General features: G+C 36.3%; 6 protein-coding genes and 2 pseudogenes across 11 annotated transcripts; 4 read left to right on the forward strand and 4 right to left on the reverse strand.

Annotated features, from left to right (window-relative positions):
• Positions 1–3,053: 3,053 nt before the first annotated feature.
• On the reverse strand, positions 3,054–5,058 carry LOC131544665 (uncharacterized). Its single transcript, XM_058783046.1, has 2 exons — positions 4,990–5,058; positions 3,054–4,647 (listed from the first exon to the last, which is right to left on the reverse strand). The coding sequence occupies exons 1-2, from the start codon at positions 5,046–5,048 to the stop codon at positions 3,054–3,056; spliced, it is 1,653 nt and encodes a 550-aa protein (XP_058639029.1). The 5' UTR covers positions 5,049–5,058.
• A 3,667-nt stretch (positions 5,059–8,725) lies between these two features.
• Positions 8,726–12,037, reverse strand: LOC131544662 (uncharacterized). Its single transcript, XM_058783042.1, has 3 exons — positions 12,003–12,037; positions 10,861–11,016; positions 8,726–10,560 (listed from the first exon to the last, which is right to left on the reverse strand). The coding sequence occupies exons 1-3, from the start codon at positions 12,005–12,007 to the stop codon at positions 8,970–8,972; spliced, it is 1,752 nt and encodes a 583-aa protein (XP_058639025.1). The 5' UTR covers positions 12,008–12,037; the 3' UTR covers positions 8,726–8,969.
• Positions 12,038–13,803: 1,766 nt separating this feature from the next.
• LOC131544667 (uncharacterized) lies at positions 13,804–22,554 on the reverse strand (annotated as a pseudogene).
• Positions 22,555–23,471: 917 nt separating this feature from the next.
• On the reverse strand, positions 23,472–28,127 carry LOC131544668 (uncharacterized). The gene is made up of 2 exons (XM_058783047.1): positions 28,069–28,127; positions 23,472–26,044 (listed from the first exon to the last, which is right to left on the reverse strand). Exons 1-2 carry the CDS (start codon positions 28,077–28,079, stop codon positions 24,460–24,462), a joined length of 1,596 nt encoding a protein of 531 aa, XP_058639030.1. The 5' UTR covers positions 28,080–28,127; the 3' UTR covers positions 23,472–24,459.
• A 7,762-nt stretch (positions 28,128–35,889) lies between these two features.
• On the forward strand, positions 35,890–59,763 carry si:cabz01007807.1 (uncharacterized). 5 transcript variants are annotated; one of them, XM_058783027.1, is made up of 37 exons: positions 35,890–36,118; positions 37,207–37,248; positions 37,709–37,756; positions 38,288–38,347; positions 38,427–39,152; positions 41,633–41,713; positions 43,117–43,179; positions 43,831–43,890; positions 43,962–43,997; positions 46,111–46,167; positions 46,253–46,303; positions 46,795–46,860; positions 46,976–47,050; positions 47,138–47,182; positions 47,858–47,902; positions 47,998–48,078; positions 48,175–48,216; positions 48,560–48,616; positions 48,797–48,865; positions 50,103–50,165; positions 50,250–50,315; positions 51,466–51,525; positions 51,602–51,661; positions 51,742–51,798; positions 52,300–52,347; positions 52,461–52,556; positions 52,636–52,686; positions 53,115–53,165; positions 53,425–53,478; positions 53,553–53,651; positions 53,730–53,783; positions 53,866–53,952; positions 54,530–54,616; positions 54,771–54,810; positions 54,892–54,946; positions 56,137–56,470; positions 58,317–59,763. In XM_058783027.1, exons 1-37 carry the CDS (start codon positions 36,116–36,118, stop codon positions 58,728–58,730), a joined length of 3,483 nt encoding a protein of 1,160 aa, XP_058639010.1. In that variant the 5' UTR covers positions 35,890–36,115; the 3' UTR covers positions 58,731–59,763. The 5 variants fall into 5 exon arrangements, with proteins under 5 accessions (XP_058639010.1, XP_058639012.1, XP_058639011.1 ...); XM_058783026.1 differs by having other exon boundaries at positions 35,891–36,118; positions 50,247–50,315; XM_058783030.1 differs by having other exon boundaries at positions 35,963–36,118; positions 38,295–38,347; positions 50,247–50,315.
• A 248-nt stretch (positions 59,764–60,011) lies between these two features.
• Positions 60,012–77,566, forward strand: apold1b (apolipoprotein L domain containing 1b). The gene is made up of 13 exons (XM_058783050.1): positions 60,012–60,239; positions 63,410–63,471; positions 63,875–63,919; positions 65,162–65,233; positions 65,922–65,981; positions 66,104–66,163; positions 66,286–66,327; positions 68,097–68,174; positions 68,663–68,737; positions 68,844–68,883; positions 68,962–69,013; positions 71,551–71,965; positions 74,821–77,566. Exons 2-13 carry the CDS (start codon positions 63,436–63,438, stop codon positions 75,349–75,351), a joined length of 1,506 nt encoding a protein of 501 aa, XP_058639033.1. The 5' UTR covers positions 60,012–60,239; positions 63,410–63,435; the 3' UTR covers positions 75,352–77,566.
• A 7,353-nt stretch (positions 77,567–84,919) lies between these two features.
• si:cabz01007794.1 (mucin-19) lies at positions 84,920–97,303 on the forward strand. Of its 2 annotated transcripts, XM_058783032.1 has the most exons (10): positions 92,784–93,331; positions 93,483–93,677; positions 93,810–93,908; positions 94,213–94,351; positions 94,475–95,070; positions 95,327–95,524; positions 95,641–95,739; positions 96,037–96,175; positions 96,262–96,471; positions 96,757–97,303. In XM_058783032.1, the coding sequence occupies exons 1-10, from the start codon at positions 92,861–92,863 to the stop codon at positions 96,801–96,803; spliced, it is 2,193 nt and encodes a 730-aa protein (XP_058639015.1). In that variant the 5' UTR covers positions 92,784–92,860; the 3' UTR covers positions 96,804–97,303. The 2 variants fall into 2 exon arrangements, with proteins under 2 accessions (XP_058639014.1, XP_058639015.1); XM_058783031.1 differs by lacking the exons at positions 93,810–93,908; positions 94,213–94,351; positions 94,475–95,070; ... (3 more) ...; positions 96,262–96,471; positions 96,757–97,303 and adding exons at positions 84,920–84,940; positions 86,677–87,290; positions 90,518–90,712; positions 90,845–90,943; positions 91,385–91,523 and having other exon boundaries at positions 91,610–93,331; positions 93,483–93,622.
• A 46,468-nt stretch (positions 97,304–143,771) lies between these two features.
• Positions 143,772–144,179, forward strand: part of LOC131543900 (fucolectin-1-like) — a 1,465-nt pseudogene continuing 1,057 nt past the window's right edge.

Genomic DNA, 144,179 nt, shown 5'->3' on the forward strand with positions numbered 1-144,179 from the left:
CTTTGAAACATGAATATTAAATATAAATCATTCTAGCAAATAATTAAGACAGATAATGTGTGCTCCATTCTAGCCTATAGTTCCAAAATGGTCACAGACTATTTTACAAGCACTTCTCTCACCTCTCATGCATAAAGATAACCACCCTGTCGATGCTCAGCAAGACAATAAATATCAGAATTTGCCAGTACCCTAGCATCGTGTGTCCTTCCAGGCCACCCAACGTAAACATCTGTGAAACTAAACGCAGCAAATTGTGATTAGTTGCCTAAATAATTAATTAACAAAAGGAAATAAAACTGTCTGTATAGATACTTGCCACATTTTGTGATCTACTACGCCTTGTAGGATTATTGAATGCCAGCCTTTGCGATTATGATAGTCTGCGGGTTTTCTCGGTGATATGATTGGGATGTGTGTACCGTCAATAGCACCCACGCAAAAAGGCATCCCTCGACTGGCAAAACCACATAATGCGTGTTCAAGTTCAGGGCCGTATGGAAGACGAATGTATTTTCTGAGCATTAATCGCTGAATTCCACGGCAAACTTCACGAACGAGTTTACACAATGTCGCCTCGCCGATGCCGAACAATTCAGCCACAGTCCTGTACTCACAGGGTGTAGCAAACCACCAAATCACAGCGGCAAGTCGTCGTCTGTAATCAATTGGCTTTTGCCAGTTTGTAACCTGCTTTTGTAGAGCTGGTTTGAGTTCATTAGCCAAGGACATAAAAGTCTCTCGACTCATTCTAAAATGCTTAACCCAATCAGTATCACTGTAATTGTGTACCGTTACATTCCAAAAAACATCTCCTTGCGGACGACATTTCACCCACACACGACGGTCTGGAGACATCTGCTGTCTCCCCTGGAAAGCTAACGCTAGAATCAATTTTCGTTTGTTGTGTCTGCGCCTGAGTGACTTCCTGGCTCTTTGAAACAGATTTCGGCCTCTTTTAATCGTGCGGCGACGTTCCCGATGCAGTAATTCATAATTTCTTTTAAGTGTTTTTTCCAGTTGGAACAATTTTGTTAAGAAAAAGAAAATGACTGTCAATACCACAGAAGCTAACATTGTGACAAACTGTCCAGCGCACGATACACTGTAGCACGCGCAGGAAATTTAAATTTAATGTCGTTACATTTTAAAATGTCATGTTTTTATTTATTTCGTGTTTTATAATATTTGTTCTTTTTTATATTTGTTATGCAATTTTATAGTATTTGTTTTTGTTAAAACTAATTTTAAAATTGTAGTTATTTTAAAAGGTATATGTTTCCCGCAATTTTAATTCCTGTGTAAATGCATTTATGCCGCTTCAGAACAGCATTAAACGGTCTGTGTAAAAGCACATTTTCGTGGTTTTATGCCGCTTCAGATTTGGTTTCTGTGCCGCCTTTGCTGTGTAAAGATGCCTTAAGATCTTGTGATCAGTTACTTTTATCTGTCCCCTGTTCTCGTTGTAAAACAAAAGGTTATCAGGCTTTCTCAGTAGTTGCCCCAAAGCTGTGGAACAGTCTACCTTTGAACATCAGAGCATCACTGGATGCTTTTAAATCCAGCTTAAAGACTTATTTTTACTCTCTAGCATTTGAGTGATGTTGTATATGTACTTTAATAGCTGAATTGGTGTTTTAATTTTAATTGTTTTTGATACTTGTTTTATTTTTCTTTGTCTTTTTTTTTTTCTCTCTTTTAAATTTAGATTTATTTTTTATTGTAATGCACATTGGATCAACTACAGTTGTGTTAAAGTTGTGCTATATAAATAAAATTTGCCTTGCCTTGCCTTGGTTCTTTCTCATAATTTGACTCAGTGGGAGCATATACAGGCTAAACATGAGTGGTGGAATAATTGAGCCTTGTGGGACTCCGCATGTCATGGACGTCCACTTAGACTTATGCTCTCCTATACTCACATAATAACCTCTCCCTTCTAAGTATGAACTGAACCATTTGAGGACCATCCCAGAAAGCCTGACCCAGTTTTCCAGTCTCTCTAGAAGTATGTTATGATCAACAGTGTCAAACGCAACACTGAGATCTAGTGGTACGAGCACCAGATAATATCATTTATTATCTTTATGAGTGTTGTCTCTGTGATGTGATGCTGTCAGAAGCCAGATTGAAATTTTCCAGGTATCCATCTGAGATTAAGTAGTTGTTCAGCTGAAACCTTAAAAACAACCTTTTCAATAATCTTGTCTATAAAAGGAAGATTTGATATCGGTCTATAGTTGGTCAATACGGTGTTATCAAGCTCTTTTTTTTTTGGCTTAACAACTGCAGTTTTCAGGGAGTTTCGAAAAGTCCCAAAAAGAAGTGAGGTGCTAAGAGATCTGTTTCTAAACGGTTAAACACAGTTTTGAAAAAGATGTGGTAAGTGTGTCAAGGCAGCAGGTTGACAATTTAAGGTGCTGTACTATTTCTTCCAAAATTTTGCTATCAATTTCTTCAAAAACAGGCATAGTAACATATTTTTGAAATTGTGGTCGAATCTGTCTGTCCTCTACATAACTTGAGGATGTGCTAATTGCCTTTCTGATATTACTGATCTTCTCAGAAAAGAACGAAGCAAACTCATTGCATTTACTGTCAGAGAGCATTTCATGGGGAATCTGACATGGGGGGTTTGTTAGTTTCTCAACATTACCAAAACGAGTACGAGTGTTGCTCAAGTTACTGTTTGTAAGGTTTGAGAAGCAGCTCTGTCTAGCTGAGCCTAGATCCACATTGAAAGCATGAAGGTTGTCTTTATAGATGCTTTCTTATTGTGAATTTCAAGTTTCGTCTTCCACCACATCCGCTCATCTAGATAATGTTGTTGCTGTAAACATACATGAAGCATGACAGACAAATTATATATATATGTATATGTGTGTGTGTATATATATATATATATGTGTTTATTTATTTTTTTACTTAGAAGTGATGTAACTGTTAGACTATTGTGTATTCATAAATAATTTCAAAATTAAAAGCCGAGACAGTCACCTTCATTGATTTTTCAGCAGTCTTTTACATCATTCTTTCATCTGTACTAAATTCATTCATTGCCCAGTCATGAAAAGTTTTGCCAAACCAGCTTTAAGATAACTCAAAGCGTCTTTATTCACTTCTTCAGCTTCAGCGTTTCTCCTCATTTCCTCCAGCTCTTGGACCCATTCTTGTTTCCCAGCCTCCCTCACTCTTGGGATGAAGAAGTCCAGATGCTGAAGAGTGAAGGCAGAGTCTGGTTTTAATGCGATCTGAGACAGATGCTTGATGTTTTTATAAGCATCAGTCAGAAGAATTGACTTCTGTTTCTCAATTTCCTGCAGATCTTTGTCAATATCATCCATTACAACCGAAAACCTTATGGTTTGTTCTTGGGCTTTTTCATATTCCTTTTTTATAGAATCATATTCTATCATTGTGTTTGAGGTTCTGATTACATATTTCTTGTTTTCTTTGACGTGTTTGCTGTGATGACACTTCCCTGAGCACACGGTGCAGTAGCCATCTTTCATGACTTCACATTTGCTGGGATTTGAACTCCACCAGCAGTCAAACTCATGGCAGTTTTCCTCACAGACGGTGCAGGTCGTCGCCTTCCTGTGCTTCCATGACTTGCTCTCAATGGGCACCTTCTCCTTGACAGTCTTTTTTACTGTAATGCTAAAGTTTGAATGCCTATCAATCCTGTCCCTGTTTTGTCTTATTGCCTCCTGAATCTGAAGTTTTTCAGACTTCTTTGATTCTTTCTCTTCAACTTGCAGCTGTAAATTGCAGATGGATGCTTCAAATTGAATGCGCTCCATCAGGACATCTGAAGTCAGCTCTAAACTTCTTCTGCTCATTTCATTCAGAGATTGAAGGAAATACTTCATACCGTCTACACTGTCTTCCCAGGCGTCTCTTTGAGCACGAATGAGACGTTCTCTAGTGTGACGATCATCAGCCTGACGGTTGTTGAATAAGAAATGAACAGGTTGGCCACTTTTGTCTCGTCTGGAGGGGATTTTAGCTTTTTTAATGGCACTGAGGACATTTTTGGGTGGCAGACCATCAGAGTGTGTGATTAAAAACACAATGTTGTTAACAATGTCTTTTCCAAACAAAGACAGAATTGAACTGATAATGTAATGCTGTCGGTCTGAGAGACGATTCTTAGACGCTTGAGTCACGAAGCAGATGGCGTCGACTTCACGAACTCCATCATTGCTCTTAAACAGAGTGGCTAAATTCTCAGCAACTTCCAGATCTTTGTCCAGTCCTCTAGTGTCTCCGTAGCCTGGAGTATCAATGATGGTGAGAGACATGGGACTATTCACAGGAAAGACCTCATACATGGTGATTTCAGAGGTTTGTGATTCTGATTGGTCTCTGGCTACTTCTTCTGTGATTTCATACCATATTTCTTTCTCAAACTTCACATTCAGTAAGTAGTTGACCATGGTGTTGATGAGAGTTGTCTTACCGACGCCAGTCTCTCCCACCAGCAGAATGATTTTGTTTTGTTTACTGGCATCTTTTTTGCCAAAAGTCCATTTTCTGACTTTTCCATTATCATCAATATATTTTCTCTCTGTATGTAGACGGTATCGTTTTGGAGGACCTTCATGAATCAGAGATAGTCTTCTGCGTGGTGGAGGCTTTGGCTTTCTGGAAAATGCAAATATATGCAAGTTATTAAAAAATATTTCTGTAGTGAGAATTTATGACTAAATCAAATCAAAATACAGACATTTTGTTATGTAAAATGTAAACCATTTTAATTTGTACTTTTTAAACATGAAAATAATAAAGTAATTCCTAGAAACAATGTTTTAAACCAGGAAATCCCTCTGAATATAGTTAATGTGTTAAAGATCAACAGTTTATCTCAGGCAAGGCTAGCCTTTACACAATAATGACATTTTTTTTGTAAAAAAGCTAGCCTGGCTGTGCTTTTTAGATATTATTATGATCCCTTGAATCAAGTAATGGATAAGAACAATCTCTTACTGTATATTTGAAGGTTCATCCATGCTGTTGTGCCGACGGTGGTTATTGTTTAATTCCATTGTTGCTGGGGTTAAAGAAATAGTTTATCCAAAAATGTACATGACGTCATTTAATCACTCTCGTGTTGGTTCCTGTATGACTGACTTCTTTCTGTGGAAACAAAGAAGATATTTGAGGAATGAACACTTGGCTCCACTGACTATCATGTGTAGAAAAAACGGACATTTCTCAAGATAACTTTTGTGCATAATTCTACGTTTCCTTTCGTAGACATTTTTGTGTGTGTAATTGTTTACACATTGCCTAAATGTTTAAGATTTATTTAGTAGCAAAATTTCATCTGTGTTACAAGTGGACTGAGTTCTTAAATGAGTCACAAATTAAAAACATTTATTATGTTGCTGATTTTGTCTGTCGAGTAGAATCTCCTTTTATGTATAATGTAATGTAATATGTAATATATGATTTAGTAGACTCTGCAGTGAAAATGAACCGTTTTCAAAACTCTGGAAATTAAATCTTGTCATTTTTCACAGTTTTATGAATTTCAAAAAAAGGAAAACTACATAGATATCAATTCAACTTCCGCTCAACTAACTTTCATGTGCTAAAAAAAGAAAGAAAGAAAGAGATTTTACATAAGGCATTTTACATAAACATTTATACATTTGGCTTTTTCAAAAAAAATGTGTTCTTAAAGTGTTTTTTCAAAGTTTTATTTATTTATTAATTTACTTTACTGAGAGAGAATGTAGCTATATTATTTACACCATTCGAGACCATCGTCGCGAGTTCTCACTGAAAATCTTTTGAGTCATTTGTGAAATATCTCAAGGAAGAGAATAATAACGTCTTGCTCTGTTTTTTCTTTTTCAAGTAATACCAGTTTACACATGTCACATGATTAAAAGGAATATGAGCGGGAAGGTTATTTAGCCTATCCGTGAAACAAAGTTAGCACTCAATTGCCTTTATTCAGCGATTAAGCTTTTCTTCATTATAACTCAATGAACATACAGTGCCATACCAGAAAATTGAAACATTTAAATAATTGTCCTTCTGCCCTTCAACTACCACAGGCTTTGTTGGAGGAAGGGCGTGTCCTCAAAATTAAAGATGAATCTCGCAAAATAACGTCATACTTCATTAAAACAGTTTTTGTTGCTAGAATATAAAGCACACACAATAGTTTTGACAGTATAGGGACTGTTCACGCACAGAATTCCGTGTAATGTTCACGGACTTAATTAACTCCGAACCCAGCGGGCCGCTTCCATAAAACCTGCGGCGCTGTCGGCTGAGTCGCGGCAACTGTAATTAGGCCAAGTCATTTTGCCACCTGCAGATGTGGCATCAATACCGCACATAATAAATATAATAATATTTTATGTTTTAATAATATTTTTCTACCGGCCAACATCATTTTTAAGATGTAAAAATATTTTTCTATCGGCCAACATCATTTTTTTTAAGATGTAACGTTAGACTATAATCCTGTGTTTACAGGATTGGTAGCCTACATGTACAATTTTGTAAGCATTGAGTCTGCAATGAATTTTACTGGCCAATTCAAATTTTTACCAGCATTGACAGGGCTGTTAAACTCTGGGCACTCGGCTCAGACCCTTTTTACCAGTATGAAGCCGATTTCAGCGGTTACTGCAGCAAGTGTCACGCAGATCAGCTCATCACTGGAGTGACGTGTGCACAACTTTGGGCGAGATAAAACTCAACGCCTGACTTAGAATCATCCCTTTTCGATCCCACGCCATCACGGTGATCTTGAGGTAAGTCTTGTGTTCCATTTCCTTAAAAAGCATCAACATTTCACTTCAAGCATGGTTTCAATCGAGTTTCCTTGACATCCTATATTAACTCTACATATTTCGAACTGTTGCTGATTAAATGTTGATATCGATCCGTTTAAACTTTGTTCGTGTAAGTTAGTTCCTTCGACATTTGCTTCCCTCCAGATAAAACTAAAAGAAAGAATTCAGAACTGAGAATTAAATTAAGAATTATGAATTAGGACAACAGAACATTTTTTTTATCATGTCTGAGTAAAGTAGTGCAAGTTGGGGGTAACTTAATATGAAAGTGGCTCCAGCTTCATTATGGTGCGAACGAAGCTAGCTAACATTGATAAGCTGGGCTGTTAGTTCATGGTTGTTGGTGTTTTGGTGGTTGCTGAGTAACATCACATGGTTATGCTGCCGTATTCTGTCTTGTGTTTTTCTCAGATGCGGTCCGCCGGAATGCCCTGACCAAAGATTCAACAGAAAAAGAAATAGAGCTCCTCATCACCAGGTGGCTGCAGCTAGCCTCTGATAGGGATGGTGGCCGGAGCCAGAGGGCGAACAGGCAGACCACATAGACAAAACTCAGAAATGCAGTGTGCCAGAATTAAATGTTTCAAAGTTAAAAAAATATTGATATTATAAAATAGTATTTGAACTTGTTGATTTTACATTAATGCTGTGATATTTCAATATGTTATTAAAAATGGTGTGTGTGTTAAAGTGTTTTTTTTTTTTTTTTTTGTATAAATCAGGAGCCCTGTTGAGCCGCATTTGAAAAATGAGTTAAGTTACCAGATTGGGAGAGTGAAGTGTGCTCCAATAAAAAAATGCATTAAACATGAAAACTGTCTTGTGCTGTTTATTTTCCGTTTATCTTGCATAAAGAACGGCTGCTCAGCAATTTAAGTATTAACCTGACACAAATGGAAATAAATAAAGTTTAAATAAGCCCAAACAAGGAACTGAATTGGTGGGTGGGGGGCTTTACGTCCTCTCACTCGGAGTTCCGCAATCGGGCCGCGTTAAAACCGAGCGCTCGCAGAGCAATCGGACCTAGATTCATGCCGAGGATCGGCCGAGTGTTTTAGCCTTAATCGGGCCGCTCTCGGCCCGCACAATTTTTGCTACCTGGGAATCTGTGGAGGCATCACGGAATCGCCGAAAATTCCGTGCTGGGCTCACAGAAGGCATCAGCCGTGGTCCATGCACGGATTCACTGGTTCAACGTAAAAAGAGTGACTCCGATGCAGTTATATTTTCACTGGAGTACCTGACCCCACCCCTACCCTAAACCTACCCAGTTCTGAACAATAATGACAATAAATGTCGCAGTATCGAGTCGGCATATTGATGCTAAGGGTTTCCGTGCGTGGAGCACGGCTGATGCCTGTCACTGACTTACATTGGTATCACTTCTGTGAGCCCATCACAGAATTTTCGGCGATTCCGTGATGCCACCACAGATTCGGAGGTTAATTAAATCCGTGAACATTACACGGAATTCTGTGAGATCATGTTGGGATGTGAACAGTGAAACTGTTAGCCATGTTTTATCGTGAATAAAACCAATCAGCATCAAGGATCGGAACTTTGCTTTTCATGAATTTAAATAAATCCTCTGTGTTTCGTCTACAGTAGGAATTATTTCATTTAAACTAATTTTCAGTTTCTTTAATAATGCATGAAATTTTACATTATCATTTAGTACAGTAGATTTAATATTTAAGCTGACTCATTTTAATGGTTAATCAGTGAAGCATTTGACATATAGTCTGTGTCCATTAATTAGTTTACAGTAATTGCATTGATAATTATTGTGCTTCCACCTGAAAACAGGATCATGCATTGGGTTCCTCTATTAGGCCTACTTCATAAAGCATCTTCACAATCTTTAGTCATTTGCATTTTGAGAGAATAATCAAGCCAGTTCAAGGACATCTTTTTTCACTTTTTAATTTTATTGCCATAAACATGTAATATCCTACAACAATAAACATTAGACTCATTATATGTAATAGTCCAAAATAATGTGATAATGCAATTTCATATTTTAATAAAAGTATACATTTTTTATGTAACCTTCATATTACAAAAAAAATGAAAATAGCTGAAATTTGTTTGGTGTAACCCAGGGATTGAAATCATCAGGCATCCTCTGGTTTATAGAAGGTCTGGATTCAATCATTTCCCAGTCAGAAAAAGTTTTGCCAGACCAGCTTTAAGATAACTCAGAGCATCTTTATTCATTTCTTCAGCTTCAGCGTTTCTCCTCATTTCTTCCAGGTCTTTGGCCCAGTATTCTTTCCCAGCCTCCCTCACTCTGGGGATGAAGAAGTCCAGATGCTGAAGAGTGAAGGCAGAGTCTGGTTTTAATGCGATCCGAGACAGATGCTTGATGGTCTGGTAAGCTTCGGACAGAAGAATTGACTTATGGTCCTCAATCTCTTTGAGATCTTTCTCAAGATGTTGCATTAGAATTAAAAATGTTTTGGTTTGTTCTTGGGATTTATCATATTCCTTTTTTATGGAATCAAATTCCAACTGCATGCTTGAGTTTCTGATGACGTATTTCTTGTTTTCTTTGACGTGTTTGCTGTGATGACACTTCCCTGAACACACGGTGCAGTAGCCTTTTTTCATGACTTCACATTTGCTGGGATTTGAACCCCACCAGCAGTCAAACTCATGACAGTTTTCTTGACAGACGGTGCAGGTCGTCGCCTTCCTTTGCTTCCATGACTTGCTCTCAATGGGCACCTTCTCTTTGACAGTCTTTTTGATGTTAATGGCAAAGTTTTTACACTCTTCAATCTGTTCCTTGTTTTGCATCATTGCCTCCTGAATCTGAAGTTTTTCAGCCTTTTTCAGCTCTTTCTCTTGAAATCGCAGCTGTAAGTTGCAGATGTACGCTTCAAATCGAATGCGCTCGATCAGGACATCTGAAGTCAGCTCTAAACTTCTTCTGCTCATTTCATTCAGAGACTGAAAGAATTGCTTCATCTCTTCCATGCTATCTTCCCAGGCGTCTTTTTGTGCACGAATGAGACGTTCTCTAATGTGACGATCATCAGCCTGCCGGTTGTTGAATAAGAAATGAACAGGTTGGCCACTTTTGTCTCGTCTGGAGGGGATTTTAGCTTTTTTAATGGCACCGAGGACATTTTGGGGTGGCAGACCATCAGAGTGTGTGATTAAAAACACAATGTTGTTAACAATGTCTTTTCCAAACAAAGACAGAATTGAACTGATAATGTAATGCTGTCGGTCTGAGAGACGATTCTTAGATGCTTGAATCACGAAGCAGACGGCGTCGACTTCATGAACTCCATCATTGCTCTGAAACAAAGTGGCTAAATTCTCAGCTACTTCCAGATCTTTGTCCAGTCCTCTAGTGTCTCCGTAGCCTGGAGTATCAATGATGGTGAGAGACATGGGAGTCTTTAAAGGACAGACCTCATACATGGTGATTTCAGAGGTTTGTGATTCTGATTGGTCCCTGGTTGTTTCTTTTGTGATTTCATACCACATTTCATCCTCAAACTTCACTCCCATTAAGTAGTTGACCATGGTGTTGATGAGAGTTGTCTTACCGACGCCAGTCTCTCCCACCAGGAGAACTATTTTGTTTGGTTTGCTAGCGTCTTTTTTCTTATAAGTCCATTTTCTAACTTTTCCATTTTCATCAAGAACTTTCTTCTCTGTGTGTAGACCGAATCGTTTTGGAGAACCTCTTTGAATCAGAGATAGTCTGCGTGGTAGAAGCTTCGGCTTTCTGTAAAATTAAAATAGAGGTAAATATTTATCAGAGTATTTGAGTAACAAGAAATTAAGTCTAAATACCCAATAACCATTTTGTGATTATGTAAAATGTAAACATCTAATTCATAGTTTTTGAGCGTGAACATAATGTTCTAATTAGTAGAAACAATGTTTTAAACCAAGACGTCTCTCAAAATATAGTCATCATGTACAAGTTTAACATATACCTCCAGCCAGACCAGCCTTAATACAGCAATCTCTTTTTTGCTTAAAAACCCAATTATTCAAATAATCCATAGGAATGTTCTCTTACCGTTTATCGGGACCTTCATTCATGCTGCTGCTGCGCTGACCACGGTTTGCAGGTAAATCCATTGTTGCTGGGGTTAAAATGTTAGTCCATCCAAAAATGAAAATTATGATTTGTTTTACTTTTATGTCATTCCAAACCTGTATGACTTTATTTGCTCTGTGGAACACAAAAGAAGGTTTTTAAAGAACTTTGGAAACCAAATAACACTTTGCTCCATTGACAATCAATGTATAGAGGAAAACAAAAAAAAAAAACATTACGTTCCCTTTCCCCAGTCTTAGGGTTGGGAGTGGGAGTAACAGGTTAACTATAACTTCTATAAAAAAAAATCTATAAAACATGAAGGAGTACTAAATAACCTATCCCGGTAAAAGAAAAGAAAAATCAACAACAAAAGCTTTCCTCAACTCCCTCACTAACCAAAAAAAGGGATAAACATGAGTGCAAAATAAAATGGCACCCTCTCCCTACAGCTTCTAATCGATGCATAAATCAAATAAACAAAAGACGTTACAATACCTTTTAATACCTTAACAAAGAAAGTAAATTAAAGTTGTCACTTGTAGATTCAGCACAACGTGGCATTCAAGGGTTATCAAACAACAGAAAAAGGTTCAAGTTTGCACCACATTCAACAGATGAAGACTTTGAAAGAAGCACCCAACACTAGTTTCCCTTCTTAGTCTATCATGTTACCTAATTCTTTGATTAAAGATTCAGTTAGCAAAATTCAATCTGTGTTAAAAGTGAATCCAGGAAGTAAATTAGTCACATAATAGAAACATTTATACTGTTGCTGATTTTGTCTGTTGAGTTGAATCTCCTTAAATATAGAGATTATATAGTTTTGCAGCCTGTATAGTGAGTATTTTGAACCGTTTTCAAAACTCTGGAAATTCAGTCTTGACATTTTTCCCAAATTACAATTTTCAAAAAAGAAATCCATAGATATCAATTTAACTTCTGCTCAACTAGCTTGCATTAGTCAAAGAAAGAAAGAAAGAAAGAAAGAAAGAAAGAAATACAACAAAAGATATTTCACATAAAGAAAAGTATATTTAGCTTGTTTTAAAAATGTATTCCTAAAATTCCTTTTTTTTTTTTTTTTTTTCTGAGAGAGCATGCATTTACAATATACTTACACCATCTGAGACCATATTGTTGTGGAGTTCTCAAAGCAAAGCTCTTGAGTCATTTGTGAAATATCACGACAATAATAGACATGTCCTTCCTGCTCTGTTTTTTTTTTTTTTTTCCAGTAAAACCAGTTCAGTCTGTTACGTGATTAAAGGAATATGTGGGCTGGCTTTACTTATCTAATTTTGTGAAATCCGTGAAACCATACAAAGTTGGTACTGAATTGCCTAATTCAACAATTAGGCTTTTCTTCATTATAACTCACTGAACATTCATCACTATATCTGAAGAGGAAATCGTTTAAATAATATTCCCTCTGCACTTTGGAAACTGTGGACTTCCGCACACATGTGCGCGTACATCATTTAAACATGTTAATAGCCACAAAAAATGTGGTTCATGCAACACATACACACATTACAGTAAAAGAAATATAATATCAAACCCGACTGCCTCTTTTCATTTTCATTTAAATATAAGCTATTAATAGCCACATGTGGTTCATGCAAGGCGTAGCCTACACACATTACAACAAAACGAAAAATATCAAACATCACTGCCTCTTTTCGTGTCCTTTACTGTATGTAGGCTATACTTAACAAAACAAAATATAAAACAGGCTACAGCCCTCTTTTCGTTTTCATTTTAAAAATATAAAACATATTAATATGTGGTTTAGGCAATATTTCCACATAATACTCTGATTATCTTCACTGTATGTATAATACAATGAAATATGACATAAAGCACAATGTCAGTTTTAATGAACAATATTAGCCATTATGAAGGTATAAGTATAAAGTATAAGAGACGTATGTAATTGCAAATAAAGACAAAAGAAAACAATAACAGTTACTACAATTAAGTAAATATATAAAGTTATGAAATTTTGTGCTCTACCAAAATGATATGACCTGGAACAAATAATAGATTCATGAGACCAAAGATTACCTGTTAGATATACCCAGAATGAATTTTATCTCATGTTTAACCACTTCAGAGACATCAGAGCCAGCGGCAAATGTCAGAAGGACTAGCCGAGATAAGACTGCTCTCGGCGGGATGCATGAGCCCTGAGCGCCCGCTGATCGCCAGGAGCTCACATCTCCGAAATCAGCGAAGCAAATTTTCAAATAGACGCTATCTTTATAAACAAACCACAGATTTGAGTTTTAAACAACTACATTCTTGCCTGAAATACTCTACATTTCGTGACACAATAACAGTAATAATTTTTTTAATTATGCAGGTTTTCTCCTCTGCTATTAATGCTCGCTGGTTGGTGCGAAATGCATTCTGGGATACCTGGCTGCCTCAAGTTCGCACAAGTCACCTCTTGATGCATCCTCGATAAAAGGGGCAGAGCAAGAAACGCATCCGGGGATTTGAACTGTACTTGGCTAGATGTGAACTTTGAATTGGAACAGTACTTGGGCAACGACTGATGACGTTTCACAAGAACACAAGTACAGACAAGAACGCATATTGAGAAACGCCCCGTCTCTCCCTCAGGCCTCGTTTGACAGGGAAGGGAGTGGCCTTAAAATTAAAGGTGAATGATGCAACATAACGCCATCAGGTCAGTCGTACTTCAGTAAAGCAGTTATATTGCTGAAACACAAAATATACAAAACAGTTTTGACAGTATATGGATTATGTTTAAGGGTGTTGGGCAGTCAAACAGATGTGATCGGTGCACATACAGTACAGCACATTGTTACGACCGTCTAGGGGTTCGGTCGCAGCAGAAAGGGAAAGGAGAGTCTTATGCCAGAGAGAACTATGAGTAACAAACGTTTTATTTTTGAAAATTAAGGGTTTAGCATCAGGGGTAGACAAGGTCAAAATAACAAACAAAAATAACTCTTATTAAACCTCTATCTCTCCTAAATCGAAATAAAAGAAAACAAAATACAACCACCACTTACCTAACTCCCTTTCCCAAAAACAATATAATAAAGACAGATGGAAATAAAATGGCATCTATACCCTACGTCCCTTATCACAATATTTACAACATATTTACAAAAGTAATATACCAGTAATCAGTTAACATATAACAATCAGCATTTACCAAATAACGACGGAGCAGAGAAACACACAATTTCACGATACTAAGATACGAAGCGAATGACAAGAAGTACAATGGCACAAGAGGCCTCGATCACTGTTTAGGGCAATCCTTATATCCAAGTCAGGCAAGGAAAAGAACCAATCGCCACCTCCATCCGATTACGTCAAGAACCGCCTTCCTGAAAACAAATGTAGACATACAGAAAGAGAACACAAGAGGGCAGCATAGAAATAGACAAATGACTGAAGGTCATAACAACATTGAGAGAGTAAACAACTTTTTTCTTTTATTGCCATAAGAAGGTATCACAGTATACAACAATATAAACATAAAACTAGTTTTATGTAATAGTACAAAATATGAGGCTTCAAAATTTGATGGTGCAATTTCATATTTTAAGAAAAATATACATTTTTGATGTGACTTTCATAGTAACAAAAATGAACTGAAATCTGAAGTTCTGTAGAAACACCTGTATAGACAGTAATTGTAAGCAGCAGGCTTCTGCTTTCTTTGTTCACTCTACTGAATTTAATCATTTCCCAGTCAGGAAAAGTTTTGTCAGGCCAGCTTTAAGATAACTCAGAGCATCTTTATTGGCTTCGTCTGCTACAGCGTTTCTCCTCATTTCCTCCAGCTCTTGGACCCAGTCTTCTTTCCCAGCCTCCCTCACTCTGGGATGAAGAAGTCCAGATGCTGAAGAGTGAAGGCAGAGTCTGGTTTTAATGCGATCTGAGACAGATGCTTGATGGTCTGGTAAGCTTCGGACAGAAGACTTGATTTTTGGTCCTCAATCTCCTTCAGATCTTTGTCAAGATGATTCATTAAAATGGAATATATCTCGGACTTTTCTTGGGCTTTTTCATATTCTTTTTTTATGGAGTCAAACTGCATCATGACGTTCGAAATTCTGACGACGTATTTCTTGTTTTCTTTGACGTGTTTGCTGTGATGACACTTCCCTGAGCACACGGTGCAGTAGCCTTTTTTCATGACTTCGCATTTGCTTGGATCAGAAACCCACCAGCAGTCAAACTCATGGCAGTTTTCCTCACAGACGGTGCAGGTCGTAGCCTTCCTGTGCTTCCATGACTTGCTCTCTATGGGAACCTTCTGTTTGACCGTCTTTTTGACTTTAATGGTGAAGTTTTTACACTCATCGATCTTTTCCTTGTTTTGCATCATTGCCTCCTGAATCTGAAGTTTTTCAGCCTTTTTCAGCTCTTTCTCTTGAAGTCGCAGCTGTAAGTTGCAGATAGATGCTTCAAATTGAATGCGCTCCATCAGGACATCTGAAGTCAGCTCTAAACTTCTTCTCTTCATTTCATTCAGAGATTGAAGGAAATGCGTCATGCCATTCACACTGTCTTCCCAGGCGTCTTTTTGAGCACGAATAAGACGTTCTTTAGTGTGACGTTCTTCAGCCTGCCGGTTGTTGAATAAGAAATAAACAGGTTGGCCATTTTTGTCTCGTCTGGAGGGGATTCTAGCTTTTTTGATGCCGCAGAGGACATTTTGGGGTGGCAGACCATCAGAGTGTGTGATTAAAAACACAATGTTGTTCACAATGTCTTTTCCAAACAAAGACAGAATTGAACTGATAATGTAATGCTGTCGGTCTGAGAGACGATTCTTAGACGCTTGAGTCACGAAGCAGACGGCATCAACTTCACAAACTCCATGTTTGCTTTGAAACAGTGCAGATAAATTCTCAGCAACTTCCAGATCTTTGTCCAGTCCTCTAGTGTCTCCGTAGCCTGGAGTATCAATGATGGTGAGAGACATGGGACTCTTCATAGAAAAGACCTCATACACAGTGATTTCAGAGGTTTGTGATTCTGACTGATCTCCAGCTGCTTCTTCTGTAATTTCATACCGCTTTTCATCCTCAAACTTCACACCAAGTAAGTAGTTGACCATAGTGTTGATGAGAGTCGTCTTACCAGCACCAGTTTCTCCCACCAACAGAACAATTTTGTTTGGTTTACTGGCGTCATTTTCCCCATAAGTCCATTTTCTGACTTTCCCATTATCATCAAGAGATTTCCTCTCTGTATGCAGACGGTATCGTTTTGGAGGACCTTCATGAATCAGAGTTGGTTTGCGTGGTGGAAGTCTTGGCTTTCTGTAAAATGCAGACAGAGGCAAATATTTTTCAAAATGTTTGTGTAGCAAGAATTTAAATACCCATCAGAACACAATCATTTTGAGTGAGATTATTGGTAATGTAAACATTTAATTCATACTTTTTAACACATTGTAATTCCTTCAGACAATATTTCAACAGGTAAGGCCCATCACATTCTGTCATTACTTTTACATAATCCTGTAAAAAGTTTACTCCAAGTTGTATTTGTAAGGGCTCATTTCCAGTATTTTTTTTTTTTCTTTCTTTCAGAAATTAGGAAATTTCTTAAGATTTTATATATATATATATATATATATATATATATATATATAAGGTAGGATTCTCATAAGTACAAATATATATACTACTAACCCACGGTGCTAGTATGCTAGTATTTTATTCTGAATTCATTATCTGTGTTCCTTTAACCAATGTGCTGTTATCACGTGATCTTCATTTTAACGGTCTTTTTTTAAGCTCATGCATCAAATGAAACTGCAGATAAAGAAGCAAAAGAAGCAGTTAAAAATAACGACATTAACTTAATTGTTAATCTAAGTAAGAATGAAATCAAGAGTATTATTAAGAAAATACTGAAGGAAAGGTGGCAAAAACAATGGGATAAAGAGAAAAAAGGTAGATGGTTTTACAGAATTCAAAGGAAAGGGGGAGAGATGAGAAGTGCAGGGAGAAACAGGAGAGATGAGAGTAATATCAAGGATGAGATTTGGACACACAAGATTAAATAGCAGGTACACTTTATAAAATGGGTAAACATGATACGGGAAGGTGTGAATTTTGTGGGAATGCTACGGCACAGTACGGTTCAGTACGGTTCACGGTTTGATCCACACTCCAAACCAGTTGGTGGCGGAAATACACCATTTTGTTGTTTGTCAACCGCCAATAAAAATTTCAAGAAGAAGAAGAAGCTCATGCATAATTAAAATGTCACTTAAAATAATTTGGAGCACAGGCCACATCAAATAATCTCAAGACCTTTGTGCTTGGAAGGTTTTAATAATAAACAGAGTTTCTGTCAAATTTATCCTTAAATTCAAACAATAAATATTGGCGCTCTTTATGTGGTGTGACAGATGCACTGTGGGCGCCTCAGTTCAAGTGGCACGTGAACCGAGTCCGACCATCTCTTCCTCTTTTCTTCTAATTTAAGCACAAAATAAACACTAATCAACGTGAGAAGGTGGGTTGAAATACACAGAACAACTTACTGAAACGTATCAGCTTTCATGTAATCTTCCAATCTGTGTTTTAACCGCGGAATGTCAGTGAAGCAACTTGAAAATGTGAAGTGAACATGTCTTGTAACGTTAGATTTACCCAGGGCCGTAAGTAAATTAAAAGTAAATAAATAAATTGTATTATTTACAAATTACAATTGTAGCTCTAGACAGTATATGGCTATGATTTTATTAATACAGTTTTCTGATTGATAAATATAGTCTCAAGCATTCAGAAATCATGCAAAAAAATAAATAAAAAAACAGTTTTACTACGATAAAACCATGGTTAATTTTTGTAAGGGTTGTGATGTCCACATGTGTTTTGTTGAATAAATTATAGAGGCTATGCCATCTATATATAGCAAAAAGGTGGCCAAAAATTAAAGATTAATTGGATATTTGAAATAAAGGTTTGGTCAATAGCCTATTAAACAAGGACTTGATTGTCCTGTAAGTATATCAGCAGCAATTACATGGCCTCTGGCTCCCTTTGCAGGCATTTGTAATAACATGTGATGTACTTGAATTGTCTATTTTGTATTACATTATGTATTTTAACAGTGTTATTCAATGAAACCATTTGAATTAACCAATCATTATTGCCTCATAATAATGCAATTTAAGTCATTTGAAAGGTTATTGTTGGCTTAGGTCTGTTTTTATAACCACACAAAAAATATATATATATCTTCTTAATAATTATTTATAAATTATTATTTGAAGTAACAAAACCATGGTTAATTTGCGGTTACCATGGCTACAAGAACCATGATTTTTGGTTTTATTCGTGTTAAAACCATGGCTAATTTTCGTATGGGGACATGGAAACTCTATGGAATTAGATTTGTGCCAAATAAAATGAATGTAATTTTTAAAGAAACGTATGAAAATATCAATTGAAACTGAATAAAATGTCTTTGAAACTAAAAAATAAATAAATTACAGGCAAAAACTTTGACCTCGTTTTTAATACACTGCATGTTTTGCAACTGTTTTCTCATCTTTCGTTCGTTGATCTGTACTTACAAATGCACTTCTAAAGTTTTCGTTTACGATTCTGAAGTTTTCGTTCGCCATTCTAGCACAAATCTCTCGTGGGGGCGGGGCTAACAGCGGTGTGTTCTCATTGGCTACTGAGTTTTTGATTGACAGCTTCTTGACCTGGAAGTGAAGGCATCAGTATTGTTGCGCCTGTGTGGATGTGAGCGTCTGTTAGCGGCTTCCTGTTTCATTTTAATGATATAAAATTATATATAAAGATTTTTTTATTATTATTTTATCAGTATTTTTCTGCTGCTACACTACATTGATGAGATGATTTCTTAGGAATAGCACAGATGAATGATATAATCATCATGATCATCAATCATCGTCGTTATCAGGATACTCGCGGTAAGTTGTCTTGATTTAGTCCAATCACAGGTCCTGGTTATCTACACACAGTTACAGTCTTCAATTAGATCATATTTGCTTTGATTACTTTTGATTACTTCATATTTTCCCCCAGCACATAGAGTGTACAGTACTAAATTTACTCTATCTGATAATAACCAATGCTATTTTACAAGCGCGCTGTCAATCACTGCACTGTCAACTTTAGCAATGTAACATAAAGCCTTTTTACCATGCTTTTTCTGTTAATGAAAAAAATAGTCACTTCAGATTAACATTTCGGGGGGAAAAACAAACAAACTTTGACAAATAATGCCTAAATATATATCCAAATGCAAAACCTAATACATGCAAATAATTATGACTGAAAACAGTTTCCAGCAACTAGGGTATACAGTCATGATTATATGTCAGAGCCATCTAATGGTTACACAGCGGTATTACAGATGATTAATGGCATATAACTTTCAGGTATTTTAGTACCAAGTTAATACTAATATATATTAAATAATTATATTGTGTATTATATTTGTTTGAAATATTTTAAGTTTGAAATGTGCCATGGGAGTTCAAAGCAGTTTGTATTGTTAGACTATGATACATGTCCTTTCTCTGTTTCCAGAGAGAAGAGCAACTCTTCCATAAACTTCTGATGCTGACCCAGAGGATGTAGTGATGTACCAGAGATCCACTGCCCTCATCAGACAAGAGTCTTATTGTGTTCAGACACATCACCTTTGAATGACTGGGATCTTGATCTTCAGACACCTGATATTATGTAAATATTTTTACTTCTTTGGAGCTCTAGATAAAACAAACACTGTTCACAAGTACACAAGAGGTTGCACTTTATTCTTATTAGTCTATGCTGATCTTGAATTGGCATACCAACAGCATATGATTGTTAAGGGGATAGTTCAAAAATAAAAATATATATATTTTTAATTTTACTCACCCTCGTGCTGTCTCAAATGTATATTACTGTACGTTCGTTCTACTGGACAGGTAAACACAAGTTAAGATTTTTAGGCAAATAATTAATCTCTGTGAGTCCTAAAGATGCTTTAAAAACCACACACAGCGACCGTGACCGTAATCCATCTGACCTTAGTTTTTAAATCAGTATCTTTTGAAGTGAAACAACAGAAAAGAAAAATACTAATAATATAAACTTTTGACTATTAATAATCACTTCCACTCAACTGTCATATGTGCATGGGTTACATGTGGATTCTCAGAGATGGATTATTTTCTTAAAAATCTTTGTGTCGAGAAAGAAAGTCATATTCATCTGGAATAGCATGAAGGTGAGTAAATGAGAGAATTTTCATTTTTGGGGTGGACTATCCTGTAAAGACTGATATTGCACTCCATTACATACCATATTCATTCACTGTTTTGTAACTTATACTGTAACAGGAACTGTTGAAAGGATCATTGCAGTGTTTAAAACATATGCATTTTAAACATTCTTTTGTGTGGTAATGTAAATGATAATAAACTGTGCATTATGTATACTATGCAGTTAGTGTTTTGTGGATTCTGGTCTTTCCTCACAACATAATTGCATCCAAGACTTTCACTTTGATACTTGTGTATATGCTATAGTGACAATAAAGAATGTAAATTTATTTGAATTAATTCATATTTTCATTTACATTCATTCAACTGGTTTATAAAAGTCACACTTGAAAGAGTTGATGATTATTAAAAATGTATTTCCAATTTTAAATGTTAGATGATGATGTTAACTAAATAAGATAACTAAACAAAATGATCAGCATGATAAAAACAATTGGCAGCAAGAATATTCTTTGTGTGGAATATGTAATAAAATAAGCTTGATTGCCTGGTTGGAGTGAGACTTTCTTGATGTCTGAATATATCACAGGATAGTATTGTATTTCAAATGTAACAGCTCAACCTAATTAGACCCTACAATGCAAAAGAATCAAGAGCAATAAACACATATAATAAGAGAACACTGGACATTATACAATATTTCCAGTATTACAGTACTTTAATAATTAAACCTCAATATGACCGTTTTCTCGTGCTCCTAAAAGCTTATGTTGACAGAGTAGTAGCAACCGATAAATACAGATTGAATTCAAAAACAAAACTCCTAACTTTATATCATTAAAATGAAATAGGAAGCCGCTAACAGACGCTTCCAGGTCAAGAAGCTGTCAATCAAAAACTCAGTAGCCAATGAGAACACACCGCTGAGATTTATGCCAGAATGGCGAACGAAAACTTCAGAAGCGTAAATGAATACTCTGGAAGTGCATTTGTAAGTACAGATCAACGAACGAAAGATGAGAAAACAGTTGCAAAACCTGCAGTGTATTAAAAACGAGGTCAAAGATTTTGCCTGTAATTTATTTATTTTTTAGTTTCAAAGACATTTTATTCAGTTTCAATTTATTTTTTCATACGTTTCTTGAAAAATGACATTCATTTTATTTGGCACAAATCTAATTCCATAAAACTCAGAGAGAATATTAGATGCGTTTATGAAATTATTACCGACATTAATTAATGTCAACAGCCAAAAAAAGTTTCACATGATTATGAATGTGCCTGAAAGTGATGCTTTTTTATTATCATTATTTTGTTCTTCTTTCGGCGCCGGATTGCTGATGTCTTTTCACAGGCATAGTTGTCCATCAATTATGATCAATTGCATTCAGCCGCAAACATGAGGCGCGAGCGCGGAGTTGGCGCTCTATGCACACTGCATGCTCTGCATATAGGGAGCGGCGGTACCTCAGGGATATTATGCTCATACTTCGTTTGTTAGAAAAAATATAAATAAATAACCGGAATGGCAGCAGTGAAAACGAACAGAATGCATGTGACTGCTTGCTAAATCACTACGAGATATCGTTACATTTTTTATGTAGCGAATGAATGCCATGTTCAGGACCAAAAAAAAGCCTTATTTTTCAAAATACCAGCAGTGTTAAAATGAACCACAGATGATCACTGAATTTTCGACACAAATGTACTGTTTTTAACACTTTTATAATATCTTTCATAAATGATATAACTTTGACATATATTGGCTTGTTTGCTGCTTTTTAATTATTGACACTACTTATACCTGATGTATATCAAAGCATTTTTCTATTTTGTGCAAAAACCATTCAGTCCACCAGAGAGCGCCATAAAAAAAACATTACAGCCAATGGAATGATGCTCCTTCATTTGATACTTTTTCTGTCTAGTTTTGTCCTTTTAATGATAGAGCACCTGATCAGGACCAGTATGTGAGTATTGGATTGTTATAAAATCAGTTCATAGTTCAGTATCACTAGAGAATATTAGCAATTAATTACCAATAAATAAATAAATAAATAAACACATAATTTAGCTTTACAGACAGCACATGAATTTCAACTCACCGGACACTCATGATGATCACTGGACTAAATGTGTTCCTCACAGAAGAACTTTACCTTCACTCTGCAGTCTGTTTACAGGGAAAAACAACAACAACAACAACAACAACAAATTAATTACGTTGAGAAATGTTTTGTAAATGTAAAGTGCTGTGTTGTTTATTTAACATATAAGCTATTATATTTAATCGTTTAAACGTGAAAAAAAAAAAAAACATATATTTGAGGAATATTATTCCATGTCTAAATATTTTTAGAGACACAATTTAGCTAATAAACAAATATAAAGAAATATTCTTACACAGCAGTCTCTGCATCAAGTGTCTGGCTGAAATGTCAGCCTTGACGGAAATACTGGTTTAAGAAGCCCAACTAACTGAAGTCCCTCCCAGGCAGATGTGCATTCTAATATCTGAATAGCTTATGAATAAAATGGCGAGGAAATCACATGGTTGCCTGCTGGTAGAAGTTGCTCATGCCGGTAATGGATTGCTGCAACTAATGAATTAAAACACTGACCGTGTGTTTTGTATCATGCACACAGATATTTATATGCATTTTTGTTGAAGTAATGTTCATAGAAACAATTGTGAAAAGTGCTGATACTTTAGATAAATAAATATGTACAGTATATGCTAATGCTACCAGTTGATATATCTGCTTTTCATGACCATTTTTATGATTGTTTTGTATGTTTTTGTAATGCATAGCAGCTGAAAGATTAATTGTTGCATTGAGAGACTAATTGGAGCAACATGAGGGGGAAATAATGGTTGTTGTCTTCATGCTGGAGGAGTTCAGACTTCACTTCTGTGGAAATGTTGTGCTGAGTTTAGTTTCTGTCTCACTACAGGGATGACACCGAATGTCTAAAAATCAGATCAAGGGTGAATTATTAGTTTTACAAAGCTGTCGAGGGGGAGGGTGTGGGCAGGGTTGATCTGCGACTCTGTGCTACTGGAAAAAAATAGTTGAAAAGCTGGGGTTTTTGCAGCTGGAAGCTGAAAAATGCGACTGGACGAGTGACATCAAACTATCTCTGTGAGTTACAGTAAACACTCTCTGTGCTTATAAGGAAACAAACTACTTTAAAGTTGCACAATAATGTTTTTCTACATTAAAAAAAAAAAAAACTAAAGAAATACTGTTTAACAATTATGATTATGATCATATGAGATGAATTCAGTCAAGTGGTTTTATTCTTGAATAAAACATTTTACAATAAACTTCCTTCAAATAATGCAAAACAAATATTAGTTGCACTGATAAAAATGATTATGTGGTGAAGTAAATACTACAGGAAAAAAACAAATGTAATTTCTATATAAAAAAGTTAGTTCAGCCAATAATTTAAAAACAAACAAACAAACAAACAACAACAACAACAAAAAAAAAACAGTAAATTCTATACTGGTACTCAATTTAAGCTTGTAGAAGTTAAAGCATAAATATAAACGTTGTAAAATTAAGTAAAACCTACTCAATGTTTCTGATATCGTGCACTGGGGCATAAATAATCAATACGGTTTTATCATTGCTTTTGTTAGGTTTAGTTATTTGTGATTTTGTTACATCTGGAGTTAATTTTCTATTCAAAATGACAGATTTATACTCAGAAATGAACCACATAATGTTACAGTCGTTGTGTATTGTGTACCAAGTATTGAAGTCTCTGTGTTCAGATGAGGGCTGCATTAGTAATTATGTAGATATGGTGTCTACATGATGTCTATTGCAGTATTTAATTACAAGTTTCTGAGTAACATACACTTTAAAGACATGGTTTAATTAGGTGCTATATGAAGTAAAATTATTGGCAAGTAAAAAGTACTCAAACTTTTACTGGCCAAGCTAAAGTTATTTATTGTCTTTGTTAAATTGAATTTAGGTAAATAGATTTTATTCTGTAATTCTATATGTGAAATGATATATAATTATGTAATATTTACTTACTTTCTTTATGAATGTTAAGTTCAATACTAAGTAGATTGTAGCGAGTAGTAGCAGTAAAATTCACTTAAAATGTTTTTTTTAAGTATATTTTTCAGTGATGTTGATTTAAACAAGCAGTCCCTTTTTCTGACGTCTGCAGGTTTTCAAGAATACTGTAGTTGTTCCCCTGAAAGACCTCTAAGCATCAAAATGAGAGTTCTGTGGGGAGCCCAAAAATTGTATTTTACCTTAAAGAAAAACATAACAGACAAGTCTAATCACATTTGTTCATTTCCTACTAAGGAACATTTTTGCCAGACCAGCTTTAAGATAACTGAGAGCATCTTTATTCACTTCTTCAGTTTCAGCGTTTCTCCTCATTTCTTCCAGGTCTTTGGCCCAGTCTTCTTTCCCAGCCTCCCTCACTCTGGGGATGAAGAAGTCCAGATGCTGAAGAGTGAAGGCAGAGTCTGGTTTTAATGCGATCTGAGACAGATGCTTGATGGTCCTGTAAGCATTGAACAGAAGAATTGACTTATGGGTTTCAATCTCCTGCAGATCTTTGTCAACATCATCCATTACAGCTGAAAACCTGTTGGTTTGTTGTTGGGATTTTTTAGTTTTCTTTCTTGTAGAGTCATATTCTATCGTTGTGCTTGAGGTTCTGACGACGTATTTCTTGTTTTCTTTGACGTGTTTGCTGTGATGACACTTCCCTGTGCACACGGTGCAGAATCCATCTTTCATGACTTCACATTTGCTGGGATTTGAACCCCACCAGCAGTCAAACTCATGGCAGTTTTCCTCACAGACGGTGCAGGTCGTTGCCTTCCTGTGCTTCCATGACTTGCTCTCAATGGGCACCTTCTCTTTGACAGTCTTTTTGATGTTAATGGCAAAGTTTTTACACTCTTCAATCTTTTCCTTGTTTTGCATCATTGCCTCCTGAATCTGAAGTTTTTCAGCCTTTTTCAGCTCTTTCTCTTGAAGTCGCAGCTTTATGTTGCAGACGGATGCTTCAAATCGAATGCGCTCGATCAGGACATCTGAAGTCAACTCTAAACTTCTTTTGTTCATTTCGTTCAGAGACTGAAGGAATTGCTTCATATCTTCCATGCTGTCTTCCCAGGCGTCTCTTTGAGCACGGATGTGACGTTCTCTAGTGTGACGATCATCAGCCTGACGGTTGTTGAACGAGAAATGAACAGGTTGGCCACTTTTGTCTCGTCTGGAGGGGATTTTAGCTTTTTTAATGGCACCGAGGACGTTTTTGGGTGGCAGACCATCAGAGTGTGTGATTAAAAACACAATGTTGTCCACAATGTCTTTTCCAAACAAAGACAGAATTGAACTGATAATGTAATGCTGTCGATCTGAGAGACGATTCTTAGATGCTTGAATCACGAAGCAGACGGCATCAACTTCATGAACTCCATCATTGCTCTGAAACAAAGTGGCTAAATTCTCAGCAACTTCCAGATCTTTGTCCAGTCCTCTAGTGTCTCCGTAGCCTGGAGTATCAATGATGGTGAGTGATATGGGACTCTTTGAAGGACAGACCTCATACACAGTGATTTCAGAGGTTTGTGATTCTGATTGATCTCCGGCTGCTGCTTCTGTGATTTCATACCATATTTCATCCTCAAACTTCACATTCAGTAAGTAGTTGATCATGGTGTTGATGAGAGTCGTCTTACCAGCACCAGTCTCTCCCACCAGCAGAATGATTTTGTTTGGTTTACTGGTGTCTTTTTTCCCGTAAGTCCATTTTCTGACTTTCCCATCTTCATCAAGCACTTTTTTCTCTGTATGTAGATAATATCGTTTTGGAGGACCTTGATGAATCAGAGTTGACCTGCATGGTGCTGGCTGTCTATAAAATACAGAGGCAAATGTTTCTCAGAATAATTGTCAATAAACAGACTTTTTTGTGTGAGATTGTCAATTTGTTTAACACATTTCACAATATACTTTGTTTTAAAGCAGCTTGACAGAGTTTCATTATGTCAGTGCTTAATTGTCCACATTTTAAAATTAAGAGCTTTGGCAATAGTATTTTACATTTGACAATTGTGTAAACAATCAAGCAGATTTGCATAGGTAGGCTACATATTAATCAGAATTTTAGAATAAATAAGAATTGTATCTCTCTTGTTAGCTGTCTTTGACAACACAGTCAACATAGTAAAGGGTTAAAAATTGCGTGGCTGAATTAAAAAAATTTAATAAAATGAAATAAAAAACTCTGAAGAACGAAACAAACATCTTTCGCAAGAGAGTCGCTCTGGATAAAAGTGTCTGCTAAATGTAAATGAGAATACAGATAGTCATCATCGTTAAGTTCCATGAGAAGTTATGGTGAGTATTAAACCTTAATTTAATTAAAAAAAAACATTAAAAAAGCAAAACCTTTGGAGAATGATATTTATAACCGATAAAACGCAGTCCATGTGACATCAGTGGTTCAACCGTAATGTTATGAAGCTACGAGAATACGTTTTGTGCGCAAAGAAAACAAAAAGTAACGAGTTTATTCAACAAGTCTTCTCCTCTTGACTCTGCAGAGTATCAGGACTCATGCGCTTGCTTCCGCTTCATGTAAAAAACACATGCGATAAAGAGAAGAATTGTTGAATGAAGTCATTTATTTATTTATTTGTGCAGAAAACATATTATAGTAGCTTCATACCTTTACCTTGCTGTCTATGTTGTTGGCGTTGATTTTTTAATGTTAACTCTGTTGTCTGTGGTCTGTATTTCCATTTTTTAATACATGTTTTTGTTTTTTTCTTTTGGGACAGATAACTGACCAACAAAATAGATTGGTACACCTACACACATGCAATTTCTGATTGAGCCCATGTTAACAGACCATGATGTCACAATTGATAAAATTCACTTTACAGGCCAATTGAAAAATTTAAATGCGATCACTAGAAAATTTAGAGTTCGAGAGGTCTAAAAATTTTTCAAAGTGATTTCAACACAAATATGCTTTTTTATTTTCTATTTTTATCAAAATGATAAAATTACTACTCAGTGTCTTAGAATTTAGTGATATAATTAGTGGCACGAGAAATCAGCATTACAAATAAAGTCTATATATGTATGTAGGGTCATAAATAATCAAAGACTTCTGCTTTCCTGTCCCAAAGCTATCTTGAGTACCAAAAGGGCCATTTGGCATTCCTGAAGGCACAGATGTGTATACATTGGGGGTCTACTAATTGTCACACCTTTTGCCCAGCGGGTGAAGCTGTAATCTGCTGATTGGTCAGTTTGAATATCTCACATTTGGTTTCTAGTCACATGGTCAAGGAAGGGATAAAAGAAGATTGTAACTGTTGCTCTGTCTCTTCTCTTTGCTGGAACTCTTCTTGGGGCTCTGCTCTGCTCTCTCAGGTAATATTTTACAGTTAACTGGTTATGTTTTGCCATCCTTCATCTATTTTGTAACCAATTCAAGTGTAACCATAACCAAATATTGTTATTAAACCATTTCGATTATAAATTATGTGCTAACTAGTCTTGATTCAAGGTTAATATTGAAGTGCTATCTATTGCAATACAATATGGTCACTCAATAGCCACGCTCTCCCACATATTTAGGTATTCTAACTGCGCTTATATCCATTGTTGGTATACAGTGGGTGGTAATAGACAAGAAATGTACCATTGTGCTGATAACGTTTCTTTAGTCATTAGCAATCCTCCAGCCTGAAGCACTGTAGGAAACCACCCTTACAGTATGTACTGTATTTATTTACTTGTTTGTTTGACCATTCCGTTCATCAGATGGCACCAAAAACAATTGCTACACATCATTTTTGAAACTACCTTTTTATTTACTTATTTTTATTTTAATTTACCCTTGAAAGCAGGTTGATTTCAGCTTACCTGGAATTCATGGTGATCGCTGGACTAAAGTTTTCAACTTACAGAAGAACTTCACCTGTCTGTTTACAGCAAAACAATTCATTACTTTATTGAGTGACATGATATTTTGTAATTGTAAAATTCTGTATTATGTATTACATTATTGAAGTGTTACAGCAGAAGTGTGGAATATTATTAGACATCAAAAGTTAATTAGCTATTAAACAAATACAAACATATATTCTTACACAGCAGCCTCTGCGTTGAGTGTCTGGATGAAATGTCAGCTTTAATGGAAATACTGGTTTGTTTAACAAGCCTAACAGGCTGAAGTCCCTCCCAGCCAAATTGGCAAGTTGGCTTTGAATAAAATGCTAGGATCAACACGTTGATGTGTGCATGCTGCATGTTGTTGTTGTTTTTGTAATGCTTTGCAACTGAAAGATTTGTTCATTTTACATTTTTACTTCAATGACAAAAACTCAAATGTGTTTCACAGAAATCAATAGTATCGAGGAGCAAAATAAGGGTGAATAATGATTTTCTTATCTGCACCTCTGATCATCTTTATGATAACCACAACATTCATCTGTGGTCGTCATGATCTTGCCGGATATTTTTAGTTTAATAGGACTTCATTTCTGTGGCTTCATAAATTTGCTGTGTGTTTAGTTTCTGTTTTGCTACAGAAACATTCCCGTATTTGCAAAAAGGCATGGTTTTACAAAGCTGTCAAGATTGGAGGCTGAAAAATGCGACTGAACGAGGGACATCAAGCTGTCTCTGCGAGTTACAGTAAACACTCTCTGTGCTCACGGAAACAAACTCATCTCTGATAATTAAAGGTGCACAAGCATGTTTCTCTACATGTAAAACAGCTAAATAAGAAGTGTATCATTTAGCATTTACAGTATGGTGATCTAAATTCACATGAAATGGCTAAAACCGCTTTGTTCAAATGACTTTCAAACGTAAAATAGGTTTTAGATATGCTGATTTAAACATTCTGACCCAATTTTGTTTAAAAGCTGAGATGTTTGTGCATGTTTTAGGGAAAGTTCCATTTTCATGTAGACTTCCTCTACTACTAAGTACAAATGAGATCACTTTATTATTTTGTTAAGCAGATAATAATTTAAAATATGCAACCTGTCTGTTTTAAAGGAACACGGTTACTGAGTCCAGGAAGTTAAGTGTATCATTAATTAAAGGATATTTTTAGAGAAAACTGGTTACACAAGATTCTTTCAGAAAAATCCAAATGTGTCATCAGTGGAGATGTGACACTGGTTAGAGTAGCTAGACTAGAATATTCTAAAGGAAACAAGTTTGCATGTGTATGACATTTATGTTTGTTTGCCTGCGGAGGAATACTGTACTGCACTGTTTCAAAAAAAAATAATAAAAATAAAGTTATAAAAAAGCAAAGATTGTAAAATGTTTTTATTGTCTTTTGACTTCAGAATTTAATGTTTAATTCAATGTCTTACTTGCCGTTTCTTTGTAATTATTTGTGAGATTTGCTAGCAAAAAATAAAAAAATAAAAAGTTTATTCCATTTTGTATGTAAAAATCCCTGTCTTTTGTGATTAAAATAGCTGTTAATTAAAAAAATAATAAAAAATGCTTTAATGGCTCAAAATCCAGCCATTTCTTGCTTTATAGCTCCATCTGCTGAATGTGAAATGAAATGTGAAATGTTTTTCATTTCTTATCAGACATTGTGGACTTTATAGTTGGTTCTAAGTTACATCTCTCACAGTGTTTAATTCACCAAAAAATGCTACCAAATATGCAAGCCATTTTGAAAGAAAAAAAAAAAAAAACTTAATGTGGTTAAACTTAAATTACTTTCTAAACATTTAGCAATGGCCAGAAGTTTGTTGCAGGCCACATTATGATTTCCGCTTGCTTAATTTTAAAGAACAAGAGAAAAAAATAATAATTTAGAACTTAATTTAAATATCTGTTAGGTTTTATAAATGCCATTTTACCAACAACGAATAAATAAATATTCCTGATTCTTATCGTACCTTCAGAGATACATCATTTGAGTGGAGTTGTAAAGGTGAATTGTAAAAGTGTGATCTTGATGGATTTAATATCATTATGCAATGCAATAGGCACTCTAAAGGTCATGTGATATGGATTGTTGTATGCAGATCTTAATAACTCAGTGATGAATCAGTTCTGTTGAACAATTTGTTTAGTGATACAGTTGCAACTTTTACAATTCCCAGACACCTTTAACACATATTAATAACCTTTAAAACATATTAATGTCTTTGTAACTTTATATATTTACTGCTGTTTTATTGTTAATGTGTTTCAGTGTTTTGTGTAACCATATGTGATCCAGTTCTGTTTTTTTCTTCCTTTCTTTCTGAGGTTCATGTTCATTCCACAGATGAAGTAACTTGTCACCATTCATGCAAATCGTTGTGTTTCAGTGGACACACTGAGACTGATTTCCATTGGGAATATTACTCTTTATTCAAACGGCATCGCAGAGCATGAAAATAAGTAACTCATACATTACTGCATTTGTCTAATGTAACATTTAGATGTTTTGACTAATTATTAGCTATATGTTTATTATATATATATATAGTCAGGGGTATGCGGGGACAAGGAAGCGAGGAGACAAAGGAATCTTTCAATCAAACAGTCTTTATTCGTCAAAGGTGCCAGGAAGCATCAAACAGGGTGAAGACATATAACAGCAGACAGGAAACATGGGGCAGAACACACTATAAATAGACAGAACTAACAAGGAGAAAACCAGACACACCTGGAACATAATAAGACGGAACGAGGACAGGAACAGGAAGACCAAATAAGGACATAAGGAAACAACTAGGGAACAGGACACACTATATATATATATATATATATATATATATATATATTTATTTATTTATATTTATATTTGCTGCCCCTTTAGTGACATAATTTTAAAATTAAGCAGTAATTGCAAATGTCTAGAATTTCAAATGAGGAACAAAACAACAATTGGAAAAATAAAAAATAAAAATAAAAAAACCTGACCTGGGAATATAGTAGTTTCGTGAAATAAATCATGTCAATATTAACCAGGAAAATAAGATTTTCTTATCAAAGTGCTGAAATGTTGAATTATTTATTTGCACAGAATAGGACAATGGTGGATTTTACTATACGTTTTAAGCATTTTTGGAGTGTTTTACAAGTAAATACTACTTCAGTATTTCTACTCTATTTTCATGTTTATTTTTTCATCTTGCACTGTTTTTGTCTCTATTGTACTCTGTTCTGTACCTCAGCACGATGTCTGTCTCATGTAAATCCAAGTATAAGTTGTATGTAAAGTATTTATGTTAACTGTTTAGGTTAGCTATGTGTAGGTTTATATAGGTTGTATAGTTATTTTTGTTTATATAGGTTATATGTTGTATATGTACAGTATAGTTAATATGTTCAGATACCTTTTTATGTTTTTCTTTGTATATGCCCATGTTTATTCATGCACTTGACACTTGACATTTAATTGTTACTTGCTGCTACTTTGCAATATTTGTGAAATTTACTAGCAGGTTTTTTGAGGCAAAATTGTTCTAAAGTCAATCCTACAATCCTTTTTTTTTTTACATTTATTTATTAAACATATGCTTTTATCTAAATTGACTTCCAGTTGAGGAATATAGCAAGCGATTCATCATAAAGAGGCAAAGAATCACAGTAAGTGCTTGTAACACAAGGCTTCAGAGATGGTTCAGGTTAGTACAAGCTTTTTCAATGTTTCTCACAGATTTAATTGTGAACATAGTTGCCAAGATAATGCAAAATTTCAAAAAGAATGGATTTGTGACAAGGTCCCAGAAATAATCGGGCCTCTGCTGTAGGATTTCATTCTGTTATGAGTGATTTTTGCTTAGGAAAGGGCAGGCAAATGCCATTTTGGCGAGCATGTAAAAATGCTGTATTTTCATATGGATGAGCTCAGTTACCGGTGATTTTCTTGCTCTGCCATTTGAATAAAGGTCTTCATGTTGCAGCAAAGTCAGAATGGAAATCGGTCTCCACACTGAACTTCTGCTCCGGAGGAGATTTTCCATCAAAGGTAACATTTATGTCAGGAATACAGCGAGTTTAAAGAATGTTGAAAGTAAAAACTTTGACATAATGCAGATGTTCTGATGTTTAATCTGCTGTGATGGTGACTGTATTGAATGTGTGTTACTCTTGTTCGTTTGTCATTTAAGACATTTTTATCCATTTAACCTGTCATTTAAAATTGATATGGTTGCACAATGTGAGGGGAAAGTCATTATTACAATACAATCTTCTTATAATGCGTAAAGTTTTTTATTTTATTTATTTAAGTTTTAAAGGTTTTTTTTCTTTATAATGCTTTTTTTTTTCATTATTCCACTGCATTCCTGATGTCTTTTTTTTTTTTTTCATAAGAGTTTCATTTGAGACTTTTCAGTCTAGTGCACTGATAAGTTTTCATAATTTATGCACTTGTGAGTTTTTAGTATAAAATACAGATTAATATGCTTTTTTTTTTTTCTATTTCTAAACCTGCTATTATTTAATGCTTATCTTTTTCTGTATGTATTTCAGTGAACAAAGCTGTGAGCAACAGAGATGATCCAGAAAATGTTTCATTTACTTTTTGTACAAGGTGAGTTTGAGACAGAATTAAAATCACATTATTATTAGTTGCTTCACATTTATCCATTAAAAACACACCATAAATGTTCCGGATTGGATAAATGTTAACCCAACAAAATGTTGCTTTATAAACTTTATTTTGATTTCCCCTATTGTTTCTTTCTCACCTCACATGATATCTGGTCTGATTTAAGATCAGATTGCTTTTATCCAGAACTGACTCTCAACAGAATTCCAGATCAGAAACTAAATGAAACCTGACGTGTGTTTTTTTTTTTCCCTCTTCTTCTGCTGTTTATTTGAATGTTGTGCTGTTGACAGGACTTTTCTCGAAGACCTCGTGCTACTTCATTTTCATCCAAGAACCAAAGAATTGGACCGAAGCCCAATCGTACTGCAAGCGGTATCACATGGACCTGGCCACGATCCAGAGCGATGAGGACAGATATAAGATACAGGAGATCTCAGCCGCCGTGAATTTTCGAAACAGGGCCTGGATGGGACTGTATGATGGTGTGTGTACTTGGCGCTGGTCTTACCGAGATCAAAACCCAAACTACAGTAACTGGGCGTCCCTGGACGAGACGACCTCCAGGACTCGGAGGATGTGTGGCATGATCAGAAACACTGGGAAGTGGCATGTTGCATCCTGTGAGGAACAAAAACCCTCTTTTTGCTACCAGGGTAAGATGTTTTTTATGGGGTTGAGTGGAATTGTGTCATTTGTTTCTCTTACATTCATGCATTTGGCAGATACTTTTCTTTAAAGTGAGTTGCATCGCATTGGAGGTGAATATTTCATCAGTTTCATGCATGATTCTCTACAGTCTGGGGATGTGGACAATATAGGAGGACAAGTCAGAATTCAGAGATATTTTGTTTGTTTCGTATAGGAAACAACGTTGGAGGCAAATTTGTTTTCAATGCTGCCAAACTCTCCTGGCGTGACGCTCAGAGTTTCTGCAGGGAACACTACGTAGACCTGTCCACCATCAGTGACAGCTCTGAGAACAGCGATGTACTTCTGCTCCTCTCTCAGTACGAGGCTTGGATCGGCTTGTCCAAGAACCTGTGGCTGTGGTCAGACCAGAGCAAAGTGACCTGGCTGTCTGTGAAATGGGCCGATGGACAGCCGGATAATGCCAGTGGCAATGAAAAGTGCGGGTTTGTCCACGAGACTGGACTGATTGGGGACGATGGTTGCTTGCATAACTTACCTTTCTTCTGCAGTGAGTTCCAGTTCTGCTTCAATCCTTCAAGAGCCAGACCAGATCTAAATGCATACATGCATACAAACCAGTCAATTCAACTGTATTCATAACCAATGCAAGATCATTTTCAGGTTATTGAATGTCATAAGACAACACATTGCTGTTAAAAAAATGATAACTATAATAGCAAGTTTTATTTTGGCTTTAATCCATAAAGAACAAGATCAGATCATGGATATGAGTTGATTACTGTTCAAAGAAATAAAAATAGCAATCATAATAGATATGATTTTGAAATATCCATGCACAGTATTTGCTTTCAGTAAAATACTGCATTTATAATTTTACACTGCAGTCATCATTTTACGGTCATTATAACACAAATAACTACCGCAAGTATGATAAAAAAAAATAATGATTTATCTTTAAAGAACGAGATCAGATAAACTGGATAATTACAGTAAAATGAAAGAATGAATACAATTTTTTAATAAAAAATATCTGTAAAATGTTACCATGATTTTAAAACATAGAACAGTAATTTCTTACTTTATTCATATTTTTACTAGGAATTAGTCATTGTCTATCATAACGCAAACCAATTATATTACTAAAAACAGAGTCAAATGTTGTACTTAAAATTTGTCTTTTAAATATATGCATGTTTATGTTTCTTTAAGCTAAAAGGGTGAAAAGACAGATTGTGAGATTTGCAGTGACATCCGCTGGATTTCTGAATGAATCTGCAGTGATGGAGGCCATAGAGAAGAAGGTGAGATGAACCTTGATTATACTGCATGTATCTGAACATCAGCAGACTGATCTCGTTCACTAATCGCAGCTGAAATCTGCTCTCCAGATGAGTCAGATCCTCTCAGATCAGCGGACGGACTCAGGATCCAGCGTAATGTGGAGAGTCCAGTCTGATGGACAGGTCTTCCAGCGGCAGGAAAGCCACGCATGAGACACTACACCATTCACTGCTGTCCTTTTCAACACTGCTATGTTTAGCTTAAAGTCTTTATCGGTATTCTTAGGACTGGAAATTTCATGTCATTTAGTGTAAACTTGACAAACATACACTGTAAGAAATACTTGATTCACATTAATCTAAATCAAAAAGAAATAAATTGCATGATTTCCTTTACGACTGTGTAAACCGATATTGCACAAGGTAGAATGACATCAATACTGTTGTGTTCAATATTAAAATATCTGCAAATCCATTTTTATTCATTTATTCATTATTTCATTTATTTTCATATTCATTCTGTTCCTGACTTTGTCTCATACTGTATTTTAAGCTTGTCTATTCTGTACAAAGCAAAATGTTTTTTTTTGTTTTTTTGTTGTTGTTGTTGTTTTTTTCTTCTCCTAAATATGTATTATTTATGCCTTTTGGAAAGCATGACAACACTAACTTATCTAGCAGCTAAAACGGCCATGATAAGCATCAAGATTGATACGGTTGATTTTACAGTAGAAAGTGATTGTTTACTGCCCTCTTATGATAAAACAGAGAAAGTGCCTAAATTATGAAGGTTAAAAGATAGAAATAGGAACAAGACACGAATTCTTCACCATAACCAAAGAGCTGGATGCCAGGTGAATCAATGCTGAGATTATATGGCATTTAATAACTTTCAGATGTGTGGCTCATGATTCTGAAATGCATTTAGAAATGCCATTGTAGTCTTAGATAAGCATCCGGGTTATTAAAAATGTGTTTATTCCCAAAGCTCTCAAATTGCAGGGTGATGATTCTAATAATAAAGGCGGAGAAGATTATACTTAATTTGCATGATGGGTAAACATCAGCATGCAAGGTGCCTTAAATGCAAACTTTAAATCCTAAAGTGTTTGCAGTGCTTAGATTCTGAACAAGTATCAAGCTCGTGCGCGCATCGCATGTTATTATTGCATTAGTTTATGCGGTCAGTTCGTGTTTTGATGTTCTGTCAGGGTTCAGATGAGTCTCTCAGCTGCCAGCATTATGACATGTGACCTACCTGAGCTCGACAGGACAGGTAGGTTCACATAGTTTCGCTCAGTTGAATGTCTAAGGAGGCGCGATCGAGACTCAAACGCACCTGTTGCGCGACGCAAACGAGGCGCTGCGTTCATTTTAATAACAAGTTTGGTGAGAGCTTTCTTTCTTCCACACGTTTCCCGTAAGCCAATTTGGAAACCTCACAGCATACATGGTAAGTTTGTTTCATAAAATGCTTCAAACAGGCAGAATTAATTAAATGGCGAGCTGCATGAAGTGTTGTTACAGCTAAACAAAAACACAACCGCGCACGTTTCTTTTATTATCAGTATTTCTACTAAATACAGCGGATGTTGAGCTTACAAAGAAAATGTCGCCAGCTAAAACTGCTGCAGATGCTGACGACTTTGAAAATGTGGAAAATACGGTGTTTGAGCACTGATGTTATTTGTAATAAATCTGAGAGAAATTCATCGCATTTATTTATTTATTTATTTATTATTTCATGTGCTCGATTGTCATTAAAATAACTCACAGGCTATATTATAGCTTAATTTAGCTCCACATTATGTATGGTGACTAGAGCACATGTGTATGTCAGCATTGACGTCAAGTATTTTGACTTTCTATGCGTCGTCATGCTTACATCGCTGAAATATGAATATACTGCTTTTGCAGCTCTTCACGATCAGACGATAAGCACCATTTTAATGCAAGACACAACCCTAACACTAACAGGTGAATCGAGTAAAAAATATTTAACTAATAGATATTACCATATTTCCCAGTTGATTGATTGCATTAATATTTGCAAGATTTATTTTTAAATTTTTTAATTTTTTTAATATACAAATAAACTAAGTAAAGCCAGCAGGTCCAAAATTATTATTATTTTTTTTTGGTTTTATTCACATATTGGAGTTAAAGGTTTTTACAGAAGGAATTTTGGATTTTTCCGCCATAAATCAGAAAATACTGTCAACATACAAAAACAAAAACAAAAACATTTTCACCATGTTTTTAGGAATACGATGTTTTATATCTATAATGAGGCCGAATGATAGATGTAGAAACCCTTCTATAAAAACCGTCAGGATATAGAGAGGTATAAAACTGTATGTTTTGGTGTATGTAAGTGCTGCTAAAATGGAGAAACAAACTAATTTATAGAGAAAAATGGCCTTTGAAGATATGTACTGTAATTGAAATCACAGATGCAAATAGATAAAGTGCAATGCAATCTGTCTCAGTTTCTATGGCTTGTTTGTTAATGGACATTATCGAACCTTATTCCATTTACAGGATGGCGATTCGCTGTTTGGTGTCTCAGGTCTGATTATGGAGGTGAGATTCTGATTAGCTTCATCTAGATTGTGTGATTTATTTATTTATTTTTCTTTATTTAAGAAGAATTCACTTCTCTCTTTTTGGATATCAAAGTCGAGCCAATCCATTTTACACAGCTCATAAAACTGAATTTGAGTTGTGGATGCATGGAAGGATATTATATATATATATACTGTGTATATATATATATATATATAGAGAGAGAGAGAGAGAGAGAGAGAGAGAGTATTTGGCGGTACTGTGCAAGTCATGCCAATAAAGCGAATTTGAATTAGAGCGAGAGAGAGAGAGAGAGAGAGAGAGAGTGTATTTGGCAATACTGTGCAAGTCATGCCAATAAAGCGAATTAGAGCGAGAGAGAGAGAGATACTTAGATGTACAAAGTAGAGGCTATTTATATGTGTTTGCGCTCTTTATCCAGCCTAAACTCTTTCATTTTGATGTTTCTCTCCTCTAGAATGGGATCAGCAGCACCTCCTGGAATCCTTTTTATTCAAACCCACAGGTATCAGAGACCATTCAAAACTTTACTGTCAGTAAGATTTTTAAAGAAATTAATACTTTTATTCATCAAGGATGCATTAAATTGATCAAAAGTCACAGTAAAGACATTTATAATGTTACAGAAGATTTATATTTCTTAAAAAATGCTGTTCTTTTGAGCTTTCTATTCATCTGTGAATCCTGAAAAATAAATGTATCCCGGTTTCCATAAACATATGAAGCAGCACAACTGTTTTCAAATGTTTCTTGAGCAGCAAATCAGCATATTAGAATGATTTCTGAAGATCATGTGACACTGAAGACTGGAGTAATGATGCTGAAAATACAGCTGCGCATCACAGAAATAAATTACACTTTAACACATATTCACATTGAAAATAGCTGTTTTAAGTTATAAAAATACTCCACAGTTTTTATTGGATTTTCGATCAAATAAATGCGGCTTTGGTGAGCGCAAGACACAATCTTACTGAACCCAGATATTTTAGATTGATTTGTTTCCTTGCATACAATAAAATACTTTGATTCTCAGAGTGCAGTGAATGCAGATCGAGATGCTATTAACACAATCAGAGAAAACCATGCTTTTCAGGTGAGCTTGTGTTTCAGATCTCAGCTAATCAAAGCACTGAAATCCTGCCGTGTCCTGTTGAATGTGTTTGTTTTTGCAGGACTACGGTGTGAAAACGGTTGGCGAGGAGAACAATGTGTTACCGAACGTAAAGAGTTTAACCAAAAGCAACGGCATTCATCAGACGCCTGAGTTTCCAGACGATCCTTTCCCAGCTCCAGACTGGGTTTTGTTTCCTACACCTGAGTTTTATAAAGACGACACACCGAATGGGTTTCAAACCTCATCAGCATCAGGCGTTTGGGGTGAAGAGACGGACATTTTCCAGCCTTTTAAAGAGAAAGCAGACCCTGACGTGACACGCAGCAGCTCAGCCAATCAGAACTCAGAATCCTGCCTTCCGGCCAATCAGAGAGACCCTCTCCTGGATTTCGTCCTATCCAGACAGAAGAAATTCCAAGCCACGCCCTCCCCAGCTTCATCATCCGATCCTTCCAACGTTTTCCAAGAAACATCCACTAAAACGAACGGTTTCTTCGAGACTTCTTCACTATCCACATCCTCTCTGTTCGTCTCTAATTCCAGCCCAGCATCTGATGATATCTTCAAGACGTTCTCGTCCACCGCAGGAGCCACAATCTCCGACATCGAGGCATTTGATCCTCTGTTTAACCCTCAGAATGAAGTTCAGTCCAAACAGAAGAGCAATGATCTACTGTTCACCCGTCAAGATACAAAACACGACATTGGTATTTCCCATGATGCTTTGCAAAATGGAGTCGTTCAAGAGACAACACCGTCCACAAACATCTCAAATGAAGACCTGGTGAGAATGTCTTTCAATTTAGACCAAATGTTTTTATTCTATATGTGTAAGTTTTGAGCTCATGTATATTTGTTGTACTAAATTAGCATTCATACACATATGAGTGTTATTTTAGTATCTCTAAGATCCTGTTAGGGTGAACTTGGGTAAATTGGGACACTTTGCCATCGACTGGAGAAACTTGTAAAATTATCCTGGATTAGCCCTGTAATTGTATTAATATTTTGAATTAATTGTATATTTATTTAGTTATTATAGTTGGTTATATTTTTATGTAATTGTATTGTGTGTTTTGGGGATTTTTATTTATTTATTATTAATTTATTTTTCAGTTCCTAGTTTTTAGTACTTTAAGTTAAACTAACTGAAAATGAGTTTGTTTTATTTGATTGTTTTCTATTTATTTTAGTAATCATTTTTAAATTAGTTTTAGTATTAGTTAACTATAATAATCCTGACGCGCATATATTCATTTAAAATGCACAGTCTTGCTCTTCCAAATGAAAATATTATTGAACCTGTTATATTAGTTTTGTTTTCTGAATTATCATTCAATTTAAAGTTTTAGTTGATTTTAGAAAAAAAATAATAATAAAATACAATTAATATAATATATACAATAATTTAATAAATAATTATTTAAATAAACAAGTATTTATTTATTTAAAAGTATAGCTTGCTCTTCCAAACAAAAATATTATTGAGCCTGTTTTTTTTTTATTTTCCAGAATTATCATTCAAGTACTTTGTTGCAAGTATAAGAACATGCACATGTTACATGTACTTACTATTATAATAACAATAATTTATGCATAATTACATGAAAGTAACTCTAAGCCAAACCCTAATCCTAACCATATAGTAAGTACATGTAGTTAATTAATATTACTCAGTAACCCAAGTATGTATGTATTTATGTATTTATTTATTTTAATCTTCCAAATGAAAATATTTATTATACACTGTGTGCAGAATTATTAGGCATCAATCTTAATAACTACTATTGATTTTGTATTTAATCATTTCTAAGTTATATATAATTGTCCATGAAGGCTGAAAGTCAAAAACTCCTTATTTCAGGTGTGCTGAATTATTAGGCAGGTTTTCTTTTACAGATAAAATGAGCCAAAAAAAGAGATTGAACTCAGAGTAAAAGTAAAAAAAAAAAAATAATAATTAAATGCCCACAAGAAGGATGCAATACTAATGCAATAATAGAATTAACAAAGTTAAGGCATGACCATTGGGCAGTGAAATGCTCATTGGGTCAGCAGGGTCAGAAAAAAACAGGTGGAGAAGAAAAGACACGTTAACTGCACAAGAATTAAGGTGAAGAATTAGTTGAGAAACCAAAAGGAATCATTTAGTCTCCAGCGCCATCATTTTCCAGAAGTGCAACCTTCCTGGAGTCTCCAGAAGTGCAATGTGTCAGGTTCTCAGAGACCTTGCTTGGGTATAAAATGCTCAAAAATAACCCTCACTTAATAAGAATAACATGCTGAAGTGTTGTGAAATACATGAAGACTGATTTTGTATAGGCTTTATGGACAGATAAGTTGAGAGTGACTCTTGAAGGACCAGCATCACATCCTCTTGTACCACTGTTTGAAGAATTGATCTTCCAGAATCTGGCAGTAAGTTTTAGGAGCTCATTTTAGTCAATCCTGCAAGACAGACTTTTCAGGATAGGAGATGGAATAAAAATGAGCTCCTAAAACTTACTGCCAGATTCTGGAAGATCAATTCTTCAAACAGTGGTACAAGAGGATGTGATGCTGGTCCTTCAAGAGTCACTCTCAACTTATCTGTCCATAAAGCCTATACAAAATCAGTCTTCATGTATTTCACAACACTTCAGCATGTTATTCTTATTAAGTGAGGGTTATTTTTTACCCAAGCAAGGTCTTAATTCTTGTGCAGTTAACGTGTCTTTTCTTCTCCACCTGTTTTTTCTGACCCTGCTGACCCAATGAGCATTTCACTGCCCAATGGTCATGCCTTAACTTTGTTAATTCTATTATTGAATTAGTATTGCATCCTTCTCATGGGCATTTAATTATTATTATTTATTTTTTTACTTTTACTCTGAGTTCAATCTCTTTTTTTGGCTCATTTTATCTGTAAAAGAAAACCTGCCTAATAATTCAGCACACCTGAAATAAGGAGTTTTTGACTTTCAGCCTTCATGGACAATTATATATAACTTAGAAATGATTAAATACAAAATCAATAGTAGTTATTAAGATTGATGTGGTTTGGAATTGGTAAAATTTTCTTGGCAAAAAAATATGACCATAATATCAACTTGCCTAATAATTCTGCACACAGTGTACATATAGATTTTTGTCCAATAAAATGCTTTCTAGAAAGTTTCAGCAGGAAATATATCAAGAAAGAAAGGAAATTTGTGCTCATCAGATCATTTCTTGGGGTCTTTATTTCTCCCCCTAAATGAAATGTGAAATGTTTTCTTCTCGTAGATGTTCAGGAGGCGTCCGCCCAAAGCTGCTCCTCGCAGTAAAGCCCTGAGGAGCCTCCACCAGCCTGCTGCTCTCTCTCAGGTACTGTAGATCTCCTTCAGCTTCCCTTTCACACCTTTCATTTTCTGCATAGTTTTCTGAGGGAGATGAACTCTAGCTGGTGTTCATCGACAGTGTCTGATGTTGTTTGATGAATATTCACTTTTGTGCTGCCGCTCGTTCTTGTGCTGATCAGATCCAGATGCGTTTCTCTCGCTTTTCTATTTTCTTTTTTTATTGCTGCAATACCTTGTAAACGCAAAAAAAGCATGTAAACGCAAAAGTTGAATTTGTACAAATATTGTACAATACTGTACAAATAAATACATTTACAATATAATGTGTATCTACACAAAACAAAATTACTATGTAAAGAGTTTTTTGTTGTTGTTTGTTTGTTTTACATCTAGTTGATTTAAGTATTTGATATTGCTATATTTTGTATAAACTTAAAGGTGTAGTACAGAGAGAAATGCAGGGGACATGAAGAGCAAGCAAAAATTATATTTATAAATAATCATTTTTAATACAAATAAATGTAGTTTTATTTATATGTGCATTTATTTCTAATATTTGTTAATAATAATAATAATGTGTGTGTGTGTGTATATATATATATATATATATATATATATATATATATATATATATATATATATATATATATATATATATATATATATATTAATAATAAGTGAAAAAATTAATAATTTGATAAAAGATAATAATTTTTTATTAACTATTGTAAAAAAAATTATAAATAAATAAATAATATATATATATATATATTACAGTTGTACTAGCCTTCACGTCCTCTTAAATTACCCATTTCAGAATGAAATTTTAATTCATAAATGCCAGAATTCAATTAAAATAAAAACAACGTGAAGTAAAAATGTCCCATATTTATTTATTTATTTTTTTCTGGTTTTGTTGTGCACAATCTATCAGTGCACATTATTCCAAAAGAGAAAGTTACTTATTTTCATAATGTTTTTAATATTGCAATAATTTGGTCCACTTTTAAAAGTCAGGCTATGTGCGTTTAGTTAATGGACAAACAGTCTAATCAGACACTGTTGTAGGTAAAGCAGCCTTTTGAAAACCTCATAAGTAACCTAAATAGTTCGCCTTAGTTCAGTGATCATGACAAATCATGAACATTCATTAGTCAAAAAATGTCTCACTCTGATTCTGACATGAAACACCCAGTTTTCACAATCCACCATGAAATCACATGTCTTTTATTTACATCACTGAATGTTCTTCTCCGGGTTGTTATTGCATGTTTGAATCGACAGCAAATGCTGGGATGCTTCACGTGCCGTCTGTGTGTTGATATCTGAGCCATTAGAGTCCAGATGGATGTGTGAAATTATTGTGAAATTATTGTGAAATGATTGTGAAATGTTTGACGCTGTGATGAAATGTGTTGTTATGATCAGATCACGCCGACTGAGACCGAGAGCGATCTGCAGGTGTATGAGGACGTTCTTCTCATCGGTCAGGTGTGTTTGCATTCCACTCAGTGGATATATAACTATGATTTTATTTTATTTTTTTTTTTGTATTATTATTATTTTTGTTTTAAAAAAATAATCATAAATAAATAAACTCTGTAAATAAGAGGCATTTCTTAAAAAAAAAAAAAAAAAAAAGGTAACACTTTACAATAAGGTTCATTAGTTAACTACATGAGTTAACATGAACTAAGAATGAACAATACTTCTGCAGCATTTATTAATCTTAATGTTAATTTCAGCATTTACTAGTGCATTATTAAAATCACAAGTTGTGTTTGTTAACATTAGTTAATGCACTGTGAACTAACATGAACAAACAATGAACGACTGTATTTGTATTAACTAACATTAACAAAGATTAATAAAGAGGGTAATGAGTGTATTGTTCATTGTTCGTTCATGTTAAGTAATACATTAACTAATGTTAACAAAAGACACCTTATTGTAAAGTGTTACCAAACAAATACTGCAGGCATGTTGGAAAGTCTCCAGAACATGTTTTAATTGGACTTTTATGTAATAACAAGGAAAAATGTTAAGTAAAAAGAAAATTTTCTGAAACACCCTCATATGGATTCATATTTCTTCAAATGGAAAACAAATACTCCAAATACATGCTCCAAACGTGCTTTACAGGAAAGGTGTGTGGAGGACTGGCCTGAACACAGTCCAGAACTCTCTTCAGAATGGAAACCTGTAAGTTCTTATTATCAGAAACATACACAGCAGACCGGTGCAGAAACACACTGAGACCTTCTCTGTTGCAGGCTGGGAAGATCAGGCTTCGGAGAGACTCTATGCGGGTGAGTCACAGCTCTGTCTGAATGCAGATCGGCGACAGTAAATCTATTGAAATATTTTTCTGAATTGAAATAAAGCTGAAATAAAATGTTATATTATTAAATATGTAAATAATAGATGAACAACTTTATTCCAAGGCAACATGTTGCTTTAATTAAAGTTCAAGTACTAAAATTACAAACTGGAAATGAAGAAATACTAGAACTTAAGCTAGTGCTAGTATTATTAATATACTATTATAGTTAATATTTTTAATTATTTTTGTATTTGTATTTTTTTTTTTCATTTAATTTTACATTTATTTTTTGCAATTTAATTAGTTGCATTACTCTGTATAGTTTTTTTTTTATTAAGTTTTAAGTTTATTTATTTATTTTTTTTAGTTTGAACTATTTTAACATTTGTATGGTTTTAGTTGATGATAATAACTCTGACTGCAATAAAAAAAAAAAAACAATAGTGCTGTCAAACGATTAATCACATCCAAAGTAAAAGTTTTTGTTTACTGTATGAACTGTATATATTACGTTTATATATTTATATATAATATAAAATGTAATAATATAAATATATATATATATATATATATATATATATATATATATATATATATATATATATATATATATATATATATATATATATATATATACATGTAAATATTTTCAAAATGCATACTGTATATTTGTGTATTTATATATATACATAATAAATAAACACAGTGTACACGCATATATTATGTAAACCAAAACTTTTATTTTGGATGCGATTAATCGTTTGACAGCACTAAAAAAAAAAAATAAATAAAAAGTAATAATGCAACTAAAACTGACAAAAGCACATAACAAAAAAAGAAGAAAAGAAAATCTAATATATGAGTGATAATAAAACAAATACTACTAATAGTAATAATAATAAATAAGTGATTAAATTATTTGATAGTTAAAAAATGTTACATTTGAAAACTGATGATAAATATGCTCAATTAAAAACTGAAAATATAAAAATAAAATCCAATATAAGAAATATTAATAAAAACTCTAATAGTATAATGTATAAATAATACTAAACACTGATGTAGTTCAAAACTTCTCACAAAGACACCCAAATCATTTAACAACAAAGTGTCATTAAAAGTAAACATTGAATTGAATTGAATTGAATTTTATATTAAATAAATAAATGTTAATAAATAAATATATATATATATATATCACTGTAAAAAATGACCGTGATTTTAACGGTAAAACTGTGAAAATTCTACAGTAAAAACCTGTTAAATGGTTAAAGGTAAGTTCCCCTAATATATACGGTGAAAAACTGTAATAGACATTTCAGACAATTTTACGGTGAAATACCATTTTTGGAAGAGTAAATTGACGTTCCCAGAATTCCCTGCGTTGCATTTCAAACTTTGATAAGAAAAAACTAAGAAGAAACAGTTATTTCAGTTATGTTTATTAGGGTTGTATGTTACATCTAATGTATTTAAATTAATGTTTATTGCATTGATGGTGTTTAGTGCTTGTGTGAATGACACTGTGCACCTTCTATATATGTTTTTATTATTATTTAAAAGCTGCTTGTGATGGGCTTTGGTTCATCATGTGGCTTTCTCATCATCACCTGCATTTGGTGGTTATCAGTGTATTTCAAAGGTACAAAACAGATTTCAGTACTTCAATAGGTTGGTATATTTACATTATATCAGTTAATGAAATTAGTTAAAACCGTAAAACCTAAAATGTTGCTACCGTATTTATTACAGTAGAATTCCGCCAACCACAGCTGCTGGTTTTTTACAATAAATTTTATGGATTTTTTTTTCCAGAATATATATATATATATATATATCTTTGCTGGCAGTAATTCACCTCAAAAACACTGTGGTCGACATATTTATCCTCAATGCATTTATTATTTATATACATTCTAGATTATTTAATGTAATCTAGAATGTATTTGCGTTTAGCTTTTTTGTAGATGTTTTGATGTATTTCTATGTGAAATGTGTTAAAGCACAGAAAACGTTAACAAACAACAATGTCCTGACAGCTGCTCAGAACACATGCTCGCGTTATTAAATCTCTTTCATAATACTGTTGACTCTGGCAGATTGCAGACGCGTCTAATGGAGGCGGTGATGGGACGGTGAAGAAGAACGGGAAGCAGGTACGACGTGAATCGGTGAACTCAGCGTGATTCTGATGGCGTGTTTGTTCTTCTTCATGTGTTTGTGTCTCTGTTGATCTTTCAGACTCTGGGAAGGAAGCTCAGACACTCGCTGCTGATCAGGAGGAGCTCGAAGGTAAGAAGGGTGTCATTTATCCACTGCTACACCATAAACAATCTGCGTAAAAATGAAACGTGTACTGGGAATTTTCTATCAGGACATTACCTGTTTAGGAACAATTCCTTTAACATGGAAACCAATTTCTTCCACAGCATAAAAATATTAAAAGTGTGATTGTCCATTTTTACCTCACAGTTCTGACTTCTTTGAGTCTATATGTCACAAGTAATAACTATCAATTGTGAGATACAAACTTAGAGAAGCTTGCTTCTGCCACAGTGAATGAATGAATAAAATTGCGACTGATATTTTTCTAGAATTGCGAGAAATAAACTACAAATTTTGAGAAATAAAATCTGAGAAATAAACTGTGAAAAGAAAGTCTGAATTGTACGATACAAAGTTGCAATTACCTTTTTTATACTTTTATTGTGTGCCGGAGATAAGCTTCCATACCAATGTAATGTAATGAAATAACACATAAAAGTCAATATCTGTGATTTCAGGATAAAATTGGAGATGAGGTGAAGAGCTCAGAGACGAACACAAACTCACTGAATCGAGCCTCAAAGGTGAATATAATCCTCAGATAATAAAAGAGCATCACATGTCAGTGGCAGGGGTTTGTTTGGTAGATCTGCAGATCATATTCATTCTTTCTGTAATGATTTCTGTATTGTGTTACAGCTCTTTGACGGCACGGATGAGTTTTTCGCTCCAGAAGAAGATGAAGAACACAATGAAGCTGCCGAGTATAAACCCGTATGAAGCTCTTTATTTCTGAATCATGATTGTTTCAGTGATTTTCATGTATTTCATAGCAGATGTTTTTTTTTTCTCTCTCAACAGAAGAAGTCAAAACCCAAATTTATTACACACCGCAGAGGCTCTAAGGTAAAACATTACCATTGCAGCCAATAAATGATGTCTTCTAATTGTAATTGAAATTTTTTTTTTTAATTAATAAAAGGTATTACCTATATAATATTTATTTCATAAAACAATGAATGATCTTTTTTTTTTTTTTTTTTACTTTTCAAATAATAAAACAATTTTAATAATTTTAATACTTTATAATTTACAATAAATGTTTGATTTTAAAATAATTTATAAATTATTTAATTAAAAAGAAATAAGTATATTATATAAAAGTTTAATAATTTATAAATATATAATGTACAAATTTGTAATGTATACATTATAATAGAAACAATATATAATGTATTATAGAAATTGCAATATTTAATAAATATAAATTTATTTTATTTTAACTACTTGCTTAACCCTAAGACGAAAGGTGGCTCTTTTTCCAATTTTGGACAAAACTTCTAATCATAATCATAATAACTAATCATAATAACAAGCAGTTTATATTTTCATTGAACACTTTTAGTGATGCTTCCAGATAAATGATTGTTAATAAATATATTACATACAAGAGGCTTGTTCTCGTAAATTGTATAATTATTGGCCGATGGGATAATGATTTATAATATGTGTCATTATATTGTCAAGCCAACTGTAACGTATTATAGCTTAATTGATGATGATATTAATTTACGTCTTCAGGTGAAATCTGCTGAAGCTTCCGCTAAAGTCCCTCCAGACTATAAGGTTTGTTTAGAGCGACTCTGTACTTCGATGATCAGTTTATCATTGTTCGAGATGAGCAACATTTGAACTCTGAGCACGTTTAATTCTTTAATTAGGATGATTTAACGTCCTCATGGAAACATGCAGATCTCATGGCTTTGGGAGAGAAGAAAGCTGAAGATGTGGACTGCAAACCGGTACAAACACACACTATTATGAATAAACTAATAAACTAAAATAATATTAATAAGCAATTAATATTAGATTTTTTTTGTATTATTTATTTTTCACAGAAGCAGAAATTCAAGCCTCCTGTGCCACGCCGACCATCAAAGGTGATTTATTCTGTGTTTGCATGTTTATGAGAAATGTAATGTGTGCTTTAATTTGAAAGCCTGGATTTTAAATCCATAAACCAACAGGAACCTATTCTTAAAACATTCTGGAATTACATTACACAGGAGAATTCAACGTAGTTTTAATCTTCATAACTCTTATTTTCATCTTGACTAAAACTAAAATTAAAATGAATAACTACATAAACGTGGATTTAAATGAATAAAAATGACAAAAATAAACATGCAACACAATTACTAATACTTTAAAATTAAAATGAAGACAAGATAAAAAATATGAATGAAAACTATAATAGGATCTAATTTCTGCTGATTTCTTCAGGATATGTCTGCAGTTGGTCTGAAATCGATGAATGGTCCTCCTCTGATGGAGGCAAAGGTATTTTCACAGGCTTTTTGCAGATATTTTTAGCCATATAAACATACGCTGAGTAAAGACAGACCAGAAAAGATAGGAACATGATGGACAGAACGAATATAAAATAAAGTGACTGGATTTTTCAAACTTATTTGAATCTTAAAATATGCTGTTATTTGAAACTGTGTGTGTTATTTGCAGTCCTTCTCCAAAGATCCCTTTTTGGAAGGAGATGTGGATCTTGGCGCTGCGGTCCATGACAGTCATCAGGTGAAACAGTTTTCTTGTGTTGTTTGTTTCTCTGACAGACAATGATCTCTGTCACACACACACACACACACACACACACACACACACACACACACACACACAGACTGACTATTGTTATCTGCCCATGTGATCTCCGCGTGACAGCCATGAGTCAAAGCATTCCTTCCAAATCCATCAAAGAAAATGTGCAGGGAAACACATTAAAGAAATTCAGTAATTCAGTGCAATTCAATTCAATTAAAAAATAAAAAATAAATAAAAAAAATGGCTTAAAGGAGATTAAATTAAATTAAATCTATAAGAGATGAATCTGTTGTATATAAATTATAACCAATGAAAACATATAGTAACTTTTTCTTATTCACAATTGTGCATCTTTTCCCAAAGCAGCATAGACTTGTGAACTAAGTCCATGTTTCTAAAGTTTTACAAAAATTCATGAAGTTTTGATGTAGTGAATATACACACACACACACGTTTTTTGTGAAAAGTGGGGACATCCCATAGGCGTAATGGTTTTTATACTGTACTTACTGTATGTGCTATTGTCCTACACCAACCCTACACCTAAACCTACCCCTTACAGGAGACTGTGCATTTTGGTGGGGGCATAATGTCCTAAAAAGTCACCTTCTCCTTTTAATACCTGTCATACCCTTGTCATTATACAAATGTATGTCCTCATTTGTCACAAAAAACGCACGCGCACACACACACACACACACACACATATATATATATATATTTACATTTAGTCATTTAGCAGACACTTTTATCTAAAGCGATTTGCAAATGATGATAATTGAAGCTATCAAAACAAAAAGAAAACAAGTAGATAGAACAGAAAATAAACGGAGAGTCCTAGTGTTTCAGCATCAAGTCAACAAATAGTCAATAAAATAGAATTAGAATAGAGAGTGCTAGAGTTAGAGGGTCAAATAAAGATGGAAGGGATATATGAATGCAAACTTTAAAAACAAGCATAGAAATGGATATTGTAATTTTATTGTCATTGTCAGTGCAGGTGTGTCCAGCAGATGGCATTAGTGTGTGACGATTGAACAGCTTCAAAACACTGAATCAATGAATCAAAGTAGCTGTTAAAGTTCTGATTTTAATTGAGTTCAGCTGAATCACTCCCACGAGAGACGACATTACTGTATCCATGTAGAGTAAAAATGCTCTTTCCACAGCGCTGATGTCTTCAAAGACTAACACGTATCGTCTTCTGCTGTAGATCACAGACCTCGACACACATCTGGATGATGATGAGAGAAACACGGAGGAGACTGATGGACAGGTAGACATCTTTCTGATTTGTCTTTCATTTTTCATTGATGCATTGTTTTACTCACTGTTAGCATTACTATAATATTTTCAGCAGAAACCGAGAAAGAAAGTGCGAGTTAAGTTTGTTCCTCACAGAGGGTTTGTTATCGGTTTATCCAGGGTGAGTTCTGCTTTCTTTCTATCTGTTCAAACTCTTCTCTGTGTGTTTGTGCTATGAATTGTGCATATAATTGATAGGTTTTGTTTTCTTGTGTATTTGCTAAAAGTTTGACAAGTGAAAAAGAATGTCAAATTTACAGGAAAAAAACGTGAATTGACGTTCCCAAAATGCCCTGCGTTGCATTTCAAATTTTGTTTGAATTTGATGTTTTTTCTTTGAAATAACTGTTTCTTCTTAGTTTTTTTTTCTTATCAGTTATGTTTATTAGGGTTGTGTGTTACATCTAATGTTGTTAAATTAATGTTATTGCATATTGCAAAATTTTTACCGTAAATTTTACGTATTTTTTTTTTACTCTTTTACGTTTTAATTTTTATTTCTCTTTACTGGATATTCTTTTCTTTTTTTTTAAGCCAATTTAGTGTAGAAATTTGGCAGTGTTATTTTAAAATCATTGATATAGTTTAATTTTGTTAATAGTTTAAAATAAATTGTATTTATATTTACAAATTTAGTTTTTGTTTGTTTTCATTTATTTTTTTTATTTTTTTTTTTTATTAGTTAATTACAAAAAACAAATGAGATCCACACACGAAACACGAACTGCTCTTCATAAATGTATTGTCCAGAGGCCACGAATACAGTACAAAAAGTGCAAAGAGTGCGAGAGTGCCTTAACCTGGCCTGTTTTTTGTGTGCGGATCTCATTTGCTTTTTGTTATTTACCATTTTTGGATCTACGCACCTCCATAGGATTTGATGCACTCTATTGGAGTTGGGCTACGCTTTCTAGTCTCTTCAAGTTTTTATTAGTTAAAAAATATATTGTCAAACTTTAAAAACAAGCAAAAATATAACATTTCAGTAAAGAAACATTGAGCTAAAACAAAAGATTCTGAACTGCGTTCAAGGATGTTGTATATATATGTTGGTTTTTTTAATATTATTTAATTTAAACTTCTTTTATTTCAAGTGACATTTATTTTCTTTTAGTTTAAAGAAGATATCAAGCGTCATGAATGAACCAGATCTCTTTGAGGTTTTAGGGATTCTGTTTCATGTTTATTTTGGCAGATGTTCATCTGTGCATTTCAAACACATTAGTATAGTGTGCAGCAGTGAGTATTTACAGTAGATCTGCGTGTTACAGGACAGTGATGACTCTGAGCTGAAGAGAGCTTGTGGATTCACTCCTCATCCAGATCTGAAGGTTTGTCCGAGGCGTGCAGATATTCATGAAATCCTCTGCTTTGTGTCTGTATGTTTGACATTAACTGTGGTTGTAGGATGATGAGGGGTTTGATGATCTGAAGGGAGCATTTGGTTACAAAGCTCACGAGATGAAGGTAGAGCAGATGTCTACATGAGAGCATGGGTTTGATTTATCTGTCTGTTCACTGATATCCTCTAATATATCTCTTTTTAGGAAGACGCAATACTCACAACTGAAGCTGGACGGAGTTATTCACCCAACAACATTCAGGTTCAGACTCTTTATTCTCACACAATCTCATATCCTGCTCACATCTGGAGAGATTATAGCTTATATGTGACTCTGGGCCACAAAACCAATCATAAGTGTCATAATGTTGAACAAATAATCTTTCCATTGATGTATATTGTATATTGTTTGTTAGGATCGGACAATATTTGGCTGAGATACAACTATTAGAAAATCTGGAATCTGAGGGAGCAAAAAAAATCTAAATATTGAGAAAATCCCCTTTAAAGTTGTCCAAATGAAGTTCTTAGCAATGCATATTACTAATCAGACATTAAGTCTGAATATATTTATGATAGTAAATTTACAAAATATCTTCACGGAACATGATCTTTACTTAATTTCCTAATGATTTTTGGCATAAAAGAAAAATGGATAATTTTGACCCATTCAATGTATTTTTGACTATTGCTACAAATATGCCTGTGCTGCTTATGACTGCTTTTGTGCTGCAGGATCACATATGACTTGTGTCTTTTCTAGAGTTCATATTCTAACGGCTTTATGGGTCCTCCTTCATGGGATTCAAAGGTAAGAAACAGCACTAATTGTTAAACATAGTGCCAAAAACAAGAGTCAGAGATCCTTAAACAGGCATCAGTGCTGCTCATTCGATGGGTGTTGATGTTTTTTTTTCTCTTCAGGCGTCTGATCTGGAGACGGATCTCCATAAAGCCTCGGATCTCTTCACACCGTCGGACAGCTATGAGAATCATCTGGAGATGACAGACTGTCGGCCGGTGAGCTTTCAGAAAGCTCTTATGATCGCTGTGACGATTTTAATAGCATTTTAATTTTGTTTCTTCACTGTTTGCGCAGAAGAAATCATCGAAGTTTAAAGTCCCTCGCATTCATCGCAGACATTCAAAGGTAAACCATCAAACTCAGAGCCGAGAAAGAGATTATTTTAGTTTTAGCAATTTTGTTGTATGTTCTTGTCATTTTTATTCGTTTTTGTTTTAATTTTATATTTTACACATTTTTATTTTTATATCTTTCATTTTCATTTTAGTTCATGTCTTAGTAATTTTGTTGTATTTTTTGTCATTTTTATATATTTTTTAATATAATAGTTTGTTAATATTTTGAATTCATTTTTATATCTTCCATTTTCATTTTCATTTTAGTTGTAGTCCACAATAAACCCCTAGCTGTAGATTGCATACTTTTGGTTTATTTCAAATATTCTAACCATTTATTGAACATTAAATAATCTAACAGTAATTGATATTTCTTACTTAAAAGAGCAACTGAAGCAAACACAAAGTTGACAGAAAGCACTGATGTTTGTTTGCTAGAGTATTGAAGACCCTGAGATCAAGCCGAGCAAAGATCAAGACGCTTCAGAGGTGAACAAACCTGTTTGAAATATTTGTCAAAATTTCACTTCATCTCATTTCAAAGGAATGTTCTGGGTTTAGTACAGATTTTATGTACATCTATCTCACGTACGTATTTTATTAGTGTGATACTGTTGTTGATAGGTTTTTCTTTCTTTCTAAATTAGTGACAAGCCAGAATTATTTTATGCAGTGCTGATATGCTAATTAGTTTTGATTGTAGTCCATTTCTGATTATTTTCCCAAAGAATTATCTTTTGTGTTGCAGATGAATAAGCCTCCTCTTCTTAAAGTGCCGCCGCTGTCCCATCGAGACTCAAAGGTGAGGGACGGATTCCTTCTGAACTCACTCTTTAAACGTCAGGATTTTGATGCTATTGTTATTGGTGTCTCCAGAGCTTTGAAGATGACGAGTTCCCTCAGAAGGGTGCAGATCTGTTCAAGGCGGGAGACGTGGAGCTTGCGGAGGACGCCAGCTGGGAGGAATACACGCCGGTAACTTTATCATTTCATTTTCATGATTTGCTGTCGTTCACACAAACACGTTTGACACGGAAGGTTCCTCTCACGCAGGATAATAAACCACAGAAGCCTAAAGAGACTGACACACATCACAGAGGGTCAAAGGTGAGTGTGTGCGTTTGTCTTAATCGACAATCGACTCATTCACTACACCTTCATCTCATATCTGTCTACCTGCTTTTCTCAGACTAAAGACATGAAGGAGTTTCCTGAAGAGTTTCTGGATCCTCCAGGAGCCACGTCTGGAGACTTTTACCTGTCTGATGCTGCTAAGGTACATATCCAATATGTATACATACGTTACCATTTCAAATCTTTGAAGACTGCATTTATTTGACCAAAAACAGTAAAAAAATATGAAATAATATTTCAATTTAAAATAACTCTTTTCTATGTGAATATCTGTTAAACTTTAATTTATTTCTGTGATCAAAGCTGTATTTTCAGCATCATTACTCCAGTCTTCATTGGCACATGATCTTCCAGAAATCATTCTGATTTGCTGCACAAGAAACATTTCTGATTATTATCAATGTTGAAAACAATTGTGCTGCCAAATATTTTTGTGTTAACTCTGATGCATTTTATTTTTCAGGATTCACAGATGAATAGAAAGTTCAAAAGAACAGCATTTATTTGAAATAAAAATCTTTTGGAACTTTATAAATGTATTTACTGTCACTTTTGATCACTTTAATGCATCCTTGGTGAATACAATTCTATATGCATATTTGATTACATGTATGTAACATATGAAATATGACCTAGATAATCAGACACGATTTTCTGGATATGATTCTTGTTAATAAAATGTATTAAATTGCTATTCATTTCTCTGGTCTCTCTGTAAGGCTGAGTGGATGTCGGCTCAGATGGACATGAGACGACTGACAGTTCAAGAGGAAGAGCAACAGCAGGAGGAAGAGGATGATGAAGGGGTCAGTCGGACCGAAAATAATCATGTTTACTTTATTCCATTCATTATGTCTGTAGATTCTGTTTATGCTGCAGTATGTATTTGGGTTCATTTCCATTCACTTTCTCTCGATGTGATTTTGAGTCTGTTGTCATAAGTGTGTGTTTTATTGGCAGGACACTGACAGTCTGATGGAGTGGTGGAATACAGTGGAGTGTGAGTTCATTGAATCATTCATCAATTCACCACACACACATCGGATCTGAGCTGTTTAACATTCAATCTTTGTGTTTTCAGTTTGGGATGAAATGCCTGCTAATGAGACGATCAGCTCTAAAGAAGAAGAGACCATGTAAGACTTCATCAATGATCTTCATACTAAAAAAAAAAAAAAAAAAAAAAATTTCTTCCTCAGTATTTTTGTCTTGTTTTTCATTTTATCAGTGATTGATTGATTGATTGACTGGATGGTGGAAAGTGTCTATACACTGTTTAAAACAAACAACAACAAAAAGACGATAATCTTAATAGGTAGCCTATCTCTCGTCCCCCGTTTAAATATCTAAACATTTTTGCATCAAGATACATTTACTGAAGAAGAAAAAAAAAAATTAATTTAAGTTTTGTTAATATCAAAATTAAGTGCATTTTTACTTTACAAAGAAAAATAAGCTTAATTTGAGGGCAAAACAAGGTTATTTTTCTGACCCAATATTTTTTCTTGTTTTGAGTAAAAACTATATTTCAATTTTTTATTTTTTTTTTCTCTTTAGAAAACAGTCGGTTTACTTCTCAAGTAAATGCATACTGATTTAAGAATGTAAAATGTACAAAACACATTAAAAGATAAGAAGTCTTGTTTTCCGAGAAATGTATTTTATGCTCATAATGAAAACAAATATCTGCCAGTTGAGTACAAAAAATAACTAATTCAAAGCGAAAAAAAATCTTTTTCTGATTTTTTTTTTTTTTTTTTTTGAAAAACATTGTATTGTAAAAGGGCAGCAAATTTTGCCCACAGATGTTGACCAGAATAAAGTGAGTTTATGATTAAAACATGATGCACTGGCAGATACTTGTTCACACTTAATTTTAGTAAAAAACAAGACTTATTATCTTAGTTATTTGCATCTTAAGTAAATGTATTTTTTACATTTTTAAATAAAGATACATTTACTTGAGAAGTAAGTAAATGGACTGTTTTCTGAAAAACTAATTAAAATTTAGTGAGTTTGTGTTTAAAACTAAAAATGTCTGCCAATTGGGTCAGAAGTCATTTTGCTAAAGAATCGTGATTTTATCTGTAAGCTACTGGAAAAAAAAAAAGACAAAATACAAAGTAAGATAATCATTTTTTGCAGTGTAGCGACACTATCCACCATAAAACCAATCACTCCAGCATTGGTAAACCATCTCACACCTCCAGGTGTCTAGTCTTGGTCCTGGTTTTAAGGGTCTGGTCTTGACTCCATCTCTGCTTTAAACTATCACACAGAAGCCAAACACTCAGTCTTCATGAAGCCGTTCTCTGTCTCCTGTCAGATCGTTTAAAGCGGTTGCTGATAAGGTCCACCGCGGTCTCCGTGTGTATCTGAAGCTCTTCATGGAGCGCGCCGAGCTCCTCTACCAGCACGTGCTGATCTTATACGGCATCGCCGACGACCTCAGCAACTTCCACCACCGTGCTAAAATCGCAAACATCACGGGAGGAACGACCAGCGCGGTGGGAGGAGCCGCGGCCATCGCTGGGCTGGCGCTGGTTCCCGTCACGTTTGGAGTGTCCATCATCATCTCGGCCATCGGGCTGGGCGTCGCTACAGCGGGCGGCATCACGGCCGCCTCCGCCTCCATCTCAGACACCATCAACAACATGCACGTACGTATATGTCGAGCGCTGAAGTACAGCCGTGGCCAAAATTACTAGAACACTAGTATTTTCAGCAGCTAAAAAATGGTTTTAAGTCATTTATTTCTATCTTTTGTTGTAGTGTGTCCGTAGGAAATATCAGTTTACATTCCCAAACATTCATTTTGCCATTAATTGTAATAATCCAGTCAGATTTTTGTGCTCCACACATGTAGAGATCTGATCTGATCATCTTCCAGTCTGTCTGGAATGACATGAAGAAACTGAGATAGACTAAATCCAGAAGAACTGTGTCTCCAAGACGCTTCAAGAAAGCTACCTGCAAAGCTGCAGTGCTGTTAACAGTTTTAGGCACTTGTGTAAAAATGCTGTAAAATGAGGATGCTGTCATAAATAGATTTTCTTTATCAATTTACTCCTATTAACTATACTAAATCAACATTTGGTGTGAGCATTCTTTGCGTTTAATGCAGCCTTTGTCCTCGGTGCACTTGAGCAGAGTTTCTCAGGAGCTTTGCAGGTCGCTTTCTTGAAGCAGAGACACAGTTCTTCTGGATTTAGTCTCAGTTTGTTCTGTTTCTTCATGTCACTCCAGACAGACTGATGATGATCAGATCAGATCTCTTTGTGGAGCACAAATCTCACTGGATTATTACAATTAATGGCAAAAACTGATATTTCCTACTGACACACTACAGCAAAAGATAGAAATAATTGATTTAAAACATATATTTTTTTTTAGCTGCAGAAAATACTAGAGTTATAGTAATTTTGGCCGCCACTGTACATATGCACCTGTTGGATGATTACAACATTTTAAGATCCAAAATATGCCTTTTCTGCCATCTTAGGTTTATGTGGGTCTTAAAGAGGTCTTAAAAAGTCTAAACTTGCCCTTCCACAAATTGAGGCCTTAAAGGGCCTTTACAGGTGCAGAAAGTTTTGAATTCATAAATGTATGGCATTAAATGTTGCATACACTGCACAAAAATGAATAACTTCTTCAGTAATTTTGACACGTTTCCCGATTAAAAAAAATACCTAAACATCCTTAAATCAACATGCATTTACCTGAGATGCAACAAGAACATATAAAGTCTTGCTTTCTGAGAAATGTAACACAATTAAGTTAGTTTATGCAGAAACAAAAACAAATGTCTATCAGTGAATTGTCTGTCTCTGTTGGCAGATATTTGTTCTCGTTTTAATCTCAAACTCACTTCCTTTTGAAACACAACTCAGAAAACAAGACTTAAGTCGTTTTGCTTCTGAAGTAAATTCACTGAGATTTTAACTGGAAAACAAGACTCAAATAGGAAGATTTGTGTTCCCCTTAGTTTTGTCTTTTATAAATGTCTTAAAATTGCCTTCATAAAACCTACAGAAACACTGAATAACTGATTTTGTGATATTCAAAACACTGCATTGTAAAACTGCAATAAATGTAATGCCCATTTGACAAACAGGCAATGCTTTGCTGAATCATTATTGATATTACTGTTTAACTGTAGTTTAAAAGATGAAACTACAGTTTCTTAGTACAGAAATATATTTGCATGTACATTTATGCATTTTATCCAATAAAAATATGTTACTAGTTCATGCATTACCAGGGAATTTAACCCATGACCTTTGTGCCATGCATTACTGCTTGAACTAAATGTTGAGTGAATATAAACACTGTGTAAATAGTAATACTTTAAGTAACATTAATTAATGGGATCTTATTATAAAGTGTTATCATATATTTAAAAAAATAATAATATATTTAAAATATTTTCATTTATTTCAAATAGCTATACTTTAAATATTTTATGTAATTTGAAATGTTGAACTCTCTCTTGTTTGAATGCAGGACCGTAAGAAGATTGAACTCATCATTATGGACTACGAGGCCCAGCTTGTGGAAATGCAACGCTGTTTGCAATTCATCATTGAAGGTCTTTGTCGATTGCGCTCTCATCCACTGCTGCGACGGAACAACTACTACACCGGTGACTGGGAGGTACGACGGGCCCTCCAAACCATCAGCTTAGTCAGTGACCCGGTAGATCGAGCCGAAGAAATAATTAACCACACGCTGGCCAAGTTAGCCAGTCTTCAGAAAGGAATAGACAAGTACTTCACTAAAGACTCGAAAGAGGTGAAGAAGGGCTGTAAGAAGGAGGTGACGGCTGAAGTGCGGACCCTGGCCAAACAGCTGCACGAAGGTTTAGCGGAGCTCAACTCCATCAGAGAACAACTGCTCGACGCAAGTGGAAACATCTAGTAAATGTCAAAGTCTTGGTTGCAGCTGTCTACGCTCCCGTTGGTTGTTGCTGCAAAGCTTTGCTGCTTATTTGCATAAAACGGAATGGCGATTCTCAACAAGTTCCACCTCTCAGTGAGATTAAATGAAGTCCAGAAAGAAATCCATTCAGCACGCGTCAATGATCTACAAGATTCCTCCACATAAATATTTTAAGAGACTAGTAAAAATGTAAGCGTGACGTTTTCCAGTTTGAACCTCAGTTTCCATCATGATTGGTGTACGACCTGAGAACAGTCTAGAACAGCCTGTTTTTATGTAACACAGCGCGGCATCATTCACTTCCAGGTATTTTTAACTGTACAACCCTGCTAAAAAAAAACAATAGAAGCCCAATAGAAAACATCACAGAAATTCCAGTAGTTTCCATTAAAATACCATTATGAACCATTAGCTTTTTCCAGTAAAACCATTACAAAATTCCTTTTTCCAATAGGATTTAACATCCCACCAATAGAATCCATCACATACCAGTAGAGACCATTATAGTTTCCATCAAAACCAATACAATTCCCATTATAACCATTGTGTTTTGGGCAGAGTTCTGTTGTTTTTTTTTTCCAGCAGGGAAAACAACTGGTGATGTTGCTTCATATTGCAAACTAGCACTTCTTATATTTTAAATCACTATGGTATTCATAAACTTCTCCACTTTGTTACTTTTGTAGTATTTTACAGATGAATCGGAAGTCTAGCACGTTCAGATTCAAAATTCATTCACGTTGCAAAATAAGGATATGTTGTCAAAAATTACACCACTATGTATTTGTATTGTACAACTGTACAGCTGTGGTCACAGTTTGTGGTTAAACTCTAGTTTTTGTTCACAATCGTGTTCTGCATATATGCCACAGACGGATTACTTATAGCCTATGTCCTAAGAGATTTTACGCTTTTGAAGAAGTGATGTGTTTTAATGTAACTCTTGTTATATGCTCTTGTTTTGCACATTAACAACCCTAAAGCTGTTCAACCCATCTTCATTGCTGTAGGCTATTGCACAACATCATGTCAAGTTATTTCATGTCTTGACATGATGTTGTGCAATAGCCTACAGCAATGAAGATTACGTTTCATTAAAATGTGTTGTCTGGGTGAATAATAATACCAATAAAAACATATGAAGATCACACGCTATACATTTAACCCTATAAACCATGCAAGTTTTCTAAGCAGTGAGGGACATCAAAGCTCAAGTTCTAGTGGAAAATCACAATTTTGTTCAACACGCCCCGCGATCATGTGCTTTTTCAAGAGTCGGTGGACTTGGGGAAAGAGGGCAGCTGGGTGTCTTCTCAGGAACTGAACGCACTGTTTGTTCTTACTTAAGAAGACGGCCTTTTTGCAGCGGAACGCCTGCTGTTAAATGTTTTAGAACATTGAAGACCGCAGCGTTCTGTTTGTTTGTGTTTGTGTTTGCTTTTCTTTTGGAAAAGAATTTAAAGAGAAGACAGTCACAGTCAGAGCAAGGTAAGCACTGTTTGTTGAGATCGCGTCGCGTTCGGTGTGTTTTGTGTCATTAAACTCAAATCCTTTATGGGGAAGTCGAAAGAGTTAAAATATCAACTACACAAAACAGCTGTGGGAGTTTTGTGAGTTTATGATTTGGCCATTGGATGTGTTGCCTTGTGGTTTGCAAATTAAAAGAGATTTGCGTTCAACACACCTGCGCACGCGGCGATAAAAGTTTATGTACATTCCATCGCCTGAAGCGAAAGTAAACTCTTAGTTTCTGAATATTAATAAGGTCACGTTGACGTTCACGTAGCTGGCGGTCTTATAACCTAATTAATATTCATGAGCCAAGCCTTCCCCTTAGGACTCGTTAATTCGTCAGCTGATAACACCCTCGTAGTTTAGCGAATCAAAGGCGTTCACTCGAGACGCGTTTCTCTGTCGCGTTTGTAAGGCGTGTCCACCTAAAAGTAGAATAAACCCCTGACCCCTGTGCTAGTGTAATATATTCCTAAATCTGGGTGTAACTTGTGTTACGTAGAGCACAGTGTTGGGCAAGCTACTTGGAAAATGTAGTGAGCTAAGCTAACAGTTACTCTTCTTTAAATGAAGCTTCACTACACTAAAGCTACAGCCCTGGGAAATGTAGCAAGCTAAGCTACGGCAACATGGCAACAGTAGTTTACTACATCCAAGCTATTTAAAAAAAATCTATTGAACCAACATACCAAGTCAATGCACTCTCAGTGATCAATAAAACTGTCAGTCAAGCAGATAGACAGGCATAATAGTTCAGGTTAATTGTTTATTCAACATCTGTTCCAAACCAATTTGGCAACAAAAATCAGTATCAAATACAGGCCGGGTTGACCTCAAATTGTGACATAGGCAAAATAATTTTTTGCTGTTGTGCCGGAAACCTCCTATTGGTAGTTGGTATTGTGGCTTTATTGTATACAGATACATTTATATAAATGGTAACACTTCACAATAAGGTTCAGTAGTTAACATTAGTTAACTAGTGTAGTTAACATGAACTAAGAATGAACAATATTTCTGCAGCATTTATCTTAATGTTAATTTGAACATTTACTAATGCATTATTAAAATCAAAAGTTTGTTAACATTTGTTAATGCACTGTGAACTACCAATGAACGACTGTATTTTCATTAACTAACACTAACAAAGATTAATAAATACTGTAATAAATGTATTTTAATGTAATACTGTAATGAATGTATTTTATACATTGTATGCTCATGTTAGATAATACATTAGCTAACATTAATGAAATCGTATTGTATAGTGTTACCATATAGATGTTTAGGCCTACAGATAGGCTACGTTCATTTGCATCGTTGCATGTGTCATTAGATATTAATATAAACATTTCACCAAAATCAAGTTCAAATACGAAGCTTTTGACCAGTAAATGTTTTTTTTTTTTTCCTGACTCGTGTCCCGTTTCCCCCAGTTTTCTGTCATTATGTGGGCGTTCAGTTTTTTCTGTTATTTGGCCAAAGTATCATATTATGAAAGATTCAGCGCATCGCACGAGCTATTTGGCGGTGACTTGACAACAAATGCTAGACTAAGAAACTCTTCTCCGCTCCTCAAATACAAATAAAAAAATAAAAATAAAAAAAGCATTAGCCTTTATATGTTTTTTGAGTAAAGGAATCGCTGTACTTATTCAATCAACAGTTATTTATTTACCTTCAGACTGCAAACAAGCTGAGAAGCTCTAAACTGCGCGCCGCGCTTCATTCACGAGAGGCGGGAGGAATAATGAGGTTTGACTGACAGTTTGAGGAGCCAATGGCGTTACGAGCTTTAGTGTCTGTGGCGTCACTTACTGATCCAGAATCAGTGATCCGTAGCAGTTATATTTCTGATTAGAGCTCGAGCTTCAGAATGCTTTCTTTGAATAATGTAACGTTAGCTTTTGTTGACGCTACCGCTCTACTTGATCAAAAATAGAGCTTAGCTACCGAAAAGTTATTTGATTCAGAAAACAGCGACGCTACCGCCACGCTACTGAGAAATGTAACGTTAGTTAAACTAGTAGCGTCAGTACTTGTAGCGACGCTACTGCCCAACACTGGTAGAGCAACTCCTCGCTCAGTTTTGCAGCTGAGGGCGGGAGCAGAATGTGTTTTATTTTTAAAAGTTGTCTGCTATTTTACTATCTTAAATGGATAGTAAATTATGGATAGTATGGATAGTATTTTGGTGACTGCGACCCCCAAATATGATCCATTTCAAATACACACCATTCCCAAAAGGCAGCTGATGACGGGTTTTTTTTTTTTTTTTTTTCATAATAATACTGTAAAGTTTTATGGGTGATATGGGATAAAAAGAGGAACAATTCAAAAGCAAGTTAACTGTGTTGTTCCAGAGCAGTTTTACAAACGTGTAAGGAAATATGAACACTTAAAAACATTTGTTGACCTTGTTTTTATTTTTGTCTATAAAACTAGGGCTGTCGATAGAATAAAATTATTGAATATGAAACCTTAACATTATTAAATTTGGCAAATGTTAACTTCTTTTTAAGGCATTTTTTACATCATTCTTTCCCTCTGAATATTGGGGGTTCCAGTTTGAGTACCCCTGTCCTACATTATGACCTGAAGTTACATAATAAATATTCAGGAGCCATTACTTACACATGCGTCAGCCGGGCGTCTTGGACGGGTGTGTTGTGTCAAGTTAAAAATAGTTATTAGTGCAGCAGCGTCAGTGTACAGACATTAGACCAATGAAAGCGTATTGAGTGTTTATAATAGCGACTGTAGGTCACACTGAATGTGTACATGTCATTGATGGTGTGACCAACAGTAAAAACAAACAAACAAAAAATCTGTGAACGGAAGTGTGTTTAGGTGTCTGTTTTTCTCATTTGATATTTGAGCAGGTATTTCCACTTTACCGTTAAGTTACGCATAGTGTTACGTATTCATGTTTACTAAGTGTTTTAATAAAGACCTTTGGTCAAATGAATTCAGTAGTGCAAAAAACACTCATATAAATAGAGCATTGACCCAAAGCCCAGGTAAACACCCTCCATTCACACAGCCTCCTGAGCAGAGCATCCGGTCCAACCAGTTTTAATGATGTTTTCTTTCATTAAAGGAGTTGCTGTTGCTGTCAGTATTGACCTCTTAAGTGTTTTGTTCAGCAGGAAGGACTGGTACGATTGGTGTGATGCAGAAACTCTATCCTTTTAAATCATCTTCACAGGTGACATTCATTTGAAAGTGTTCTTACTGAACATTTTGGTTGCTGATCCAAAAGCTCATGGATTGAAACCTCAGTAAAGGGAAACTGGACTGCTGAATAACTAATTATCCATCCCAAAAATACCATAATGCTGTAATCATGCTTGTATTAAAAGCCACATCAAATGCACATTGAATTTTTAGTCACTTGACATGCATTAGTACATAAAAAAGTAATTCCTCAAACTCACAGCAATTCATAATGTACAGTAGCTGGTTTTTGCCTTTTTTTTTCTGTAAAATGTAAACACAAATGAGCAGATTTTTGAACATGTATTGTAAAATGACTTTTGCAAATGGCCTAATGAAATATAAATGTTATTAGCAGTAGTGTTGTTGTTGATGTTGTTATTTTCTTGTCTCAGAGCTCAACCATTATCAAAGCTTCAGTAAATAATGATGGCAAACAGGTGAGGCTTATTTTTTTCATTATTATTTATAATTTCATGCTACGTGGTTTTGATTTTTTTATTTATTTTTTTATTCATTCACATTTGCCTGCTATTAAATCAGGTCAACCTGGGGCCTGTACCATGATGGTGGCTGAACAAACTCAGGGTTACAGGATTAGTTTTGAGTTGACAAAACCAAACCACTCCAATCCGGCTTTGTTGGTACCATGAAGCTGATCCTGAGTTAATGGAGCGTGTGCACATGAAAGTGTGACATCAGTAATGAGCAGCCAATCACATGCCTTAAAACTGTGATTCACTTCTTGTGAGAGAGTCAGTGCGAAGATTAAAAGATTGAACAATATGAAGAATTTAAACAAATTTACACAGCACGATCATGAAACGATCTATCCATGAAAGACGAAAACTTAAAGCAAACATGTTACCATATAAGTGCAAGTAAAAGTTGTAAAGTTAGTTTATAAAGTTGATAGTATTTATAGGTATAAAAACAATCTAAGCTCATATGTAGTCATGTTTAAAGCTATTGATTCTTAAACTTATATTGCATATTATCTATATGTTTACATTGATTTTAAATAAAAGCTTAATAATTACTATTAAACTAAGCTGGCTTGTGTAACAGATTAAGGGTATATTATTTATCTAAATAATATAAAATATAATCATCTCTAAAAATCAGATGATTTTATCTTTTAAAAATGTTTTACTATGTAGCATCCTTTAATTTGGAGTAAGAGAAACTGGAGGAGTGGCTTTATTGAGTCAGAGATGTGTCACTTTGCTTGCAGTTGATTGGTCAAATTTCAATTTGAGATTTCTAAACCAGACCATAACCTGCCCTGGAGCAGGTTAGCTGTGAAGCTTAAGTTACTATGGCGATGAACACTGCTAAAAGCCAAACCACTTTCATGGTACCTAAAACCCAGAGTTGGCGCAAACTAAACTGAAACTTACCTGGCTAGCCAGCTAAACCGGCTTCATGGTACAGGCCCCTGCTTAACATAAAAACTTTGTAGAAACCTTGGTAGTGCACTGTTTTGTGTTTACAATCTTTAAACTCATTCCTCTGCTTTTCTGACACATGTCAAAGTCTTAGTGTTTCCTTCAGAAAATGCAAATCTAGTCTCATAAAGTTGTGGTTTTGTGAAAGTGAGATGTGAATAAATGAAAATTGTCTGTTTTTAAAAAAAAAAAAAAAGTGTAGAAGTGTAAACACACTTTGTGTTGCTGCTGTAGGACACACCTGTGTGCAGTTCATCTACCTGGACAGGAGAGGCAGCGGAGAGCAAAGATCCTGAACACAAGCAGGTCTGGATCTTCTTCCGTTTAACTGAAATAATATATAGGTTCATTGGTTGGTATGAATTTTATCAAAAAAAGAAGAAGTTGTTGTGATTGACACCACAGGAAAAAGAATAAAAAAAAATAAAAACTTTTTTTTTTCATCCACTTGATTAATGGAAATAATATACATTTATCTGTTTATTTTATAGCGCTTCATCTGTTTGCATCTGTAGATTTAAATTATTATACATGCATATGTTTAAAGGCCATTTTCTCAAAATGAGTTTTTATCTCCATTTCAGCAGCACTTACAAACACCAAAGTTTTATTTGAATATTATGAAGGTTTTTGTTTGTATATTCACCTGATTTTATACAATATGGTGATATATATATATATATATTTTTTTTTTTTTCTGTCTGTTGACAATATTTTCAGATTCATGGAGTGATTATATACACACATACACACACACACATACATACATATACATACATACATATAAAGAAATCCAAAACCTGTTTTTTTACAACATTCAGATTTCGGTTCTGGAGAAGTAAGAAAGAAATGTTACGAATTCTGAAATAAGTTTCTTCTTCTTTTTTTTCCGTATATCATTTTATTTCTGTTAATGATTATTTTGTAGTTAAATTTTATTATCGATAATTATGATGGCTTTGGATGTTTACTATTTTTTACATTTTACTTTCAGGATCCAGGAATAATCATGGGAATGATTCAAAAATTAAATCCATTCAGGTTTTCCTCGCAGGTACACACACACACACACACACACAGTCTCTTTAAGGTATCAGCACAATCCGTTTGCGACGTTTACGGAGCTCAGCAGTAAATGTTTGTCTGTTTCAGCATCTCTCTCATGTCTTTCTGTAGAACAAGAGCAACGAGCCTCTAATAGTCTCTGCAGCAGCTCCTGCAGATGAGAAAACACAGGTAAACCCGGCGAGACGACTGCGTCACAAACCAAAACACACTCATCCTTTCATTAATGCCCTTCTCTCTAGTAGCAGCAGGACTGTTTGAATGTTTTCTGACTTTAAGTTTGTTTGTTTCAGGATCACGGTGGGATGCGAGACCATCTGAAATCCACAGCTCAGGTACGAGAGCATGTCATCTCGATTCATCTTACAGTTAGACATCAGTATGAACACTTACACGAGAACAATATACAACAGATGTGATTTCCAGATTTATTACGGGAAAACCAGTCTAACAAGCTGTGTTTGTGATAGTTGATCCCATTGGCATCAGACAGTCAACTTAATAGTTTATACTGAATACTGGACGTGGTTTGATTTGATCAGTGGTTTATTGTCTCAGTTTGTCTAAAGGCAAGACAGGCCTTTAAGAATACAAAACAAGCACTCTGTTTGTCTGCATGCTTGTGTTTCATTACATGCAATTAAAGGTTAAATATACAGTATTTACTGAGAGAATAACGAGAGACTGGATGACTGTGTGTGGTAACAGACGCATGTCGTGAGCTGTGAGCGTCGTTAGTTCAGACATTTCCTTAGTTTTAGGTGCAAATGTTGACACATCTATGGTAGACGTTCACCGTCAGCACGACTGTCTATGCATTTGTTTTTCTTTTGTTTCTTTGCACTAAAATAAAAATGAATCTAGACATTGCTCAAAAAAAAATAGTATTAGTATTTAACTAAAATATTTAAAAAATAAATAATATACAGTAAATATAAAATTACTAAAATATCTAAATAAGTGCATTTTGTCTTGTGCCACTGGCTTTTTTTTAACTTCAAGACTAAAGTAATGCATCATGTTACTTTTGCTGTTTAGTAAAATGAGATTAAACGCACAAAGAATATTTGTTTTATTTAACATTTAATTATTGCAGGTTTGCGTCATATTCTGAGTTTATGTGCATGTGAGACGAGTAAACTCATGTTCACATTGTCTAGAACTACAGTAAGCATCATGTTGACACAGGAGAGCTGTCAGTCAAGACATGGGAAAACAAACTGGCGTTAACTTATTTGAAAAAAGTAACTCATATTTTCTTAGACATGAAAAATGAATGCGTTACTTGAAAAAAGTAACTGGTGTTACTTGTAATGCGTTACCAGAACAACAAAACAAAGTGCATTTGTGTTCAAGATATTGTTTATGAAAATAAGTCTTAAAATCTTACTCTTCTTCTTAATGTTATTTGCTTTTCTGCAGTATAAAGTTTTGGTCCCACTTTATATTAAGTGGCCTTAACTACTATGTACTTACATTTAAATTAATAATTTGGTACAGTGCACTTATTGTGTACATACATGTTTTTACACTGTACTTTATATTTTACAATTACCTGCATGTACAGTAATTACATCTGTAATCAATTTCTGTAATTACATTTATAATTACACTGTTGACTCATCCCTTACACCTTAACCCACCCTTAAACCTACCCAGACCACCAAACCTGTCCCTAACCGTACCTGTATCCCACCTCAATAGCAGCAACAGTGTTTTGCAATACAATATGACCACAATAAGTACATTGTACTTATTTTTGATGTAAGTACATAGTAGTTAAGGCCACCTAATATAAAGTGGGACCAAAGGTTTTATGATCACTTTGCACTTTTATGATCTGGTTATAAAATAACTAAAAATTCCTATAACAAACAAGTTACAGAGGAAAATTATGAATACTAAGGTTTACAATTAAGTTTTCAGAGAAGTACATTTTGTGTGGTAAAAATGTTTTTTTTTTTTGTTTTTTTTAATGCTTAAAAAAACAGTACACTCTTCCCCACTCTTTATCCCAACTTTTAATTGTATTTAATTATTTGTTTATTTTTACTGGAAAATGAGAAACTCCTAAAGAATGTTTAGAATGTGACACTGATTGCAGGTGTCTGATCGAGGAGAGGCATCGCCTGCAGGACAGAACGCCTCGTCTTTGATCGTTGACAAATGTTTGACCACACAGGTGTGTGTGTGTGTGTGTGTGTGCTACTTTATTTACATTACAATTAGGCCTATGTCTTCTGCACTTTACAAAAGTCAAAATCTTTGATTCATAGATTTCTTTTTCAGTATAACTGGGAAAGTATTTTGACTCACAGATGCATCGCAGTCTTTTAAAGTTTCTTCACTGATGCATGCTCTGATGCATCGGAATTGTAATCATTTAGTTTATTTGAAAAGCTTTTCAAAAAGCCACACTAAATTGAAATATTTTGTAAATATGACTAACATACAGAATCATATTTGAGCTGGAGCTTCGATGGACTCTTAATGCTTTTATTCACATCCAAGAGCTCTTTCAAATTCCATTCTTTGCAGCTTCCACAATTTATTGCAAAAGATTTGTGGCTCTGAGTTTTTGTTGAAAACTTGATGCATTGTTTTGTAAGATTGAGAATCAGGGGTCCGTCACTATATCACTCATTACAGTATGTTTGCTTTAATTTACAGATAAACTCTGAAGTTCAAACAGCAGAAACAGATGTCGTCAGGTCCAGTGAAGGAAACCCTCTGGACAATGAAGATGTGTGTTAACATTTCAGTTTAGCACTCAATTGCTTGTAATTCACATGTTTTAGATGCAAATAGACTGTTTGTTGGCAGAAAACTGAGTTGCGTCTGACATTCACAGGATGAAGATGGTCTGCTGGCCTGGTGGAGAACCGTGGAAGGTATTTTTTTAAGCTTGTGGTCTCAAATGTGTTTTTGTGTTTGAGTTTGCAGAGATGGGTTTTTGTTTTATTTCTCAGGTTGGAGTGAATGGAACGAGTCGAAGCAGTTTAATGAGGAAGATGGAGAACGGTGAGAGAAATGTACTTTTAAGTTACATTTTCCTGAAAAGACCCTTCTTCAAGTGTTAGTGCAATGTATATTTAAACCAGGGTTATTATGATTAACGGAAACTTCCAATTTTCCATTTATAATTACATATTTAAAAAAATTGAAAGTAAATATATATATATATGTATATGTGTGTGTGTGTGTGTGTGTGTGTGTGTATATATATGTGTGTGTATGTGGTTAAAAAAAAAAATAATAATAAAAATGTGATACCAACCTCAAATTTGTAACACAACTTGTTCAGAGCTATGGCTTTGATTTTGTTGCAGTTTAAGAGTAAAACACGTTTGAGAAAATTAATATTTTATATAAAAGTATAAAATAGTATTTTTGAGCATTTTTCATAGCAATAAACTTGCACTTCTATATATATATATATATATATATATATATAATATATATATATACACACACACACAGGTGCATCTCAATTAATTAGAATGTTGTGGAAAAGTTCATTTATTTCAGTAATTCAACTCAAAATGTGAAACTCGTGTATTAAATAAATTCAATGCACGCAGACTGAAGTAGTTTAAGTCTTTGGTTCTTTTAAATGTGATGATTTTGGCTCACATTTAACAAAAACCCACCAATTCACTCTCAACAAATTAGAATACTTCATAAGACCAATAAAAAAAAAAAAACATTTTTAGTGAATTGTTGGCCGTCTGGAAAGTATGTTCATTTACTGTATATGTACTCAATACTTGGTAGGGGCTCCTTTTGCTTTAATTACGCCTCAATTCGGCGTGGCATGGAGGTGATCAGTTTGTGGCACTGCTGAGGTGGTATGGAAGCCCAGGTTTCGTTGACAGTGGCCTTCAGCTCATCTGCATTTTTTTGGTCTCTTGTTTCTCATTTTCCTCTTGACTAGATTCTCTCTGGGGTTCAGGTCTGGTGAGTTTGCTGGCCAGTCAAGCACACCAACACCATGGTCATTTAACCAACTTTTGGTGCTTTTGGCAGTGCGGACAGGTGCCAAATCCTGCTGGAAAATGAAATCAGCATCTTTAAAAAGCTGGTCAGCAGAAGGAAGCATGAAGTGCTCCAAAATTTCTTGGTAAACGGGTGCAGTGACTTTGGTTTTCAAAAAACACAATGGACCAACACCAGCAGATGACATTGCACCCCAAATCATCACAGACTGTGGAAACTTAACACTGGACTTCAAGCAACTTGGGCTATGAGCTTCTCCACCCTTCCTCCAGACTCTAGGAACTTGGTTTCCAAATGAAATACAAAACTTGCTCTCATCTGAAAAGAGGACTTTGGACCACTGGGCAACAGTCCAGTTCTTCTTCTCCTTAGCCCAGGTAAGACGCCTCTGACGTTGTCTGTGGTTCAGGAGAGGACAACTGTAGCCAAATTCCTCGACACGTCTGTGTGTAGTGGCTCTTGATGCCTTGGCCCCAGCCTCAGTCCATTCCTTGTGAAGTTCACCCAAATTCTTGAATCGATTTTGCTTGACGATCCTCATAAGGCTGCGGTTCTCTCGGTTGGTTGTGCATCTTTTTCTTCCACACTTTTTCCTTCCACTCAACTTTCTGTTAACATGCTTGGATACAGCACTCTGTGAACAGCCAGCTTCTTTGGCAATGAATGTTTGTGGCTTACCCTCCTTTGAAGGGTGTTAATGATTGTCTTCAGGACAACTGTCAGATCAGCAGTCTTCCCCATGATTGTGTAGCCTAGTGAACCAAACTGAGAGACCATTTTGAAGGCTCAGGAAACCTTTGCAGGTGTTTTGAGTTGATTAGCTGATTGGCATGTCACCATATCCTAATTTGTTGAGTGAATTTGTGGGTTTTTGTTAAATGTGAGCCAGTATCATCACAATTAAAAGAACCAAAGACTTAAACTACTTCAGTCTGTGTGCATTGAATTTATTTAATACACGAGTTTCACAATTTGAGTTGAATTGCTGAAATAAATGAACTTTTCCACGACATTCTAATTTATCGAGATGCACTTGTATTTGATAGTTATGAAATACATTATTGTTTTTTAAATGGTAGAAAAAACAGTTTTTGACCTCAAAATAAAGCACTTTCCTGCTGTACATGGCTGTGGGGACGAGCAGTTTTGTGGTGCTTGGAATTGTTTATAATTAATTAAAAAACAAATATTGCCACATTGATGACTCAAGAAGGTTTAATTGTTCAAATAACATATTGTTTCATTTTCAAAATATAAAGAAATTGTAAGCCTACAGTGTTTTTTAAGCGTAATATGTCTGTAAAGGCTAGGGACAGAAAAATTGACTTTTCCATAGAATGACCCATATATAATATGTGTGTGTGTATAAGTTGCCAAAGCAACATAACTTATTTACGTTTACTCGTTATTATTCACAATATTAATACAAGTGGTGTTTTGCTAGTGCAGATGAAGCATTTGTGACAGGCTGTATTAATGTTACACAATTTGATTGTACGCAGATAAACTGCAATACAAATGTACAATCACAATGTTAACTAAAATAATTATCTGTCTCTCAGAGCGATCGCAGCCGCCGCTAACCGGGTTTTCATGTCCGCCAAGTTATTCGTTCACCTGCTGTCTCAGCGCGAGCCGTCGCTGCAGCAGCGCATCCGTGAGCTCCTGGCGTTAGCGGACGCCGCCGACAGCTTCCACAAGAAAACAGTGACAGCGAGCGTAGGTGGCGGAGTGGCCAGCGTCGCCGGCAGCATCACCACCATCACCGGCCTGGTTCTGGCGCCCTTCACCCTCGGGACGTCCCTCATCGTGACGGCGGTGGGCATCGGTGTGGCGACCGCTGGCGGCGTGACATCAGCTTCCGCTAATATCACCGACACGGTTCACTCCAACACGGATAGAAAGAAGGTGGAGAAGATGATCCAAGATTATCAGCAGGAAATTAAAGATATTAAAGAATGCCTGGACTTCCTACAGGTTTGACAAATTTATTTAGCCTATACAGGTGCTGGTCATATAATTAGAATATCATCAAAAAGTTGATTTATTTCACTAATTCCATTTGAAAAGTGGAACTTGTATATTATATTCATTCATTACACACAGACTGATATATTTCAAATGTTTATTTCTTTTAATTTTGATGATTAGAGCTTACAGCTCATGAAAGTCAAAAATCAGTATCTCAAAATATTAGAATATTTACATTTGAGTTTGAATAAATGACCATCCCTACAGTATAAATTCTGGGTATCTCTTGTTCTTTGAAACCACAATAATGGAGAAGACTGCTGACTTGGCAATGATCCAGAAGACGAACATTGACACCCTCCACAAAGAGGGTAAGTCACAGAAGGTCATTACTGAAAGGTGTGGCTGTTTACAGAGTGCTGTATCAAAGCATATTAAATGCAAAGTTGACTGGAAGGAAGAATTTGGGTAGGAAAAGGTGCACAAGCAACAGGGATGACCGCAAGCTTGAGAATACAGTCAAGCAAAGCCGATTAAAACACTTGGGAGAGCTTCACAAGGAGAGAACTGAAGCTGGAGTCAGTGCATCAAGAGTCACCACGCTCAGACGTCTTCAGGAAAAGGGCTACCAAGCCACTTCTGAACCAGAGACAACGCCAGAAGCGTCTTACCTGGGCTGTGGAGAAAAGAACTGGACTGTTGCTCAGTGGTCCAAAGTCTTTTTCAGATGAAAGTAAATTTTACATTTCATTTGGAAATCAAGGTCCCAGAGTCTGAAGGAAGAGTGGAGAGGCACAGAATCCATGTTGCTTGAAGTCCAGTGTGAAGTTTCCACAGTCAGTGATGATTTGGGCTGCCATGTCATCTGCTGGTGTTGGTCCACTGTGTTTTCTGATGTCCACAGTCAACGCAGCCATCTACCAGGAAATTTTAGAGCACTTCATGCTTCATTCTGTTGACAAGCTTTATGGAGATGCTGATTTCATTTTCCAGCAGGACTTGGCACCTGCCCACACTGCCAAAGGTACCAAAAGCTGGTTCAATGACCATAGTGTTACTGTGCTTGATTGGCCAGCAAACTCGCCTGACCTGAACCCCATAGAGAATCTATGGGGTATTGTCAAGAGGAAGATGAGAGACACCAGACCCAACAATGCAGATGAGATGAAGGCCACTATCAGAGCAACCTGGGCTCTCATAACACCTGAGCAGTGCCACAGACTGATCGACTCCATGCCACGCCGCATTGCTGCAGTAATTCAGGCAAAAGGAGCCCCAACTAAGTATTGAGTGATGTACATGCTCATACTTTTCATTTTCATACTTTTCAGTTGGCCAAGATTTCTAAAAATCCTTTCTTTGTATTGGTCTTAAGTAATATTATAATATTTTGAGATACTGATTTTTGACTTTCATGAGCTGTAAGCTCTAATCATCAAAATTAAAAGAAATAAACATTTGAAATATATCAGTCTGTGTGTAATGAATGAATATAATATACAAGTTCCACTTTTCAAATGGAATTAGTGAAATAAATCAACTTTTTGATGATATTCTAATTATATGACCAGCACCTGTATATTGACTCTAGCCTATAGGCCTATTCTGTACAAACTAGTCTATTTTTATTTATTTATTTTTTTGTTATTAATATACTTTTATAGTTTTTATTAACATTTAATTTATACTATTTATATTTTATTTTTGTTTTTATTTAAAGTTTTAGCAATTTTCTTTTGTCTTTTTTTTTATTAGTTTTTTATTTATATATATTCTTTTGTTGTTGTTTTTTATTTTAGTTGTGTGTTTTTGTCTTTGTTAGTTCTTACAGCATATTTTATTTTCAGTATATTTTCTAAATATTATAAATAATTCTAGTGTAAATTACTTATAAATGCCTAGTTCTTTCATGAAACTCTAGATGGTGCAGGCTGATGGGTAAACGTAACTGATGATATTCACAGCAATATATGACTTGGCACAAGCTGATTGGTTCATGTTGCATACACAGCTTGCTACTTTACATTTAAATGGCTGGTTAGCATCCGCTTGATCATTTTGCAGCACACTTTCAGAGTTCCACTGAAACCCTCCACTTCCCCAGCTCCACCTGTATAGATCTGCTACGGGTTATTTTATGTGCTATGTGTGCTGCAGCAGTATGTCTTAAATACTCACAGCACCGTATCACTGTATGCATTGGCAGTAGCAAGTTCCTGTAACAGCAATAATCTACAACTACTGCAATAACCAACAGCAGCAGCAGTGTAGCAGATCTATTCTGCCAAGACCAAATACAGTATCACTGTCATATCCATTACCATGCCAAAATCTTCTGAGGGTTGTCATGATAGAAATAGTATATTTTCTAATCATTCATATACTATCATAGTTTTTTTTATTTGTATTTTTATATTTTCTGTTTTCATTTTAATTTTAAAATTTGAGAAATTTTGTTGGTTTTGTCTTTTTATTATTATTATTATTATTATTTTTTTTTTTTTTTTTAATATCTTTAGATGTAGATGTTTTAAGTTTTTTCTTTTATTATTACAAATGATGAATGATGGAGCAGTTAAAATCAAATTAAATCTACAAACCGCGAGATATTATGTAGTTTGAAAACATAGGGAGATTTAAAAATAATTTGGATTGATGGCTTTGACAGAAGCATAGACCATCAGTTAACAACCTCATAGCTCATAGTGTTCTGTCTTTAATGGTTTATAAGATGGCGTCAAAAATAATTTCCCCAATGAAGAAAACGAATGGGATTTTTACTTCTGGATCCGTCTGTTGCTCTCTATTCATCCTAAATATCTTGTTGTCTGCATTTCCTCTGATGGTTTGCATCACTGTAGGCTGGGATGGAGACTCTGGAGGAGTGGAATTTCGAGCAGTACGTGGACAGCATCTCCAAACGGGCCCTGAACCAGAACATGAAGCACGTGCTGAAGGAGGGCGGCCGGGCCGGGAAAGCGCTGCTGGTGAACACGGAGAACCTCATCAACACCGTCCAGGTGCTCAGTGTGGCCGGAGGCGCTGCCAAAGCCGCACAGGTCATCAGCGTCACCACCGGCGTCATGTCGGGCCTCTTCCTTGCCCTCGACGTCTTCTTCCTCGCCAAGGGCTCGCTGGAGCTGCGCAAGGGCGCCAAGACAGAGTTTGCGGCCAAGATCCGAGAGGTTTGCAAGGAGCTGCAGGATGGACTGCAGGAGCTGAAGAGAATCCAACGACAGCTGCAGAAAACCATGGATGGAGTTGAGATGGAGGAGGATGAAGGAGATGGTGGTGATGATGATGATGATGATGAGGATAAAGGTGATGGGGAAGAGGACAATGATGAGGAAGAGGTAGAAAATAGATCAAAACCGAGAAAAGAATCCAGCTAGAGGAATAAGCATTGATGATTATCCCAAGTAATGAGTAAAAATTATAAAAATATAATGTAAAATTATTTATATATATATATATATATATATATATATATATATATATATATATATATTAGTGCTGTCAATATATATATATATATATATATATATATTATATTAGTGCTATCATTTTTTCAGTTTAATGTGTAAAGATTTTATATATAAATATTTTATCTTTTTTCCCATAGGTCACAAGATGGTAGACAGTAATAAGAACAATATTTTACAAAATAAAAATGTTAATTATAAATTAATTTGTAAGTCGCTTTGGTTAAAAGGCAAATATTAAATAATAATCTAAATTAAATATGTATTTATAATGTATACTATGAATATAAGTATTTTTTCTATTTGCCAAAGGTATTTAGTCAGTAGATAGTAATAAAAAATATTGTAAAAATGTTGGTAATAATTTATTTTAAGGTGTCCTTGTTACATGTACTTACTATTATAATAACAATAAATTATGCATAATTACATGCAAGTAACTCTAAGCCAAACCCTAACCATATAGTAAGTACATGTAGTTAATCATTATTACTCAGTACTTACATGTATCATTGCACTGTCAAAAGGACATCTTAAAATAAAGTGTAACCTATATTTCTACTGTTTGCCAAAGATCATTAGATATAGTTTGGTGCAGTTCTATTTACAGTTCTAGGCTAAATAGTTATGCTTAGGTCAAATGTTTCTGCTGAATGACAAGAGATGAGTAGCTACTTTCTTTATATCCTATGCAATGAATAACATAGTGCCGTTTTACATTTTGCGATGCATTTTTCATACACTTTAAATTCCTTCCTCAAAGAATCAAATTTATGGAATTCTTATACAATATCATTTTTAATTATCTTATTATTTGCTTGCCTTCAGGTCTGTATGTCTTACATTTCAGCTCTTTACTGTATATGTCATTAAAATAGTGCACAAACAGCAGAGCCTCATGGTGCGGTTCCTTTTCTCAGAACTGGTGAGGGTGGACCAATCTCAGCGATTTCTGGATAATTAATTAATCATTTTATAGACAGTTATAAGCTAGTCTCATTACCCACCAGTTGTGTTCTTTCTGTCGCCACTAGAGGGCAGGTGCACAAACTTCTGACTCAAACATCAGTTCTCTGACTTAAACTTGAAAATCAGTAGTAGGCTGTCATTGGAGTATTTAAAAAAAAAAAAAAAAGGATTAATAACATGATATGCTTGTTAAATATAATCACCAATTCAGCACATATATTTACTGAGAAAATCCCCCAAATGAATAATTGTACAAAATGAAGAAGTCACTGACTGGACAAAACTGTCTTTAGAAGTCACATGCACTTTATACAATACCGATTGTTTCAAAACCGCTTCAGATAGTAATAAACAGGACAAAAAAAAAAGCTCTATAGAATGTATCAGTTTAAAGTTTTATTCTGTTTTGTTCTCATCCGATAAACCTTTTTAGAAGTGAATATTAGTTTTATTTCCCATCACCTTGGTTCAGTCGGTCCGATCTAAATTTAGGCTCGTTCACTCAGGTCGTGTTTGTGGTTTTGTGATTGTGGTTCATGGAGACTGACGTTTGTGGCCTATGTCTCGCTGTTTTTCTAGGTTTTAAGAGACTGTGCCAAGTTAAAAAATAGTTTGCACTGAATAGTCGGCGTTGAAAACACAACTTCTGTTGTTCTCAGTCCAGCTGTTTTATAAACACAAGAATGCGTCTGTCCGAAATCAAGATTTAATTTCTACCTTATTTTATTTTTTTATTTTTCTGTTTCTAAACAAGGAAATTAGTTTGTTACATTTCCTAGAAATAAGATATTGTGCGTTCCAGTTAGTCATGAGACAGGGTGGGGTAATAACGTTGTGCAATGTGGTTTGACAAACTATTCCAGTATTTCCAGCAGTTTATAAAGTGCAGTTGTCTGAAATCATGACATTATGGTAGAAACTGACGCAGACGCTCCATTGTGACTGTATTACTCACTAATGAATCTTTGCTGTATGGCTTTTAATTTTATTTATTATAAACAATCTTTTCTTTTTTCATGGTGATGGTTGGATGTAATGTGTTTCAATAGTTTTTCTTTATGAACTCTTCAACTACCGATTAAATTTGCTCTCTTATTCTAAGAATATTTATGTTTTGAATAATAAATGGTGCCAATGCAGCACAGATTAAAGATGGCATACGTTTTGTTTGTTTGTTTGTTTTTTAAATTCCCAACAGCATTTTCTTAAATTAACTTCCTTATTTTTATAAAAGATTTACAAGAAGGTGGAATGTTTCTGGGAAGCTATTCATGGGACTGACTGACTGGTATTTAAATGCTTTAATGGTTGTTGTCGAACTATTTACCGTTGAACCGTAAAAGGTTTAACGCACATACAACATGTTTTCTGCGTTCTTGCAAACAGATCTTTGTGAAAGGATGAATGTCCGTCACACGAATGTTCCTTATTTCATGTAAAATATTTTTGCAAATCCAACATAAAATGTAGATTTCAAAGGTATGATTATTTACGAACATTTCGGTAGTTCACTTTACCCGAAACCTGTTCACTGTCACGTCTTAAGTCAATTAGGCCAAGGCTTTTGAATGCAAAAAAAAAATGCACTTTTGTCAGGCATGTTCCGGGATTTTTCTGACCCAAATTAGAGACGAGTTGTAGTGACCGGGCCAGTCACATTTTTAAAATGCTTGTAAGTGCAGTTAAACCCAGAAACCAAGTGCAACAGTAACTAGAAGTTTATTCAATCATGAACAAGTTTGAGCGATCACACGTTCAGCACTGCCTAGAAAAAGTGGGACCTTTTATGTAATAAGACGTTTTAAGCAAATATGCTTCCCCCATTGACATTTATAGTCATTACATTTTCATGTCCAGTATTTGGTAACCCATAACCTGAAGCCTTTACGTATAATGCATTATTAATGTATTCATAATGTAGGTTATTATGCATTACTGTACATCTTCCCATAAATTCTTCACAATAAAAATGTTAATTTTTGCAGATCCCTTGTTATTTTCATTTTACATTTTTTTTTTTTTTTTATGATTATAATGAATTGTTAGCTTTTAATTAAACTCACAAACCTTCATTAAGCTCACAAAACACGAACCGCAGTTTAAGAAACCTTGACGTCATGTTTCATGCACTTTGTTATTAATTACAACGACTGGAATATATCATCAATCTCTTTGTCTTTTTATATAAATATGGTACAATATTATCCAATTTAAATCAATGTGATAAACGAGTTAGGTCATAAGTAATCTAAACGTAATCAAAAAGTAGCCTGGTGATATTATGCGTAATGCAATGGATTACATTACTAACTACAATTTTTTTCTTGTATATGGAATCGTTAACGGACTACATGTAATCTACCCAGCACTAATGATATATAAAGATTTACGCAATGTTTTATTTTTTTCTGCTGTCAGATTTGCAAATGCTTTTTGTATATTACAGTGCTTAATGAAAGTGTTCAGTAAAAGCTGTATATTGAACGTACACTAAAAAAGGATTTAACTTAAAGTAGATATATTATGAAACATAATTAAATTGCATTGCATATACACCTGAAGCTATCTTTTTATATTAAGTGTTACAGCAATTATCTTGTTCTATTATTTGATGAGTGATGAGTCAGTGAAGACGTCTGCAGGTGTGGAGAGACGTAATTTCTATTTTAGACACACAAGTGCAGGTGAAGAGGTAGGAAGAAGGTGAATTTGACAGAGGTGTGTCTCCAGGTTCCGTCGCGTTAATCCGAGTTTTACGATCACTATGTTCCATCAGTGCGGAGTCATTTGCTGGACGCAGGAAACGCTGAATCCAGCCCTATAGTTTCCAGAATGCGTGTGACCTTAAACTGAGATGGAGGAAGATTTAGTGACGGAGGCAGCTGGAATTCAGTTTTCTCAGTGGAAATATTCATTGTTAAGCAATAAATAAATTAATCAGTGTTTGCATTATTTAGTGGCTTGTATTTTATATTTAGTTACACAGTGCGCCTTGCAGTGCGTATGTTTGTTTTTACATACACTGTAAAACAAATTCTGTAGTTTTTACAAAATAATTTTGGCACCTGTGGTTGCTAGAATAAGTTTGTAAAAAATACAGAAAAACTGTAAACACGTTTACGGCCAAAAACTGTATATTTTACAGTATAAATCCATAATTTACAAACAAGAAAATTTGAATGTAAACCAGTAAATTCAACAACGCACACTGCTATTAATATCTGTTTTGTACTTTTTACATACTGACAACCACCATAATAATGCAGGTGGTAAAAGAGAAAGCCACATGAAGAATCAAAGATCATCACAAGCAGAAGTATATACTAATATATAGAAGGTGCACAGAGTCATTCATGCAAACACAAAACACCATCATGGTAACACACATGATACTTAAATAATGCAATAAACTTTCATTAAACAACGAAGATGTAACATAATGAACATAGAACAGATAACAGAACATATGTACATGACTGATAACAAAAACTATTAAAAAAACATGATTATTTAAGCAAAATATTTTCAAATGTGGAGTGTCACGCAGGGAATTCTGGGAATATCAGTTTACAGTTTTAGATTGTAAATTATACATTTATTTGTTCTTTTTTACTTCCAAAAACTGTACAATTAGCAGCATTTACTGTAAAATTACATGAAATGTCTGGTTATATCTTTTACCATTTTTCCCTGTATATAGTACGGGAACTTACTGTTAACCTATTAACATTTTTTTTTTCCATTGGGTTTTTACAAAATTTTACAGTTAAAATTACAATAATTTTTTACAGTGTAGGCTATATGAAAATGCTGCTTGTTGATGTGTTTTGATTCATGTGTCTTTCTCATCACATCGCCGCCTGCATTTCTTTTTTCTTTTTCTTTCTTTTGGTGGTTTTCAGTGATACTCCCTCAAATATTATGGAAGTAAAAAAACAAAAAAAAAACACCTATAGGGGTCAAAATAGAACTTTAATAAAATGTACAAGTTAATAAATAAATAAATTGTAATAAAATTGTATTATTTACAAATTAAAATTGTAGTTCTAAACAGTTACCTATGGCTATGACAGTATTTTTTTTTATGAATACAGTTTTATTACATTTATTAATATTAAAAATATATATATATATTAAAAGGTTTTATTAATACAGTTGTCTGATTGATTTTATAGTCTCAAGCATTCAGAAATCACGCTAAAGATTAAGCAGTTTTACTACGATAAAACCGTGGTTAATTTTTGTAAGGGTTGTGATGTCCACATGCTTTTTTGTTGAAGAAATTATAGAGGCTGTGTCATATAGCAAAAAGGTGGCCAAAAAATTAAAGATTAAGTGAATATTTGAATGTTTGGTCAATATCCCATTAAACAAGGATTTGATCGTCCTGTATGTGTAACCGCAGCAATTACCAGGCCTTGGTCTCCCTTTGCAGGCATTTGTAATAACGCATAAGTTGCACATAAGTTATGCACATAAGTTGTTTATTTTGTATCACATTATGTATTTTAACAGTGTTATTCAATGAATCCATATAATTATTAATCAACCAATCATTATTGCCTCTTTGTTTTTATATAATGCATTTTAAGTCATTGTAAAGGCTGTTGTTGGCTTAGGTCTGTTTTTATAACCACACACACAAAAAAAAATCTTAATACTTCTTTGTAAATTATTATTTGAAGTAACAAAACATGGTTAATTTGCGGCTACCATGGCTACTACAAGAACCATGATTTCTGGTTTTATTCGTGTTAAAACCATGGCTAATTTTCGTAAGGGAACATGGAATCTCGGAGAGAATATTAGATGTGTTGATGGTGATGAAATTATTACCGACATTAAAACACTTATTAACCTCAACAGCCAAAAAAGTCTGTCTTGTACACTTAAGTACAATCTTGATACACCTTATTTTAAGTGGCTTATGTCTGTGTACTTACATTTATAATTATGTTGTAAAAGTCTGCAACACATATGTAACAATCTTTTGGTTACATAAGTAGCCAAACATATGTGTAACAGTAGCTGTCTATTACATCTACATAATTGCAAACAGTAAGTACAGGCTGTTACATAACTTAGTTACATGGTATGTACAATGACTACTACTAAGTACTTAACTAGGTAATTACTCTGTATTATGGACATCTTAAAATAAAGTGTTACCAAGCTGGGTAAGGTTTACATGACCCAGTCTGTTTCTGTTGCTCATTTACCTGCCAGTATCAGGTTACTCCCAGTCTGTAATATTAATACTTTCTGATTTCACGTGGATGGATTTGATATGAATTGTATAATTTATCTTTGAATAAGCAAAGTTGAGCCAAAGCATCTGACAGTTGAGTTTGGATGTTTTATTTTATTTTATTTTTTCACCTTTTCAATTGTTTTTAATAAAATGCCACACATGGCGTTTGAAAAAAGGTTATGAAGTCACGCTCATGTTAGTCGGAAGGGAAATGTCAGGATCTGAATATGTATCTTTCTGTAGATGAACTCCAGTAGCATCATACCCCCAAAACAGCCTTTGTCTCTTATTGTAAAGATTCCCTCACTTACATAATCAGGATATTTGATCCTTCATAAACATCCATCAGGAGAGACAGACGAGGCTTACATCGCCAACACATTTTCTTTGACTATTTTTGTCCTGTTTTCTAATAATGGTATATAAACATTGTTTAAACAAATTTATTATGAAGTAAAACTTGTTCTCAGAGAAAACATCTTTAAGTGACACATTTTGTGCCATAACAAGATAAATAAACTCAATTTATGAATTTATGATTTTGCAGTATTATTTTTTTCACCAGTATTTTAGCCGTATTCTGAATTATGCTTTGCATTTTGTTTCGGTTAAAACACTTAAGGCATAATGACCTGGCAGAAAATAACCGGTAGCTTTTCCATTTTTATGGATTTTTTCCTTACAGTTAAGACTTAGCTGTTCCAAATATCTTACATTTCTCAGTCTTGTAAGAACATCTTTATAGAAATGAAATGAAGATGACTGGCTAAAGATTGACATAATTTGTTGCGATGCCAGATATATTTCTTTCATGCTCATCCTAATATTTGTGCTATTGTTTTCTGACAGGCCCGATCAGCTTCACAGACTGGTGAGAATGCTGTTAACGTAAGTGTGTTATCTTTGAGAGACAAACGAATGTGCACCACAGAGAAGAAAAGAGTCACTGATCAGAGTAGAAAAGAACTTGTTGTACCAGAACGAGATGCGATCTGTGTTGTGTAAAAAGGCATGTTCATTTACATCTGTGTTTTTAAATCAGTGCAATAACTTCATTCACTCTCCTGTTGGCCAAGACTACAGACACTGCCATGTACAGCCTGAGACAGACATTTAAATCATCAGAGAAAACACTCTTAACGGGATTAAGGTCAAAACTTAACTCGATACCCTACATTTTTACATTATATATCTCCAAACGTCATTCTCACAAGTCTTCTCAAGTGTATCTGATTACTCCCATCTAACAGGGAACTTTGTCTCAGAACGTTTGCTAATGTCCTGGCACTCTCAAAGATATGAACAAAACAGCTTACTATTTGTTTAAAAACGTTCAGAGAACATTCAAAAATACTGTTCCCAAAATGATGAAATGGAATGTTCCTTACAAGAAAGAAAACAAAAACATTTTAGATACTGGACATTTTGAAGGCTCAGAGAACATAAAAAAAAAAGGATGCTTTTATAAATGAATGGAAACATTATCAAAACGTTCTTGGAACGTGTTTTACTGGACTGCTGTCTGACTCTGATGTCAAAGACACTTCACAGTTAGTGTTAGTGTAGTGAAATGCTTTGGTTTTGCGTTGGAGAACCATCAGCCGTAGATTGGTGGATTGCTGTTTAAACTGAGCAGTGACGGTTTTATTTGAAGTTAAACTTCATTTGATGGATCTCTGAATCAAATACATATAGATAAAGTCCACAGAATTGCATGATTCAGTTGTTGTAGTGGTTGAAATAACATACTGCATATGATAATATACAATAAAATGTATCTCTTCTTTTGGTATTTTCTGAGGAAAGAAGACTAGTCTTGAAAATACTTCTCGTCAAGCTATTTAAAAAGAGTTTTGCAATGTTGTTTGTGTTGCCAGTCTGACGATAAATGACAAAAGGTGTGTGTGAAAGGATCCAGATTCTTTGGACGCCAGTCCTGATCTTTCACATGTGTGCAAGTTTGTGTTTTGTATTTGAAGACATGAGAATTTCACGCATTTGTCTTTGGCCTGGGTGTGAAACTTCAATCAGAGCAGTCGCTCCATTATATCTATGTAACCGTTCCAGAGAAACTGGTAAAGCAGCTCAACAATAACTTATGCTGATCTGTTTCATCTATGCTGTAGATCGTACATAAAATAAATAGCACACCAGACAGGGCTGGGCACAGTTACCTAAAATAGAAGTAACAGTGCCGAAAAGAACAAAATAAAGGAAATGCCAAGCTAGATGCTGAAATTCCTTCATTCTCTCTCCTTTTTTGAGAGCAAAGTCTTGTTTTCTCAAGTATGTTTTATCATGTATTTATTTAGTTTTTCAAGGTAATTCTTGCACTGGCATTAAATCGCAAACAACTGGAAACAACAAAGTAAATGTCTAAACCTCACCCTGAGTAAATATTTGGAGAAGAGTTTGCACATACTGTTGAACAAAGGCTGGAGGCAGTGATTAGATGGCATCTCTCTACACTTATATGCTGCTGTAACCTTTTTCTTTTAACATGCTAACCAAAATGTATGCCAAAATACTAATATAAGAACGTGATACATTAGTATGGCATCACTTTCAAACAGTATAAGATAAGAAAATATCTGAAAATGAGTTAGTGAGATTTATCAGTCTTTTTTTGGCTTCATTTATTTATTTGATTTATTTTATACATTGAAGTATATTTTGTCATTTTACTTGTATCATGTTGGTTTTATGTAGTATTTTGGCTAAATATTTGTATTAAAGGGGAAATGCATTAACCATACTTTCTCTAAAAAGCAGACATAAAAATGTTTTTTAGACCTTCATTTCAGACATCTCATAACATCTTGATATTATTTAATTATATTTATCTATACCAAATTGGCTTCAAGTTAACAAATACACATATTCACTTATTTAGTGAGAAGATGAATAGTATTTGTCAGACTCTTTTTCTGATGAAGAAAACTTGTCAATCAAGTGCATCACACGATGACGTTAAAAAACAGTGATTATTTCAGTTGTTTTACAACGTCACTGGAAAAGCTGTATTAGTTGAGCTGAAAAGCGCAGCAGGAATGTATCAATATGAGCTGCAGTACTGCTCCTGCCACAATAACGTATGTTGATTTTGTTTTTACGTTTGAATGTGCAAATGACGAAGTCTGAAGTAAAAAAAAAGAGAATTAAAGTTAAAACCGGTGTGCCCAACCCTTCAGGTCCCGCCCTGAATGCGAGTTATTAAAGCCAGAGAAGTTCTTACACCCCCATCATTGATCCTAAACTCCCAGAACATCTCACACACAGGTAAGAAGTACTTTAAACTTTCTTCAAAAGCGGCTGTTAACTTATTGACTGAGCTATCAGGAATCCAGAGACAGATATGTGTAATGACATTGCATTATACAAAGATTTAACAGATGAGGTCTATTCATATAATTAGGAATGGCATGATAATTTGATATGCATGCCTCACTGTATATCATGTAGGATGTTTTTCTTTTATTTTCATATTTACCTTTAAAGGGGTGGTTTACTGTTTTTTTTTCTTCTAGGCTTGATTGTGTTTATGGGGTGCAGTCTAACATGTGTTCATGTGTTGTGAAAATGTGTAATTGGAACAGTTTGTTGGAGCTGATCTGAATGAGAGAGAGAGAGAGAGAGAGATGCAGAGCAGGGCGACGCGAGGAACAGTATTAAGAACGGCTGTTTTAGAACATTAATTTTGAAACTTGTGACTCCATTAGAATCGTTAGAAGACAGAATCGCGATTCATATATGAATAGATTTTTACGTGCACCCCTAGTTTTCTCTTCCTCTTCTCTAAAGCAGCACAGCATGTCCTCGCCCCCTTCCTGACATGTTCCCGAGGGCAGGGTTTATCTGGGTCCATGACATATCAGACCCGGGAAGTAGTTCGTTGTAGTCCCTTATGAGCCGTTTTTGTAGGCATTAAACTTCCAGAATTTTAAAAGACGATATCTCTGTTTGCATTGAACTTTCAGCACTGCAACTTTGCAGATATTGTTTATGCTCAAACAGCAACATTACACACTAACTAACGTTAAAAAAGTGAAATTGCAATCAACCACCCCTTTAACTATTATTTGTTGCTACAATAAGCATTAATAAATAACAAAGTGTCCAAATATTTGTTGGAGCCACTGTTTCTTCCTATGTGTTTTTTATTTTCTGTTTTTTTTTTTTTTTTCTTAAACTATAATTATTATTGTATATTGTATTGTATATAAGTCTTGTTGTATATTATGCATTGTAGTGAATTAATATTAAATAATGACAGTTACGTATTTTTTATGAATGATTTTTTTTTTTTTTTGTGAAACAATCTATTTTATGTTATTGGACAGTGCTGTGCTGTCTGAATGACCCGATTTTTCTAGAGCTACTGACTATGGAATGATTAAGGAGCCACATTTGAAAAAAAAATAATAATAATTTTGTAGCAAAAATTATTATTTTTTTACACTCATGTTTAATTTTGAGGATCCATCACGTTTTATAATTTTACCCTTTTACATACTAAGAAGGTTGAATGGTTGCACTGTTTAGTATATACTGTGGTGTGAATTTAAGAACTGAAAAAAATTCACATCAGTTAAGCATAACTTCTTAGTTTGCATACTGGTATAGCTAAGATAGCATTTTAGTTCCTACAAGCAAACAACCACTGCTGAGATAAAGAAATGTAAAGATGTTAAGCAACACTCATATCTTAGTGTTAAGGTTTAATTGTTAATGTTAAAGTGACTTAATATTTATCAAAAACATATTACTTAGTAAACTCTGTTAAAAGGCATTGATGAATTAAGTATCAAGGCTCATGCTTGTTTGTGTCTGCAATCAAAGGAATGATAAAATATAAAGTCTTTCAGATAAAGTCTGCCTGTCATTAATGGCTTTTTAAATACATTTTAAATTGTCCAAAATGTTTTTTTTTGTTTGTTTGTTTTTTTTTTGTTGTTGTTGAGGTTTTTTTTTTTTATTATACAAGCTGAATTTTTTCTATTCATTTTTAATTACAGGTAACAAAAACTGCAGGATTAACAGATATATAAGCACATAAACATCACTGATGAGGAGCAATTGGATCTATGTGGCTATCCTGGGGATAGCATGGATGATGCTTGGCGTCAATGGGAACAATACAACGAGCAGTAGCAACTCCACAGGCAGCTGGATATTTCCTAACATGACCACCAATGTGACCCAGACACTCCCACCCAGCATGACCACCAACCTGAACCAGACGCATCCATCCAGCATGACCACGAACCTGACCCAGATGCTACCACCCAATATGACTACCAACCTGACCCAAACACGCCCTCCCAACGTGACCACCAACCTTAATCAGACAGTCTCTCTTAATGTGACTACAAACCCAAACCTGATGAGCCCTTTTAACATGACCACAAACCCAAACCAGATGGGCCTTATCAACATGACCACCAACCTGAACCAGACGCATCTATCCAGCATGACCTCGAACCTGACCCAGACGCTACCACCCAGCATGACCACCAACCTGAACCAGACACATCCACCCAGCATGACCTCGAATCTGACCCAGACGCATCCACCCAGCATGACCACCAACTTGACCCAGACGCATCCACCCAGCATGACCACTAACCAGGTCAGTCCCCTCAACATGACCACAAATTTGACACAGACAGGCACTCCTTACATAACCCCGAACCTTAACCAGACAGGCCCTCTTAACATGACCACAAACCCAAACCTGATGAGCCCTTTTAACATGACCACAAACCCTACCCAGATGGGCCCTTTAAACATGACCACTAACCCAACCCAGATGGGCCCTCTAAACATGACTTCCAACCTGACCCAAACACGCCCTCCCAACATGACCACAAACCCAAACCAGATGGGTCTTCTCAATATGACCACTGACTTGAACCAAACACTCCCTCCGAACATGACCACAAACCACACTCAGATGGGCCCTCTTAACATGACCACAATCCCAACCCAGATCAGCCCTCTCAATGTGACCTCCAACCTGACCCAAACGCCCCCTCCCAACATGACCACAAACCATACCCATATGGGCTCTCTCAACATGACCACAAACTCAAACCAGATGGGCCCTCTCAATATGACCACCAACCTGAACCAAACAAGCCCTCCCAACATAACCAACACACTGCCCCGAACACTACCTCCCAACATAACCACTAACCTGACCCAAACACACCCTCCCAACATAACCAACATCCTGCCCCTAACACAACCTCCCAACATAACCACTAACCTGACCCAAACACACCCTCCCAACATAACCAACATCCTGCCCCTAACACAACCTCCCAACATAACCACTAACCTGACCCAAACACACCCTCCCAACATAACCAACACCCTGCCCCTAACACAACCTCCCAACATAACCACTAACCTGACCCAAACACACCCTCCCAACATAACTAACATCCTACCCCAAACACGCCTCCCAACATAACCACCAACCTGACCCAAACACACCCTCCCAACATAACCAACATCCTGCCCCTAACACAACCTCCCAACATAACCACTAACCTGACCCAAACACACCCTCCCAACATAACCAACACCCTGCCCCTAACACAACCTCCCAACATAACCACTAACCTGACCCAAACACACCCTCCCAACATAACTAACATCCTACCCCAAACACGCCCTCCCAACATAACCACCAACCTGACCCAAACACACCCTCCCAACATAACCAACATCCTGCCCCTAACACAACCTCCCAACATAACCACTAACCTGACCCAAACACACCCTCCCAACATAACCAACATCCTGCCCCTAACACAACCTCCCAACATAACCACTAACCTGACCCAAACACAACCTCCCAACATAACCAACACCCTGCCCCTAACACAACCTCCCAACATAACCACTAACCTGACCCAAACACACCCTCCCAACATAACCACTAACCTGACCCAAACACACCCTCCCAACATAACTAACATCCTACCCCAAACACGCCCTCCCAACATAACCACCAACCTGACCGTAACACAACCTCCCAACATAACCACTAACCTGACCCAAACACACCCTCCCAACATAACCAACATCCTGCCCCTAACACAACCTCCCAACATAACCACTAACCTGACCCAAACACACCCTCCCAACATAACCAACACCCTGCCCCTAACACAACCTCCCAACATAACCACTAACCTGACCCAAACACACCCTCCCAACATAACTAACATCCTACCCCAAACACGCCTCCCAACATAACCACCAACCTGACCCAAACACAACCTCCCAACATAACCAACATCCTGCCCCTAACACAACCTCCCAACATAACCACTAACCTGACCCAAACACACCCTCCCAACATAACCAACATCCTGCCCCTAACACAACCTCCCAACATAACCACTAACCTGACCCAAACACACCCTCCCAACATAACCAACATCCTGCCCCTAACACAACCTCCCAACATAACCACTAACCTGACCCAAACACACCCTCCCAACATAACCAACATCCTGCCCCTAACACAACCTCCCAACATAACCACTAACCTGACCCAAACACACCCTCCCAACATAACTAACATCCTACCCCAAACACGCCTCCCAACATAACCACCAACCTGACCCTAACACAACCTCCCAACATAACCACTAACCTGACCCAAACACACCCTCCCAACATAACCAACATCCTGCCCCTAACACAACCTCCCAACATAACCACTAACCTGACCCAAACGCACCCTCCCAACATAACCAACATCCTGCCCCTAACACAACCTCCCAACATAACCACTAACCTGACCCAAACACACCCTCCCAACATAACCAACATCCTGCCCCTAACACAACCTCCCAACATAACCACTAACCTGACCCAAACACACCCTCCCAACATAACCAACATCCTGCCCCTAACACAACCTCCCAACATAACCACTAACCTGACCCAAACACACCCTCCCAACATAACCAACATCCTGCCCCTAACACAACCTCCCAACATAACTACTAACCTGACCCAAACACACCCTCCCAACATAACTAACATCCTACCCCAAACACGCCCTCCCAACATAACCACCAACCTGACCCTAACACAACCTCCCAACATAACCACTAACCTGACCCAAACACACCCTCCCAACATAACCAACATCCTGCCCCTAACACAACCTCCCAACATAACCACTAACCTGACCCAAACGCACCCTCCCAACATAACCAACATCCTGCCCCTAACACAACCTCCCAACATAACCACTAACCTGACCCAAACACACCCTCCCAACATAACCAACATCCTGCCCCTAACACAACCTCCCAACATAACCACTAACCTGACCCAAACACACCCTCCCAACATAACTAACATCTTGCCCCAAACACGCCCTCCCAACATAACCACCAACCTGACCCAAACACACCCTCCCAACATAACCAACATCTTTCCCCAAACACAACCGCCCAACATAACCACCAACCTGAACCAAACAAGCCCTCCCAACATAACCAACATCTTTCCCCAAACACGCCCTCCCAACATAACCACCAACCTGAACCAAACAAGCCCTCCCAACATAACCAACATATTGCCCCAAACACGCCCTCCCAACATAACCACCAACCTGAACCAAACGCACTCTCCCAACATAACCAACTTGACCCTGACGCGCCCTCCCAGCATCACCACAAACCAGACCCAGTCAGGCCCCCTCACTGTAACAAACATTATAACAACGCCGAGTTCTAATGCTCAGTCAATAGTAAGTCAATTTTTTTTCCAGTTTAAAAATGGAAATGACAATCTTGGCTGTTAAAGCTCAAGTTATTTTTATTGCAGGAAATCACTGGCAGAGATAACTGCAGGAGCGATAGAGCATGTTTCTCTGCTCCACCTTCCTGTAATCCAGGTGCACAAGGTTCCTGCTATTTCCTCTCCACAAGAGGAGTAAGCGGAAATGCAAATAATTTTACTTTTGAGCTCAGTGGCGAGACAGATGGTTACATTGGAGCAGGCCTCGCTCAAGACAAAAGTGTAAGTGATCAAGTTTATTTATTTATCTATTTTTATCGTTTTTTTGTTTTTTTTATTAAATGTAATAATTAAGCACTGCAATTTTAAACCCAAAGTATGGTTCCCTGACTAATTTATTTTTCACATCCTCAGGGTCAAGGAGCCACTGTCTATTCTTGTGCCAACATCAATGGTGCACTGACGTTGATTCGTTCCATATTGAACAATCAAATACTGACTAAAGATAACACAGTAAGGCCCCTTTTCTGAGACCAGTAATGCATAAAAGCTGATTAAAGGATACTAGCTATGACTGCCTCATACTCTAGTCAGTAACACCCAGCAATAAAATCATCAACTGCCTTGCCATAGTTATTCACTGTTGTGGAAGAATTGTGTCCCACTCCTTAAACATTAGTTCTGTGATATTTATAGGCTGTTAAGCATGAACTGTGCATGTTAAGTCATTTTAATTCCAAAACATTTCAATAGTGTGTACGTGACTGTACTGAGTAGCCTTACATTTCTTGTTTCTCAGCTATTCTGAGCTAGGCTTGCTTGTATGTTTCAGATCATTTTTGTGTCAGAAATTGCAAAGATTTCCCCAAAGCACTGCATATGCCATCTCAGATACAATTTCTGTGCAATCGTTGCAGTGTAAAATTAAGTAATATTACTTCTGTTGTGCCGCAGTTCATCCCTAGAAGCGTCCCTGGCTCAATGACTGGAAAAAAGATTCAATGTATTTTCAATGCTGCAGGTCTCAGCAGCACCGCCCGTGCTGCAACCACAGGAACTTTTGTCTTCCTCTTAACAGGCAGCATATCAAATGGTGAGTGCAAAACTTTGATCAAGTAACTTACATATATTATGTTTTGTAGTAGAAGTAAACCATGTTCTTTCCTCTACTATTTCCAGGTTCTCTTGAATCTCCAGTCAGCAGAATGGTTACAAATGGGTCAGTGGACTTAAGCAACCCTAACAGCACAGACGTTTCAGTAATAATACCCAGTACAAATGCCACTGCATCTAATACCATAGCAACATCAACCACTGCACCATCTACGAACCTCACCCAGACAGTCCCTCCCAACATGCCCGCCAACGTGACCCAAATTGGCCCCTTCAACACCACTGCGAACTTGACCCAGACGCTTCCTCCCAACATGCCCGCCAACGTGACCCAAATGGGCCCCTTCAACACCACTGCGAACTTGACCCAGACGCTTCCTCCCAACATGCCCAACGTGACCCAAATGGGCCCCTTCAACACCACTGCAAACTTGACCCAGACGCTTACTCCCAACATGCCCGCCAACGTGACCCAAATGGGCCCCTTCAACACCACTGCAAACTTGACCCAGACACTTCCTCCCAACATGACTGCCAACGTGACCCAAATGGGCCCCTTCAACACCACTGCGAACTTGACCCAGACGCGTCCTCCCAACATGACCGCCAACGTGACCCAAATGGGCCCCTTCAACACCACTGCAAACTTGACCCAGACACTTCCTCCCAACATGACCACCAACGTGACCCAAATGGGCCCCTTCAACACCACGGCGAACTTGACCCAGACGCGTCCTCCCAACATGACCGCCAACGTGACCCAAATGGGCCCCTTCAACACGACTGCAAACTTGACCCAGACGCTTCCTCCCTACATGACCACCAACGTGACCCAAATGGGCCCCTTCAACACCACTGCGAACTTGACCCAGACGCGTCCTCCCAACATGACCGCCAACGTGACCCAAATGGGCCCCTTCAACACCACGGCGAACTTGACCCAGACGCTTACTCCCAACATGCCCGCCAACGTGACCCAAATGGGCCCCTTCAACACCACTGCAAACTTGACCCAGACACTTCCTCCCAACATTACCGCCAACGTGACCCAAATGGGCCCCTTCAACACCACTGCGAACTTGACCCAGACGCTTCCTCCCAACATGACCGCCAACGTGACCCAAATGGGCCCCTTCAACACCACGGCGAACTTGACCCAGACGCGTCCTCCCAACATGACCGCCAACGTGACCCAAATGGGCCCCTTCAACACGACTGCAAACTTGACCCAGACGCTTCCTCCCTACATGACCGCCAATGTGACCCAAATGGGCCCCTTCAACACCACGGCGAACTTGACCCAGACGTCCTCCCAACATGACCGCCAACGTGACCCAAATGGGCCCCTTCAACACGACTGCAAACTTGACCCAGACGCTTCCTCCCTACATGACCGCCAACGTGACCCAAATGGGCCCCTTCAACACCACTGCGAACTTGACCCAGACGCGTCCTCCCAACATGACCGCCAACGTGACCCAAATGGGCCCCTTCAACACCACGGCGAACTTGACCCAGACGCGTCCTCCCAACATGACCGCCAACGTGACCCAAATGGGCCCCTTCAACACGACTGCAAACTTGACCCAGACGCTTCCTCCCTACATGACCGCCAACGTGACCCAAATGGGCCCCTTCAACACCACTGCGAACTTGACCCAGACGCGTCCTCCCAACACGACTGCCAATCTGAACCAAACACGCCCTCCCAACATAACCACAAACTTGATCCCGACACTGTCAGGCTCTAATTCCTTGACCAACAGCAACACCAATAATCTACCACTGGTAAGCCCTTTTCCTTGTTTAAAAATGGAAATGATAACCATCCTGACTGTTGAAGTGAAAGTTGCAATTAAATGATAAAAAATACTTTTGCAAGTTAGCTTCTATACCCAGTGCTTACATTTTCAATTTAATTTGACTTTGTTTATTGCAGGAAATCACTGGCAGGGATACATGCAGGAGAGATAGAGCATGTTTCTCCGCTCCACCTTCCTGTAATCCAAGTGCACAAGATTCCTGCTATTTCCTCTCTGCAAGAGGAGTAAGTGGAAGTGCAAATCATTTTACTTTTGAGCTCAGTGGCGAGTCAGATGGTTACATCGGAGCAGGCCTCTCTCAAGACAAAAGTGTAAGTGATCAAAATCAGTAGTTTATTCAATTTTTTATCATATATTTTTTTTTAACTAAATGTAATAATTAAGCACTGTAATTTTAAACCCAAAGTATGGTTCCCTGACTAATTGATTTTTCACATTCTCAGGGTCAAGGAGCCACTGTCTATTCTTGTGCCAACATCAATGGTGCACTGAGGTTGAGTCGTTCCAGACTGAACAATCAAATACTGACTCAGGATAACACAGTAAGGCCCTTTTTCAGAGAGCCTTCTCTGTAAATAATACTATGCTGATATTAGCAAAGGATATTCTTAACAGTAAACAATATAGGAGTATATGAAAAAAGGGAATGGTACTGTCTACACAGGTATCAAATGTTGCCTCTAAAATCTGTGTAAATATACAATAATGCATACAAATCAATTAAAATATACTGCAAACTATACTAAAATAGACTTTATCACAGCACTGTATATGCCACCTCAGATTTATGTTCTGTGCCATCGTTGCAGTGTAATATTCAGTAATATTATGTCTGTCTTGCTGCAGTTCATTCCTGGAAGTTTCGGTGGTGTGGTGAATGGAAGAAAGATTCAGTGCATTTTCACTGCTGCAGGTCTCAACAGCATCACTCGTGCAGCAACCACAGACCCTTATGTCTTCTTTTTAACAGGAAGTGTCTCAAATAGTGAGTGTGACTCTTTGATCAAGTGACATTATTATTATTATTATTATTATTATTATTTTATATATTTATTTATTTATTTATTGGCAAAAGTAAATCGTTCTCCTCCCTTTACTCCTTTTCCAGATTCTCTGGATTCTCCAGTCACTAGACTGGCCACAAATGGGACAGTGAACTTAAGCAACCCTAACAGCACAGACGTTTCAGTAATAACACCCAGTACAAATGCCACCACTACAGCCCCAAACACCACTGCATCTACTGCCACTGTAGCATTAAACACCACTGCACCCTCAAACACCACTGCATCTAATGTCACTGTAGCATTAAACACCACTGCATCTACTGCCACTGTAGCATTAAACACCACTGCACCCTCAAACACCACTGCATCTAATGTCACTATAGCATTAAACACCACTGCATCTACTGCCACTGTAGCATTAAACACCACTGCACCCTCAAACACCACTGCATCTAATGTCACTATAGCATTAAACACCACTGCATCTAATGTCACTGTAGCATTAAACACCACTGCACCCTCAAACACCACTGCATCTAATGTCACTATAGCATTAAACACCACTGCATCTAATGTCACTGTAGCATTAAACACCACTGCACCCTCAAACACCACTGCATCTAATGTCACTGTAGCATTAAACACCACTGCATCTACTGCGTCTGGAGTATCTACAGCTAATAATGGTACAACAAATGTAAGTGGGAACAGACTGGCAAGACAGTTGTTTGTTCATATTTACGATTGTGTTGCTTTTTGTGGTGAAGGTGAAGTAAAGTGTTTGTGGAGTCAATATTAACAACTATTGTATTATGTTGGATGTCAAATTGTTGTAGTATTTCTTTTTGAAGCTTGAATTTACTTGAGATTTTATGCATTTATTAAACATTCTCAGCAGATTTATATGAATTTCAGCATCGTATTTCAAAGCTAATATGAACATAACTTTGCAGGAAAAGGTCACCAAAGACAACTGTAAGAAGGACAGGGCATGTTTCTCCACTCCAGCCAGCTGTGATCCATCCAGCTCAAGTAGCTGCATTTTCGCCTCAACAAGAGGGGTGAACGGAAACTCAGACAATCTCACTTTTGAGCTCAGCGGGGATGCAAACGGTTACATCGCAGTTGGCCTGTCTCGAGACAAGAAGGAGGTCTGAAAAATATCCAATTTATTTCTAATATATGTCAATGTGTAACTTCCCTTTAAGAATGTGATTTGAAATCTCAGATTTGGGTTCTCAGACTTATTTAACTTTCTTTCTCATAGGGTGATGATGACACTGTCTATTCTTGTGCCAACGACAATGGTGTAGCGAAGTTCATCTGTGCCACACTGAATAATGCCATCTTGACTCCGGATAAGACTGTAAGACTCCCTTTTACAGAGCATTTTCTTCATTGCCAAGCTTTGCACAAAAGATTATTGACTATAAATTATGTGGTAATGAACAGCAATGGAGATGGCTTTAAAAAACAAAGCATACTGAGACAACTATACAGTAGAACAGTAACAATGCAAATGTTTGTTCAACAGCAGTAAGCGAAAAAAGCGAATCCCCGAGTAGAGCTGGAGGGTTTATGGAATGCTTTGACGTGAAGGGAAACTTCCCTCACTGTGACCTCTAATTTGTAGCAAAAAATTTGTACTTGTTTTGTCTTTCAGTTTAACCCTGGATCCTTCCGTGGCTCTGTGAACAGCTCAAAGATTCAGTGCATTTTTGTAGCTGCAGGTCTCCGCAGCATGACTCGTGCAGCAAACACAAATGCTTTCCTCTATTTCTTCACTGGCAACTATACAAATGGTAAGAGTGACACTACAAATGAAGTACTGAAGAAGATTTCAATTGGTAGCAAAATTAAAATGTTTTCTTTATTTCCATTTCCACAGGCACTCTGGGGTCTCCAGTCACACGAATGTCTACAAATGCATCGGTTGATCTAACCAACACTAGCAGCTCAGATGTTGGGATCATAACACCCAGTACAGATGCCAGCACTACTACTGTTTCTACTACTACTACTACTACTACTACTACTACTACAGCAAAACCTGCTACTACAGCAGGGAGCAATGCACTGCATCATGCTGCATCTCAGGGTAAGAACTCTATACAGCCACACCAGGCCAAAGCCTAAAAAGAGTGACACAAAGGACTACTCTTTAGCTGATAAACGCTCTTACCTGAAATGTATTGGTGCATGATACACATTTGCCAAACAGACAGAACAGCATTTACAATACAGGAAAATCTCTTGCCAATAGAAGTAGCATCATTTTTGTGATGTGCTTTTCAAGAGTCAGTTACCTGAGCAAAAGATTAGGATAAAACATTTGAAGTTCTTTAATAAACTAATTCATTATTCCTTTTCCGTGTCTTTTCAGTTGCTCTGGTAATTCTCTCAGGGATCCTCGCAGTCCTCCTGTTGTAAGGATGCTGCCAACACATCATTTGCTTTCTGAAATTGGTCGATGAGCACTGAAAGCTTGATGAACCCAACACTAAAGTATATGTAATTCAGCATATTTATAACTGTGCAATATTGCGACTCTGGGAACAGTGAAGAAAGGAGCTGACAATTCAGGGAAGAGGGCAATACATCATTTATTTAATCTGTGTGTATGTGTGAGAGAGGTTGTGTTTGAGTATGTTTTTGTGAGCATTAGTGTTTGTATTCTACTAATGTACTGCTACTTAAAATCAGGCACCTGCACAGAGAGGGCTGATAAAAATGAGTGTAATTGGTCTATTAATTTAATTGTGCAAGTGTGATGCCACCACATGGCTGAACCGATCAAAGATGATTATTTTTAAATGTCTTAATTTATTTTGCAACTGTTGCCTAAAACCTGTAGTTGCCTGTAAGTTTTAAATAGTCACATATATTTTTATTTGAAGAAAAATATGTATAATAAAATGTTCATGTAAACAATGAAACTGCTAGATCTCTCTCTCTCTCTCTCTCTCTCTCTGTGTGTTTTACCAGCACATGGATTGAGGGTTTAAGGCACAGCAAAGCTAAAAGCAAACAGTATGCAAAGTCAGGAGAGTGCAACAATGAACTTTGTTGATATCAAAGGCTGTAAATTCAACCAACCAAGAAGAGTGTGTTTCCCAAAAGCATCTATGGTCACAAGTTTCATCATTACCAATAGAGTTCAATGAAGCTTGCAACCATAGTTAGTTAATGATGCTTTTGGGAAACACACCCATGTATGGTATTTTGCAGGACATTTATGACACTCGGTAGAAGTCAAATAACACAGACACAACATGGACAGGTTGTGTGACATTCCCTCATGCTCAAAAATCATTAACAAAAGATCAAACATGTTTATTTTTAAATGATTACTCATTTTTAGTATTGTGTTGGGTCACCAAATTGTAGATTGAGATAAATTGTTTTACAGGAATATTTCAAATCACTTTGAAGGTGATGCAGTAGATTAACCGTTTAAAAAAAAAAAAAAAAAAAAAGTCTTTGTATAAATGATGCAGAAGAAACAATGTTATCACTGAAAACAAAAAAAACTAAAAAAAGGTGTAGGAACAATTTTCACTCAAAATTAGTAGTAAATTTCATAAAGTAATACACTGAATTAAACGTGAAATTTAGGAAGAACATCTGTAATAGTATTTTCCTTTTTGTTCCAATAATCTTTTATTGTTTACTATACACTTGTAAGAAAAATGGTTCTAAACAGTACCAGAAAAGGGTTCTTCAGCTTGAAACAATAGCAGGACCCTTTTTGGTGCTAAATAGAACCCTTATTATAGGGTTCCATAAAGAACCATGCTTTGAAAATGCTATATAGGACCTTAATGGTCTTTTTAATGATAGTTTATTTTCATTAATATTAGTACATTAGTATATTTATATCTTTAATTGTATTATTAATATTATTTGTATATATGATTTATTAATATAGTTTTTTACCCCTCTATCTGCCTGGCCTTATATTATCTTGTAGCCTCTATTAGGGTATTTACACAATAAAACAACAACAATAGCATGTCAATTAGGTACTTTTATTTATTTATTTTTAATGACATGCGAAATTGTAACAAAAATGACAGTGCTCTAACAACAGTTATCAGCAGAATACATTAATAAATGACAATTGACATTGAACATAAATAAATACTTAAAGTAAAACAAAATAGAAACAGAAAATAGTGTGATGAAGACCAAGTTCCAGTGAAATACTGTATTTTCATAATCCTCTTTGATGCCTGAAAGTCCATCATTATGCATATTTTGGTGTGATTGAGTAGCAGTTTCTCTCTGCAGATGACGAGGTTGTAGGATGTGACAGCATCTGAAATGCACAATTGAGTTTACAGTTACAATGTGTCTCCTTCCATTTGTTTAAAACAATTGTTTATGAAGGTCAAAAGTAGTATGTTAAAAGGAAAAAGTGATATAAAGTCATGGGATAGCTGTGACTGTATGTTTATGCATAAACCCAAGTAATAATAATAGTAATAATCATCATCATCTCACATAAATTCTATCTTTGTTACTTACTTGGTGGTGAAGAGGAGATATGCATCTTTAACTGAACTGGGCTGACCAGCCCAGTTCAGTTAAAGATGCATATCTCCTTACATATTCTGTTAAACTAAAAAGAGACAAAAAGACATTGGTAGGAAACCAGTTACAATTTGAAAGTTAAATTATAGACATTTTAAGAAAGAAATTATTTACCTGTTGAATGTGTTGACAGTCTGTGTAGCTGAATGGCTGAGCTCCAGAAAAGCAGTATTGAGCCTATATATATATATGCCTTGTTCTTGTTCTTGTTCGTTTATTTATATAGCACAATTTAATACAACACAAGGTTGCCCAAAGTGCTTCACAATATCACAGCTAATTTACATAAAAACAACCATAATCACAAATGACAACACACATTACATAACAATATAAACACATTTCAAATAACTAAACCTGATCTACAACAACTCCTCATTAGTCTTTAAAATGTGTGCTTTTAACATGGCCTTAAAGACCGATAATGAATTAATTGCCTATTAGGGTTTTACATTTAAACAACAACAAGAACAATGTTGTGTGGATTGGGTACTTTTTTATTGACGTAATATTGTAGCAAAAATGTCAGTGCTCTTAACAACAGTTATCAGCTGAATACATTAAAAAATGGCAATTGACAATGAACATGAATAAATACACATAGAAGTAAATCAAAATAAAAACAAAAAATAGATGCGATGAAGACCAAGTTCCAGTGAAATATCTTCATATGCCTTTAAGTCCATCATTATGGTGTGACTGAGTGACAGTTTATCTGCAGATGATGAGGTTGTGGGATGCGATGCATCTGAAATACACAACTGAGTTTAGAATTACAATGTGTCCATTTGTTTATGTAAAAACAACTATGTTCAGGAAGGCCAAAAGTAGCAAAAAAATGGACAGCATGTGAGCCCTTCACAATCTTAAAAGGAAAAAAAGTGATATAAAGTCATGGGATAGCTTTAAAAAACCAAGTAATAATTACAAAAAATTCTAACAGTATGGATTATTAATTCAATATCTCTGTTACCTACTTAGTGGAGAAGAGGAGAGAAGTATCCTCAGCTTCAAAGAGCTGCTCACACTTACATGTGACCAAAAAACTAAAAAGAGAAAAGAACATGTTTGTTTGGACACCAGTTGAAATTTTAAACTTAAATTTGTATTTAAATTTAAGAATGAAATAATTTACCTGTTGAGAGTGTGTTGACAGTCTGTGTAGCTGTATCACTGAACTCCAGAAAATCAGTAATGAGGTGCTTTGACAGCTACAGATTTGAAAAACAATAGGGCGGGAATAAAGTACCCTAAACTCTGACACAAAGAACCATTTCAGCATAAAAGGGTTCTTCAGGATGCTATGGTTCTAAATATAACCGTTACTGCATGTAAAGAACCTTTAAAGAACCATCTTTTTTTAGAGTGTATATATAATATAGTATACTGTACATACTTAAGGCTTAAATATTCAATTTTAAATAACATATATTATTCTTCTTTTGATTTTTCTTTTGTCATTGGCACAGTTTATCTTCTGAACATGAATAGTATTAAAATACACCGAATGAAGTAGTTAAAAAAAAAATAATAATAACTTTGATTAACTTAATCATGGTATGGCAAAAGCTTGATTACCTCTGGATTTCAATTTTGACTTTGGGACCGTTAACAAACTCTGGTTGACAGACCTAAGAGTTCTCACTGGATGGTGTACAGGTAAGAGGGACTGACTGTGAGGCCATTTAAACATTTAAAAACAAGCAAAAGCACTTTAAATTCTAAAGTGGACTGGGAGCCATTGCAAAGACATTAACATGAGTAATATGTTCGTTTTTGCGAACACCGGTTAAGAGTCTTTGGACCTGTAATCTGGATAATGAAGAATTCTTTATTCCTAGATACAGGGAATTACAATAATCAATTCTAGAAGAAATAAAAACATGAACTGCAGTTTCAAAGTGCTTAAAATAAAGGAAAGTCTTCATTTAAGCCAGCGCTTTTAGTTGGTAAAAACTTGATTTGACAACTAAATTTATTTGCCTATCAAATAGATTTTAAAAATTGAAAGACATCCAGGCTTTGACATCAGAAAGACAGGCACAAAGGGAGTCTAAGCCATTTTTGTGCTTCAGAGGCAAATAAAGTTCTGTATCATCTGCATAGCAATGATAGTACAAGCCATGCTTTTCAAAAATAGAACCTAAAGGAAGCATATATAGAGACAACAATAAACGGTCCAAATAAGAGCCTTGGTGGACCCCACAAGTCAAGGGGACCACCCCTTATGGCATCCTCCTATATTATTTATTCTATTGATCATATATTGATTAACATTATTTACACAGGCAAAAGAACGGTACACCTAGTCAAAAGAACTGCAAGTAAACAAGTTCATTGGGGCAACATAAATACTAAGCAGAAGTTTGTAAAAATTTGTGGCAGATTATTGTAGGTGGAGCTTGGTAGCTTGGAGCTTGGCACTGGTACAGACGCTCGTGCTCTTCTGAATAAACAATTTGGGAACACTTACATTTACATGGATGTTCTTAGTTTTTGGAATGTGCTTTCTAAGCAAACAACTCGAGGAAAACTCGCTGTGAATAAGAAAAAACAAGTGACATTCTAAGAAGTGAACAGCAGTAGATGCAGATGCAAATGGCAAAGATTTACTGCACTGCCTTATGAACATCTAATGCTAATATTCACATTTTAAAGAAAGCCTTGTGTCATCTAGAAACAGATCTTCTCATGTCAGACCAGATGCAGACAGTGTTTGTGCTTTCAGGCATCGACAGGAAGCCTTCACGCATAAAACAACAAAATGCAAATGTCCGACGATCTTGAGAAGTTTGTAAGATGAAAAAAAAAAAAAAAGAAAAATTAAAAAATGTCAGGTGTAAAACACAAGACGGAAACAACATGCAGTATGACGGATAAAGACCGGGTACAAATGCAAGATACAGAACTGTCATATGAACCACTTCTGTGGCAGCGTTATGATTTATTTTGTTATTTTGGAGCTTGACCATTTCAATTCTTATTCACTTCAAAATGAACCCTTTGTGAAAGACAGGCATACAGGATAGAACAGCATGAATAATCTAAGTAGAAATGTGATGTAACTGAATTTGAATACCAAATTGAATGCAAACCTTTACTTGCTTTAGATAAATGTGTCTGCCAAAGAGATAAATGTAAAATTTCAACAGAATTGACATTTTGATATCATTAATCACTAAACTGAAGTTGCGGTTTACCATTATGTTCAGTGAAACTGTGATCACTTGTTTTATTGTTCACTTGTGATCATTCTTAGTTTTAAAGATTTAGAGACTGTTGTCCATGCATTTATTACCTCGAGATTGGATTATTGCAATTCTCTTTATGTTGGGATCCGTCAGCGACAATTACCTCGTCTGCAAATTGTACAGAATGCTGCAGCCAGGCTTTTGACAGGCACAAAAAAAAGGAATCATATTTCTCCAGTATTATCCTCTCTCCATTGGCTACCAGTTCAGTACAGGATCGATTTTAAGATTTTATTGATGGTTTTTAAAGCACTTCATAACATAAGTTATAGTACCATACATCGGCTAGGACACTGAGATCAGCAGATAAACTGTTACTGGCAGTTCCTCGTTCAAAAAAAATGTCTAAAGGTGATAGAGCATTTATGGTTGTGGCTCCCAAATTCCACTTCATATTCGGCAGGCTCCATCCTTAGAAGTTTTTAAGTCTCAGTTGAAAACTCATCTTTTTACATTAGCTTTCGTAGAGGAAAAACCTTCGTAGAGATCTTTCGTAGAGGAACAACCCCGATGTGTAATGACCTGATAAAGTATATTTGTCATCTGTGGGTTGGTTCATCAAGTGTTTTATTCTTACTAATTATGTTAGATGTAATAGTTTTTTAATCTTTGTATATGCTTTCTTTTAAATTGTGAAGCACTTTGGGCAACAAAATTGCGTTAAAATGTGCTATACAAATAAATAAAAGTTGAAGTTGAAGCTATTTAATTTGTATTAATTTATTGGTAACACTTTACAATAAGGTTCATTAGATAACATTAGTTAACAACATTAGTAAACATGAACTAAGAATGAACAATACTTCTACAGCATTTCTTAATCTTAGTTAATGTTAATTTCAGCATTTACTAATGCATTATTAAAATCACAAGTTGTGTTTGTTAACATTAGTTAATGCACTGTGAACTAACATGAACTAACAATGAACAACTCTATTTTTATTAACTAACGTTAGCAAAGATGAATAAATAGTGTAATAAATGTATTGATCGTTGTTTGTTCATGTTAGTTAATACATTAACTAATGTTAACAAATGACACCTTATTGTAAAGTGTTACCAATTGATTTAATTTGTACATTTATGTAAACATGTTCCAGCTCCAGTCAGAGAGACAATTGGGAGGAGAAACAGGATCATGTGACTCTGATGTAAAGTTGAACTCATGTGTTTCTTCAAGGAACAACATTTATTCAAACATCCTCAGATGAAAGCAGAAAGAATCACGCACCACCTGAAATCAACATGACAGTTTTCTTCAAGAGTCTGTCGTTTTTGCTGGGTAAGTAAAACATGGTTCTGTATACACATAGTAATGTGTTCTTGGTTAAACACCCTTGAACAATAGGCATTAATGCATGATTTTAGAGAGCTCACTGATTTTTACTCAACTGACCAAAAAAAATGTAGTTTTATACTTATAAGAAAAATATAAATATTGAGCATCATTCTGTTTCTCATTTCAAGGATTTTTCTCAGTTCAAACGAAGGCAGGAATAGAAGGTGAGATTTTGTGAAATAAACACTATTACATCTTTTATTAGTGATTGTGTGCCGCTGCAAACATTTTCAAGGCTCTACAATGTAAACATTTTAAACACATGATAAAAACTCATGAACTTAAATAGCCCAGCAGGACTATCTGACTGTTCAAGTCAACAGAGAAATCACTGAAAGTTTTGCAACTGTGCATCATGATGTGAAATTAAGGCATAGTGTTAAAAAAAATCCTCTGTGAATTTATTTCATACATTTTTGAAATCTGTGAGAGAGCAGCAAGAAGCAACAGTCAATGAAACTACAAAAGACAAAAAAGAGCACAAAACCAGAGTGAAAGATTGAGAAGATGGACCAAAAATAAATAAATAAATACATTTATAAAGGAATTGTGTGTGTGTAATAATATCATCAGATAATAATATTGTGAAATTACTTTTTCCGTGGTAATATATTGTAAAATGTAATCATTACTCCAGACTTCAGTGTTACATGATCCTTCAGAAATCATTCTAATATACTGATATGCTGTTGAAGAAACATTTATGATTAATCAATGTTGATTCTTTGTTGAACAGAAATCTCAAAAGAACAACATTTATTTGCAAAACATTATTTTACATTATACATGTTTTCAGTGTAATTTCGAATCAATTTGACATCTACTGAACAAAATAATTAATTTATTACAAAAAAAATTACAAACTTGTGAATGTTTTTTTTTCCCCAATACTCATTATTTCAAAGCAGAAACTGATAATTTTGTTTAAAATACATTACATGTAAAGTTACAGTCAGAATTGAAATAAATAACTGTAAATGTAAATGAGTTTTCTCCTTTGAACATATTTCAGTGAACATAGCAGGATGGGGAACGGCCAATCAATCGACATTAGATTATAACTGGTTTCCCCAAAATGCTCTGGATGGGTTGAACAACACCTGTACTCATACAAACACACAGAGTGACCCGTGGTGGAAGCTGGACCTGATGAAGACGTACAGCGTGAACAGAGTGACCATCACTAACAGACGCGAATGCTGTGAAAGCAGGATAGACGGGGCAGAGATTCGGATTGGAAACAGTTTTTCAGGTGTTTTCAGCAACCCAGTGTGAGTCTCTCTGATATGTTCTCAGGGTCCAGAAGGTTAATTTTAAAATGTATTTACAATATTACAAAAAAAAATTTAATGAATTTTGTTAGATCACTCAATTTTAGTAACTTATTCTACATACTTTGGACCACTTAAAGTAACTTAACTTAACTTTTGATGTCGTGTTTTATGTTAACCACCTCTAAGCAAAAATGGTGGCATGAATACATTTAAAACAATTATAAATGCATATATCATGTGATGACATTAATATTTTAAATATAACATTTAACATATAACTATTAAAATGATGGGGGGGGGGGATAAATAGTTTTTAAATATGAAATTAAACCACCAACTGGATTTGTTCAAAAGGACTGATTCGTTCAGGAATAAAGCAAGTGACTTTATGAATGTAATTGAATCATTCGCTCAGTTGATTCATTCAAAAAGCAGATCCAAACATCACTGTGTTGCTCGCAGTTGCACAACTCTTCTGCCGTGGATTTATTTCGAAGGCAGTGATTATTTGCATTAAGTGCAAATAGCCATATATGCTATTTACAGTAAGTGTAAATACCATTATATAACATTTTCTTAGTGACATCCATTGCTACACTAAGTGCCATATAGGGCTGTCAGTTGATTAAAATATTTAATTGTGATTAATCACATGATTTTCATGAGTTAACTCATGATTAATCGCAATTTAAATCGCAAATTTTTATTTGTTCTAAATGTACCTTAAATTAATACTTTTCAAGTTTTTAATACTCTAATCAACATGGGCACAGACAAATATAGATGCTTTATGCAAATGTATGTTTATTATTATTGAAACCATAATCAACATAGAGCATGAAGACTAGACATGTTTCAAAGGTCATAGATGTTTTTCAAATAACTTGTTCATGTCTATTAAGGCAAGGCAAGGCAAGTTTATTTATATAGCACATTTCATACACAATGGTAATTCAAAGTGCTTTACATAAAAGGAAGTGAAATTAGACACATGAAAAAAAGAAATACCAGGTTCCCATTACTTCTCTTTCTTTGCACTGAGCAATTTACTTACACAGACCTGTTTACATTTTTGCAGGAGAGGGCAGCTCACTTCTTCTGAACATGCAAAATGTACATTTATTATTTATTATTAAATTTGTTTGCCTCTCTGTGCCCACATACTGTATTTTGATAGAGCTACATTCTCAATGAAATGTTTTCATTGATATATTTTACTGTTTCTGTTGTCAGACAACGGAATGAATATGAAATAGTGACTGTAATGCGATCCATTAAGACTAGGCTACATAACCAGCTCTCCTTGCCAAGATGTTAATCTGCACAAAAATCCTGATAATTGAGCCGTCATCTCATGAAATCAAATACACGTAATATAATGACAATAGCTGTGCTATGATGAAGTTGAACAAGTTCAGCCAAAGGTGGATTTGAACTCAGGTCGATTGCGTCAAAACTTATCATAGAAGTTCTACTCTTCTACTCTTTGTCGTTTTTCTTGTATTGTTTGTTATACTTATTTGCTTGGTTCATGTCTTATCGAGTTTTGGTTCTTTTGATGTTGTAGGTAGCCCGTAGAATAAATAATCATTACTCCAGACTTCAGTGTTACATGATCCTTCAGAAATCATTCTAATATACTGATATGCTGTTGAAGAAACATTTATGATTAATCAATGTTGATTCTTTGTTGAACAGAAATCTCAAAAGAACAACATTTATTTGCAAAACATTATTTTACATTATACATGTTTTCAGTGTAATTTCGAATCAATTTGACATCTACTGAACAAAATAATTAATTTATTACAAAAAATTACAAACTTGTGAATGTTTTTTTCCCCAATACTCATTATTTCAAAGCAGAAACTGATAATTTTGTTTAAAATACATTACATGTAAAGTTACAGTCAGAATTGAAATAAATAACTGTAAATGTAAATGAGTTTTCTCCTTTGAACATATTTCAGTGAACATAGCAGGATGGGGAACGGCCAATCAATCGACATTAGATTATAACTGGTTTCCCCAAAATGCTCTGGATGGGTTGAACAACACCTGTACTCATACAAACACACAGAGTGACCCGTGGTGGAAGCTGGACCTGATGAAGACGTACAGCGTGAACAGAGTGACCATCACTAACAGACGCGAATGCTGTGAAAGCAGGATAGACGGGGCAGAGATTCGGATTGGAAACAGTTTTTCGGTGTTTTCAGCAACCCAGTGTGAGTCTCTCTGATATGTTCTCAGGGTCCAGAAGGTTAATTTTAAAATGTATTTACAATATTACAATTTAATGAATTTTGTTAGATCACTCAATTTTAGTAACTTATTCTACATACTTTGGACCACTTAAAGTAACTTAACTTAACTTTTGATGTCGTGTTTTTATGTTAACCACCTCTAAGCAAAAAATGGTGGCATGAATACATTTAAAACAATTATAAATGCATATATCATGTGATGACATTAATATTTTAAATATAACATTTAACATATAACTATTAAAATGATGGGGGATAAATAGTTTTAAATATGAAATTAAACCACCAACTGGATTTGTTCAAAAGGACTGATTCGTTCAGGAATAAAGCAAGTGACTTTATGAATGTAATTGAATCATTCGCTCAGTTGATTCATTCAAAAAGCAGATCCAAACATCACTGTGTTGCTCGCAGTTGCACAACTCTTCTGCCGTGGATTTATTTCGAAGGCAGTGATTATTTGCATTAAGTGCAAATAGCCATATATGCTATTTACAGTAAGTGTAAATACCATTATATAACATTTTCTTAGTGACATCCATTGCTACACTAAGTGCCATATAGGGCTGTCAGTTGATTAAAATATTTAATTGTGATTAATCACATGATTTTCATGAGTTAACTCATGATTAATCGCAATTTAAATCGCAAATTTTTATTTGTTCTAAATGTACCTTAAATTAATACTTTTCAAGTTTTTAATACTCTAATCAACATGGGCACAGACAAATATAGATGCTTTATGCAAATGTATGTTTATTATTATTGAAACCATAATCAACATAGAGCATGAAGACTAGACATGTTTCAAAGGTCATAGATGTTTTTCAAATAACTTGTTCATGTCTATTAAGGCAAGGCAAGGCAAGTTTATTTATATAGCACATTTCATACACAATGGTAATTCAAAGTGCTTTACATAAAAGGAAGTGAAATTAGACACATGAAAAAAAGAAATACCAGGTTCCCATTACTTCTCTTTCTTTGCACTGAGCAATTTACTTACACAGACCTGTTTACATTTTTGCAGGAGAGGGCAGCTCACTTCTTCTGAACATGCAAAATGTACATTTATTATTTATTATTAAATTTGTTTGCCTCTCTGTGCCCACATACTGTATTTTGATAGAGCTACATTCTCAATGAAATGTTTTTCATTGATATATTTTACTGTTTCTGTTGTCAGACAACGGAATGAATATGAAATAGTGACTGTAATGCGATCCATTAAGACTAGGCTACATAACCAGCTCTCCTTGCCAAGATGTTAATCTGCACAAAAATCCTGATAATTGAGCCGTCATCTCATGAAATCAAATACACGTAATATAATGACAATAGCTGTGCTATGATGAAGTTGAACAAGTTCAGCCAAAGGTGGATTTGAACTCAGGTCGATTGCGTCAAAACTTATCATAGAAGTTCTACTCTTCTACTCTTTGTCGTTTTTCTTGTATTGTTTGTTATACTTATTTGCTTGGTTCATGTCTTATCGAGTTTTGGTTCTTTTGATGTTGTAGGTAGCCCGTAGAATAAATAATTATTTCTCCTTATTGTAATTGGCAATGCTAGTATAGGCGCATGCCTAGAATGCCTATGCATACATCCGGCTCTGTCTGAAAGGTTTCTCAGGTGAGGAATGGGCCAAGATTGCAGAAGAGATGTGACAGAAGCTTCTAATAATGCTATAAGCACTTACAGGCAGCGTTTATTGGAGGTTAGAAGAAATAAAATATTCTGCACCAAATTTGACTTCTTGGGGTTAAATAATTTTGAACATGAATGTTTAGAGCCAATTATTATTATTATTTTACTTTTTTTTCATTATTCATCAACTTCATATTCCCAGAATTACTCAAATGTACAGTATATTAATATGCTTTTAATGACTCATTAGTTGAATTAATTATTTTCATATTTTTTTTTCTTTTTTCATTATACAGGTGCTGGTCATATAATTAGAATATCATCAAAAAGTTGATTTATTTCACTAATTCCATTCAAAAAGTGAAACTTGTATATTATATTCATTCATTACACACAGACTGATATATTTCAAATGTTTATTTCTTTTAATTTTGATGATTAGAGCTTACAGCTCATGAAAGTCAAAAATCAGTATCTCAAAATATTAGAATATTACTTAAAACCAATACAAAGAAAGGATTTTTAGAAATCTTGGCCAACAGAAAAGTATGAAAATGAAAAGTATGAGCATGTACATCACTCAATACTTAGTTGGGGCTCCTTTTGCCTGAATTACTGCAGCAATGCGGCGTGGTATGGAGTCGATCAGTCTGTGGCACTGCTCAGGTGTTATGAGAGCCCTGATAGTGGCCTTCAGCTCTTCTGCATTGTTGGGTCTGGTGTCTCTCATCTTCCTCTTGACAATACCCCATAGATTCTCTATGGGGTTCAGGTCAGGCGAGTTTGCTGGCCAATCAAGCACAGTAACACTATGGTCATTGAACCAGCTTTTGGTACCTTTGGCAGTGTGGGCAGGTTCCAAGTCCTGCCGGAAAATGAAATCAGCATCTCCATAAAGCTTGTCAACAGAAGGAAGCATGAAGTGCTCTAAAATTTCCAGGGAGATGGCTGCGTTGACTGTGGACATCAGAAAACACAGTGGACCAACACCAGCAGATGACATGGCAGCCCAAATCATCACTGACTGTGGAAACTTCACACTGGACTTCAAGCAACATGGATTCTGTGCCTCTCCACCCTTCCTTCAGACTCTGGGACCTTGATTTCCAAATGAAATGTTAATTTACTTTCATCTGAAAAGAGGACTTTGGACCACTGAGCAACAGTCCAGTTCTTTTTCTCCACAGCCCAGGTAAGATGCTTCTGACGTTGTCTCTGGTTCAGAAGTGGCTTGGTAGCCCTTTTCCTGAAGACGTCTGAGCGTGGTGACTCTTGATGCACTGACTCCAGCTTCAGTTCTCTCCTTGTGAAGCTCTCCCAAGTGTTTGAATCGGCTTTGCTTGACTGTATTCTCAAGCTTGCGGTCATCCATGTTGCTTGTGCACCTTTTCCTACCCAAATTCTTCCTTCCAGTCAACTTTGCATTTAATATGCTTTGATACAGCACTCTGTAAACAGCCACACCTTTCAGTAATGACCTTCTGTGACTTACCCTCTTTGTGGAGGGTGTCAATGTTCGTCTTCTGGATCATTGCCAAGTCAGAAGTCTTCCCCATTATTGTGGTTTCAAAGAACAAGAGATACCCAGAATTTATACTGTAGGGATGGTCATTTATTCAAACTCAAATGTAAATATTCTAATATTTTGAGATACTGATTTTTGACTTTCATGAGCTGTAAGCTCTAATCATCAAAATTAAAAGAAATAAACATTTGAAATATATCAGTCTGTGTGTAATGAATGAATATAATATACAAGTTTCACTTTTTGAATGGAATTAGTGAAATAAATCAACTTTTTGATGATATTCTAATTATATGACCAGCACCTGTATATATAGCAATTGATTGTGACCTATATTTTATTTTATAATTGGTTGGGATGAAAGAATGGATGAAATGCATTTGTCGATGTTTCACTCGGTCTTGAATCGCGCTCATGGAAAGCGTTCGAGAAACAGTATCTCTTCCGTGGCTCGGCACGCTTTCAACTCGTTTTTTTTTTTTTTAGTAAGAGCAAGAGACTGTACGACATTCACGTTACATGATTTGACGGATTTTTACATTGAGAGCGTGACAGCGCACCGCATTAAAAGAAATGATCATTCATGTTTTCATAACCGCTGGCCAAATTCAAAAACGAAACTTAAATTAAAACATCTTTGAGAGCAAGGGGGCCCCCTGGTGTTCCGGGGGCCCTACACAGCTTGCGTATTCTGCGTAGGGGAGGATCGGCTCTGGTGGTGGGTAACAAAATCCTCGGGAGGAGGACCCGAATCAAAAGAACCCAAAAATACCTCTACCTAAATGGGAAAACTATTAACTTACCTATACTTAAAAGAAAAATAAACAAAACAACATATAACTTCCCTCACTCCCTAACTAAATATTAAACAGGAGAAAATGAATGGGTATCCTCCACTCTACATTACCCAAAAATAACTCTTAACAGATAATTAAAGAAATCATCAATTCACGAAAACATTAAGGTAACTCATCAAAAAGTGCAATAAGCGCTCATGGACTTGGAGAGCGGAACAACCTCAAACGCCGCAATGTCTCTCTCTCCCTCTTCCACGCTCTCTCTGCCATTTTTGTACTAGAGGCCAGCAAACACACACCAATCAGGGTGTGAACAGCACACACAGGTGAATGAGTGCAGATGATCATCATAAACCTATTAGGCATATATACATACATACATACATGCACGCACACACACAGTCTGGTATTTGTGGGTTGTGGGGACTCTCCATAGGCTTAAAGGTTTTTATACTGTACAAACTGTATGTGCTATTGCCCTACACCTATCCTACACCTAACCCTACCCCTTACAGGAAACTACTGGCAATTTTTGAATTTCATAAAACACCGTTTTGTATGTTTTTTAAGCCTTTTGTTTTACATGGACACAAGTGTCCTCATAAACCATGTTTACGTTGTAATACCCATGTTATTACACGCATTTGTGTCCTCATAAACCATACACACACACACACACAATAATCTACAAAAGTTTCCACCCCCATCGAAATCCTCACTAAATATAACAATATTTACACATTTTTACATTTACAAACTTTCTTCAATTCTACACAAACATCACTGAATATAATGTAAACTTTGCGTTCGGTAAATGAGTAAGATGATGATTCCGTTCAGTGAAGGATCCGTCTGACTGATTCAAACTGGTCACTTTCGTCTTTTTAAACAATTCATTTACAAGACTCATAAGAGCCATTTGTTCCTATATCAGACGGCACTTAGGCTGTGTTTTACAGTACTTACAGTACAGTACTTACTGTGTTTTAACTAATAATAAGCGGATAAGAGTGTTTTGTTAGTTGGTTGTGTTGTATGTTTATTGCAATACAAAGACTTTCATGGTACACAGCCTTTTTATTCCATCATATTCAATACAGACTGTGAGTCAAATTCATTTCATTTTTCTAGGGGCAAAAGAAACACGGTGCAGAAAACACTAGTTTACATACCTGATACCTGGTTTACATGTCTGATGATCAGACGACTGATCTAATTCACGGCACGCAAGCAAATCCCTCAGAGCAGGAGACAGTGGCATTATCACAGAATAATCTACCTCCACCTGCAATCAAATAAAACACTAAGCATTGTTCCAGAAAATAAATAAATAAATAAATAAAAATTACCACATTCTCTACATAGAATAAACAAAATTTGACAACACCGTTTCTCTCTGAAGTGTCACACAAGGATAAAAACAGCAACACTTTTTCTACGTGTAATAAAAATGCTTCACTGTCATGACAAATAATGCACATTTGCTTAGCTGCAAAATAATGAATAAATAAATACAAATAGTGCACAACATCATGTATGTTTCATAAGTTGGAGGACATATCCAAATATATATTCATCATGTTGTCAAAGTAAGAGTTAGTCATGAAATACATTAAGGGATAAGAAAATACAAGTGAAGAGTCATACTAATAATTACAGGAGCGACTCTCTCTTTTGTCTTTCTCCAGATGTGCTGTAGTTTCTACTATCCCAGCAGGAGCTACCTACAGCTACTTGTGTCGTGGGATGGAGGGACGTTATGTTTCTGTGAATATTCCTGGAACTTCAAAGATTCTTACTCTCTGTGAAGTGGGAGTCTATGTGATTTCAGGTAATTCACTTAACAAAGCGACTTTTGATTTCCCATTTAGGTAGACAGTAGTGATGGAAATTTTGATTCTTTCAAGAGATTCGTTCATTTTCAGTTCGTTCACCAAAATGATTCATTCAGATTCGTTCACTGATTCGTTCAGTGACCATTTCTTCATATTACATAAATACGCCAGCAGGGGGCGAAAAAGAGTGTATTATGTGTTATGCCCTAAATCAACGAACATACTGTATTTAGGTGTTACAAAAAGCTGATTTGGCTTTATCAAAATGTGTGCCTAATCTACTCATTAAATAAATGAATAAGTCTAAATAAATGGTTCAGATGACCAAAACATAAGGTTTTCTTGCATAATTAACATTTTTAATTGTTTACACATTCATAAATCTGGGATTATGTTAAACATGTCGTGGAGTTATATTCTGTATGTTAAATATGAATATATAAACAAGCCTATGTGCACAGTATGAGCTTGCATCCGCTTTCTGCTGGTTGCTGAACGAGACTGACTCAAATGACCGACCTAGCTACCCGAAACACATTCGTTCACGAACTTAGTTCGGAACATGTACCAGTTCGTTTAATTCATTCACGAACGAAATCTCTCTCTCGTTCAGACTCAAAACAGCGGCTCGGTCAGTGATGGGCGTGTTCCTTCAGTAACAACCGTTAATTAAAGAAAAAAAAAACAGTTGTTGAATGATATGGCGAGCTCAGCTCGTGTAGTTTGGCATATTTGCAGCAAAGAAAGAAATTTACACTGCATTGTAATGAAAACTGAACCAGGTGTTTTAGATTTAGTTTTGTGGTATTTTTTGCACTTTGAACAATTCTCTCAAGATTTCTTTCGTTACTCCTTCAGTACTCTGTACAGTAGTAAATTGTAAATGAAAACAGGTAAATTGTTCAAAGTGCAAAATATACCACAAAACTAGGTCTAAAACACATTAGTGGGTCTCATTACAATGGTACTTTACTGCAAATAAGCCAAACTACACAAGCCGAGCTCTACCTGTGCGCCATCATTATCGTCCAATAACTGGTTCTTTATGTTCACGAATGAGATGTACCAGTTCATTCAACCCGTTCACAAACGAGATCTCTCTCTCTCGTTCAGACCCTAAAGCAATAGAGTGGGGGAACTATGATGTCACTTTGTAGGCGAAAACCAGGAAGCAAGTGCATTTGAGCACTTCCGGTTCGATCGTCTCAGAGTCCATGGGTTTTTTGAATGGGATTTTGGTTAAATTCCTTAAATAAGGTCTGTGGCTCACACAGGCTCAATATACTTTCACGTTTTATTCTACTACATAAAACACACCAGTTACACCCCACTCGTGATTTTTTTAAACTGTTATGTTTCTTAAAAAAGGAGCTGTCGGAGACAATCAACGTCATCACGCCAAACAGTTTATCAATTTAGTATTTTGCAGTTGTAGTATGATTTGTAATACAATTAATTTTAGAATAACCAATGTTTCCCGCATTTTATATTTTTGTTGGACAATGTTTTTTTTGTTTTGTTTTTTTCCCGAAATGCGACACGTGTCTTCGGCTGGAAGAAGCTCGTTTCATCGCTTTCCTACTGATGTGGAGACTCTGGGTTCGGACCATAGGGTAAACTCGTATTGCGATTATTACAGGTAAACATCACATTTACCGGCTTTATGTGGTGAAAGTGAAACTTTAATGATGCATAGTGCTTAAAGCCATGTTAAAATTAAATGTTTACAGCCACATGAAGCTGTTAGAAACATATAGATATAGGATTTCCTAGAAGCAAAGATAAAATAACATTTTCAAATACGTGCTTTAAATGTCCTTTAGTTAAGGTTATTTCATTTATTCTCTATTTAATACTAATGTCTTATTTCAGTTTTAGTTTGGCTCTAGTTTTGTATTCATTCCAGTTTATATGAAAAGGTTCATGTGGCGTGGATTAAAATTCAAATACAGAGTAAATCCTTCACTGAACATGTTAAAAATAAGTTTTGAAACAGTTGTCGGGAGCGCGGTGGTGGTGATGCTGAAGGCGAGCGACCGTGGTGGTGTAGTTCGTTTATAGCCTAAGTTTAGATTTTCAGTTCTGGCGCTTTTATTTAGGCTTCAAAATTCGTCAAAGTTATATTATTTTGTGAAGATTATCTTGATGGACAAAAAGTGTAAGTTTCATGAACTATGATTGAACACAGGGTTTATTTTTTTGCGATAATCCAAAAGCTTATGGAAAAATCCCATTGACTTTTTGTCGTGGGAACCAGCTTTATGCTAACCACCGATCCGCCTACAAAGTGACGTTATAGTTCCCCCACTCCATTCGGTCAGTGAAGGGCGTATTCGTTCACTACATTCAACAAATCACATGCTCCGTCACATCTCATACTCGAATTCTATTGGATTACATGAACGAGAACAATTTGTTCGCCAAAAAGATTCATTCAAAAAGAACGATTCGTTCACGAACGTAACATCACTACTAGACAGGGCTTTGTCTGGAATGGCCAAAATAGCTGCTCAGAGGCGCTACAAACACATCCGACAAGTGAAAATATATTCTCTGAAATGGACTTTGTCAAGATTTGACCATTTCAGACAGATCTGATGCATTCCTAGAAATGCATTCCTAGATTGAAGGAAACCTCCTGAAACACTTTCAAATATAACATATGCTGATTAAAACCATTTCTTGACACTATGACATCTTCCAGATAATTTGGCAGCAGGAAAAACCGCCACACAATCATCAACCTCTGGCTACTGGTTTGCTCAAAAGGCCATTGACTTCAATCCTGGTTTCACAAAGTCATGGTCAGCGTGTTCCTCAACCGATGCTCAGACTAACCCGTGGTGGAGGGTGGATCTCGGTTCTGTGTACCGAGTTAATAGAGTCGTCATCACAAACAGACTAGACTGCTGTCCAGAGCGAATAAACGGAGCACAGATTCGCATCGGAAACTCTCTGGAGAACAATGGCAACAACAATCCCATGTGAGATTCTCTTTCAGTGGTTTAATATCCATAAAAATTCCTGAAAACACATATGAAGAAAGATTAAAAGTCTAAATGAGGTTTTCTCCGTCTCTCTTTAGATGTGCTGTGATTTCTAGCATTCCAGCTGGTGTTTCCTCCACCTACACATGTAACGATATGGAGGGTCAATACGTGAATCTGATCATTCCTGGAGATTCAAGGATTCTTACTCTGTGTGAGGTGGAGGTGTATGGAGAAGGTGCGATCAAACAAGCAGATGTAGTGTTTTGGGAAACTATTAACAGCTTCACAATGGTTGAAATTCGGCTGTTTATGGTTTTTCAAAATGTGAAACTTGTTGCATGCTCTCAGCTTTCAATAATTTACTATATATAATGCATTTGTGTTGGACACTAAACCATGTCCATCCTTATTGCAAATGAACCTGTATTTAGTATCATCTAGGGTTTTTTGTTTTGTTTTGTTCATGATTTTTGAGGATCACTACACAAACTCTCACTGCATTCGTTTAATCTTAAGTGACAGATGCATTTGCACCAAATTGCTGTAGATATTGTGGTCACAATGCATTTTTCATTTTATTATTTGCATTTAGAATTTTCTTTTTCTTTCTGTGTATGTTCATGCTCATATGCCCTTTACGTCCCCCCCCCCCCAGAGGACCCTTGTGAAGATGAAACTGAGGTCCAGTTTGAGCCTGTCTGAACCTCCATCTCCTGTCACAGGTGAGAGAGGGAAGCACACCGAAATCTGAAATCAAATCACATTGATAGTAGTTTTAAGAGATCTGATCATTTCATCTTCAGTCTGCTTTGGTGGAACGAGGTTTTTCTAACGTGAGGTTTTTCTGCAGTGGTCTCAACCACCCAAAAAGGAAGTGATGTGGAAGGAAGCTGTGCCAAATCAATTGGTGTGTTCGTCATGAAGCGACACTGTGCAGAATGATCAGTGTATCAAAATATCGCGAAAGATTCGAAAGCTTAAGGAACCGTCTCTCTTATCGCTTTCGCGATACTTTGATGTCATTCTGCGCAGTGCTGCTTCAAGTCGAACACACCTGATGTGTTCCTACAAACACTGGAAAACAGAGAAGGAATGTTGATTTTGATTTAAAATGATTCAAATAAATATGCATATATTACAAATAAAACCTATATTTTATGACATTTTTGTAATGTAATTGTAATGGAAAGGAATGCACGTCACACCTCTGTTCATCAATTTGCACTGGCTAGCTATAGCTGCTCGCATAAAATTCAAGGCATTAATGTTTGATTACAGAACCGCCACTGGCTCTGCACCACTTTACCTAAATTCATTACTTCAGACTTGCGTGCCCTCTTGAAGCTTACGTTCTGCAAGTGAACGTCACTTTGTTCATCCCAAAGAGGAACAAAATCACTTTCACAGACTTTTAAAATAAATGGAGGAATGACCTGCCCAACTCAATCCGAGCAGCTGAGTCCTTAGCCATCTTCAATAATAGGCTAAAAACACATCTCTTCCATCTTTATTTGACCCTTTAAGTCTAGCACTCTCTATTCTAATTCTATTACGTTACTACGTTAAGCTAACTGAGACTTGTTATAACACTTGCATATCATTGCTCTTTTGTTGATTTTGATTGCTTCCATTGTCTTCATTTGTAAGTCGCTTTGGATAAAAGCATCTGCTAAATGACTAAATGTAAATGTAATGAACTGTCTTATTTAAAGCTCAGTGTGTCATAAAAAAGAGATGATGATGGGGAAACCTAAGCTCTCTTCAGATCAGCTTTGATGTTCTTCATTTACAAGCTGAAATTTGATCTGTTTCTCGTTGTTGATCACAATAAAGATGAATGTGAAAATTGAAACTACTGATTCCTGAAGTTTAATTTTGAGACATGCAAACTGATTTCTGTAAAGTCTGTATTGTATAAAGTGCAAGTACTTGACAATTTGGAGGTAGTATTTAAGTTAAATTTATTAACTTTCATAGTAGTTTAGTAAGATGTTTTTAAATTTTATTTCAGTTAGCATCATTTTTTTATTTTAATTACCGTATTAAAATCTGTAAGTTATCAATAATAACCTGTGTAGAGGATCTTTAGGAATGTACTACATTTACTACACTGTAAAAAAAAATCACGTAAAAAAAAGGTGCAATGCATGGCAGCACAGGGTGCCAAACGTTTGCCATTAATGGGAATAACGGTGATACACCATGAACTGAAGTAACATGTTAACACAGCAACATGAGAAACGTTACACCGACCATACAATACAATAAAATGTTGAAAGTGTTATCTAAAATGATATGTTTTGTCTGTGTAATTAAGAAACATGCATAGACTATTAAATAAAATACCATTGTTTGACTGGAAATTTAAATAACATGTTTGAACCCTTATTTAATGAAACGTGTTTTAACTGTAAATGTAAAAAAACATGGTTAAACAGTTACTTAACTAAACCAATTTTGACTATACATATGCATAACATGTAAACCCATTACTTAAGAAAACATGTTTTGACTGTAAACTGAAATAAAGTTTAAATCATTGTTTAACAGATTTCGACTGTAAATTGAAATAAGTTGTGTCAGCCAGTATTTTAAGAAATGAACTGAAATGGACCATAATTTTGAATTACATGTACAGCACTTTATTTGAAAAATTCCACCCTAAGTTTAAATGTTTCACTTGTAAAAATGAGTTGCAATGATTTGAAATATAACATACATATGGTATCATGATTATGGCTTACAGCTGTAATTTATTTTTTTAAATCTGTGATGTTTTAAGGCTGTGAGTTATAGTGTCTCACAAATATGAATTTATTACAGACAATCAGTATTAATTAGTCCCCCTCTATTTTCATGTAATGCAATAAAGTTTAATCTTAAAAACTAAAAACAGCAATACCAACATTTGAACACTGCTTAAAAGGATCACTATGTTCTAACACTTAGTAAAATATGAAATAATTAAAATAGTTAAACTTATTCCATTAAAAAAAATAAAAAATAAGTAAAGAAAAAAAAAGCCCATAATACCCTGTTAGACAACTCAAAACATTAAGAACATAAAACTCCTCACAATGCTTGTATAATCCATAATAGACACTATTATTATCCCATAAATCTGTATAAAACACAACATGACTAAATCCAATAATTATCATCATTGCATTGCAAGTCTTCCGCACACAAGGGTTTTGACAGACCAATGGGTACAACTCCAATTCATTCTGCATCTTGGTCCCTTAAAGAAAAAGAAAAAAAGAGAGAGAGAGAGAGAAAATGGTTATACATCTCAATTGCTCAATTGAAAGAGTTTAAATTTGAAGTAAAAGTGAAGTTAAACATGCGTACCATTTTCCATGTGTCCTTCTTCTTTCCGTTTATTGGCCCATTTTCACACATTACTCATTGAGAAATGCGTTTCTTTTTTCTTTTTTTTTAAAGGAAACAGGTTTACACAATGAGAGCGTAGCAAAAATTGGGAGTTGTTACAGATCAGTTTAGACAATGTGCCACAGACCTCGTTCTGATTTTGGAGACGAGTTAAAAATAAAAAATACACAATTTTTCGAGGGTAATTGCATACCTCTAGGTGTTGTGGATTGTTGTTGTCCTTTCTTTGATGTAAATGAAGGCCGCCGCCATCTGTTTTGAACATTACTATAAGAAAAACGCGACACGAATCAAGGCTTAAATTCATCATTAAGTTAATCAAGATATTACCTGCCAGTGGAGACGAAAACGCAGCATTTAATCCCGCGCTGACACAAAAATTAAGGTAGGCTAGTTGCTCCGATGGGAAAGTGTGACCGGATGTAAACAGAGTTATTGGCACCACACACAAGGTCTCTGCAGGACCTGATTTGCTCTCGTCACAGTGAGGTTAGGCCGTCCTTTTCGTTGCTAAATTTAAAAACACCCCACACCTACAAATATAGAAACGGCCACGTTTATATTTTTTATTGTATGACGTAACAAGTTGACCGGTGTGTGTTTTCCATACTGCACGGGGTGAGGTTCGCCTCACAAAAATGTGACAAAATATTCAGTTCGAGATCAAGCTTTACTTCCCATGTTTCACGAAAGCACAGGACTTCAACATCTGAGAAATTCACAATAACTTTATCTGAACAACCTTCTTCCTCAGCATGTTTTGATGTAACTGAGGATGGAGGTGATGAAAATGAATTCCCAGATTTGATGACTAAATCTTACACACAGTCATTGTACATGAAAAATCTTTGCCTTTTTTATATGCAGCTGCAAGCCAAATACCTGGTGCCATCGTCAACCATTCAGATGATTGTAGAGGAATTCAGTAGTTTAAATGATATCTGTCATCAGTACACAAAGAAAACGTTCACAGACATACTTAGGTCAAAAACAACCCTTTCACAGTGTGATATCGATTCTGTTGCGCAGGCTTTGCAGGGCCATGACTTACATTCAGCTTGTAATGCGTCACTTTCCACAGAATACCAAAGAAGGCAGTATTACCAAAAAAACTTTCCCTACGTGCATCCACAGAGTATGTGTCTTGGTCGTGATGAGAACAGAAAACTACGTCATGCACAGTATATTCCATTGAAGAACACTTTAAAAACCATGTTGAAAGACCAAGTGGTTTGGGAGCAGTGTGCCAAGCCTCAGCATGTACACTCTTTTGATGTGTTCTGTGACATCTGTGATGGATCTGTGTTCAAGTCCAATGATTTGTTTAGGGAGCCTGAGTTGAGAATCCAACTTGTCTTGTACCAGGATGCCTTTGAGATTGTGAACCCCTTGTCAGCTAAAAGACCCACAAAATGGTTGGAGTGTATTTTACACTTGGCAACTTTGAGCCATTTTACAGGTCATGCATCGACAACATTCAGTTATTACTTTTATGTTATGAGAGAGATTTTAATTATTTTGGTCAAACCAAGATTTTTTCTAAGTTGTTGGCAGATGTCAAAGAACTTGAAGAGCACGGAATTGTGACATCTTCAGGTGACACAGTACGTGCAACAATTGTGGCCATTATCGGTGATAATTTGGGCTCTCACTGCATCGGTGGTTACACACAGAACTTCAGCACTGCCAAGTATTGCTGTAGGTATTGCTTGGTAGAACGCAGTGAACTTCAGAATGTAAGTGTAGACTTTCCCAGTCGGACAGTTGATTCCTATAAGGTGGCAGTGGAAACTGTAGAGATGACTGAAGAAAATGTTGTAAATGGGTTGAAGTTTGACTCCATTTTCAACTCGCTGAAATATTTTCATGTTGCTCAGCCCGGCCTTCCTCCCTGCATTGGCCATGACTTATTTGAAGGCGTCATAGCGGTTGATCTAGCCATTTTCTTGGCACACTTTGTAAAAAAGAAGTGGTTTTCATATATGCAATTGAACAGGAGTATTGCACAGTTCAAATATCTGGGTTCTGATGCTGGTTCTGCTCCCTCCCAGATATGCAAAAAAGGCAGTAGGTTAGGTGGTCAAGCAGCTGAGAACTGGTGTCTTCTTAGATTTCTTCCTGTGATAATAGGAGACAGAGTAGATTCACAAGACCCTGTTTGGCAACTGACTATTAAGTTGAAAGAACTGGTTGAGCTAGTGTGTGCTCCCAAGATTACCACTGCACAAATAGCATATCTCAATGTCTTAATACCAGAATACTTAGAAACAAGAAAGGAAATATTTCCTGGGGACAAACTGAAACCGAAGCATCATTACATGCTTCTATCCTTCACTCATTCTGAGACTTGGACCTTTAATTCGTTTATGGTCATTGCGATTCGAAAGCAAACATTCCTACTTCAAAAGAAGTGTAAGAAGGGCACAGAACTTCAAAAATGTATGCAAGACATTGGCACACAACCATCAACTCCTTCAAGCATATCTGCACTCACGGTCATTTTTTTCACCAAAGCTTAAAAGCGTTGACTTGACTACATACACTTCCCATTTGTACAGTGATGCTGTGCACAAAGCTGTTGAGACAAGCATGCTAAATGAACCAGACTCTGTTGCAATGCAGCTAGAGTACAAGGGTACTCTGTATAGGAAAGGGAACTTTATTTGCCTTCAATGTGAAGAGGATTATTCTACTTTGCAAGTTGGCCAGATTGAGCTCATTTTCGTTAAAGATGATGAAGTGACCTTCCTTATGACTCCCTGCTCTGCATTGTATTTGTCTGACTATGGACTTTTTGAAATTTTGCCTACAACAAAGGAAATGATTTGTGTAAATGCTGAAGATTGTCTGGATTATTATCCCTTAAATGAATATAGTTTTATGGGAGTAAAAGTAATTACTCTCAAGCACAGCGTTGTTCATCTGTAAAAAAGACAATTCTCTCCTCTCCTAGCAGCGATGGATGCATTTTTGCAGTTTGTTGCTAATTTGTTCCCAAACCCAACTACTTCAATACTAGCCATAGAGGGTTTGAAGAGCCTAGGTGTGGAGACCATCGATGACCTACAGTTTCTGAAAGAACAGGATGTAGCTGGCTTCCTAAAACCAATTGAAGCAAGAAAACTAATTGCCCAAATCCCAAGTAAGCTTTCAAATCAATGGTCGGCATACAAATGTATATAACATGCATTCACTTGAATTGACAAATAACACACCAGTCTTTTTCATTCTGTATTTTGTAACTGTATTCTTTATTGTACAGTATGTTAATGTTTGTTCATGTTTCAACAGTATGGTATCAATGACAGGTTTGTCATTTATGCTATTTAGATGTTGCTTCCACTCAGCAAACCACTACGAATTATACATCTGCTGAATACACCTCTGATGCATCCAGTTCACCTGGTCCTGGATGCTCCACCTCACCATCAAGCACTTTAACTGGAGGATGTGAGTCTGATTTATCTGATTAAACTAGCAACCAAAATTTTGAAAGCAGGACATGTAATTTGTCAATTCTATTAATTCATACACTGCTGAGCCATTACATTATGACCACCCCCAGTTTAGAGCTTTGAGTGCCGGGGTCACAGTTGCAGTTCACAGAGCAGTATATATACACCACCTTTCAGTCAGTAGAGTGCTTGGTGTCAGAATGGGAAAAGCTGCCAAAGTTTGATAAAGGACAAACTGTGATGGTACGGTGCCTCGGATCTTCAGTCACGGAAATGGCTCACCTTGTGGGTTGTTCACCTGTTGCTGTACTGAGTATGTTTCAAAAGTGGAGCATGGATGGCCAAACAACGAACCACAGTTCACTGATTCCAGAGGGGAGCGGAGACTGTCGCGCATTGTTCACAGTGACCACAGGTCCACAGTGCAACAAATCACCAGCAACTACAACAGTGGTGACCAGGGCAATGTGTCACAGCACACAGTTCATTGCAGCCTTCTGTAGTTATCATGGGGATGCAGCTGGATAGTCGGCTACGCAGGTACAAGCGCAGGCGGCTGCGATAAACTCTATGCTGAGACGCATTGCCTTGGTCACCACTGTATTGCTGCTGGTGTTTTGTCGCACTGTGGCCCCTGCGGACATCACATGGCTGGATGATGTTTCTTTGTTTGGCCATCCGTGCTCCACTTCTGAAACATACTCAGTACAGCAACAGGTGAACAATCCACAACGCGAGCCATTTCCAAGGTCAAAGTTTCGAGGCACCGTGCCATCAGTTTGTCCTTCATTACACTTGATACATTGGAAGCTTTTCCCATTCGGACACCAAGTGCTCTACTGACCAAAAGCCGGTCCTCAGGTGGCGTATGTATACTGCTCTGTGAACTGCACCTGTGACACCAGCACTCACTGCTCTAAGCTGGGGGTGGTCATAATGTAATGGCTCAGCAGTCTATATAATGTCTTTAGAAGAAGCAGACATTTGAGGAGCACTTCTCAGGAAGTGGGAAAGTGGTAGCTTTGAGTGTTACTGTAATGGCTGTATTCGCTGTAAAGTCATTTGCAAAGAAAATGGGAATATTGAGAACTGAATGCTGCATGAAAAGTCGAATTATTGTTCATTCTCTAACATGTGGACATTGGTTTATCCTTTAGGTGAAACTAGCTCTGAAAGTTTGGTTTCTGACCATGACTGGCATTATGATTTTGTTGTTCCATGGGAAAAAATGCCAGCAAGTTTTATGAGGAAGATTAAAAGTGGGGAAAGGCCGAGTTGCTCTGAGAGGAGACAGCTGGTTCGCACTGTTGCTTCTGAAATCCTGGAAGTCAGTAAATGTCCAACAAAAAAACATGTATCAGAAATAGCCCGAAAAATTATTATTGCATACCCAAAGTCCTTTAGAGATGAGATTAATTCCCAGATTGTAGGAAGTGGATATGACTCTCTCCTTAAACAACTAGTCTGTCGAATTGACAATTTAAAAAGAGCAAAAACTTCCACTAGACCACTCTGTGATATGCCAGAAGAGTCAAAGAAACGGAAATTGGAGTATGGTTGTATAAATTCAGAACCCCAGTTGCCAGTTGGAGAAACGTCAGAATTGCAGCAGGATAAATTGCTTGAAATGTTTCAAAATAAGGAAAGCAATGTAAAGACAATCTACAACTTGACTGCTACACCTTCCAAAGAAATGACATCCAATCTGGAAAAGAAACCAAAGAGTTACTTGATGAGTGGCCATATCTTTTCCAGGCAGCAGGAATGAAAGCACACTTTAAAGAGCTCACTGGCATTGACATGAACGACAGCTTTGAAGAAGCCACTACCAGTAAATTCAGAAGAATATCAGAGTACTTTCCATTTCAGTGCACAGAGAGAGCAAGCAGAGCAGGGAGAATCCTCACCAAGCTTAGAACTGGAGGGGATCATGTTTGTGGGGCAGTGATGTTGCTGCTTGCCCATTTCAGAAATGACCAAGACCAGTTTCTTGTGATGGTAGAAGACACTTGTGTTCCAAATGATATATGCCCAGAGCAGCTTCCACCTACTCCATGTATAGTAGTGTGTGGTGGGTATCATTTACTATGATCATTTAATTTTTAATCTTGCACCACAAAATTGCTGATTGTGGTTGACTTGATATGAAATCTGCAGAATTCACATTCTGTCAATTGTATTGCTTGCTGAGTTTTATTTGTTCAAAGGAGAGAACCCACTGACAGCCAGTGTATACATGGTAGCAGTAGACCAGATGATTGTGAATGACCATCTCTTGAGTTTTACTGAGGCCCTGTATCTGATGTTTTCCCTCTACTACATATTGAACATCAGTTACCCTGTAGAACTGGGGGCGACGCTAGAATTCTTGCAAAGGTAAGTCATAGGCTGCATTCACTAGGTTAAGACATTTGCAGAAATTAAGGTTATTGTTACTTTATTGTTTTAAAGGTGCATCTTCAGGATAAATCCTCATAAAGGTACCAAGGTGCAAAAGAGAGAGAAAAAGCGAGTGTACTCTGTCAACCCAAAAGTATTGAGTCTCACATCAAAAATTGCTGCATTTGACTGGGGAGACTAACAGGTATAGTCTTTTAATTTGAGCAGGGAGCTCTATGCTGTCTCATGTACATAGTAGCGGTTGGCTTTATTGCGTGTTTATCATTCATCACTGATAAAGTACACCAATGTTTTTGAATAACTAAAATACATATAAGTGTATGGCCTCAAATGAGAATTTTGTAAATGCTCATTTATGTTTCTGCTCTTCTTTTGGTTTGTGTTTTAATTATAACTGTTTGTGTCCACACAGATGCAGCCATTCAGAAAAGTGAGATTTGTCTCAGCAGTACAGGATACACTTTTTGTACTGCAAAGCATGCCTTTGTTCCTTCAAAATCTGTTTTATTCTCCTAGGACATGTTCCGTATTATTAGTATCCAGGCCCAACAGGGTAATATTTTTATTTATTTTTTATTTTTTATTTTTAATGTACACCTTTGTGTCCTGAAGCATGGTTTTGCTGGAAATGTTATTTATTTCCATTGTTTTATTTTAAAAGCTTGACACATAGTTATAAACAGCTTGCTGACTTGTTTCCAGCAACACTCTGGCTATCATAATTTAATAAGTTTAGTCTTAGTACTTGTGTATTTTATTATTTTGTATAATTTCATATTTTATGACCTTGTTCACTGGTGGACAGGAATATGTAGCAGTAAATGGACAAAAATGAATACGAATAATACCTCCTAGATTGTAAATGCAATGGAATGTATATTGTTTTGATGTTAAGATAAATATTTGACCTGATGTCAAGTGCCCTTGACAATGACATGTGAATAAGAATACAAAAGCGGTTTTCTGTTTTGTTATATTTTGTCAAGGTGCAATAAAATGTCAGTTGCAAAAGCATTTTGAATTGAGTTATTTCTTTATTTTTAGTATTATTTTTTTCTTTCAGTCAGGCTGTTAAAGAGCACATAGAGCATATCCCTGTATTTTGCGGAAAGAAAAACATTTAAGTATTAAATTAGTTTATGCCCTTAAAACATCTAGGGCCATTTGCTTACTGTTTGTGGTACTGCACACTCTATATTAGTGTTTAAAACTACTGTCAGGGTTTACCGAATACATGTGATGAAAAGGCATGGACAATAATCTTAGCAGCTTGACCTCACTGAATAGGTATTAGTAGGAATTTCCCTTTCTAAGTTTAAATACCATGAGACAATTTATTTCCATTTTTAAATATTTTCTTCATTTTAATAGAAAATAAATGTCTTTCCCATCTGAAATGTGATGGGGAAAAGAGAGGAGAATAAGGCAGATTAGAACTCAGTCGATCGTATCAAAGGCTGCTATCTTCATGCCCCACGCCAGTTGATTTTGTTGTATTTTTGTAATGTTGTCTACGCCAACCAGACATCGGTAGGCGGAGCTAGTGTAAATGGACTCTGCCAACATGGTGTTATATGAAATACGTGTAATAATGATTGCAGAAAAAAATTACATGATGTACAGAAAACGATTTTAATTTTACATCGATTTTATTTTATTGACAGATCTTACTTTTTATCACAGTCATATCTGTTGTGCTTCATTGGTCTAGTGGCTGCATCCTTGTCGAAAAAAAACGGAGATTCTTAGTTCGAATCTGACCTTATAAAAGGTTTTTTTTTTTTTTTTTTATAAATCATCAGAAACACCAAAGATGTTAATCTATGATTGTATATCAAGAATACGAACACGTTTGTGTGCATTTTATTTTGTGATTTCACCACAACAAATTCAGGGTGTCTGCAAAAGCGTTCCGGCTCCTCTGCGTGAACTGTGAAGGCTGTGCACGAGCCACAAGTGAACACTGAATGTTGCCTTCAACCACTGATAACGGCGGCAACGAGCACTCAGTATGTTTTTAGAAACAACACATTCCAGCGCCTGATCGCCTCTTTAACAAACGAATGATATGAATGCTCTGCTCTGCTACCTAAAATCGTTATTGGGTACATTCGTGCAGCGAGGTGTTTCAAAAAGTGGTGGGGACAAAATCGCTCCTTGGCAAAACGTGGTGGGGACGCCTCACCCGTGCCACCGCAAATTACGCGTTTTCCAGTAACACATAATATAATCAGTTAAATAGCTGACAAAATGTAGGCTACATTTGGTGTCAATTTATGCGTTTTTATGGAAATTCACAGTTCTGATCAAAATGGGATATGACTGTAAAATTCGACAGTTTTTTCTCTGTAAAAATACATGTTTCCCAACTCTAAAAAAACATTATATATGATCGTTTTTTTAAGGACATGTAAGGTTAATAATACATAACAATTACTTTTAATTAAAGGAAAAGGCTATTTTTTTTTCAGTAACACATATAATCAGTTGAACAAGGGGTAAAATGTACATTTGGTGTCAATGTATGCATTTTTATGGAATTTCCCAGTTCCTATCAAAATGTGATATTACTGTTAAATTCTACTGGTTTTTCTCTGTAAAAATACTTTATTTTTTTTACAGTGTACATTGCATAATCATTAGTATTAAGAAAAAGGGTAAAAAAAAAAAAGCCATATAAACCGGTGCTGACTTTAATAATAATAATTATTATTATTATTATTTTATTTATATAGGGCCTTTCAAAAACCCAAGGACGCTTTACATAACATTAATAGATAACATGAACACAAATACAAATCACATGATCAAACAAATAAAGCAGACAGAGATTACGTACCAAGTAAGTAATGAAAGCATGCATGGAACTGTGGCAGACAATAAATTAACAAAACATGTTGTAAACAAATGTGAAAATTTCTTATCACGATTATAGTAACCAAAATGATCACGGTATTAATAAAATGTGCTGGAGATGTTCAAAAAGTACAGACACATAAATCCCTTTAAGTTTTATATTTAAAAATCAACAAACAACACATAAAATGACTTTGTTTGCATAATCACTAAAACAATGACATTACCAATGAATTCGAATTTTAAATGACATCTTGACTGACAACAGTTTATGTAATAGCATGTTCAAATATCTAATGTAAATGTTCAAATAAAGCTTTGAAAAAGTTTAATTAAGGTAAACCTCACATTTCAGCCTTTAAATAAAGAAAATGGTTAAGTCAAAATGATAATTGATTAATAAATGGTTATATGTATTGTATCTGCTCCATAAATAATTCTGCATAACTTATCTGAATTGTTTAAATGTGTTGAATCCGTATAAACTATAAGCTTGTTTTTCCTCAACCGGTCAAAATTTACAGCAAGGCATGCAGATCCGGTCTGTTTTTAGTCCAGACGGAAACTGCACACAGGCTGAATGTAAATATAAGTCTCTGTAAATGCACTCTCTGAGAGCAGGCAGCGCTTTATATGGAAAAGCTGAATACAGCTGTCTCCCGTAAACTCCGTGGACAAAGCAGTGTTGCGATTAAGAACACTTCCTTTAGGTATTACATGGAGCAAAGATGAACAGAAAATAACATCGAATCGTTTCTGAAGACAGTCAGAACCTTCAGAGGTACATTCATATAATTAATTCATTCATTTGTATAATTCCCTCAGCAGTCTTTAAAAACCTCCCAGCTTTTCCGCCGTGTTTTCATTCAAAACGAAACTAAGTTACTCTGCCGCTGTGCGCACGTGAGACCGTTACTGAAAACGGTGCTTTGTGCTGGACAGTATTTATTTATCGTGAGATGTTCAAATCGCAGTAATCGAATACGGTTTTAATGATAATTGAAAAATTAAACGGTAACTAACCGTGGGGAATTTTATCATGATTCATCGTCAAACCGGTAATCGTTACATCCCTCAGAGGTACACACTGTTTCTTGTCGGAGTACTGCAGGTTTTTGGAGTAAGATATTCTTGTAGATCGCTGTTCTAAATTAAATAATTTGGATGATGACTGGTGATCTTTTACATGTTAATGACATTACTTATGAGTCGTTTGCAAGGCAGAGAGCTGAAACCATTAATTTGCACGCAAGTTCATTTGCGATTCATAGATTTCACATCTGAAAGAGAGGTGTACGTGCGTTTTCTGCACGTAGGCCTACGTTCATGCTATGAATCACAGGTACGCATATCTGAGAAATGATCGTAAGATCAAATTTAGGATGATTTCTGCACAACATTTTATAAATGAGGCCCCTGGAGTGAAGAGACAGCACAAAGGTTATGAGGAAGTTTGTTCCAGAGTTTAGGAACTGAAATGTTGAAATCCCTGCAAGCAAATTCCCAGAACTCAATCTCAGAGTATGCGTAGGGACACAAGGGAGAATTAATTCAGAAAGATAAGAAGGTACAGAACTATGACAAACTTTTAAAACTAGGATGAGTATCTTAAACTGAATACGATAGATAACAGGGAGCCAATTGCTGTAAGACAGGCTATTTTTATTTTTATTTTTTTGGTGAATGTAAGGGCACGAGCAGCTGCATATTAAATGAGCTGTAAGCGATTAAGGGCTTTGTTAGTTAGGCCATATAACAAGGCGTTACAATAGTCCAGGCGCGACGTTATAAAAGCATGAATAACTGTTTCAGCATCTTTGAAATTTAGTGATGTCAATATAAACGGACAATATTGCTAAATTGGCAAAAACAGGACTTAAGCTGTGTTGGAGCCATTCATTGTAAAGTTTTACTTGGCCACTGGGTGGCACTGTGGCACAGTATTGTAGCACGATGTAAGAGCCAAGTGTGTGAGTGTGTGTGTGTGTGTGTGTGTGTTGGTGATGGGGAAGCACAGTTTTTGACCGCACAGCAGAGTAGCGTGCAAAATGGACTATAATCTTATGCTGTGTCTTCAAGGTATGGACTTTGATTGTACACATTGGTAAATAAGGAACACTCCCAGCAAGTTGTTTTGAGACTTTCGTTGTTCAAGCATAAATAAAGAAAGAAGTTTGTTTGCATCTATTTCCGCTTCAAGCCTTGCATGGACCGGGTTTGTACGCGTCCTAGAACTTGCTCACTTATATTACCAACGGCAGCGGTTTACTGGAAAGTCAATATAATTAAAAATTTGGTCCCACTTTATATTAAGTGGCCTTAACTACTATGTACTTACATGAAAAAATAAGTACAATGTACTTATTGTGTTAATACTGTTTTTGCTGTTATTGCTGCTATTGAGGTGGGACACGGGTAAGGTTAGGGACAGGTTGGGTGGTCTGGGTAGGTTTAAGGGTGGGTTAAGGTAAGGTAAGGTAAGGTGTAAGGGAAGGGTCAACAGTGTAATTACAGAAATTATTTACAGATGTAATTACATATAGGTATTTTTAAAAATATAAGTACAATGTAAAAATGTGTATGTACACAATAAGTGCATTATACCAAATGATTACTTCAAATGTAAGTACATAGTAGTTAAGGCCACCTAATATAAAGTGGGACCAAAAATATTTTTGGAAAATTAAAGAGTTTCTTACAAACTCATGTGATTTGATAAAATACCTAAATCGCAAATTAAATCGCAAAAATTACTTCAAGCTACACATGACAATTAATGAGATGAATACAACACTTCTACTTGAATGCCATCAATCACTATTGAGTGTTTGTAATAACTTCTGACTGCGATCCGATGTGGATTTTGGTCAAATGATGAGGCAGAAATATGTTGTTAGTAACATTCTAGAAGAATTTTATCTGGAAGATACACAGTTACAACTTCTGTGGGGTGTGAAGAAAAAGTAATGTAACTAGTAGTGTAACTAATTACTGTTGCCAGAAAGTAATAAGTAAAGTAACAATATTACTTTTGAAAGGTGTAACTAGTAATGAGTAATATATTACATTCTTTGAGTAACTAGCCCAACACTTGTTACAAGCTGGTTGATATGGGGTTCAAAATAGGGGGTGAACGACATTTATGTGATGAAAATCGTGTCGAAGTCAACTAGGTGCTGATGACTTCATTAACGAACAAAGCCTGGAGCTGAGATTCAAACACCTTGTGTACAGCTGAGTCATTCTATATTTAGGGGTACATTTCATGTCAGCCAAAAAGTCAGAAAATCAGTATTCTTTTTTGATAAATAAACTAGGTGGTTGAAAAATATATCCCCTTAATGTGCTAAATTAATTATTTGGCAAGCTTAAGCTCTAATGACTTTTTAAATATGTTAATGAAAATTAACATTTGATTCATTATTTTGTCAACTGTGTTACGGACAGATGCTGTGTCAAATGAAACATGAATGAAGTACCACATGTTTGATAACACATTTGTGTGAAGGTTTTTCAGTCTATTCACCAGAGTTGTTAAGGTTAACTGATTTGAAAATATGAATTTGGGGCTTCATAATGGGCGTTCTGTGGGATGCTATCATGAAGGATGAAACTTTTCTTCAACATGAATCCACAGTATGCTGAATTTAGTGTTATTCACCATCCTTACCAAAGACATCCATCTCCAGAGATATCCCCATCTTTTTCTTTTTTTTTTTCTGACAGTTTAGTTCACATTTAAAGGGGTCATATAATGCTACATGCACTTTTACAAGTTGTTTGAACTGAAATGTGTGTTGGCAGTTTGTGTACACAACCACCCTATAATGATAAAAATCCACCCAGTGTGTGTTTTTTTTTTTTTTTAATCTACTAAAATCTTTACCCCTTTCTCAAATCGAGCCGTCTGTCTGTGTGACGTCACACGGACGGAGGCCCCTCCCACGATAGTTGATTGACAGCAGCGTTTTAGCACAGATTGCACTGGTGTCTTACCTCAGACCCGCCCTGAGTGAGCTGACATCAGTTGTTTCACCGCCGGAGCAGATGTAGACAAGAATGATTCCTAAGCGATTGAGGTGTTTTGTTGTTGGATGTAATAATGAACATAGCAGTAGTCATTCACTCCTTCATCTGAGCAGCTGAAGAGGATTAGGTTTTGTTCTGAAGGGAATGCGCCCTCCATCTACCTAAATGCGTCTATGTTCGCGCGAATCATTCGTGATCCAGCTTCACCTCCAGAAGAAGTCAAGTCAAGTCAAGTCACCTTTATTTATATAGCGCTTTTACAATACAGATTGTGTCAAAGCACTTAACAGTATCAAATTGGAGGATAGAGTGTCAGTAATGTATAATGATAAGATTAAACACTCAATTTTCAGTTAAAGGCATTTCATTATTGAATTCAGAGATGTCATTGTCTAGCTCAGTTTAGTTTAAATAGTATCTGTGCAATCAAATCGGCGATAATCGCTAGAAATTAAGTGTCCCCAAGAAATGAGTACAAGGTTTTTTTTTTTTAATGAATCTTTGCAAATTGCCTTTCCTAATAATGTGCTAATTAGCAAGTTTAATTATAAATGCGGCTAAAGTAAACAGTCTCTCAGAGAGCAGCTCGGAAGAGAGGGGCGGAGTCAGCAGAGCTCATTAACATTTAAAGGAGAATGACACAATGTGGCTTGCTCTGACAAGAGCTGTTTTTGACAGGGTAAAAAAAGGTGTTTTTTACACTACCAATGAACAAATTTAACCAAACTATGTTACAAACTTTTCATTAAGACTAGAATAATTTCAACTTGTGGAAAATGGGCATTATATGACCCCTTTAAAAGATTTATAGAACTTAGTATCCATAAAGCATTTTAAACACACACACACACAGATTATAATAATATATATTATAACGTTAATGAATATATTATATTATTAAAAAGGTAAATTAAGTTTATATAATGCATCATGACATTTCAAGTTGTAAGGACTTATACAATCACATCATAACACTTTATCAGCCATAACTAAGCAGAAATAGATATATGCCAAATCTATAATATTATATAGGTTTAAGTCAATCATGAGGAATTCTGAATGCTTTATAACCCTTGACAAATGTGAATATAATGTGTATATAATATTATGGATACTGAGTTCATAGAAAGTGTGGCCGTGCTTAGATTAGTTAAGTTCATCCATTGTAATGCAAATGGTTTTAGGCAATTCCTATGTAATTTCTGTGTAATGACAATAGTTTGTGAATATATATATATTTATTTTTATTCATTTATTTTTATCAACAACACTGAGTGTGAGCATAAATTAACACTGAACTGTCAACCGTGTTAATCCTTTTAAACTGTGTTACAGTTGATGTTTAACACAGTTGACAGGTAGCACAGATGACATTTCGGCCACTTTAGGGCCTTGTGCAAACTGCTGACCTTGGACTAGTTAGTACATGACCTTGATTAACTTATGTTTTTATATTCTTTCTCTACATATTTATAAATATAACACGTGACGCAACATGTTGATAACACAGTTGACAGTCAATTAATCTACTCTATGTGCAGACAGATAAAATATTGAAGATAAGTTATGACTTACCACACTGTCTTCAAATTTCCCTCCAAAAAAGGAAAATACATCACTTGATGTTGGACATGTGACTTTGGAACAAACCATTGCTGATTTATAGGGGGTTTTATAGGGAGTAACACAGTTGACGTTGATTTCTCAGACATACACAAAATGGATGATTTAATGTAGATGCATGAGCAAAATATTTTTTAAAACACCTTTCTCATAATTCAATGATTATTTTGGACAAATATTTATAAGAAATATATACAGAAACATGTATTTTAGAGCTAATCTGAAGAGCAAAACCTCACATTTACCAAATCGGAGAGCACAAAAACAGCAAATTCCAGTATAGGATATGCCATTTTTGCAAGATAAAAGATGGATATCTGTTGGATTTTTGTATTAAATTAATTAGAAATGTCCCCTGATATAAAAGTGATCATTGCTTGAAGTGAAAAGTTAATTAAACATTTGTAAAATTGATAATAGAGTCCATGGACATGACATGTACCCCTACTTATAGAATCATTCAGCTATGGCATATGACACAGCACTGCCCACATGGCTATTGCTAATATAACAGCTAATTTTTATCAGTTCTTTTGTCTTTGGGTCATTATATTTCTCACAGATTTCTGCTCATTCTAAATCAGATACAGATAAAGTAGCACAGTAAAGATTACATTTGTAACCTTATGTTGAATTCATTGTTTTATTTAACTTTTTGTCAATTCATGGTAAAAAAAAAAAAAAAAAGATAGATATGTTGATGAATCTGTTTAGAAAGGTTTTTCATGCATTTTCATATTTCTCGTGCAAAGTTTTATACATGTTGTTAGAAAGATATTTCATGCGCCTGCCCCTTTAAGGCAGAGCGCACTTGGGGGAAAAAAAGAAAAAGAAGCAGCAGGTCAATCCAGTGATGTGTGTCTTCGGCTGTTCATGCTGTTAGGCGATGCTTCTGATTAAAAGAAGAAACTTAAATGATCACCCTGGTAACCCTTATTTTATTTATGCTATCCACGCGGAAGAGACTGGAGCATATGCAGCAGAAAATAAGGGTTACAGACTGGCGGCAGCGGTGTTCAATAGTTTCTCGGCCAAAGCATTCAACTGAGACGGCGCATTTTTTAATGCACCGTGAAGCGTTTTGGTGAGTGCACAGTGACCAGTCATCAGTTTGATTGAAGTGGATGATTTTGCTACTCGCTTCATTGCAAGTTATACAGCAACTATGCATCGAAAATGTCTACCGATTCTCGCGTGCTTTGTCCCCTAATGAGGATGATGATGATGAATATGCATCTACAGCGGAATGCAGAGAGGACGCGACTAATGCAAATTGCACTACATGATTGCTGCACTTTAAACTCGATCTTCCACCGTGTTTTCATGGAGACAGTAGGGATAAAGACAGTTTTTCTTTATGGAAAGCCCGTTTAGAGCTTGCAGTTGAGGCCTGTGCGGATGCACAAACGCAAGATTTGGCTGCCATTTTGCCTACGAGGTTGAGTGGAGATGCTTTAGCTTACTGGCTCTCTCTGTCTCCTGACATACAACAGAACTATGACCTGTGTTTGCTGCATTAATATATGTTGTTGGGAGGAAACAATTTTTGCTGCATTTTCAACTTTTGTGAAAGCCCGAACACGTATACCCAAGAGCCTTTGGAAGTATTTGCATAACACTCATTTTGGAAGCATTTCCAAATTATGGTGAGTCTGCCATTGCCATGGAAAGATTTAGACGGTTCGTAGCTGGTCTTGACCCTATTCTCCAAGCAAAATGTCATGAACACTGCGCTACTAGCCAAGAGGAAGCCTTAGCCATTGCTTGTAAGTGGGAACGGGCACATGAAGTTCTCAGACTAGCACCTCTTCCTCCTCTCAGTCAAAAGACTGGCCTGTCACCGAATTCATCTACGACTTTACCCAGTGAATCGCTTTCTGCTATGGTCTCCACAAAGACCACAGCACCTGGGGACATTTCTTCTGAAGTCTTGACTGCAGTAAAGCAATTACTGCTGATGTGAAGGCTCTCAGGATGAAAGTGAGTCAAATGAAGAGGCAACATGAGTAGTGAATATGGAGTACATAGTGTCAAATAAGATTAACTGCTTTGACCTTTCGTGACCCCATAATATTATTAATAGTAATAATAATAATAATAATATCCATATGTGACCTTTGATCTCATAACAAGTTTCGGATGTCGTTTGTGCTTGGCAAGGTTTCTCCGCAAAAATTCTGAATGTGTGAGAGATGAATTTTTCCTGATCAGCGGACGTATATTCGGCTACATATTTCACAAATCGGAACGAACGGTTACGCTCTACACGTCTGACGAAACCAACGAATTTGTACAGGATCAAGACCCCTGCCTGCTATTTCCTGAAAAAGATTGGCAATTATTTTTTAATCGTATCTGGAAAGATCTGAAGGATTGTGGAGAAGAGCCTTTGTACGTTGGGGAGTGGGACGGGGTAGCTCTGAATATCCGGTACCGAGTGGTTGGTGACCATGCTCAAAAGAACCCGGAAGACTGCGTGTACATATTCGCCTGCGAAGACAAGACAAAGCTTAGTGACCATTCGGAGGGCGACCCGCATAAAGAATATCACGAAATGTTCAGCCTTCAGTTTTTGTTCAAGTGGTGCGATCTGCATTTGCTGAGCGCTCTTATTTCGGTCGTAAACAAAATGTTCAAGTGGTGCAGCATACATGACTGATACAACAAAATTAAAACACAGCTGTTTCACCCCGAGAGAAACCCCCGTGAGGGGGTGTCACCGTCACCGTCCCCGCCCATCTACTACAGCCATTATAAAGAACAGTAAGTCGACACGCCCACACAGCATTTCCAACATGTCTCAAGAAGACTCTTTACAATGCGATTATGCTCCTTTCAACCTCAAAGCTTCTGATGATAACACTGTCGATCATCTTTCGACAGACAACACCCGCTCACCCGACCTGCGCAAAGAATGCTTGGATAAATTCTGCACGGAGCTCGGATACCGCAACCTGAGTTACCTAAAGGATCTGTGTACCACCTCCACCCACACGGGATTCGACACCACAGACGGCTGATTCAACTGAAAAGGTTTCAGAATCATAAAAGCCACGATAGTGCTGCTGCTGCAACACATAATCGACAACAAACTAAGGGACGAGTGCGAGGGGTGCGCAACGGACCATCCGAGCCAGCTGCAACATTCATGCCTGTTTGAGCCTGACGCCTACTATTTCGACTCACGCTTTGACGAACTGTGCCGCAAACTGTTCAAACCCGATCTTCAGACCATTATCGACTTCACTCTACGCCGCTACGGTTTAATGACCAACAACATTCTGAGGATTCAAGGAACTACCGGTGCTATCCTGCACGAATTAAGAGACGAACCATTCATCGTCGCAAATCTGCAAGAAATCAGGGAAAAGCTGCTGGACGAGTCCTACAAGAAAGTCATTAACGAATCTCAAAAAAAATCTCATGAAACAAATGTGTGTTATAAGAGGTCTGAATGACTCTTGGTCTGAATTGACTGACATTTGTGTAAACAGTTCCGATCGCTCCTCTGCAATGCTCCGAAAAATTGTAGATGAGATATCTGCAGCCGGTGAAGAGATAAGAGTTAGCGACGTCCTTTGTATGTGCACGTATGTAACCAATGTATGTGTGAAGCTTGTTTCAAAAAATGAGAAAAACAAGGTGTACGAGATGGTTGAAATTCTGGTAAACTACATACTAGATCGCAGCTATACGGCCTGTGTAAATTGTCTTTACTGGTTAGATAGTATGTAACCCATTTTATTTATATCCTCATTACTATGTATTCATTTTGAAATCTGTTCTTATCACTCTGTACTCATTAGTATGTATTCATGTTGTAATGTAACCATTTTTATTTCTATTCTCATTTCTATGTATTCATTTTGAATTATATTCATGTTGTAGCGTAACCATTTTTAATTTTATTTCCGTCACTATGTAACCATTCTAAAAACTATCTCTTTATTATTATTTTTTAATAAAAGACTGAAACGTAACACTTGTGCATGTTATTCTTTTGAGGACGGTTGAAACGATAACAACATGTCCGAGCTCATGAAAAAAGTTTATTACACGCCTGCCAACCCCGGTTCTTTAGGAGGTAAAAAGTCCGTCTGAGCGATAAACAGGTCTCGGACTGGCTGGCTGGGGAGGATGCGTACACGCTACACAGAACGGCGCATATTAACTACAAACGTAATAGAGTCGTGGTGTACGGGATGGATACGCAGTTTCAAGCGGATCTCGTCGACATGTCGGCCTATTCCAAGGAAAATTATAATAATAAATATCTGTTGACATGTATCGACGTATTTAGCAAGTACGCGTGGGCTCGAACGTTAAAGAATAAGAGTGGGGTCGAGGTCACTAAAGCGTTGAAAGTCTATACTCGAAGAGGGGTGCGTTCCAAAGAAATTGCAGACGGATAGGGGAACCAAATTTTTTAACAAATATTTTCAAGTTTTGATTAAAAAGCACAACGTTCAGCATTTTGCTACGGCTACTGATTTGAAGGCCAGTGTAGTGGAACGATTTAATAGATCGTTAAAAAGCCGAATGTGGAGATTTTTAACTGCTACAAATTCACGGAGATACACAGATGTGTTGCAAGATATTATGCAGGAGTACAACTCCAGCTACCATCGGAGTATTAAGATGAGACCGGTGGACGTCGACAAAGAAAATGAAGGCGTAGTGTTTCAAAACCTGTACGAAAGTATGAAGAAGAACGGTCACCCCGTATTTAAATATAGAGTAGGGGATGTCGTCAGGATTTCTAAAGTGCGAGGACCATTCGCCAAGGGTTACGAACAGAACTACACAGAAGAATTTTTCACCGTATCCATGTGCATTCCACGTAATCCTCCCATATACAGCTTGTCTGATTATGACGGCGATGTCATCGACGGTGTGTTTTACGAAGAAGAGTTACAAAAAATAATCATGAGCGAAAACAAGGCGTTTAAGGTGGAAAAGATTTTAGGGGAGAAAAAACGGGCGATCTACGCTATTTTTAGTGAAATGGTTAGGATGGCCTTCGAAATTTAATAGCTATATAGACAAAAAAGCTGTGTTGGACTTGTAAAACCTTAAAACGCTCACGCCTTTACCAAAAGAGATCATTCGAGTAAAGGATTACCATGGATGAACGCGGTTTCTACGTCACGTTGCCGTGCAACGATCTTTATCAGTTTATCCTGAAAATCGCATATCTAGTTATACGACCAGGTTAGCAAAGACTATAAACCTGAGAGGCGAGTGGCAAGTAGGTCTTGTTGAGATTGAATATCCTAGAAGCTGGTACAGCTTTAACGACGACGACGGGATTTTCAGCTTGCACGTCTACCCGGCCCCATCCCAGAAACACGCTAATAAACCAGGCAAAGGCCTGTTTAAACGGCTATCGGGGATGTCCGTATGAAGGAATCTCCAAATAACCGGGGGGGTACTATGATAATGTTTGTGCAGTGATCGGGGCGATAAATGCAATTATCGCACCAGGGGCTGTATTAGGTTACGATAAATTAAAAAACAAAGCCCAACTGGTAGCAAAGCCTAACATTTCGGTAAGCTTCAACAGGAAACTAGCCGCTATTTTAGGGATGAAACCCGGCGAGGCTTTAGGACGTTCCGCCTATCACGAAAAAGCTGATTTTACAACGAGCGTTATTACGGACGCCCCTCACCAGGCCGATATCAAAGCGGGTTTCTATACGATGTACGTTTATACCGACATTATCGAATAACAATCGGTCGGTGATTCATACGTGCCCCTTTTAAGATGCGTACATATAAAGAGGGGCGACAATGATGCCGTCAGTATTAGATACGACAAACCCCATTACGCATCGGTCAACAAGTCGCTCATCACGGACATCGTCATAGAATTAAAGGACGACCAAAACCGCGAAATACCATTTTCTTACGGGAAAGTTATTGTAAAACTACACTTTAGGCCTGTGAAACAATCTAAACTTTAAAAATGACTTATTACAACCTGCGTGGGATGAATGCCGCTGATTATGTCGATTATTATCGAAATCAGGCCGGAGGCGGACTACCGGGATATGCAGGCGGTGCCGTTATGTACGGGGCCGGTCTAGGAGGTCTTTTCAGAGGTCTGTGTAGGTTGGCCATACCGTTGTTAAAAAGGGGGTTCAGCATCGCTAAACCGCACCTGAAATCGGCCGCTAAAAATATAGCAACCGACGTTGTCTCAAACGTTCTGTCAAGATCATATGACGATAACTCTAAAGCTCAAGACGGTTCGGGGCTTATGGTTATGGCATGTAAGAGAATGTCTAAACCTCCCGGTATGAGGAGGCGTGGCCGTTCAATAAAGAAAACAAAGCGTGGACCCAAGAAGGTCTCAGTCACACGCAGAAAGCGTAAGAAGACTACGAAGCGGAAAGTCTCGGCTAAGAGAACCATTTTCTAACATGGCGTTACTGCACCGCATGTCGGGAGAGTGTATTAAGTCCGAACTGGATTTGTTTACAGTCCCGCTGACGCAGACGGTTATCGAGAAAAACGCCTATTTAGAAGTACCGCCCTTATCGGCTATATCGGACTCGTCGCCTTTGGAGTTTTTTATGCCAGGAACCGGCGAAGATTACATCGACTTAAATAACACATTGATGTTTCTATGTCTTAAAATCACAAGACCTAATGGGGCGACATCCCAGACCCTGCAAAGGTAGCCCTAATCAACTACCCAGGAGCTACTATCTACCTAACACTGTTCGGGAGGCAGACTGTAACGAGGAGTCAGTGGCGTTAGGATCCATGTGCAGCTTTATTAATACAGAATGCAAGTCAAACAGGCAAAGTTCAATCACGGGCTTCAAACACAACGTAGACAGGGCAGAATCAAAGTCAGAGTTCAGGCTAAGGATCAGGGCTGGCGGAAAACACTCAGGATAATCAAGTAACAAGGCAGGTTGAATCAGAGTCGGCAGAAAGCAAAGAATCAGAGTCCAGTAACTAGTCCAGGTCATACACGGGGAATCATACACGGGGTAAACGCTCGGAAATGTTTGCATGGCAAGACAAGACTTCGCAATGAGGTGATAGGGAGAACAGCTTATAAAGGTAAGGGTGATGAGAGACACCTGTGCCCCTAATCAGCCACAGGTACGGGGTATATGGGAAATGGAGTTTGTGACGTTAATACTCAGGTGATGGTTCCCTCTGGTGACGATCGAAGGGAGCCACAGAGGCTGAGTTCGTGACAGAGCCCCTCCCCTGTGAGCAGCTCCTGACGCGAGGAGGCAAACGACGCCGGGGTCTTCCTCGAGGTCTCGGGGCAGGTCTGTCCGGGTGGTCTCTATGGAACTCTGTGGTAAGTGAAGGGTCGAGGATATCATCAGCATTGACCCATGACCGTTCCTCCGGGCCGTACCCCTCCCAGTCCACGAGATACTGAAGGAATCTGCCCCGACGACGAGAGTCCAGGATTTCTCGAACCTGGTATGCCTCCTAACCGTCGACGATGATGGGAGGGACTCTCTGGTCACCAGCCTCGTCTAGGACCTCCGCTCCTCTCGGACCACCAGCGGGCTTGAGCAGAGAGACATGAAAAGTGGGTGAGATACGGTAATGAGCAGGTAAGGCTAATCTAAATGAAACTGGAGTGATTTGTCTGATGATTTTGAAGGGACCCACGTACCTGGGACTGAGCTTTTTGCAAGGTAACCGGAGCCTTAGATCACGGGTGGACAACCAAACCCATTGCCCTGGCTGATAGTCGGGATTGGGGCACCGATGACGATTGGCCTGTTCTCTGGTGCGACGAACTGCTCGTTGAAGATGGACGTGAGCTTCGTTCCATGTATCCTCACTGCGTTGTAACCATGAGTTGACTGCAGGTAAGTCTGAGGGTTCTCCTGACCATGGAAACAGTGGGGGTTGGAAGCCTAGGACACATTGAAAGGGAGTAATACCTGTAGATGGTTTATGGAGTGAATTTTGGGCATATTCGGCCCATAGCAAGTAGCGACTCCAGTCGAGCTGATTCTTATGACAGTTGAGGAGTTGTAATGTGGCTGCAATACCCGGATGGCCGGAGCTGGGATTCGAGTGGACCAGTTGCATCACTCGTTGTCTTAAGATCTGCGGGACGTATATGAGGTTTTGTGGGGTTTCAGCTGGTGGTGGATCAATGACCTGAGCCTCCGTGATTTCGGTCATTATGTCCCACTGCACGGGCGCGAGGATGATGGTGGATGGAATAATGGGTTCTTGATCTGGGGATTTGGAGTCAGATTCATAGAGCTGAGAAAGAGCATCAGCCTTAGTATTTTGAGAACCGGGACGGTAAGTAATTTTGAAGTCAAATCTGGTGAAGAAGAGAGACCATCTTGCTTGTCGGTGATTGAGTCTTTTGGCTGATTTCAGATACTCTAGGTTACGGTGATCAGTGAGAACAGTGAATGAGTGTTTTGCCCCTTCCAGCCAGTGACGCCACTCCTCGAATGCTGCCTTCATAGCGAGGAGTTCGCGGTTGCCCACATCATAATTCTGCTCTGTCGGGTTCAGTTTGCGGGAGAAGAACGCACAGGGGTATAATTTGGGAGGATCACCCTGGCGTTGTGAGAGCACTGCCCTGATGCCCGTACTGGAAGCGTCCACTTCCACGATGAATTCGATATCCGGGTCGGGATGATGCAGGATAGGAGCGGTCGTCAACCTCTCCTTCAGTGACCGGAATGCTGCTATAGCTGCCGAAGACCAGGTGAGACGTTGGATTCCCTTTTTGATCATGGATGTCATGGGGGCCGCGATCATACTGAAGTTACGGATGAACCGTCGATAAAAGTTATCAAATCCTAAGAAGCATTGTAGTTCTTTGAGAGTGGTAGGCTGGGGCCAGTTGACTACTGCTTGCACCTTCTGATCGTCCATGGCGACTCCTCCGGAACTGATCACATATCCGAGGAAGGAGATGGTTTCTTAATGGAACTCGCATTTCTCTGCCTTGGCGTACAGTTGGTGTTGCATGAGACGTTTCAGGACTGCTCTGACGGGTCTGACATGTTCCTCATAGGTTTCCGAGTAAATTAACATGTCGTCGATGTAGACAATTACCCATTGGTTCAGCATGTCTCTGAAAACGTCGTTAATAAATGCCTGAAACACAGAAGGACTATTGGATAGCCCGAACGGCATAACAAGATACTCATAGTGCCCCGTAGTGGTGGAGAATGCCGTCTTCCACTCGTCCCCTTCACGAATGCAAATGAGGTTGTAGGCACAACAAAGATCCAGTTTGGTGAAATATCTAGCTCGTCTGAGTTGTTCGAGGGCTGCGGGGACGAGTGTTAAAGGGTAACGGAACTTCCTGGTGATGTCGTTGAGAGACCGGTAGTCGATACAAGGACGAAGACCTCCATCTTTCTTTTTGACAAAGAAGAACCTCGCTGATGCGGGTGATGTAGAGGGACGGATGAAACCTTTGGCGAGCTCCTCCTTGATGTATGACCTCATAGCTTCTGCTTCAGGTTGTGACAGCGGGAAAACTCTGCCCTTGGGAGGTTGTGCTCCGGGGAGGAGATCTATGGCACAGTCACTGGCTCGATGAGGAGGTAAGTGCGATGCTTTTACTTTGCTGAAGGCCTCGGCTAAATCTTGATATTCGTTGGGTAAAGGATTTTTCAAGGAAGTCTCACTCCCTCTCTTGATGGGCATGCTGCGGAGACAATTTTGATGGCAAAAGTCTGACCATTGGATGATTTATTTCTTAGTCCACGAGATAGAGGGGTTATGTTGCTCCAACCATGGAAGGCCCAGGATAATGGGATTTCGTGGAGATTGGAACACAAACAGGCGGATGATTTCAGTGTGGAGGGATAAAAACAGCGATACTTTATTTTTGACGTGTAGTAATAATACTTCACTGTCATGACAAACAATTGTACACTTGCTGCTTAATAATAATAATGGCAACAACAATAATAATAATAATAATAATAATAAAATATGGAAATATCCTTGTTGTGAAGGAAAGCGTTCAGGCATGAGAGAATACTTTTTTTTTTTTTTTTAATTAAAAAAATACAGAAGCAACTCTTTCGTCTTTCTCCAGATGTGCTGTAGTTTCTACTATTCCAGCAGGAGCTACCTACAGCTACTCGTGTCGTGGGATGGAGGGACGCTATGTTTCTGTGAATATTCCTGGGACTTTAAAGATTCTTACTCTCTGTGAAGTGGGAGTCTATGTGATTTCAGGTAATTCAGATCTACTTAACAACCTGATCTAAACCCCTTTCCAGGGGAATTTCACTTTATGTTTTTAAAGCTATTCTCATTTCATTAAAGAGAAATAAAAGCTTTTATAAAGCTATTTGAACAGAAGACTAGGGACGGATTAAAGCATGTTCCAGGGCACTAGAGCAGAGGAGGCCCAGCCGAATTTAACCATGCGGAACAGAGGCGTCATGCCCATCCAAACCGGATTTTTGAGCTTCCAAAAGACAAAAATAGCTAAATAATATTGTTTATTTATATTTGATACAATCACACTGGTGTAATTAGAACATCACCAGCTGCCA

Source organism: Onychostoma macrolepis, chromosome 07 (assembly GCF_012432095.1).
Source record: "Onychostoma macrolepis isolate SWU-2019 chromosome 07, ASM1243209v1, whole genome shotgun sequence".
NCBI lineage: Eukaryota > Metazoa > Chordata > Actinopteri > Cypriniformes > Cyprinidae > Onychostoma > Onychostoma macrolepis.

Bases quoted from the DNA above. Each gene is read 5' to 3' on its own strand.
- LOC131544665 (XM_058783046.1), bottom strand. From the start codon at position 5,048: ATGGAATTAAACAATAACCACCGTCGGCACAACAGCATGGATGAACCT. The intron at 4,648-4,989 runs GTAAGAGATTGT...TGCATTTTCCAG, and splicing joins GATGAACCTTCAAATATACA to AAAGCCAAAGCCTCCACCAC.
- LOC131544662 (XM_058783042.1), bottom strand. The intron at 10,561-10,860 runs GTAAGAGAACAT...TTAATTTTACAG, and splicing joins AATGAAGGTCCCGATAAACG to AAAGCCGAAGCTTCTACCAC.
- si:cabz01007807.1 (XM_058783026.1), top strand. The intron at 48,217-48,559 runs GTGATTTATTCT...TGATTTCTTCAG, and splicing joins TGCCACGCCGACCATCAAAG to GATATGTCTGCAGTTGGTCT. The intron at 51,526-51,601 runs GTTTGTCCGAGG...CTGTGGTTGTAG, and splicing joins CTCCTCATCCAGATCTGAAG to GATGATGAGGGGTTTGATGA.
- apold1b (XM_058783050.1), top strand. From the start codon at position 63,436: ATGCAGAAACTCTATCCTTTTAAATCATCTTCACAG. The intron at 66,164-66,285 runs GTAAACCCGGCG...TGTTTGTTTCAG, and splicing joins CTGCAGATGAGAAAACACAG to GATCACGGTGGGATGCGAGA. The intron at 68,738-68,843 runs GTGTGTTAACAT...TGACATTCACAG, and splicing joins ACCCTCTGGACAATGAAGAT to GATGAAGATGGTCTGCTGGC.
- si:cabz01007794.1 (XM_058783031.1), top strand. From the start codon at position 86,727: ATGAGGAGCAATTGGATCTATGTGGCTATCCTGGGGATAGCATGGATG. The intron at 90,713-90,844 runs GTAAGTGATCAA...TCACATCCTCAG, and splicing joins GCCTCGCTCAAGACAAAAGT to GGTCAAGGAGCCACTGTCTA. The intron at 91,524-91,609 runs GTGAGTGCAAAA...TACTATTTCCAG, and splicing joins AACAGGCAGCATATCAAATG to GTTCTCTTGAATCTCCAGTC.